Source organism: Aphelocoma coerulescens, chromosome 5 (genome assembly GCF_041296385.1).
Source record: "Aphelocoma coerulescens isolate FSJ_1873_10779 chromosome 5, UR_Acoe_1.0, whole genome shotgun sequence".
Taxonomy (NCBI): domain Eukaryota; kingdom Metazoa; phylum Chordata; class Aves; order Passeriformes; family Corvidae; genus Aphelocoma; species Aphelocoma coerulescens.
The window spans coordinates 25,882,752-26,004,647 of NC_091019.1; the positions used below are offsets into that span (position 1 = coordinate 25,882,752).

The 121,896-nt window shown below is 41.9% G+C and overlaps 2 protein-coding genes across 3 annotated transcripts; both read left to right on the forward strand.

Annotated features, from left to right (window-relative positions):
- The first annotated feature begins 15,953 nt into the window (after positions 1–15,953).
- On the forward strand, positions 15,954–101,534 carry HSD17B12 (hydroxysteroid 17-beta dehydrogenase 12). Its single transcript, XM_069017168.1, has 11 exons — positions 15,954–16,164; positions 48,193–48,239; positions 52,710–52,785; positions 66,424–66,534; positions 70,966–71,030; positions 71,995–72,039; positions 82,100–82,134; positions 87,629–87,710; positions 92,974–93,039; positions 99,536–99,685; positions 99,833–101,534. Exons 1-11 carry the CDS (start codon positions 15,996–15,998, stop codon positions 99,935–99,937), a joined length of 951 nt encoding a protein of 316 aa, XP_068873269.1. The 5' UTR covers positions 15,954–15,995; the 3' UTR covers positions 99,938–101,534.
- A 1,412-nt stretch (positions 101,535–102,946) lies between these two features.
- Positions 102,947–121,108, forward strand: ALKBH3 (alkB homolog 3, alpha-ketoglutarate dependent dioxygenase). 2 transcript variants are annotated; one of them, XM_069017169.1, is made up of 9 exons: positions 102,947–103,044; positions 104,423–104,529; positions 105,628–105,662; positions 106,534–106,581; positions 108,180–108,283; positions 109,511–109,599; positions 112,595–112,804; positions 119,304–119,402; positions 119,928–121,108. In XM_069017169.1, exons 1-9 carry the CDS (start codon positions 102,975–102,977, stop codon positions 120,018–120,020), a joined length of 855 nt encoding a protein of 284 aa, XP_068873270.1. In that variant the 5' UTR covers positions 102,947–102,974; the 3' UTR covers positions 120,021–121,108. The 2 variants fall into 2 exon arrangements, with proteins under 2 accessions (XP_068873270.1, XP_068873271.1); XM_069017170.1 differs by lacking the exon at positions 102,947–103,044 and adding an exon at positions 103,325–103,433.
- Positions 121,109–121,896: the final 788 nt, after the last annotated feature.

Consider the following 121,896-nt stretch of genomic DNA (forward strand, 5'->3'; position numbering starts at 1 on the left):
ATGGAGCATGTAGCAGTATAGAGGCCTATAAGAACTGAAAACCATGTCTGGGGAATCTGGTACTTCAACTGAAAATGTATGGCACTAATTTTTGACACGTATACCCGACTTAGCAAAACTAATTTTGAGGACTCAGATTAGAATGTAGTAAGAGTTTTTAAAATGCTTTTGGGACCAAAAGATACAAAGTTTTTTGAGGGCCAGATAATTTGAATGTGCAAAAATGTGCCTGGATATACAATAATTCTAATCTGTTCCATCTTATGTTACAGAGAGCGTGGCACAGCCCCTGTTCTGGGATAGAAGGATGGACGTCCGAGGGACATGGGCATCACTTCTCAGGTAGTGCGCTCTTACTGATGGCTTTCAAGAGAGAGAGAAAAAATAACTGTTCTGTTCGGATTAAATAATACCTGACCTTTTGGCCTTTTAGATTTTGAAGTTTATTGACATTTCAGACAAACATAGATATTTTTGTTTTATTTTGAGAGAGGTGAGGAGGCAAAGTGTTGTGAGGGAGGGAAGTTAATGCCAAGTCCTTCTGATGTCTGATCGGTTGCAGGAGAACAGCAGTGCTGACAGTGGTATACTGGATTTTCCCATTAGAAGATGCAAATGATAAGATATTATAGAAAGAACAATGTATTTGTGAACTGTGCAGTGTGTTTCAGTTTGCTTCATATTAGAATAGCTAATAAACTGGAAGTAGATGCTACAATCTCTGGCTGGTCAAAGGCAGGGCTAAAAAAAATAATTCTTTCTAAGTGAATGTGGTTTTATTGTGTTGACAAATATATTTGATGTGGTAGCAATTAAAAGTAGTCTGTTTTGATTAAGTTGAAGGACCGAGACTTGGTTTTAAAGCATGCTGGTTAATTAAGCAAGAGTCAGTGAATGACATAAAGCTCTAGATAGGATGCTTTTTGAGAAAAATGCAGTTGCTTGAGGTCAAATTAGTCAATAAATAAAATTTTCTGATCAGGAAAGAGTCTGTATTTCTGAGATATTTTATACTTTGTGTAAGCTTTTTATACACCAATAGATAGAGGAGCTGTGTTAAAGTGTTGGAGTTGCTATTGTGTTACGGTACATCACTTGTTCTTCCTGGTTTGAATTGTTGATTCAACTCTGATAATATAGACAAGAAAGAAATGTAAATTCTATTTACCAAGTGGGATGTTTGTAGCATTGAAAGAAGTGAGAGATTAAAAATGATTAGAAGTTTCTAAAATCTATAATGTTGTTCTGTAGCCTTTGAAAAGGCAGGAATCTAAATAATAATATTTCTACAGGCAAAATAATATACATTATCTAAAATAAAGTATAAACTGCTGTTAGAAGAGTTTTGAAATAAATAGTATGTGGAGATAGGTAGCTAGGATTTTGAAATATTTTTCTTCACCTATTCTCTCTCCTTTTTGACAAGGAAAATAGAAAGATTTTTTTCAAATATAAAAGGAATAAATAAATACAATTGGAATGAAACATTATGCTAGATATTTGGTGAAATTTGTTTTCTTATAAGTATTTTGGTTTTAAATGTAAGTGCTGTGAAATAGTTCAGATCTCAGAGTTTGTGGGGAGGAAATGTTTCAGCATCTTTGTTCATACCTGAGGAATCCATTTTAGAAGTCTATTTTCCCTGTTTGCAAAATACATTTTTATTAGATCTATGTATTTGGGTTAAGACTTACTTAAAATTACTTAATTAGGTTATACTGAAATTCTAAGTGATTTAAAAAGAAGGATTATGGTAATATGACAAAACATAACACTATTTTCATTGAAATTCTCAAATAAAGCCCTTTTAACATGCCAATTTTAAAAATCTATAAATTTAGGGTGTTAAAATAGTACAAAATGTAAAAAGGCTGAACTTATAATGGAATGTATAATCCTGTACCAATGAGCAGGGATTTTGTAGGTACGTCTGGAACATGGCAGGAGGTCATTTACACCTTTTCAGTTTGGTTTTGAGCAGTTCTCTTGTGGTATTGTCCTTCTTCTTGCTTTATTATATATATGTAAACACTTATAAAATGTTTGTGGTTGATTTGTAAAGAAAAAATGTAGAGAAAGGGGTAACAGTGTAGGTGCGCTAAGCTAGATGGGAACTGATTGTGTTTTCCCAGGAAATTCTGAAAAATATACCAAAGTGAAAAATGCTACAATAAAGAATAAATTCTAAATAATTGTATTTGTGCTGTTTGAAATAGCGTGGCTGTGAATTGTCTTTAAAAACCTCCTGTAAGTGTCCAAAACCAGTGCAACATAAAAAGGTTTTCCAATTGTGTTTTCTCTAGATAAATCTATGGGCTTGTAGGCTGATTTAAGGGGCAGGATATTAAAAAATGAAGTTAAAAAGAAAGGAGCTAAGTGTATGCTTTTCTCATAGATAAATTGGGGGTTTTTTTCTAAAAAGGAAAACGTATATGTGTTTCTTTTCTCTGTGTTGTTTATAGTTTGAAATAAATAATAAATTTGTAGTGATTTATTTTTTTTTAAAGACGTATTTGTATGAAAACTCTGGCAGTAGGTTTGTTTTACTTGTAATTTAATTTTGGAGAAATAGCAGAATGTTTCTGGATATTTGCATTTGTTTCAGAGGTTGGAGCCTAAGCCAGATTTCTGTGTAGTCTGTCAGGCAGTTACACGTCTGAGCATGTTACAGTCTGTAGCACTACAAATTAGAGCTATTTGACTTGTATTTGCTGCATAAGGCTGTCATTAAAAAAAAAAAAATATTGCAAATAAAATAGAAGTATAGGGGATGAGCTCTGTGTGTGTGTGGGGGGATGTTTCGGGGTGCGATGCTGAGCTGTGCAGGGGGGCCGGGTGAGACTCAGAGGGTTTTACTCTGAGGTGCTGCTTCTGCCTGAACATGAGCTATCTGCCCCTGTCCCTCACTTACTTTATAAATGGATTCTGACTCTCAGGGTTATTTTTTAGTTCCCAGCAGGGTAGTTGCATGTACATTGTTTGCTACTTATTTTAAGAGAGGCGGTGAAAAAGTGTTGTATGTGTTAGCTATACGTATACTGAGCACCTGTATGAAGAGTGTATGGGAAGGAGGGCAGAACGTGAGTGTGTGACTGATTTTCACATTAGTTTCACTACAGGATTACCCAGCATTTCCTAGTAACTTTGTCCCAAAGTTTTCTGGGGGTTGTAAAGCTATTTTTGAGTTAATTTGCTTATTACAATTTGCCTTCTCAAACACAAATAAATAAATTTTTTAAAGCCCCACCGGATTGAATAAGATATTTCACCTGCTTTTTATTATCTCGCAGGGAGCGTGCAGTTAATGCCAGTTACAAACAGTTGTGGCTGGGACCAGAAACCATACTGCGGGAGTACAGAAACCCGCCACACTATCAGCGGCCCGGGGCCCGCCGCTGGGCCGGGCCGGGCCGGGCCGCTCGGAGCGAGCTCCGCCGGCGGGCCGGGCCGGGCCGGCTCTTTCTCGGGGGCCGCAGAGGAGCCGGGCCGGGGTCCCGGGCAGGACCCGCCGGGCAGCGGCGAGGGGGGGCCGGGCGGGCCGGCGGAGGCGCCTCTGCGCCGCACAGGGTTAACGACGGCGGGGCCGCGGGGGCCGGCGGGACTTGTAGGCGCCGCGGCATGACGGGAGCTGCCGCGAGCCGCGGCCGGGATTCGCCGGCAGCGGCCGTGACGGCGCCCGCCTGCTCTGGGGCGGCGGGGGCGCAGCTGTCCCGTCGGGCGGGAGGTCAGGCTCGGCCCGGCCGCGCTCAGCCTCCGCGCTGGGCCGGCCCGTGCCCGGCCGGGGGTTTCGGCGAGCGCAGGCGTTATCCCCGCGCCCTGAGCAGCGGCTACGAGGCGCGGCCCGGCCGGGTGCGTGCCTCGGGCGCCGGCAGTTCGGTGCCGCTTTTGCCCCTTCGCCCTGGAGCCGGTGGTGCCGGGGCGCCCGGCCAGTCCTGGCCAGGCCCGGTGTCGGCGGTGCCGGGGCTTCCCGGTGCCGCTCGCTGCCCGCGGCTCCGCGCCCGGGCCGTGGGGCATCAGTGCGGTCCGGCAGGGCTCTCCCGCAGCCTCGTCCTCCCGAGAGGGATTTGCTTTGGTTAAACCACACGGGCGGCTCGTCCGCGCTGGCTCTGGGGCTCCTGCCGCCCCGCCGCACCTGTGGCTGCTCGGGGCCCCGGAGCGACCGCGGCTGACGGGCTCACTGCGTGTGCGGAGCTTTGCTTCCACTTTGTGCTGAGCTCTGCCCCGAACCCGAGAGCAGATAGATGCCTTCCTGCGGCCTCCGCCGCTCAGCTTGCGCGGATAGCAAAGGTTGGCACGTGGCAGCACGGGATCGAATGCTTTTATCTGCAAGTTGCGGGGTTTTTTCTTTGAGTTTTAAAGTGTGAAGTTGAGGAATTACGATGCGTGAAGATGCTGAAGTGCTTTGAAGTTATGGGACAAACCCAGGAAGCAAATAGAACTTCGTAGTTTACCTGATAGAGGGGTATTTTCTCTCCGGACCAAGCGGGGAGGGAAGAAAAAGGAGGAAATATACTACGTGTTAATTTAATTTATGCCAGTAGTGCAAAGTCAGCTCTTGTTAAACATCTTCTGATGTTTAAACTCACTTGTTAATTAACTAGAGAGAATTTACTCTGTGTATCAAAGGAATGCCAAATAATAAATAGGTTTGAAGTGAATTTAGTATATTTTGTTTGTGTTTTTATCTTTTCCTCCTTACGTTTTGGAAGCAGATCTTGAAAGACAGTGATATGATGCATCCGCAGTCATCTGAACTTGGGGCTGAGCATGCTTAAACTTCTCTTGGGAATGGAAAGATTCTTGTTAGGTTATTTTCCTTGCTAATCCTCTTGAGATTCAGAAGAAGACTAATTTATTTGTTAACAAATAAAGTGCAAAGAAAATTACACTGTTGCAGTCAAACAACAACAAAAAAGGAAATATGCCATAGTAGGCTTGTTTTCTGTTGCTCATTTTCTGTGAGAGGTATGTGAGGAGCTCTACAAACATTTTTGTGTTAGAAAGCATATCAGATTTTGCCAGTGATACCACCTGAAATGCAGTTCTTAAAGTACACATAGATGGTTCTCAGAAGAAAGAAAACAAAGAAGTGAAATATATGGGTTTTTCCAAGGGAAGGTATTGTTCTAGTGAAGAAAAAAATGTTGTTTTGCTTGTTAAAGAAAATGCTGGGTAGCCACATAAAAGGGATAAATGCCTTAAGTGCCAGCTTTATAACCCTTGGTGGTTTGGATTTGCAGCGTGAAGCTGTTGAAGATGGCTTGAGATACAAAATCAGCAAGTTCAGAACAAAATGAAACAGAAAAGGTCAAGGCAAGGAAAATATGAGTAATCTATTGTAATGTGCTTTAAACTTACTAGTGTATGGCCTGCTCTGGTCCCATTCTAACCAGTGCTTTTCCAGTTTTGCAATAGTAGGTTTTCCTGGATTCTGTTTTCTTACTCCAGTGGCAATGCATTAGCACTGCGATTGTGCTTTAGTACAAGAAAAATAATACATCCCCTTTCCAAAAATGTATAATCTACCTGCAAATACTGTACTGTATTAGCAGTGGAAGCTACAGGTAAAGGGGTCAAATAGTTGAGGGTACCCAAATGAAAGACAAGATTAATAATAGAGATTATCTAATCTGGCAGCCCTTGTACACTTAACAGTAGGACAATTTTTGAAGGCCAGAATAAGATCACAGAGAAATTAAAGGTGGGATGAAATGCAGTACAGTTTTAGTAAAAAAAGACTGTGCAAGACTACCTCTTTACCTTATGTTTCATTGTGAGGAAACTTTGATAGTGTACCATGTGAGGAAATCATGTAAAATGGAGAAAATTTGGATTAATTGCACTGTAAGGTGACTTTGGAATGAACTGACAGATAGTAGGTGGAGAGAGACTGTACTGATGGAAAGAAGGCTGCAAACTGGAGTTTCCTAAGACTTGGAATTCTTTCCCTTAGTGACATTAGTGTCATAAAATCTTATGACACAAAACCGGTGGACTGTATTGATAGAGAAGAGGATTAGAATATCCATGTGCTGACAAGATGAGTCAAAACTGAGATTAATAGAATTAGATGAGATTTAGTGATGTGAATAGAAACTGATCACAATTTTTCTAGAAGAGTTCATCACTTCAGTGACAGGTTCGTAGTTGGTGTAATAGTTAGTATCAGCAGAATGATAGCATGTGACATGGTTGAGAAAATAAAATTTTTAAAGGAAGTGTTAAGGGATGGATTTCCTGGATGTATAGAGAATATTACTGTCAAAGTATATGGCATTAGTAAGACCTTATCTGGAGCCCAACTATCACCCACATTCAGATAAATGGGTTCAAACAGATGGATGGAACAGATGCAGAAAAGGACCACATGGATGTTAAGAGGAATAGAGGCTTAACAGAAAGACACAGAAGTGACAATTACACTGTTATATAAGGAAGGAAAATAATTATATGAGCTCAAGATTAGAATAGAGCAAAACAAATGTGTGTAAAAGGCATAATGGGTAGACTTTGCTGGAAATGGCAGGAAGAGCTCTTAACTATCAGACTAACGATATTCTGGAGCAGTTTCAAATGAGAAAGAAGTATAAATTTCTTTTAAAGGGAAGTTTGATATATCCAGGAAAGCACATCAGTGTTGAGTTCTGCATAGTAGTGGGGAATATGAATCAGGAGCCCTGGATATCCCCTCACATAATACTGCATTGTTGTGTATCAGTAAAATGGATTCTGAGATGGATGTGTTCATTTACATTTTTAAAGTGCTGCTGTTTTTTGTCTTATTAATTTCCTTTTAATATGCCCCTTAATAGCAGCAGAGTAGTTTGGTTGTGTTTGCTGCGAACTGTGTGTTTGGTTTGGACACTATGGCTGAAGGTGAATTCATGCACTGCTACCTGAGTTCTTGTGCCTGGATGGGCTACTTGTAGGAGTCTTCATGGAACAATTTTTAGGTAAGTTTTTAGCCATCTGGGCCAAGGCAATGTTGCATTCTAAAATGTATGTATAATCAACTTCCTTGGGATGTTACCTGAGACCTTGTGTCTTTTTTTCCTGCCTTTTGAACGGCATAGTTTTTACATACAGCACTTAGTGCAGTACTGAGGAATTAACAGAAGAACCTAAAGATTAAAGAACATTGCTTTTCAGCAAGACTGCTGTCCTCAAGGCAGACAGTTTAGATTTTTACTTGGCTTTTTGGCTTTTGGGAAATCTCCACAGGGCAGAGTTAAGCAATCATTACTCAGTCATCCATTTTAATTTTATTTTTCAGTCCACAGCTGTAGCAGGTTATTCAAAAGGAAATAATATGTTTTAAGGAGGTAACTTCCTGTTCAGTAGTCAACAGAAAACAAAGTGGTAGAATCAATCCAATCATCAATTTATTCATTAAGTGCTACCAGTTGCACTTTCAGTAGTTGCTGAAGCAAAGAAGTGAATGGATTATAAGAATTAAACTTCCTTCATATGCCTAGAGGTGAACAAGTCATGAAAATGGAAGGCTCATTTAGTATGAGACAGTACGAAAAACTAGGAGGAAAGAAAAAAAAAAAGTATTATTTCTAAATGGTTACTTGTACTTTTTTTCTTTAAAGTGGGATTTGAGCTACAGACATTTATCTTGAAGCTTATAGGGCAGAAGTGTTACCATAAAGTGATGGTATGAGTGTGGAATGAAACATACTTGGTTGTTATTTAACCCAGATTCCTGAAAACTATTTTCCTCTTCCATCATGAGTCTGATTCTTTAAGGAGAATAATTCCTATTCATAGCAGGTTCTTTCTCTTGTTCTTTTTTTGACCTTTTTGAATTGGAAGGAAGTCGTGGACTTCCTGTTGAAATGGTAGGAACACCATGTTAGGCCTTCAGCAAAGGAAAATTTTCTGACCTGATTTGCCCGTGTCATCCTACAAGGCTTTCTGCCATAAAAAGAGGCACTTCCACTGGTGCCACTTGTTTCTAGTCCTCTTGTGCTGTATTATGCCTCTTGAAATAACACTGATTGGGGGAGCAAAGTCATGGAAGTGAGCAGCATTCATGTGATAAAACTGGTAATGACATTGCGTGACTCAATAACAAAAGCAAAACAGCTCATATTTTAGTATTAAACAAAAATAAGGTGTTAGTGCTGTCACTAAGAGTAGGCCAAATCCATTCTTTGGCTAGTTTTATGTAACCAAGTCTGGAGGAAATGTGTACATGTATATGCTCACACACATGTATATGTAAACATACACCTGCTTTGCTGCGGGTGCTGGCTGATGAGTAGAAGTAACAGAGGATCAATATGTACTGGGATGTACTGGGAACCTACAAACTGAACAAAATCAAAGTGTGCCAGGGCTTGGTTTGGTAGCAGTAGAGTCAAGAAGGGAGGGTTCACTGCAGCCTGCAGCAACGGGTTTTGGGTTGGTTTTCATTATTTTTTTGTTGGAATACTTTGGAGCCAGGCCATTGCTGCTGTAAATCTTCAGATTTCCGTTGAAGTCTTCAGAGGGGGATAGCGTTTTACACACCTTGAATAGATGGCTTTCTGGGTGGAAACATTATTATGGTGTCTTTGGTCCTACTTTGTTTTTAAACAATGGTGGTTTTGAAATGGCAGCTTTAATTGTTAAAACTTTAATGGCAGAACTCTTTAGGAAGTCTGCAAGCCAAACATTTTAAAGAAGTATGGATAATGTGATGAAAAATATACAGATGCATAATTGGGTTTTAAAGATAGATAGCAACCTGAGATATTTTTTTTGCTCTCACCTTCTGTCCCTGGTAGGGTCCTAGCTGCCTTCTGCCCTCACATTTCCTCTAGGAATGATACATTGTGCTTAACAAGCATTCAGAATGGAATTCATGTTTGTGAAATACTGGGAGTGCCCAAGACAAAGTCTTCTACAAGTACCGGGTTTTGGCAGGGGCACCTGAAGTGTCTGGCATGTGGATTTTTAAGGAGATGCTAGAGGACTACAGATTTTTTAAAAAGGATGAGAAGAGAGAGATTTATTAGAAAACGTAGTCCGTCATCTGGGTCTGAAAGTGAATGTATCATGCAAGATGACACTGAGTGTTGGCAGTGGTGTGAAGGACATGCATTCCTGAACTTTGTTCATTTTATGTGGACAAGTATCTGTATCCCTTTTCTACAGGTACAAAACTAGGCAGAAGAGACATCAAGAATTAAACAGTGAGTACACAGCATTTCATTTCTACAGATGATATTTTCAGCTCAAAATCAATATATTTCAGTGGGTTGTAGGATTGAAAAAGGTTAATCTGTTGCCATATTATTTCTCCAGTAAAAACATGCTTCACTTGGATTTGCTGCATGCACAACTATTAGAATTTTTTTTTTTTTTTGAGTAGTACTTGATTTCCAGTGTTGCTGGTGATTATAAAACCCAGCCCTCACTTTGTATGCATGTCCTACTAAGCCTTTCCTTGGTTTGCACAATGAGAGGATCTGGAGCTCCCCATTGCAATCACTTCTGAAAACTCTAAATAGGGAGTGGCAACAAAAAGAGGAATTTTGAGATTTTACAGGATTTTACACTTGTCAATCCATAGTAGGTAAAAGTGAAAATTCCCTGTATCAAGTACTAGAAGTTTGTAGTGTCATTTGTATTTTTTCCTGTTTGTAAGGGAAACTGAGCAGAGCTTCTCATAAAGAGCTGCAAACACCTGCATGGCACGTTAAATTTGCAATCTACAGACTCCACTAGTTGATATGCCAGCTGCTGTTTGGCTTTAGGCTCTGTTTGTCTTCCATTGCTACATTTGCCTGGGGTGTTTTGTTGTTGAGAAATTTGGGACTTTATTCCCTGAAGAAGGACAGGTTGCTGATGCCCGGGGTTAATTTGAGAAACAATGAGTGTATAGCTGTTACACAGTGTGGTAACTTAAAATTCCTGAATGACTCGGTTTCAAAGCTAAGACTTGTGTTCCACAGCTGCCTTGTGTTTGCAGGTTTCTGCCCTTCTCATAGAAACTATGCTCAAAAGTGTGCAATTGCAGATGAGTTACACATCAGTCAAAATTAGTGCTTAGTTGGTTATTTATTATGGCACTTAATGTTACCAGTTCCATCCCTTTCTCTCAGCCTGCTGTTCTCTGGCTCCTTTGCTCCTGAAGCTCTGCAGAGCAGGGCCGATCAGCTCAAGGTGCCTTATGCTAGGCCCACAGGAGCCCTGTACTGTAGGAGCTGACAGCGAGAGCCAGCTGGCAAGGCCCAAGTCTGAACCATGGATCCCCCAGCACCTGCTTCATGTGTAGCTTGCCAGGAGGGAGGAGGGTTACATAAATACCTGCTTCCAGAATTGCCCAAATACACCACTTTAACATATGTTTAAGATGTATGCACGGGATGGGGCTGAGAATGTCTGCCCTAGCCCTTCCAGTCCCACTGGCTTTCCCTCCCATCATTACAGCTGAAAGAAAAACAGTTACCAAGAAGAAATTCTTTACTGAGGGTGGTGAGGCACTGGAACAGGTTGCCCAGGCAAGCTATGGATACCCCATCCCTGTGAAGGTTTAAGGCCATCTTGGATGGGGCTCTGAGAAACCTGGCCTTGTGAAAGGCATCCTTGCCCATGGCAAGAGAGTTGAAAGTAGATGATCTTTAAGGTCCCTTCCAACCCAGGCCATTCTATGGTTCTATGACACGATGTTTCTGTGTGCTGTGCAACAGCTTCAACCAAAATCACCTCACCCAGCACACCTGTGCCATGCTGTTAAAGCACTTTACTGCTCTTTCAGGCAGAGGAGGGAAACCTGAATTCTTGGGTGAGTGCTAGACAGTGTATGGACTCAAAGGGGTACTATGACCTCTGCATGGAGATGGAGTAGGTGCCCAAGGAAAGGCTGAGGATCTGGAATTCCACACAAGGTATCTTGCCTCACCCCAGCATTACAATCAACTCAACAGTTGATGAGGTGTCTTGAGAGATTTGTTGGCATGTCTGAGTGGTTCTTGTAGGGATCTTAACAGATGGACAATGAAGATTACATTCGTAGGTATTCTAATTTTTGCCTTCAGTGTGCACTGGGGCAGGGTGTCATAATTTGGGGCTGTGGATTTAGGCAAAGACACGCTGCAGTGCTCAGCACCACAGCAGCCAGGTCCTTTATTGAATCTGGCCTCACTGCAATAAGGGTGAGTAATGGTGAGAGAGGCATGAGAGCAGAATGACTGTATGGGGGGAGAGCTGCTCTTGAGTTGCTAGAGTGAAAAACATATTTGTAAAGGGATAAAATTAGTGCTGGGTACAAGAATGGCATTTAATGAAACAAGTGACTACACTGCTCAGTGGCAGGAAAAAACGTGACACATCACAGATAACCAGCAGTCCCCCTTCCCTCTCTCAGGGCTGCTGCAGAGCAGACGGCACTTCTGGCTGCATTGGGCAGGCTGGGATGAGGAGTGGGTCCCAGTGCTGAGGCCTTCCGAGTGCTGAGACCCCCAAGCCACAGGTCTCACTGTGGGAACAGTGAGTGACTATCCTGGTTCTCACCTGTAGGCTTGTAGTGAGAGGAGTTTTCCTCAGGTACTGAGAAAGCAGGGCAGGAGGGAGGATGTGTGTGTGAGACAGGGGAACGTGGTTTCACTGAGATGCATGATTGCTTGTGAGGTACTTGTGGCAGCAATGTCGTAGAAAAGCTTCATAATAAAAATTGAATGTTTCTTCTTATTGGATGCTCTTTTATCACCTATTCATTGTGTTTTATTGCTCCTGTGCTATATTTTTGTTTTCTTTGTCTCCTTTTTGATGTTGTTCTCTGTGTAGTTCTACATCCTTATTTTTTATTCCTTATTATTGCATTTTTTAGTCATGCAGGTCTCTATTCCTTTAGCTTTCCTAAAGACTTCTCTTTCGTCTCTCGTGATCTGCTGTACAGCTTGGCCATGATCCATATGATGGAGCAATGTAGCCAAGCTGTGGGTTGACTGAGGCTTGCATCACTGCCCTGACCCAGATTGCATCTGCAGTCATCTGGAACTGACTACACTCCTGAACTGATGAAAGAGGCTGGGGAAATAGGGATCTCTGGGGCCTTGGCAAGGTATCCTCATATACATGTGTATGCATGTTGATGTGTGAGTATACTCAAAATGTCTGTCTGTTCCATCAGCTCAGCCGACTGGGTGCTCCTTTGGGATTTGCAGCAGCTTACGGCAAATGGGAACAGACCTGCAAAGCTCATGAGAATACTGGGATTAACCCTGGAAAGGAGGTTATGCCTGTTGCTCAGGAATGTGTGATGCCCATAAGCAAGAGATCCAAAACCGCTCACTTGACCTTTGTATAATTCTTTCCCTTCCAGTGAGTCCCTTTCTCTGCCTGTGACTCATCTTCTTCTAAATGTAGACTGTAAGCCTCTCAGAGGACTGCCTTTCTCTCTGAGCAGAGTAGCATAAAAAATAGCAACACTGTTGAATAACCAGTATTATTTTTTTAACACAGAAAACTAGAGGACTGCCTTGCTGTGTCTGTGCTTCTGTGTCAAGGGGTTTATCAGTCCCCCTGAGAGAACAGCGGGGCAGGTTCTGTCCTGACCCACAACAAGAAGGTTGTTCAGACAAGAGGTCTCAGGAACAGCACAGCTGCAGTGCAGTGGGCAGGAGATGTTATAATAAAAGATGGGTAGACTCTGACAAAGACAACAAATCTTTCGTAGCACCCACGTACTTCCTTCCCAATATCCGACCCATTTGTAATTGGCAGCATCCCCTTGGTAACTGCAGTGCAGCTTACATGAATGTCCAGTAGGAAGCTGCCTGCTCCCTTCAGCAGGTTGCCCAACACTCATCTCCTTTCCTCCAGCCTCTACATGAACTGTCCAGCTGCCCAGTCCACTTCTGTTCTCAACACTTGGTGACTCTGGTGACCATACTGTTACCTTCCATCCTTTGCTTCAGCTCTTGTGTTGTCTTTGACTTGTAGTAGATCTCTTTTCTCTCTTCATAGTAGATCTCTTTTCTACCTTTTCTTTTTCCAGATGCTTGTGCCATATCCACCTGTCCTCTGGAAAAGAGTGAGGATCAGTAGTGAGTCATTTATTCTGCAAAAATGGAACAGTTGAGAACTGCCTTGACAGCCGCTAGAAGAAAATAGTGTGATGTAGCCACAGCAAGCACGTTCTTTCTAATAATTTACAATTGCACTGTGATCCCAATGAGGAGTGGCACTCAACCTGCCTCTCATTACCTCTGTTCTTTTCATTTGCTGTAACAGTAGTTTCTTTCCAACACACAAGTGTTTATGCAAAAGTGCCAGGATTCTCTATGCAGATTAAAATAGGTTTACAAATTAAGGAAAGGCTGGTATGGAACAAGAGGAAAATTATTCCAGTATTTTGCACTTATTTGTAATTGAAGTCCTGTCTTTGGAGGGTGTTAGGTCAACTACTCACTTGGTGAGGCCTATGAGGATTTTCCTTGTGTGATGACTGCAGGAGTTAGCCCTAGCATATCGCACTACTCTAAGAATGGTGTCCAGTAAGCAACAGGTGGGCTCTCTTGGGAAAAATCCAGGAAGAAAACTTGGTGAGAGCTGGATCCTCATGAGTGATTGACAAACAAAAGAAAAAAAATTAACTCATTTACCATGGGAATGGAAGGATGGATGTTTCCTGTTGTGAAATAGAGCAAAATCCTGTGACATGCCTCCTCTTAGGTCTGATACAACTGCTTATGATAAAGATTAATTTTTAAAAATCAACTGTAAAGTTATAGGTCAGCCAATAAGACAGTGACTTGACTAATTTTTCATTGCAAAGTGTATGATAGTTTCATGCCTTTAAATGACATGAGTGCAGACAGTATATTATTGAATCCAAGGAAATTTGAATCTCAATATGAATTTAATTGTTTTTCACAAGTAAATTATGAACAGAAGCCTTTGATTTCTATTAATTATGTATTTTTGAGTGAAAAGCTATTTTGTGTATATGTATGTAATAACAGGAAATGTAACAAACATTTATTTTTATTAAACTAATAAAAGGGATAAACAGCAGATTTTCATTTAATTTCTTTGGTCTTGTTCCCCTTACCACAGATGAAAAGTCATAAAGTGCAACCTCGGGTATCTGAGAATGCACAGTTCTTTGCATCAGGTAGTTGATGTCATACAAATGCATCTTGTTTGTAAATGAGAGCTTCGAGGTGACAGTAGTGCTTGTAACTGCACTCAAATGGCACCATGGTCAAGTTGTGGCCTCAAGGTGGAACACTCAGGGTATTGCTTACCTGTTACAATTAAGGTGGCACCTTACATGAGCTCTTTCCAAACTCTGAAGCAGGCAAAAGTTAGGAAATATGGAATGGGGTGAGGAAGGAGAAATTGTAGAGCACTTGTAAATCCATTCAGTTTACAAGAAGCGGTCTGCAGGAGCGGATCTGCAAAAGGAAGCCAGGCCTGAGGTGTGCAAGGGTTTGGAAGATTAGGTTCCTAGAGGCTGCATCTGCCCTCGACATGGTGCGTGGCAAGTAACACGAAGGAGTGGATGAGGGAAACATGGCTGCAGCCTGGCAGCTGGTACAGCTTGGAGATCTTCAGCAGTGGTGGCTGGATTTGGGTATCACATATTTGCCAGTCCAGGAGAGAAAGGAAAGGCAACATTGAGACTACCCCCTATGCTACATGTTTTTAACAACTCGGATGTGGATCTCCAAAAAACCTAATCTAGAGAAGGTTTCCTACTGTTCGAACTAAGGTCATTGTCAAATAGATGGTAAAAAAGGCTTGTTTTCTAGAAAAAAATGTTGGCACTGAAAGTTGCAAGAGGCTCCCTTTAAAAACATCAGTCCCCTCCACCTCAGCTGGTCTTCTCTAACATTTGAATTGACCCACACCTTACACGAAATTGCCACCGATTTTCCATGTTCCTCAGCCCCTCCCGCCGTTTCAGCCTGTTGAGGCTCATACTCTCAAGTATGAGCTATTTCAGGGCTTCAGCCTCCCACAGCCTACACCGCCCCACCTCCTCTCCGCCCAGGCTCCCTCCTGGGAGGGAGGGAAAAATCCGGGCCCGTATGTGAGGTACGGGTGGCATGGCCCTAGCAGGTGGCTGGAGGTGGGACAGAAGCAGCGGAGCTTTGTGCCCTTCACCACCATGGAAGGAGCCACGGACGGGGTGTGTGTGTGTGTCGTTTCGGAGGTATCTCCTTACACTCCTCCCAAATCCCGGCGTTGCTAACCCATCGTGTGTGGGGCTCTGGGAGAAAGGTCGTGTCAAACGGGCAAGTGAAGGGCGACAGGGCCGGGAAAGTCCAGCCACAGCACAACAAATGGTCAGCTCAGGGGAAATATTTTAGGAAGCCCCCGTTGACCCTGTATCTTGTCGGGGAAGGCAGATCGAGGCCGGTCAGACGGGAGAGTGCCGCCAGTCCCGCGGTGCGTGGGGTGCAGGGGCAGCTGGGCTGTGGTGCCAAGCCCCGCTCTCCCCGGGATGGACTTTCCCCGGTGCGGGTTCCCTGTGCCCAGGGGTCCCTGCGGCCCCGTGGCGTGGCGATCGCGGCGCGGTTCCGTGGGCGAGCGCAGTGCGGGGCTGGGGGGGAGGGGAACCGAGGGACATATTCGAGTGCGAGGAGGAGCCTGAGCATTTTATGAATGGGCTCATATGACGTCAGTGGGGGCGGGAGCAGAGGCCCCGTCTCCCACCAATCCTGCGAGGCTCCTGGGCGGTGGAACCAATCGAAGTGCGGCGGCGGGGTGATGGCCATCCTCGCCGGCCAATAGCGACAAGAGAGCGGTGCCGACCACGTGGGGCGCAGGCCGCAAGTAGTACGGGGGCGTGTGGCCGCTCGCTGCCTGCCCCCCCCTTCCCGGCGCGGCGGGGCCGGGCGGCCCCAGGGCGGGCGGGCCCGGCCGCGTTGCCGGGTTACCCGGTGGCTGAGCGGCCCCTCCGCCAATCGCGGCGGGGCGGGGGCGGGCGCCGTGACGGCTGCGGGGCGGCGGTGGCCGGGAGGGCTCAGTCCGGCCGCGGCAGCCTCCGCAGCATGGTGGCTCCCGCCGCGCTCCCGGCCGCCGGCCTCCTCTACTGGGTGGGCGCGCTGGGCGCTCTCTACGCGGCGGCGCTGGCCTCGTACCGCCTTCTGGCCGGGCTCCGCGTCTGGGTGCTGGGCAGCGGCGCGGCCGCCGTGGGGCCGGCGCTGGGCGCCTGGGCAGGTGAGTGCGCGTCCCGGCCGCCCCCGCCGCGGCTCTTTCTCCGGTGTCCTCCTCGGGCCGGGGTAGGGACCTCGCGGAGGAGCGGCCTCAGCCCGGCGGCGCGGGGGGCGCGGGCGGCGGGGACCGGGGCAGTTTGGCGGAGCGCCCGGGGGGCGACAGCCGGGTCCGGGGCGGGCCGGTCTGGGGCAGTGGCTGAGGAGCCGGCGCGTTCCGCTGCTCTGCCGGGCGCGCCCCCGCCGAGCCGGGTGCCGCTCTCACGCTCCCCGCGAAATCTGCGGGGCCGGAGCGCGCCGGTCGGGTCGGTCCTGGGAGAAGCGCCCAGTGTTGGGACTTGTGGGCGGGCGGGCACGGCGTGTTTGAACTTGGTGTCTCCGGGGCGGCCGGGCGCGCAGCGCGGCTCCGGGGCCGCTCCGCAGTTCCCAGCGCGGCCGGTCGGTGCGCGCCGCCCCCTGCGCGCGGCCTCGCACCTCATCGCTGACGTCAGGCCCGCCCCGTCCCCGCCGCCCCCGGAGCAGCGGCCGCTCCCGGCGCAGCGGGAACCGGGGACCGCGCGGCCCCTGCCCCGCACCGGGAGCAGCGGCGCTGTCCCGCGGGCGAACGGCGGCAGCCGCGGCTGCCCCGGGAGAAGCCCCGGGCCGTAGGGCGAGGGAAGAGCCCCGCCGCGAGCGGCGGGCAGACGGCGGAGCGGCGCGGAACTTGCGCCAACCCCGCCTGCTCCTGCAGCTCGACCCCTCCTCGGTCCCGAGCCGCGCTCAGGAAGGGACTGAAGCACGAGTGGCCCTCCCTGTGGAGGGGGTGACAGTGGCGGTGGCCGGGAGGGGGTGGCGACAGCATTTAGCCGGCATCCCAGAAATACAGGAGCGCTGTGGAACTACAGCAGAGGCTGTTACCAGGGTATTTTCAGTGCTACGCTGCTCTAACTTTTCTCAGTACTTCGATTCCTGGTCAGAGGAGCCACGCTGGGGAAATACAATTTCTTCCATCTGAGTCTGACCCTGTTGCCTTTAAGTAACGATGAGGGGTTCTCTGCCAGTGTAACAGATCAGGCCAAGGGAATTTTCAAATCCATTCTTGCCAAAGTCAGTGGGAAGGGCAAGTCCTGTGCCTGATTGGGAATTGGTAAAGTGGGCCACAAAAATAATTATAATGTGTAAGAGGTGTGAGTTTGAGATGATAGTTTAAAAGGCTGCAAAAGGTACTTCTTTCCCTCAAGGGTAGTAGGAGGACATCAAGTGCTCAGCTGCTGCAGCTGCTTGCAGGTGTCAGACCTGTAGGTAGAGCAGTCCTGCAACAAGCTGATTGATTGGCTTATGACAGTGCTCCCCCATAACCTCTGCTGCAGCCAACACAGAACTTGTATATGAACATATGGCTGGGTAGTTGGATGTCTGCTTGTGTGAAACACCAGTAAACCAGCACTGCTACTGGCAGCATACATAATGCCAGAGCCTGTCCTGAGTCCTGTGTACACAGGCTTGAAATGCAGCAGCAGTGTCTTGGACAAGTTACAGCTTTACATACAAATGACTAAGGCCCAGGTTTCCCTTTCAGCTGGAGAAGTGTTATGCCTGTTAAAGATACGGTTGGCACAGGACACCCAAACCCTCTCTGACCTTCTGATGTTGATTTTGAATGTATTACTGCATTATCAGTTGCCTGACTTGTGGTGCATCACAGAAGTCTTGGTGGCCGCTTGAGCTAGTTTTGCATTGTCGCAAACATGGAAGTTTGCAGTGCTTGAGCCAAATGCCAGCTTATCAGCTGGAACTGCAAACTGTAGACAGCAGATCTTCCCACAGTCACATCCTCAGACATCCAGAGAACTGCAGTGCAAATGTCCTCTGTCACTGTTTTGTACAAGTGCAGGCAGCAGCAGGCCACTGCATGTGGCCAATGGCTGTTCACAGAAATTGTTCTTTCTCTGCCACGATTGTGATCTTCAAGGCGAGGAGGAAGAGGAGCACTGGCAGCACAGCTAAATTCCCTGTTTATTGCTCTGCTCTAAAGTGGGAGCACTGCTGCAGTGTCAAGGAGAATGGAGAAATAGGGTGATGGTGCCTGCTGTCACTATAGGAAGACGTGTGGTCATCATGAGCTAGCTGTTGTGTGTCCTCTGTGTGCAGCTGATGCAGGTGAGATGCTGCTTTTTTGGGGCAGCTGCTGTAGTCTCCAGCTGAAATGAAGAGAGGTTGTCTTAGTCTGAATAAGCACTGGGGTGGTTTGCCCTGAAGTGGCAGGGCAGGGTCTGTTTGTGGCTGGGCAGGGTCTCTGTTCCCCCTCATGGAAAGGAGGATGGAGTCATAGCTGCAGATATGTTGGGTCACCTTGAGAATTAGCAAATTACTAAGTCATACTGTAGGAAGAAGTGCATTTCCTCTTTTTTCTGGTATTTTAATAACCAGTGGTTTTTGATGCAAATTGGCTGCTGTAGTTACTGTGTCAATGTATTCTTTCTAGTGCACAAATAGAAAGCAACTTTACAAAAACCCTAAAACACAAGTCCTTTTGGAAGGACTTCTTACTGCCCTTTAGATCTTCTGCATGTCTGAAATTGGGTTGCAAATTCTTTCCCTGTTTTCTCAGAGGTTTTTTTGGATGCCTGTTTGGAATTGCTTCTGTCTATGCTCTGTCTAATTTGCTGGTATGTAGAAGGAGGGGACATGAGGAAGAAGAACAACTATGTGAACTGGTAATGTACTCTGGGAAAATTAGGTTTGTACTACTTGAAACAGCATCTCTTTTGACAAAAAATTAGTTTTTCTACAGTCACAATTATGTGCAAAGGTCCGTATTCAGCTTTTCTGGTTTTCTCTCCATATAACTTGCATCTGACTTGCTTTTTGGCTACTGTACAGTGAAGTACAGTGTGGAAGTTGGGTGGATGTCTCAATGGGAGATTTCTGGGTGCATCTTGAGAGAGTATACAGTGAAAACTCCCACGTTGAATGTTCTACCTTTAATGTGCCTCATAAGTTGGTAAAAGAAGATAAGAATAACAGCTCCTGTGACTGAAAAACAATGTAGCTAAATAAACCACAGACTCAACAGGACCAGAGTGCCAAGGAGTCATTCTGAATTCACCAAGAATACAGCCAAGATGTGGCTGTTTTCCTGCCTTCCTCTAGGCAGACAGATCTGTTGGGAGTGCTGATGGTTGTGATGCATAGTGGTTTTTCCTTAGGTTGGATGGGAGTCCTATTCTTCTCCCATTGATGGTAGTGGCAGGCAGCCACCTTGCTTCTCTGCCATTGAAAATTGGGTGTATTCTGGAGTACAGAGTGTCTGGAGCAGGGAACTCTCTGCTGCTGTTATAGCTCCCATTTGGAGAGTTGCCGTGTCTCCTATTTTAGGAAGCTGCCTCTTTTTCTGGAAAACATGAAATTGCTTTTCTGCTCCTTCCCTTCAGTAACTTGGTGAAATGAATTCAAAATTCTATGGTAATTTAGACTGGGAGGGACCACAGGAGGCTTGTAGTCCAACCTCCTGTTTGGAGCAGGGTCAGCTGTGGGATCAGACCAATTCAGTATATGCAGATAATCAACTTTGTATATTCAGAACATACTGTCAGTGCAAGTTGGATTGATCTGGTGTTGTAAAGCATCTAACATCTTGGTTGTGTCAGTACTTGGTTGTGTGGATACTTAATCTTTTTATTTCTTTTTTTCCTGTCTCAACATGGCAAATATTTTTTGATGATAAATGTGTTTTTTCCCCCAATTTGCTGTAGCTGAAGCAATGTGTTAATTGGAAACAAAGTTTATTTTGGTCGTGTGATTGGCCATGTGACACTTGAAGAAAAGTCCTGCTTTCTTTCAAGCCTCACAGTGACTTAGAAAAGTATCCACTTCTTCCCCCAGTGCCTTTGACAGAGTCATGGTTGAATAATCATACATTTAGTGGTTACAAGATTTCTGATAGTGGTGATGCTTTCTCATGTGGTGAATACAGCTGTACAGTTGTATTTGGGCCAACAAACATTTGTGAAGATGAGCTTGCCTTAATTAAGCTTCTTGGAGTTTATTCACTAACATGCAAAATTAACTAAATGTGGGCAATTTGCTCTAGATTTCTTAAAAAAGAATTCGTGAGAGGTCGTTAATCAGGATGGTGCTCTCAACTGCTTCTAACTTTCTGTAATTTGATTTTAGGCAAAACCCCCCTTATTCAGTCTTAAAGCATTCTTTTCCTGTGTAAATATTTAACAAAAACTTCTTTGAGCAGCAGCAAAGCTGGGTGACCCTCTCTGCCTTCTTATTGGCTTCTTTTACTTGACAAGGGCTACACGTAGTCCAGCATCTAAAAATAGCAACTTGTGTACCAGGGCCACTGAGGGAGGCATGAAAAATGTATGCAACTGAGTACATGAGCAGTGGAGTCTATAGATACTTGTGTCTGTACAGTCAGGTCTTTTAAAAACTAAGAATATGGGGGTGATTCCCCAACTCTTGTTGACTAGTAAATTGGGATAATAGCAAGCTCTGTAACTCAGACCTTATCAATAATATTATTAAATTAATAAGAAGTGATGCTTACATAAAGAGGAAGAAGTGACTAGCTGGATTTTGTGCTTGTAAATGGTTTGAGTTAGATTCCATCTGTAAGATTATGCTTTCTGCAGTCCCTAGAAATGGTGTCTTATGAAACAGACCCTGATCCTTATAAACTTCTTGGGATATCCTTAATGAAATAAGTCAGATGGTAAATTATTTTAGTTACAATTTAAGAACTCCGTACAAAGGGCATTCGCTTTACTGCTGACCAGGTGCTAACTTGTTGATGACTTTGAGCAGCTTTCACAAGCAGTGTCGTTTTTCAGGCTCTTTAGCATCGAGTGAAATAGTTGTTACCTTAAAGCTTCTTAGTTTTCTGCAATCGAGTTTCAACCCCTGTTGCACAAACGAGTGCAGTCTGCTTTGCAGGTGTTTCTCAATTTGCAGTGATAGATAGTTGACAGACCATGTCACAATTCACTGTTGCAGATTTAAACAGCCACCCTGGAGCAATGCCTGGTGAGGGTGTAATTAGTAGGGAAAGGGAGGGGGAGGGCGGTTCAACCTCTCTTGAGTGTTGCTCTCCCTGCAGGATGTGAGAGGAGAGGCTCTGCCCAGCTCCCTGCTATCCCTGCACACGAGTGCTTGGCTGGTGTGTGCAGAGCTTTGGGGGGAGCTTTTGGTTATCTCTGCTTCTTTAGCTGAATCACTTATTGAGGGATTTATCGTCTTCAGCACTTCAGGTCCATGGTGAAGGCCTTCTGGCCTTCTTCTCAATTCTGGACAATACCCTTGTATGAAATAAAGCATGACACTTGTTAACCTGGAAAGTACTGTCAAGAATGTGTGAAAATATGCCAGCTTGCTTGTAAACTAACTTGTGATTGTGACAGCTCAAGTGAAACGTGCAGCCTGAACTCGGAGCATGTTTTGTTTTCTTGTATGGCTATTTGCAAAGTGCTTCTGAAGGGTTACTGCACTGAGGAGTGGCTCAGAGAACAGTCTGATTCAAGTGTTCTAATCCTGTCTGTACTTCCCAGGAGTACGGTGCTCCAGTGTGTATGGGTTTTTCTTTTCCTTTTTGCCATGTAATGTTTCCAAGTATCCGTCCTAAATTTTCTCTAGTGAAAAAATTAGCTGCCTTTAGTCATCAGTCCTACTCATAGCTTGTCATTTAGAAGACTTCTGTCAGTGTATCCCTCCAGCCTGTGCTTTGTTGGACTGAGCAAACGATGCTCTTCCAGAGCAGCCCAGAAGAAGTGGGATCTCTGACCCTGTTTCTCTGCACTCGGTAGCTCGCACTGTGTGGTGTTTGGGGGTGCTGTAAATCTTACAGAGACCCTGCAGCTCTTGGTGAGTCAGGGAGACTCTCTAGTATTTTTAACATAGGCTACTGCTATTAACATACCCCAAAATCAGTTCTCCTTCCTGGACAGTATAAAGGAATGAACCATACTCTGCTGCTTTCTACAATTTTTCTCTCTTTCTGGTGCTTCATTACTTCTTTCTGGTGTTTTCATTTGCACATGATGTTGCTGACTGTTTAAACCTCTGCTTAGTAGGATTGCTCAACACTTACTGCATTAAGTGGTCCTTCTTGCACTCTCTGGTCAGAAGAGTAGAGAGAGAGCAACTGCTCAGAGCCCAGCTGTCCAGAGTCCTGGTTCTGCTGTGTCCTCGCTGAGGGACTTCAGCCCTTCTCTTCTGGCTTGTGCCAGCACACCAAATGTGTATGTGTGAGCACGACCAGCCTCAGCATCAACCAAGCTCATAATCTACAGCTCTGCAGTTTGATTCAGAATATGAACAGACTTTGCCATGTTTAGCTGCAGGAGCAGAGAATGTATGTGGAGGAGGGTTAAATGCTGTAGTATGGTTTCTCCACCTGCTCCACCCCACCAGCTAATGGTGAGTGGAGGACAGATGTTTGTGTTAAGGTGAAAAGAATACCCATAAACAGCCTGAGAGAGAAATGCTTGACAATTTATTAACTTGGGGATGTATAGCTGTGTTATTTTAAGCTAGCTCATTCTCCCAATCTTCTGTGTGTTTTAAAGTAGGAATACTTGTAATGGAAACTGGTTACTTAAAACTAGAGAATTTGTACAAGGATATAATCTAGAGTAATATCTTGCTCCAGTTTCTTTGTTTTGCTCTTTTGGCCAGTGTACTTCCCTCCCTCTGGGAATTACCTATGAGGTGCCCTGGTGACAGCAAGGAAAGGCATTGTATGGAAGTGGTGAGCACACAAGTGTCTTCAGTGAGGAAGTCCCAGCTGGAATTATGCTGGGTGTTAGTTCCAGCTGGGTAAATGCACTCCTGTGTAAGGAACAAGTAAGCTGGCAGGAGGCCCTGAGGCCCTGAGGGCAGAGATGAGTGTCCTTTGGGAAAACTGCAGCAGTTCTCCACCTAGGAATTGTTTTTTGGTAGGTGGGTGAAACACGTTGTTCTTGGTCTTATGAATATATTAATTCCTAATCCATAGGGTGAGGATGATCATCTCTGCTATGGAAGGGATAACAGTAAGAAAGTATCTTTCCTGAATATTCTAACAGAAATGCCAAATGTGATTCTTTAGGCGTGTTTATGAGCACATGTGGGATTAACACTGTAACTAGTAGCTAAAGCATCCATGTGTTGGGCTTGCATGGTTTAATCACTTACCTAAGTTGCTGCATCTAGCTTCAGATGACTTCTGGGGCTCGCTTACTGATAAGTTTTAGGAAACCTGGCTTCTTAGAGAAAAGCAGAAGATTTTTCAGATTGAGTACATTAATATCTAAAAATGCTAGAATTAGGGCAATTCAGGTTCCTTCCCCTGTAGTACATTTAATTGCACAAAAGAATTCTACTTTAAATTTGCTGGGTTTTGACTCCTGATTTAACCTTAAAATAATATATTGTTTTTCAAATCTATGCAAGTTCCCAGATTCCTGGAATTAGTCTAGAGCAGTGCACCATCACCCACTGGGTGAGTCATTAGCAAGTGCTGAAATCCTGTTCCACAATATAAGCGTCTCCAGCTAACATGGGAAGAGAGCTATATACAAAATTTCCTACTGAGCTTCTAATTCACTCCATTGCCCTCAGCAGCAGATGGTGACACCTAAAAGCCTGGGGTTTAGTTGTAGGTTTTGAAAGAAACCTCTTGTTAAGCAATTCTTAAAACTGGAGTTGAGATGTCCAGAAGCCGAGCCTCGGGGAAAATAGTGCCTATCCCATTGTTTCTTGCACTTTTTTTCCTATTTTTTTTATCCTTCCTGCTTCTTTCTCTCCTGAGGGTTCTCTTGTGTTTCTCTCATGATTCAGTTGCTTGTCAATTGTGGGAGACAGCTGGGTGGCTCAGGTTCAGGCATGGTCTGTATATGTGCAGAACTTACTGGTTGACGGTACAGGTTTGGTTGTGGTTGCACGTTTTGGTGTTTTTTTTGTTTTTCACACCTCCCTTCTATTTGCTCCTCTTAAGCAATTGTGAGCCACATGTTCTAAAGGTGTATTCCTTCAGTCATGCCAGAGGGACAGCTGTGTCTCCATTTCTTGAGGAGCTCTATATTTACTGGACAAGGAAGAGCAGACTTGAGGAGCTCAGCTCTCGGGTTGTTAATCACCACAATTTTCCCAAAGGATTTTTGTGTATATCAGTCTACCACAGAAGCAGAAAGGGAGAAAAGGTGTAGTGAGAGAAGGGGAATGGGAAGTGATAAGCTCAATGGGACAAAGGTTTTTGTTGTTGAGGGGAAGAAATTGTTGTGCAGAGACTAAAGAATCTGGTCTCCTTACAAGGTATCTAGTACCTGCTTTTAGATGGAGAGGTTTGCAGATGTGTGGGAGGATGCATATAGGTACCGAAAGTAGAAGGCAGAGAACTATCTCTAATTGTGCAGCTGCTGTTACCCAACCAACACTTTCTTATGCTTGCATGCTGCTCTTCTCCATACTCTACTTCACCACTGGATCCTTGTTCCAACAAGTCCCACTTCCACATTCCTCATCTGTGACTGGCTGATCTGTTTCTCCAAAACTCTTCCATTGTTCTGAAGTCTCTGGAAGACGGACGTGTTTCCCATAGGCTTCTGCCCCTTTGCTCCCTTCCTTTCTTATCCTGCCAGCAAAGATGCTTAATCTATAAACTTGTTATTCTCTATTATTTTGTGTAAATATTTTTTTCTTGAAAGAGGCGTATATGCCCAGTATTCCTGCTGTCTCAATTCCATCTGCCAAAGAGCTCTTCACCCCCACAGCATGGATTCAGCATGGCTCCCAAGTCAGATCTCTAACAGGAGAGAGAAGCAGCAAGGATAGGGCAGTGAAGGGTCACTGCTCTGCTGGAAGAAGCTGCTGCCCTGTCAGTAGTTGAACAAGGGATTAGAGTTAGGATGTCTTGCAGTTTGTTCCTGCCCTCAGTTGTCCTACGTGTCCAACCCAGCATTTGTGTCGCATGGCAGAAAGGGATGTGTACTCCTGTCAACTTGCAGGTGTGCTTAAAGGCAAGTTACCTGTCCTGATACAAACTCATTACCTCAGTCTTTTTGTCCTGGTAGACCCAGATCTATGGCAAAACTTTTGGGGCTCCGCAACTTGGTGTTGGTTCCTAGATTTTGATCTAGAATACTCCATGTGGTGGACTGGTTCTTCACCTTGGGTGTTCACTCTAACCTCTCACATGGTGTCAGTTTATAAATGAGATGCCTTCAGTCCCAAGAGTGGGTGTGTGTTTTTACATCATGGCTTTCTGATGTAAAAGTTTGGTGCAGAGAGACAGAGAAGGTAGATGGAGAGCTCTCGTCTTGCTTTTTTCCTCTTCATGATAGCTGTGATATTGGTCTGGTTAAGGAGTGTGCCCTGCAGAAAATAAGTCACTTGGGGCTATTTATGCTCCATAGACTGCTTTGGTCCTATGAATTCCAGTGCTGGTGCAACAGAAGGGGAACTTGGCAGTGTTACGGAACTGTATGTTGAAGATACAGTTGAGCCCAGTGTTCAGCTTGAGTTGCTCCAAGACCAGGCTGCTGCCAAAAGAATTGCGGCTGCTCTGGTTGCTGGCTGGGAGCTCTGGCTGCTTCCCTTACGTTGCCTTGCTCAATGTGGTGGTGGTGGTGTTGGTGAGGTCTGCTTATGTGGCTGACCTCTAACTCTGCAAGGAAGACCCAACCGAGGAAGAAGCTGCTGGGGTCAGCTCCTGAGCTGCCTGAAAAGCGATTGGCAAACAGATGCTGAGGAAGCAGGTAGACATAGGTGGTTGGGTGACATCCTGCAGCTAAGCTGGCTGAAACTGAGCCTAAAACTGCAGGAGGAGCCTGTTGTCAGTTCTGTTGCTTGGCCCCATCTTGATGGGCTGTTCCAAAGTCTTGTTTTGCTTGGTTCTTTGTGGGTCGAGATGGGTGGCATGTACCTCTCGTGTGTTTGAGAGGATTGTTTATGAGTGCAGAGTATGATTTTGGAAGACCCTGCTAACAGGTTTTAACTAGCTCCTTTCCTTTTCAAAGACTGGGATAATGGTGGTGTATTGCTTTGATAGCTGGGGTATTAATTTGAAGAAATAAACCTCTTTGTCATTCCTTCTACAGTAGTTTATAGTATTCTGTTCTTCCTGTGACCTTGTCCTTGGGGACAGACTGGTTGTGCTTGGCTGTATTTCAGACTCTAACTCTGGTAACCAAATTCTTGATGCTTCACAGTGTTTGAAAATGGTGGGGTGGGAATCTGTTAATCTGAAAGTCTTTGTAAGCCAAGAAATTTTACTAAAATGAAAGAGGTGGGTTTTCAACCTGCCAGCTATGCAGAATTTTGGTAGCATCTCATCCCAGCTGGATTTGCCACTTAGTTGCTGTTGCTGGTTGTGGAATCAAAGTGTAGAATTTCCAATGTAAAACATTGCCTTGGCAACATTTGAAAATAATGCATTTGTTCAGAAAAATGTTAGTGTGACGTTCCAGCATAGACTAGCTTGTTTCAGTCACTGTTAGTAAGCTTTGGATTGAAACTGTGTTTCTTGTGCACTAACCTAGAATTTGTCTCCTCAAACTGACTTTCAGCACAAATTCTCTACAAAGTGAGGAAGCAGATTTGAGTAACAATAGATCTTTTCTCATAAATGCGTATTGTTTTAAAATAGCCTGTACTGTAGAAGTTGGTTTGTATTTTCATTTTAAAGCCTTACTTTGTGGGAAATTAGTACTATGGGATGCATGCAAGTAAGGGATGCTGATCAAAACTTTTAATGCCCAGTGTGGTACTATATGCACATATTCTTACCAGTTGTGGATTTTCTGCAGTCTGAAGTTTGCCCTTATTCCTAAATCCTGGAGCAGTGGTCATGTTCTTAACAAGCTTTTTTTTTTTTTTTTTCTTTTCCCTCCTCTTCCTTAAGGTGTCTTAGTTCCTTTGATGCAAGCTTCTTCCTCTAGCCACAATGGCAATTTTCAGCAGGAATGGTGCACCTAAATTCAGTGCTGTGACAGTTTGCATGTGCAATGGCCTGCTTGGCCTCTAACCAGACTATGCTGTGCCCCAGCTGGCCTGTGTTTGTCCTGTGAGTGTGTCCTGGTGCTTGTGGGACAGCAGTGTTTTGGTGAGGTGGCACTGGCTGTCTGAACATGTTGTAAGAAAGGTTTACAGGACCTGAAGGAGAGCAGCAGAGATGCTGGCACAGGCCCCATTGGCGGGGGGGAGCTTTGTGCAATTTTTACGGGTCTTTTGGGAGAGAGGCTAGATGGACTTGTGGATAATAAAGCTGTTTTGTCAGTCTGGTTCTCATCAGTGGACTAAAGGTACCAAGATCAGTCTATACAGATGTGGTAAGAGCAACCTCCATTGCTCTCCCTAGTGTCTGACTTCTAAAGGAGGGTCTTCTCTTGGACCAGAGACAGAAGTTCAATAGTTGTCCCCCAGTCCCACTCAGAGAGGAGTTGGGGAAGCACTAGTGAAAATCTTTTCTGCTGTAGAACCTATAAAGTTTTCTAAATCAAAGAGTCCTTGAGAAGCTGGGATAGGAGGGCTGCAAGAATGGGGTGTCAAAAAAGGAAGGAAAGCAGCAAGTAGAAGAGAGACGGGGCAGGAGGTACCTGAAGTCAATCAGGGAGCCAGAGCTGTGCAACCTAGTGTGCATGCTGCTTTCCAGAGCATCCTGGCAATTGGTGCAGGCTGTTTTCCCTTTATAGCATTGCATCTGTGGATAGGGGATGTTGCTGAAAATTCCTCTGAGCTACTTTTTTTCTGAGCCATGGGTGCTGGTCTGCTTGCTTGGGACAAGCTGAAGAATCCTGTCACCATTTGCTTGAGTGGACTCTGTAAATGAAAAAGGGCATTGGAGAGATTGCAGTGAAGACCTTGGAAGGAGGTTGTGGTGGATCTTGACAGGGGAATGCTGCATTCTTGGTATAATTCTGCATAGAAGTTTCCACCTTGTCAGGGACAAGGTGAATAGTTATGTGTCTGTGCCAGTGTTCCCTGATGGAGCCGGGGCTCAGTGGGACCTGAAATCCATGTGTGGTGCGGGCTGGCCGGCCCGGAGTCCTTCTCTCTGCCGGGCGTGTGTGTCCTGCTGCCTTGTGGTTGGGGCAGGAGTACGCAGGGCATCTGGCCACGAGCTGAGGGCGAGTCCTCTGCTGTGGGTGGATCCTGTGTGAAGGCCGGCTGCGGAGACGCGTGGGGCAGGTGGCAACGAGGGATGCGGGGAATGCCCTCGGCTGAGCCTCAGCTCAGCTTGGCCCGGGCTGGGCGCGCTGGTGGCTCCGCGCTGGTCCTGTTGCAAGCCTGGCGCTCGGGCAATGCCGGCTGCCGGCCGGGAGCGGGGATCCTGCGCTCCGAGATCGTGCATGCTTAGTGTAAGGGCGCCGATCGCCCCGTGCGCCGGTGACTCGGGCGTGCTGGGATCAGTGTCCGGGAACAGGGCGTACTCCTGGCACGCCGGGCCGGGCCTCACGCGTGGGCACGGGGCAGCGGCCGCAGGGCGCCGGCGCCCCCGGGCCGTCCGTCCGTCCGTCCGTCCGTCTGTCTGTCCGCCCCCGCCCGCCCGCCGCGGCGCAGCAGCGCCCCCTGCCGGCCCGCACGGCGCGCCGGAGGTGCTGGCGCCCGGGGCCGCCCCGCCGCCCTCCCGGCGGCACCGACCCCGCTCCCCGCTGCCTCCGGTGCGCGGCGGGGGAAGCCCGCCCCGCTCCCGGGGCATCCGCTGGCCGCGGGGGAAGGCCGCCCCCGCCAAGGGTTAATGCCGCCTCACCTCAGCCGCCCCGGCCGCGGCGGGAGGGGGCGGAGGAGGAGGAGTGGTGCCGTCACTGCGGCGGCTCCCGCGCCGTTACCTAACCGGTGACATAACGCGCTCCCTCCGCTCCGCTTAAGAAGCGCCTGGGGCCATCACGGGGGCCGGCTCGCAGACCCTGCGCCGGGCGGTGGTGGGGGCCAGGCAGTGTGAGCCCTGCCGGGAGCGCATGGCTTCCTCCGCCCACATTCCCGCTCTTCCCGGGGCGCCCCGGCTTCCCGCCCCGAGAGGCGGCGGGCTACCCCGTCCGTGAGCCGGGCGGCGGCGGGGGAGCGCTTCCCGTGTCCTCCTCCTGAAGTTTCCCGGGCGGGCAGGGGATCTGCGGGGCCGCCGTTCACGGCCGCTCCCTGGGAGCCGCCATCCCGGGGGGCCGGGGGTGCGCGGCCTCGTCGCGTGAGAGGGATGCTGCCAGGGACACTGGCTAGTCCACGTGCGGCCGGGGGGGCCGGGGCAGCCTGCGCCAGCCCATGCAGTGCCCGCAGGCGCTTCCTCTGCCTCCCTGCTCTGCCAGGGAGAAGAAAGTGCATCGAATCAATCGTAGCTGAAACATTTAAGGAGGCGTGATGGGAGCTTCGTTTCCATGGGAAAATCTGGGGAGTTTTCCACCGGGGGAAATACTGCAAGTTTTCAAGGGCTTGGAGTGAAATATAGAAAGCATCGGTGGGCGTTTCTTTATTTAGTAACGGGAAGGCAAAGGCAGTGTTGCCCAAGTTCTTCCTTAAATCTTTAAGGCAAACACCTATTGCAAAACAGTGCCGATACGAATAAAACAGTCAAGGATTTCTAGAGCGCTTTAACGTAAGAGTCTCCCTAATGCTTGATGGTAATTTATCGAGGGCATTTCTCATGAGGCAACTGTTGCCTTCTAAGTTGATTAACTTGGGCATATTAACATTATTCATCTTCTCTCCCCCCCCCCCCCGATGGATAGAAATACTTAATTGAAGCGAATGTAATTAAGAGCGTGGGACGGAAGGGACTTCTGTGGAGCAATAATTACCAAATACGCTCATTTTAGCTGGAGCTGTATATATATTTTAGGGTGAAAAAATACAGAGTGGTGTTCAGATTTGCTCGGTTTCCAGCAGCGCACGGTCGCCGTTCAGCGCTGCGCGACCCCCTTTTTATGAATGGTGGGCTGTGCTCGATTGAGCAGCCGGGCGCACTCGCCGCTGCCGCGCCGGCCGCGGGCAGAGGGCGCTGCTGAGAGCGCTCAGTGCGGACACCGGCGCGTCCTGCTCGGGAAGGTGCGGCTCGGGCTGGGCTCCTCCGCGGCTGCGGTGCCCCAAAGCGACATGATCGGGTCACTTCCAGATTCAGCTAAATTCCCCTTCTGTGTCTCCTTCCAGTGCAAAGGCTAGAATGCAAGACGTGGGCTCGAGAAACAACATACTGCGGAGTACCTCACACTTGTTGTAGGCAGGGTATCTTTTGAAGATAAGTTTAATGGCTTTTCAACAACTTTAATTTCTGGGGGTTGTTGTTTGTATGAACCACCTATTTGAGTAGATTGTTTCTCATCATAATTAGGTAACTTTCAAAGATAGCAGAAATTTAAATTCTTCTAGTGCTACTTCTCTATATTTTTAAGGCTTGCCTTTATAGGATCTTGACAGCTGAATAAAGGCTTGCCAGCTATGGCATCTCTTATCTGTGCTTGTCTTCGCATCTTTTTAACAGAACATTATCTACTAAATATATCCCTGAAGCCATCTTTGCCTCTAACAAGCCATGAATAACTAATTCCAGTACATCTGAGAGGGCTCCACTTTTTAACATAAATAAAGGTGTTATTTAATGTTAGGGATTATAAAAGGTTTAGAGCCATTCCTAGCATAGCATAAACATGCTTACAAGCTTCTTGTAGATCTTGGTGTACGTGCAGTTCATGGTTGAACCTGCGAAAGGGACACCCTGAGGGGTGTTTTCCTCTCTCCCCAGAAGAACTACTTTAGCTATTGGTTCGAATAAGATTGCACACATTCTGCATTCCAAAGTAGCAAGGGAGAAGGAAGGAAGGGTCAAATTGAATGTTGGTTTGTGTCTTGGATAGCAACAGGCAGCTTAAAGGGTCAGTCCACCTTTTTTTGTCCTTGGGAACTGATGATTTGGGTGACTTGAAATTTTGGATGTTTCCAGTCATGAGAACAGAAGCATAATGTTTTACTAGAAGATCCAATACTGTCTCTCTAAACAGGATGATGTTGGTTCTTGCTTAATGTGAACTACTTTGCTAATTAGCTCAGGTGGCTTCTTATTCTAAACCCTTCCATTTTGTTATCCATTTTAAGTGCTGGAGACTTTCACCTCTGGTGGTCACATTAGTTTCAGTCTGCATTTACCCTAGACAAGCTGACCACAGATGTAATAAGGATTGTGAATGTCCTGCACTCCCACAGTTCTGCAGCCTCGAGTGAGGAGCAGTGGGCTGGGTGACATGGCAGCAGCTCTTTCAGCCTCTTATGACACTAATGTTTCTCACTTCTGTGTCTAACATGACACATATTATGTGGCTTCTGTGCTCTTACTTAGTCTCAGTAAAACTGTGAGGAACTGGCTATGGAAACTGGTCTGTTCTTCTGGCTTGTCATTGCTCCTGCCCTGCAGGAGTGAAGCTGATGTACATTTGTGCACTTGTTTCCTGCTGTATATACATTGAAGAGCCTGAACTTGCATTCTGCAGCTGTTATCCTCTTGATACCTTCACAAGGCCTTGTAAAATTCCAGTGTGATGCTTCCCATCCTCCTGTTTAGGGGCATCAGATATGGAAGTCTCTGTGCTTCAGCTATCTTACTCTTGAGCAGGTTACACATTTGGGCATGAGTTTTGTTGCCACTTCAGTTGTTCTGCAGAATCCTTATTTTCGTACCTCTGTGTCCCTAGAGTTAATGCTACCTTCTCAGTGTACAGCTTGTTTTAATGTTGCTTCTAGCCAAAATGAATAAAATATCACTGGGTGTCTTTCTGCTCAACTTCTGTTCTACTTCTGAGCAGTCAGGATCTCGAAGGGAGAATGAAATCTCTCCAAGTCTCACCTCTTTGCAGTTGGATTCCTTTTTCCCAGATAGCCTGGAGATCTTATGAATTCTGCTGACATTGGCTTCCCCAATGCCTGTGTTGGAGGAAGTGAATACATTGTATGTGTGGTGGCGAGGCAGACCTTTACTGCTTCAAACAAGAAGTTTTGTCAAGCCTCCCTGCTTCTGTCTTTCTTGGATGCTATGTGGCATGATGAGAACTCACGAAGAGGGAAAGATCTTGGGAAATACCCTTACACAAAGCAAATGCTTTTGCTGTGCCCAGAGCTGTCTTAATACCTGCTCTCCCACATCTGTTAGTGCACTGTAGGAGCTGAGGTGTAAAACTTGGGAACATGATACACATATAGGAATTTCTCCTGAGCCCCAAGTGCTGGCCATGACTGATAAATGGGTGGTCTGAAATAGGAGGTAAGAGGTCTTACATGTCCCCTGCCTGTGTTAATAACCAAAGGACTCAAACTCTGCAGGGCAGCAGGTCGGGCTCATGGATTTATATAACACACACCATGACCACCCATTCAAAACATAAAGGCTTTTTTAGAGCTGTTGCATGGTGTCCCCTCCCATGGGTCAAGGTAAGAAGTTAAACAAAAGTAGTTTCTTGGGTAGTTCTGATTTTTGTATTAACTCTGGGGTTTTTGGGAGGGGGCAGGTGGAATTAGAATTTAAAAGGGGTCAGTGCAAAACTTACCAGTAAGCTTGACTGTTACATGGAGGTCTACATGACTACTGCAGAACATAAAGGATCCACAGATCCAAAGGGTTGGAAATTCCCTATCCTGTTTTAAAAACAATTTTTAAAAAGCCCTAGCATTTCAGGAACTCTTCTTGTTTTTTAGAATTTTTAGCTGTTGAAACAGTCACTTAGCAGAAATGTGTCTTAACAGTTGTCTGTTAGACACAAGAACTTCTAAAAAGATCTCCAAGAATGGAAACAGCCTGGGGAAGGATTAGATGTATTAGCTTTGTGGGCTTTTCAAAGTCTTCACAAAAATTCAGCAAGGACACCAAGCTGCTTCGTATTTCAATAGAAAACCAAGAGGTCAGAAAATCTCTATACAGTGTTGTGTAACTTCCTTGTCATATACAGTGCAGGGCAGGTGTGTTTGCTGATGGATGTATAGATACAGATTTTCTCTTCACATGTAAAATCTGTCTCTTTCTTGGAAGATTAAACTTAAAAAGGAGTGACCTGTGTGGGTAGTAGGCTGGTGCAGAGAATGGGAAGGTGACAGTGCAGGGATATTAGGTATCTTGAAGTGCATTTTAGTATGGCTTGGGCTCTTAAATTAAAGGTTCTGGGAGAGCCCTTGCAGCTATTGCATCACTTGCTAAAAATAGCATCTATACTGCATAAGGCAGCCTGTCTGCAGTGTGGATAGTCTTGAGAAATTAGTGTTGAATGATGTTCAGTCATTTTTACTTCTCAGCTAAGCACGTTTTTAATCTAAACTGTGATACAGAATGAAGCAAAAGGTTTTATTTTCTGTCTCTGGGGGTGGGGTGAGTTTCAAAATAGCAATGTCCACAGTTCTGTCTGCAGTATGATTCTAAAAATACATTTTAAAGCTTACTGGAATTACAGTTTAAAAGCACTGATAAATATGTTCTTATATTGTAATTGTCAGGGGAAGGGAAGAAAAAAAATTGCTTTGTGCAGCATGAGGTATTCTGCTCTTCTCATCAATCACTTAAAATTTAGCAGGGTTTTTTTTAATGGCAGTTACACAATGAAAGTGAAGTATAATGCTAATCTGAATTCTTACTAAAAAAACACCCCACAAACGCCAAATCCATTCTCTTGAAAATAGAATATATGTTCTACAGTGCTTTTTTTCCTTTTCTTATTTTGAAATCTTAGTCAAGATACACCAGGAAAGGAGTGTGTTTGTATTCCAGTGGTGTTGCTGAACCAGACAGGTCTGCAGCACAGCATTTTATTTTTAGACTCTAGGTTGCCATTTTTATCCTGTAAAAAATATTCATCAGCGTCTGGGTGACAGGCCATCAATTTTTTTAAATGTGTCAGACCACGTTTTTCCACCTCTCTCTATTTCTTCTTTTATGTCCTGCTGTATACATTTCTTTTTTGGGGGAAAAGGAGAGGGGGGAACGAGGGTACGGATTTTAATTCATGCATTAGATTTTTCAATTCACAGATCTTTAGCGTCACACGGTTCATTCATCTTCTGTGCTCAGCTGCTTACGCAGCTTTGCTTATTGTCTGCAGAGGGTGAACTGCTCTGGTGCAGGCAGCAAAGGCATGGGATGGGCAAAATCAGCCTCCTGCTGGACTGGTCACCTCAGCTGCCCTCTCTGCTTGCCCCAAAATACCCCCGTGTGGCAGTGCTGTGGAGAAATAGTTTCATGTATGGTTTTGGGGTGCTGATCAGGTATAAAATGACTTCCTGGAGAAACTATTCAAGGTCTCTCTGCAATAAATGTGTATAGGCCAGCTGACTTCTAACAACAGAAGATAGGCGATCTCTTCTGATCTGGGATATTGGGAATTGTTAGTGCATGGCAGGAGGGGCTCAAAGCCACACAGTTTTTGGATGGTGAGGCAGTAACTCACTGAGTGTGAATCTACAGCACAAATTCCATGGCAGGAGTGCCACACTGCAGTTGCTTTCTAGGGTGCTGGACTTCAGAACCTTCATAGTCCACAGCAGCTGTCTTGTTTAAAACATGAGAAACCTTGTTAGAAAACTTGAGGCTTTCTTAAAGAATTGCTCTTTGTGTCCTTGAAGAGCCTAGGTTGGCAAGGAACTGTTGTCATCGGAGCAATTGATACCGCTGATGGCCCCTCCCTTTTTTCCCTGAACCCAAACGTTGGAATTGCTGTGAAGCAGTGACAGGAGCTCGATTTTGAGTGGCTCTTCACTGCTTTTGGTGGTGTTGGAGAAGGGTTGTTGCTTGTGGGAGGTGGAAGCCAGGAACAACTTGCTGCTGGAGCCAAGTTAACTGTTGACCCAAGGGGACCTCACCTGTGAGGGTGATGGGTTTCACAATGGTCTGGCTGTTTACTAAGATTTTACCTGAATCATGTGATCTAAAATGCTAGAAGGGAGCTGGGAGAAACAAGAGAAAAGGGTGTGTATATGACTAGTAGCTGAAGGTCTAAGTCAACTCTGTCTTGGTAAGTTTTATTTGTAATTTTAAAAGCTTTTTAAGTCTTTGGGGCACTGGTACCCAAGATGGCTTGTTGGGGGAGGGCCAAGCTTAAGTGTTATGATAAGTAATAGTAGGTATTCCCAAATGTAAGAGCAATAAAATTTTTAGGATTGTTGGTTACTTACACTTGTGGAGTTAGAAGTGGAGATTTAGTATGCTTAAACTATATATCCACACATGCTAAAGCTGCTTTAAGGGGGAGAAAATGGATTGGATTTTAATCATATTTGGAGAGACACTGTAGGTTGAGACCTTCCTAAAGAAGGTTCCCTGGTACAATTGTACACATTTATGTCTGGGAAGATAATATACTGAGCTTGTGGTATGACTTGTAACCTCCTTAAATGTGTGTAATGAAAAAGTTGCTTATCAAAGATAGACTTTATCAGTCATATCAAAAATACAGTTTATCAGTCATATTTCTGCTGCATGAGATAATATAGCATTATGCCTTTCTTGGGGTTAAAACTCGTTTTTGCTTGTGCACAGCTAAGTGGCTGTCCTGATTTGTATCATCCCTTCCTAAATATGGAACATTTTAATTTTTGCATATCAGAATGTGGAAACCCGAAGGAAATGGCTTTGTGGAAGAAGGCAAAGTGGTAGGTGGTATTCACAAAGAAATGAAGTAGCCCATGTGTTTGATTTCCTTCATCTATTTTGACTATGATGGGTTTGAAACCACATTGTAAATAATTGGTTAAGGATTGGAGACTGGACCTAAAATGTCATAAAGGGTAACGATACCTGGGTTGAAGGAGTGTTACAGGAAGAAGAGGTGAGGCAGCAGCTCTCTGCTTTCCTTCTCAGGGTCTGTGCTGCAAGCAAGTTTATTGGTTGTGATGCTTTGAAATGGCTAGCTGAAAACAGAGGCTAGACAAGATTAAGAGCATCAAAATGGGTATTTATTGAAGGGCCTTCAAAGGTATACTTTGGGAGTCAAAAAGCCTCCAGGGGACTCCACCCAAGACAGACGTCACGGGTTTTTCACACTTTTATAAGTTTGGTCCATTTGCATATCAGGGTTAATTCTCCAATTACAATTTCAGGCAATGAAGTAATTACCCCAAGTTTGCCCCCCCCCCCGCCCCCCTTAGAGGCTTTAGTTTACCTATTTCAGTGTCTGAGACAGCAAGGTGTCCTTGAAGTGCAAACCTAGAGAGGGTTTGTTATGTCTAACCAGAATGAGAGAACAGTAGCTAACGGGCTATATGAAGTTTCAGAGTTACACACTAAGCAGTACAGGATCTGAAAAATATAAAAGTTAAAACCTAAGGCATCAGTTGAGTGCAAGGCTGGATGAATGTATGACTCCTAGGTGTTCCCTAGCTTTTCTTGAGTCCAGAAGGCTCCATATGGAGGCACCCAGTGGTTCTGTGTGAGCTACTTGGGTCTGGATGGCCTTGTAAGCTGAAAGCTGGCAGGCTGTGCTGCGTGAGAATATATTCTTGGGAGTCTCCATAGGTCCCTTTCTTCTCTTGAGATCCCTACCTCTCTTTCCTAAAAAGTGGTGTATCTCGGGCACAGTGATCCTTGTTGCAAACTTAGATGCTGAAAATGTTTGTTTTCTTTGGCACAAGGCAGAATGCTGATAAGAATGGTGAAGGAATGTCTAAGCAGTTCTGTGGCTTGGGATTCACTGGAGCTGGAAGTTAACAACAACAACAACAAAAATCAGTCTCTACAGTGTCAGCTTTCTTAGTCTTTCAGTGCTTCCCAGTTTGTCTATTTTTGGTATATTGTTGATGCAGTGAAATGCTACTCTGTAACTTGCATTTGAAACTAAGATTTTAATTCTGGGAGTAGGGAAGGAACATGGTTTTTCTAATACATGGAATATAGCTAGGTAATTTTGGTATTTGAAATGTGCTTAATTTTTAAAATTAAATTTGCCATCTGCAAACCTGTAGTCCAAATGGATTCTCATAGAGACTCCCATCAAAGGGTTTCCTAAATAGCTAATCTTATAAATCTTTTTACATTTGTTAGATTTACCTGTTTAATGTATAAAATTACTTGAAAATCCACAACATCAGTTTAAAGGACAGAAAGATAGGTGACGTGACCAGTGTCATTGTCTGCCATAATCGAGGTAGTGGAGAAAGCACCAAATCCCAAACTAGCAGGTGAGTTTCAAAAAGAACAGAAGGAGGTGATACTGTCCCATGCAGGGTGTAGTTCAGCTGGATGGCTTCTTGTTACAGTCTGTATTACATGCTAAAGGTTTACATGGATTAAAAAAAAAGTTACTCTAAAATACCTTAATAGCTTTGTCTCCTGTGAATTTGTCCAAAATCACCAGCTGTAGCCCACTAAATTGCAGAGCTGCAAGCTGGAGACAGGAAGAGCATCCTGAAGAGGTATTTCAATACTTGGCTTGTCAAAATCTCTTAGTACCTCTTGCTGACCTCTACCAGAGACCAAGTCTTGGGCTGACTGGATCTCTGTTCTGAGCTGGAGGATCTATTCTTGTGATAAAATGGTTATAGTGTGAGAGAGCTTGTCTACACTGTGTTGGTTTTTTCCCCTCCACTTCCAGTACAAATTGTTGGATGCGTGCAAAGGAATAGGTGAATGATAACATGGGTTTTTTTTTTTTCCTAATGACCTGATGCATTGGATGTGCCATGCTCATACAGAATGATGCATTATGCTTGAAATAAACCCAAACCTTCATTTAAAAATTTCTTCAAGACTGTGTTTTGTATAACTCTAAATAGTTCAGGTTGTAGTCGTGAAGCTGTGAAAGGTCAAACAGTGTTTCAAAGGTGCAGAAAAAAGGTTGTATTTAGCACTGCACCAATTTTGTGCCCACGGTCTGATCTTTAAAAAGCCATTACAAGGTGCTGTTGGTTCTTTTTGTGCCCCAAATGGAGACTGGTGTCCTCACTGTGAATAGGAAGGTGCTTGAGTAAGATGATTTGAGTTACTGCCAGCAGGATAAGGGATTCAAGAGGGAACCCCTTCCCAGTTCTGATGCCTCATGGAACCAGAGTCTCTGTTCTGTTAGGACCATGGTGCATTTGATTCTCATATTGTTTTTGTTTCTTATCTCTAGCTTCAACTAGCCTCTTTCTCATGAAGAGATGAACAGCCAGCCTCTGGAAGTCAAATTGTGTAGTGAGATTGTGGGGGAGGAAGGGTAATTTCCCTGATGGCCTCTGACAACCTGAGGAAGTGTAGAACCATGCAGTTGACAGAATGTATTGAAAGCAATAAACAAATTACAGTCAGGCTTATTTTGTTTCCCATTTTCTTTCTGATCCGTTAAATGGATAGTAAGGAACAGATTCTTGTTGCAAGTTTGTGGCTCTGTGTCCGGGGTTAGCTCTGGCTTGAACTGCATCTCAGAGCTCCTCCAGCAGGTCAGGTTCCTTACCCTTATTTTGCTCTTCAGAGTCAGAAATGGGTTTTTTTTTCCTCCCTTGAGATATAGTGATTTCCAGTTGGTCACAAACAGCCAGCTTATATTGTCTTCCCAATGTTAGCCTAAACTTTTCCTTTTCTGGTGATTACTCTATGGGAGCTTATGAAGAGTGAATAAAACTCTTTTAAACTAACCTCCCAGAACAGCTAACTCTTAATCATCTTAGTAGCTCTCTTTTTTTTTTACTCTTTTTTGTGGTTGTTCCCATTTAAATTACTTAATGTATTATTGTTTCCTATTATTATGGGAAGCGCCTCAGTGGTTATATAAGTTGTCTTTACAGCTGCATCAGAAGGACAATTTACAGACAATTTTACATGCAGACACTGCACCCCAGATACCTTTTTTTCCATTCTTTTCAATGGTCACCTCACCTCTAAACAAAGTTAGTCTCAAATGCATATCTTGACATTTGGTATCTCCATGTCACTGTGTAATATCTGGCAATATTATGTTTTATTCCTGTGGTCTGTAGACCCGTGTAATTCTTTGTATTGTGACATTGTGATCCTTTTCAGGACCTAGGTTTTCTGTGAAGTTCATAAAGCATTTCCTTCTTTGTGTGGTGGTCACTAGTAACAGTGTTGAACAGGATTTGTAGTGAGATAAGTCCCTGAGGGGTGTAACTAGTCATTTGTTTTTGTCCTGATCAAGTTCTGGTTTTAGTCTGAACCATTGTAGCTGCCTCCCCAGGCAGCCCCTGATGATATTCTAAGATTCTTATGTTTCATCATATAAAATTATTTTCTTTTGCCTCGTCGGTCTGGAACATTATTCTTGTCTAAACTGATCATACCTTTTAGAAGTTTGACCCAGTTCATCTTTTGATTAAAAATGGATCTAGTGCTGCATTTTACACCAGTCTCCACTTTTTCTATGCTCACAATTATTCTGACACCTTGCATAGCTTTCACTTGAAATGAAAATGCCCATAGCTTGCCAAGATCACTTGTTATCCTCTTCTGGTTGCAAGTGTTGGTTCTTTGTAGCTACACTGCTAACTGGAATTTATTTTTCTGCCAGCTACAAATACTTAGTGAAAGAGGAAAAAAAAATCTCAAATTTCTTTTAGTGACTTCTGATGTAGATGATTCTTTCAGCATTGCAGGCTCTAAACCCAGAGGCCCTTCTTCTGGCTGCTTAGTTCCTTCTCAGAAAAGTGACTTATCTATGCTTGTTTCCAGTGGCAAACACACTGAAAGCCTTCAGATGGTGCCAGTCCTGAGCTATCTGATCTTTAAAATGTTCATGTTGTATTTACCCCCTCCTAGAGGCAGGAAGAACCAGAAATGGTAATTTGAATGACCTCTGTGCATGTGTTTTTTTGGCCTGGTCGTGCTTGCCGTGACAGTCAGCATCTGTCACGTATTTCACAACGATGAACAAACGAGAGGTTGTTTTTGCTGAATGTTAATGCTGTGCAGTAACTCTTACTGTAGCGTCTTACAGAGCACAAGGCAGCTGTAGCCTTTGCAAATGCTTAACTCAACTTGAACTGGCTTGAGCAGGTGATCTGAACAACTTCCTTGCTACTGTAGAAAGTTAAATTCAGGGCAATCTTGGTTTCACCTGACATTTTCTGGATCAAAAGGCTTGAAAGCAGCAAAGGATGGGGTGGAGGCTTCTGAATAGGATAAGAGAATTCCCCCTGTCCTCCCAGACTCCCATGTCCATAATGCAGCAGCCCTCGACTGACAGGAAAAAAAGACCTCATAGCAAAGTCTGGAGTTTGAGTGCATAACAGACAACCAGCCTGAACTGGGAGAGCTCCCATAGAGGCAACTGGAACTGGAATTGCTTAAGCATTGAGTGTGACTTTCATGACTTCTTCAGTATGCTTTTCTTGTAGGGATTTCTAGATTGCTTCTAGTTCTCAAATCTAAAGAATCTTCAGAGTGCACTGCCCAAAACCCTTTCTTGCTGTAGTTCTGGGTGAAATGGGAACTTGTCAGTGCTGCGATATTTATAGAATATTTTTCTACCCACAATCCTAGCTCCTAGACACAAGCTGTTACCAAGTAAGTGTTTGGTTTGGGGAATTGAACCTTTTTCTGTAGCCTGTCTTTTCAAAGCCTGACCATTAGGTGTTAGCTCCTCTGTGCAGGAAAAAAACCTTTATATGAAAAAAAAAAAAACATATACAGAACTTCTAGGATTCCAGCTTGGGTACAGATCTTTTTGATATGAGACTTCCTATTTCAGCAGTTAAATTGAGAATAGAGGTGAAGTTTGTCTTATTTTTTGCACAGAGTTTTCAGTTTTTATTTAATAAAAATGCGAGGAGTTGCTGCTGTCTTATTAACTTGCAGCCGGCATGCTTATCTTCTTTGTTCTTCGTTAAATATGAGCTGGCATGTGTTAGACTGCGTTAGCGTTCACTCTTTGGGACTTCAGTGGTTTCTAAATTTGGCATTGCTAAGCCGGTGCCCTGTTTGCTTGAATCAATTGGGGCTGCTATTTTTAGCAACAAAGGGGAATTGAAATAGCAATTTTCTTTCCATGTAATGGATCCCCAAGAGGAATACTGATGCAAGCTCTCTGTCATCCTGTATTCTCCCCCTCCCCAAAAGCACTCAGACGAAAGGCAGCTGTCATGGTTTGCGGCTGTATTAATCTTTAATCAATCGAGTGTTTTCTGCATTCAGGTGTTCAGGGAAAAAAAGGGTCACGACTAAGATCTGCCTAGAATAACTAAGCACTCATGCATGGTCTGTGCAGTCAGAATTTGTGGATAACGGCAGGGATAGACGGAGCAGCTAAAAATAGTATATGCTTCCAGTGTTTCTCCAGTCTATTTTTGATGCTTGATTTTGATAAGGTTGATTGGAGTCTTACTAAAAATAGCCGTTCCTAGCAAGCTGAGGACAAAAAGTAGAATATTTTTAACCAGCACAGACTAAAGTACTTTTGTTGGCTGGAGATAATCTAGAAGCTTGGTATTGGTCAAATGCCAGTGATTTATATAAATCTGTAATAAATGAAGCACTGCATGATGCCAAGCAGGGATAGTCTTTCCTCCCCTTGCCAGCTTTTGTTTTCCCCAGGAGCTGTCATATTCTTAATATAGCCTCTGTGTTTCGTAGCAGAAGAATCTCGAGTCTTCAGTTATTTATGGGCTGTACTTTAAACCTATGCTAAGGTTAGCTGTGCTGTGGAGTTCCTCTCAACTGTATTACTTTAGCAAGACACAGAGGGTCCTAATGTATGTTGATATGTGCTGCAGCTGGGTACTGTGCTGTGACAGACCCTCACTCATATCTGGGTTCAGCCTTGCAGGATAGGGATGGCTCTTCTGTGTTGAATGGAGGATGTTGCAGACAGACTAGCTCTGCAGTGGCCATTTTGACAATAAATTTGAGCACTTCTCAGGGAATCAGAGATGGAGCTAAGATACCCTCCTTATAATCTGTTAGTTTTTTGGCAGGAAGGATGTAGATATTCCCAGATTGCTGGACCCACATCTGTCTAGGGAGAATAACATTGCTAGTGGCCTGAGAATCTCCCTCCTAGGTAATGATGTGCATGAGTGCATCTGCAGTACTCTGAAAGATTGCCTGAAAACTCAGGCTTTTCTGAATGAAAACAGGAAAATGGCTGAACCAAAATGAATTTGTAGTTTGAAGAGACTAGTAGAGAACATGCATAATAGTTGCTAGCTTCATTGTGCAGGTAGTCAAAGCACTGCGAGGAGTATGCCTGGTGCTGTTTGCTAGAGGCAATATGGATAAAAGTATTTTGTGCTTTATCTCCATTAGGCATCTCAAAAGTTCATTTTGCTGTGGAAAACGTGTTTGTGTCTGAAGGCAGGCTTGATCTCTCTAAGTTTTTTTCACTGTAGTCTAACCTTGAGTTGGGGAGTCACGAATCTATAATCTTGTTTCAGCGTGATTGCTCTGCAGAACTGCAGTAGAATTTTCTATGCTTGCTGTTGCTCCCTCTCCCTGTGTCAACACTGGTCCTTGCTCCCGGCGTGAGACGAGATGATTTCTACATGCCTGCCTCATGCTTTACTGCACCATTCTTTGCTTTTGTTTTAAGATGTCCTGGCTGCATGAGAAGCAGGTAAAAATGTTCTCCTCGGGCCTTGAATACTCACTTTAGTCACAAAACAGACTGCCATGGGCTGCTGGGTTCTGCTTTTGCCTGGCTCTGGAATGGTAGTCCTGTTTTTGTGAGCAAGGAATATACCTCTATTATACCTCTTAGAAGGTGGTGGATATTTTTTTGTGACCTCTTATTTGGCTGTTACTTCTTATAAGCAGAAAGAACATGTGAGTTCCCCACACTGTTGGTGGCACTTTATCTCTTGTATTTAGCCATGGGCTGTGGGATTTCTGAAGGATGCAGGTGCTATTGGAAACATTTGTGTATTTACCCCTCTGTAACGCTTCTGGAGAAGTGTCTACATTTTTATCTCCTAAAGTACCACTGGTTGTTTTAATCTTCTAAAGTCACTGGTTGCATGTGTTCCCCAGCCTTGGTCTATGGCTTTTTTAATGACAGGAAAGCTGTTCCCTTTCAATGCCAGATGACAATCTCACTGACTGGTGAGTTTTCTAACTTTGTCAAGGGTTGTCCTGAGTTTGGTACTGGCCAGGAAATGTTGCCAATGCTTATGAACTACATCCTACCTGTTGTATATGTGACAAAAGCTGAGAAGCACTAGGAGATAAGTTGGCTAGGTGGTATTAAGGTATACGAGTATTAGTGAGTTGTGTCTGTCAATAACTATTCTAGTAGCAGAAGCTGTGGTGGATGCCTGTGTAGCTGTATCTTAAATTAAAGAGACCACTGTAAGAGGTCAAAGATATGTTATTAAAGTGGGAGTTGAAAAGTGTGTGTGTGTGTGGGGCGGGGTGTTCATTCTTCTCTCCCCACAACCACATAGGAAGCAAAATTCTGGCACAGCCATTAGGGCAAAGATGCTATACTGTCCTGAGGTGAAGATTTTGGTGATTTAGGGAAATAATTACATTATGTATTAAGGATAATACTGTAATAAAAAATTTAACTGCTGATTTGCAATCTTGTGCTGATAACTTATATATATACAATGGTAATTGTAATATCTACAGCCTACATCTGGCATAACCTCCTCCAGCAGTGTGAGCAGATGATGCCCCATACTGCTCTCATTGTTTGGAGGCCTTGATACTACATTGGCAGTTTCTCTTTGTACCCTATTACTGCATCCAAAGCATGGGTAGGTTCACAGTCATTTATACTAACATGGTGTACACTAGTGGCTAGCATGAGTAGTGATTTTAGTTTTATCAGCTTTCTGACTTCTTGTCTACCACTTCGAGCAGTGTAGGGTCTGTTGGAATATAAGACTATTGATGCAAAACTGAAATGAAAACCAGGACTAGAGGATGAGACCGTACGTACATCTGTCACCCATTATAACAATGATTATGCAAGTCTTTCCCAAAGTGTCATTTCCTAGAAGAGCAAGAGATGTTCCTTTCAGTGTGCTGTACTCACTAGGGCCAGGCTTTGTGGACTCTGACTCAGAACAGGAATTTTTAGATGGATTTATTTTGAACTTAAAGAAGAGTATGTATATGTCAGTTCTCTAGCTACGCATATACTAGTGTCAAAAAAGGCTCTTCAGATGGGGATCTGTTCCAGGTGAGGACTAATTATTTTGCGAAATACCATGTGTCCAAGCCTGCTGAAGACTGGCCAGTGGGAACTTCCCAGGGCAGAACATCTCCAGCCCAATGCGAATGCATGTACTGATTTATTAAGAGTGAGCCTGTTCTCAAGGTATGTCACGTTACTGGATACCTTTCCTTATTTTTGTCCCCTTACTTTTGGGGCTGTAGGGGAAAAGGCAAAGATGGGTGTTGACTTCTTTGTCTAAAATCAGCCGATGCTACAATACCAGCTTCCATTCAGGCAAACATTTACTTGGTGGGCTCACACACAAGTTGCCTGGGCACTCTTCTTGCTTCTCTCCTGAAGACAGCAGATGGCTGAAGTGGGAAGCTACTACAGTTAGTCTGACTACTGAGTAAATGTGTATAATCACAGTTAGGTCCTGGTGCAGCTTTCTTATATAGACAATAACTTATTTCTATCCTACTTGCTTTGCCTTCTTTAAGCTCTGCCAACTGCAGTCAGTCTGTAACTTTTGTTGGAAGGCAGTCTGTAGAGGAAACAGAATTCAAAAGCGTAATCCACGCTTGGACTCAAACTAGCTTGGGCACATCAAGTTGATAGCAGAAATTTAGTTAAACTGACGCAGCTTTGGAGTGGTTGAAACTGCAACATTTGGCTCCAGTATGCAAGCTAGAGATGAATGTAATCAATATGAAAATGGTAAGTGACTTGCTGATGTACAAGATTTAGGTAATCCAAAATGTGGAGGAAGATAAGGTGGCTGAATCTTGACTTCTGTGATGTTGGTCCTCTTGGTTACCTTTACCCCACCTCTTCTCCCTGCTTTTACAATGTAGGGTTTAAGTTTTGCTTTCTGCTCCGGCAGATTCCTGTCAGGGCAGCCTTTCTGACCCTCCAGACTGCTCACTAGGATCCCATAAATGGGCAGTAACCAGAGCTGGCTGAACTGGGTGCTACTGGTCAGCAGCAGGCCAGGTCTGTGTTAGTGCATGTTTCCCATTGCAGTCCATGGGTGCTGACGGCCCTCCACCACCAGCGCAGCTGTAGATGGAAAATCCATTTGCTTTGAATGGGAGGGAACTGAGCCAGGTGGCTTCTCTCAAAGGGCCTTAGGAAGAGAAGTGTGGCCTGAAAAAAATGGGGTTTAGGTTATTCATTGGAAAGCAGTCCTTGTTCCGTGTTTGTCCTTCAAGATGGTGTGAGAGCACAGAGCAGAAGACAGTTATCCTTTTCCACATGGAAGCACTAAAGTTAAATGATGGTCTCAGTGTCATCTTGTGAGGAGTTCCCTTATTGCCAAGAAAAACTAGCTGCCGACTTTATCCTGATGTGTATGCCTTTACCTGCAGCAGAAGCAAAACAGGGATGTGTATCAGCCAGGAGTCTGTTTCTGTCGGTGATGGCTCAAGCACTTCTTATTTCCTGATGGGATTTTGTAACTTTTATCTACATCAGATTTGTTTAAATTTCTCACAGTCTGTTCTGGAGGGTACTTTAACCTATGGACTACAGGTTATTTTAATTTGAACTAGGGCCTATAAAAGGAAAAAACCCATCCTGTTACTCACACTTCAGTTAGAAATCCCTCATCTTCAGCTTATATCTCGTGCTCCAGCTGATTCCATTACCATTTACCTAAGCAATGGATTCAATAAATGAGTAAATATCCTTGACTGAAACTACTTGTACTTTACTAAGCCTTTAAAGGGCTACAGGTGCTTTTTGGAGTCCCTGCCTCTTGGAGCATGCATTTTTGGCTGCAGGTGCTAGAAGTGGAACAACTTACAGTGTCCGAAAACAGTATTTTAAAATGCTGAGCTTGTTATCTGGGAATAAAACCATTAAGTCCATAAATTCTGAGTTGGAAGGAGAAGAAACAATCTCTAAGTGTTACAGGGAATGGTTCTTCTTTAGGTGCCTCACTAACTATAGTGAAGGAGACAACCCCTTTCACCAAGTCACTGAAGTTGAATGTTTTCCACATTGGGTCAGCTTAGAACTTGTCCAGCTACTGTTGTGATCCTGATGGGGAGGGGTCCTGGTACATGTTTTCACTGTACTCCTGTTTGCTTCATTGTTTTGCTGAAGCAACAATGACTTGTGTGATAATGCATAATGTGAATCCCAGGTCAGCAAGGCTGAAACTGAAGCTTGTTAGGCCTTGAACTAAAGGGATGGTGCTGTCCTGTAGGGCTGTGGTGCATCTGGCTGAATGGGTAACAATATTGGTACAAGTTTGGTTGCAGGAAATGGGCTTCTGGGAATGTATTTTTGATTTATTCCCTAAAGTCTGATTTTTATTGGTCATTTGGACCCTTGCTTCACCTTTCATTACATGGCATTGTTTCTGTACCAAAACCGTCACTCACTTCGCTAATGGTGGCTGAATAGGAAGTGACAAAGCAGTGTGACACAGACACTTGGTTTTCTCAGTAAAATTCCCTGGCACTGACAGTGCAGCAGCCAGAGCTCTGTTCAGTAGCTGGAGCATCCCATGTGTGCAGTATACCTATCCTTATCATGCTGGAGTTACGACATCTTGCAAATAAACCCTGAAACCAGGGAAGGGGTGAACATATGTGTGTGTACCTTCATCTGTGGTCATCTGTGAATCTCAGTTAAATCAGGGACATGACTAGATCTTTCCTTCTAGTCTGTTTCTGAACTGTTGCCTGACCATTCAGGCTCAAATAGGACCTTCGCTGGCAGTTTCATCTTTTGTTATTACATCCACTTATTTATAGATAGCAGGCAAAGAGACTGAAGTGGTTACAGCATTTCCTAGCTGTTATTACTCAAACAGAAATATTCTGGCTGCAGTCTGCATGCCAACTGTTCGAGGGGATCTGCAAGCGGTAACTAATCAAATCATCTGCACACATGTCTCCTTCCGGTGCTCTGAAGGAAAGTTATTGCTGAATCCCAATGCCAGGCAACACCTCTGTCTGCTGTCAGTTTTGTTCAGGTAGAGGTTGACCTGAGAGTTAAACCAACACTCCCAGTTCACTGTTCTGAAACATTAAACAAGTCCAATAATTTGGCTGTGGCTATGTTCAGCAATAAGCTGTTCTGATCTGATAAAAGGACAAACAGAAAAAATCCAGTATATTCTGTGGCTACTTGGAGAGTGAGAGCAGAGACAGGTTAATGAGGCTAGACAGAAGAGCTAAAATTGTAAGGATGTTGACGTCTAGGCATTGGGTTTGGTGAGAAGAAAAAGCTGAGAGAGAAAAGAAGTGGTGCTGAATGTACTTGCTTAAGAAGTGGATGGAAAAGCAGTTCCTGTATGGAGGAATTTACTGAGATGGTCAGCTACTAGTGTGATGAGAGCCCTGGAATAATCTATCAAACTAATGGCATGTTGAGTCACTCACAGCTTCTCAGCTTGTGGAAAGAATCCTAGAAAGACTTGAAGCTTGACACAGATCCAGTCACCCACAGGTGAGAAAGTTTAAGCTGTAGAAGCCCAGCTTGCAACTGATGCCTGGATCAGTCACTCATGCTCACTGCTGGTGAGCACAATGGTCAAAGGGATCTGAAATCTGCTGGAGGAACACTAACACAGAGCTGTTGTTCAGCTGTTGCTAAAATCTGTTTTCTAGGATGCTTACAGGCTTGGAGATACCTTTTATTTTACTGTAGACTATATACGTTGACAGCTGGTTTAATAGTCATAAATGAGCTTTTTTTAGTTAAATGGCTTGGAAATGTCTCTTAGTCCACAAAGCTTCTGAAGAAGTGTATTAGGACAGAGGACTGGTGTGAGAAGGGGTGCTGAATTCTTGAAACACGTTAGGCTCTTAACTCCATCTCTTTCTCTCCTTTCTTACCTATGGAAGGGTTTTAGTGTGAGTTTTTAAAGCGATTTCATAAAAATTGTACACCTATTCCAGAGGCTTGGATGTGTTTCTGTCTGGAATGAGTACTTTAATAGCCTACAAAAGAACACACCCATTGCAGTTACTTCTGTGAAGCACCTAATGTAGATTTGTCTTTTTTTGTTGTTGTTTCAGTGGTCACAGGAGCTACTGATGGGATTGGAAAAGCCTATGCAGAAGAGGTAAGAATTCTTACCACTTGGATGTCTGTCTTGATTCTTGGCTATATGTTAAGCTGTCTAAACTCTCTCAAGCTGCACATCATATCTCCTCACTTTATCTTAACATAGGTATCTGTGGAGAAAGAGGTCTCCCACCTTGCCTCACTCTGGTAACCAGCCAAAAGTTGTATGTCTTTTTGTTAGTTTCTTTTATTTGCTAATTATATTTTCTGTTCTTACCTTATCTTTCAGTTTTTATTTCTAACTTTTTTAGTTTTTAAAGGATTTTAACTTTCTCAGCCCTTGGTATTTCCTTTTGGTACTTCCAGGCACTGACTAAATGGCATTTATAGCTGCCAGCAGTATGTTCCAATTATTTCCTGTAGTTCGTGAAGTCTCTGAAGCTGGATTTTACCTTTATCTCTTTTACTGTACTTTTGCTCTTGATGGGTATGTGGGCTCCAAATATATTTCATATGCTGGAATGTATTGCTTAAGACAGAAAGTGCCTGTTAGTATGGGGTAATTTAGCCTGTAAGTCCAGAGAACATAATGACAAATAGTGCTGACTATAACAATTTACAGCAAAAATAACTTTAAACTCAGTATTATTATCAAAGTGAGCCTGTCTGTACTAATTTTCATGTTCTCTGAAACACCAGCATGATTTTGTGTGAGATCAGCTGTGAGAGATTCCCTTTTTCTTGATGTTTTTTGTTTTTTTTTTTCTGTTTTGCAAAGCCCACAAGGAAAATGGCATTCCTCTTCCTGGTAGTCCACATCCATCGTATTTCCTGTTGTCCTGACGTGCCTTACCCTGCTACCTGCACCCCCAGCCCCCAAATTCCTTTCTACTTTGTAGGAAGTAGTACCTCATACTACTGGTTCAAGAAAGGGGGGTTGGCTGCAAAAGGAATTAAGCCTGGTGCCAACAGCACCTGATCCTGGCATACTGCTCCTAGCTCATACGTGCCAGATATCCCAGTTACATGGCACTGAAGCAAAGGATGCAGCACTTAATTTTAACTGTTGAGAGCAAGTGGAAGGAGGTCACTGTGCCCACAGCAGAGCATTGTCAGGAGGAAGCCCTCTAGTGTGGAGACACCCCCTGAACATTGTGGGAGATTAGTTTCAGGATCTGTGTGTTACATTACTGGGTGAATAAAACTACAGCTTGCTTTATGTTCTGTCTCTAAGAATGTCTCTAAGAACTAGGCTGCTTTTGAGTATGAATGTGTGCTGCTGGTAGACTCCTGCATTCAAACCACCATTAGGAAAGCCTTCACAAGTATGAGATATTGTTGGAAAACCATGTTTATTAAGGCTACCTTGCAGTGGTTGCTGTAGGCACAGAGCACCCCAAAGGGTACAGATACTCATTCTTGGGCCATAGAATAAAACACACTGTTCATGAGTTGCATTTATTGTTGTTACTTATGTATTTATTTAGAATAAAACACAAATCTATCCTTTGACAGCTTAGATGGATGAAGAATACTTGATAAAGTCAAGTGTGGATGTAGGGCAAAATGTGGAATACCTGAAAAGACTTCTCAATCTTTAAATTAACTGTAGAGATACCTTCAGAAGACTGCCAGCAGATGCTTGATTTTCTACTAAAAATTCCCTTCTGGCTACTATAAATGCCACTGGCATATGGCTGCTTGGGCCCTGATGGCTATGATTATAGTCATGCAGACAACTTCCTTTTCCTTGGAGGAATTTGTGAGAATTGTAACTGTGTTTTGAGAATTGCCTCTTTGAAGGTTTGATATGGTCTCACTGGGAAGTGATGGAAGAGCTTTATGAGTGTGTGGATTCTTGCGTTATAATCTGCTCTGTAGATTATTTCCTTTTCCAAGCAGAGAACTGTTTTTACATTTTTACTCTTGCAGTATTAAGACCTTTAATCTTTGCCCAACACTGATATCCTTATCATTGCTAGATCACCCCTTCGTGAAAGGTTTCATGTTTTGAGGATATAGTCAGGAGTCACTATTTTTTGCCCCTCTGTCATTATCTTCCGTTTGCTTCTGAAAATCATTAGTATAAATTTAATCTTGGTCATATTTGTGTGCTAGTGATAAACTAGAGGTTGTGATCCCATTGCATACTCTGCAGTACTCTACTTTGTCCATCTGTTTAGTATCACATTTTTAGAATCTCTTGCTATGTCTACTCTAACAAGAGCTTTAACCTTGCTTTGGTTGGCTGTTAATGTCATTGTTTTCCATCCTGGAGAGAAAGGGTTTAAACAGTAGCTGTGTTTTGCTACCGAAGTGGAAAATGTAGTCAGTAACATGGCATTTAAGGAAATCAAACACCTCCATTCATCAGCTCCATTAGAATGGTGACCCTTGCTTGCATCAATCCTTAGGTGACAAGAGTATCTTGCCAACATACACTACTCTGGGTGAGTTTTTATGTTAAGTTTTGAGGTCTTGTCATTCGGCTGTTTCAGGACCCTAAGAATATTGGTCAAAGGGACAAGTATAATAACAGGTTATCTACAAAGCAAGTGGGTCTTCCTTGATTCCTATGTAAAAATGTAATTAGTAACTGATCTCAGGGATCATTATCTCTCTTTGGATAATTGTATTTCCTTTCAGCCAACTGGGTCTCTACCAATAAAGGCAGAGTGCTCAACAGAAACTAGTCCAGTTGCATCAAGCACCTTAATTGAACTTGCTGTCGTGCTGTATCTTTTTCAAGTTTGATTACTTCTCTTGGTGATATTTGTTCCTAGTTACAGGGTCTTCTGTTGGCTGTTTTATGTGCTCTCTGCTTAGAACTCCCCTTGCAAATGGGTTTCTGTATCCAGATTTCAGGTATACTTCTCAGAGTGCGTCCTGTTAGTGTGAACATAGCAGTGGTTTCTCTCAAGCTCACCCTTGTGGTGGAAGTTCTCTAAATGTGTTGAGGTTCCACTGATGGGATGGGCTGGCATCACTTCACTTCCTTGGCTTTTGAGACAAGTACCGCTGGATACTTTCCCATTATGCCCAGATACTACTGAAGCAGTCTGAGAGCCCAAAGGTCATGACTGCTGAAAGAGAGCAAACTGTTCTGTCAACAGTCTGGAGCTTTGCATCCATGAGAAAGATCTCTGGAGCTTTTTTGCTGCATGGGACCGTAGTTATTTTGGATTCTGAGTAGATTACTGTCAGGTTGTCCTGACAGGTTAGGTAATCAAGGCCTTCATTGCCTTGATCCTGTGGAATGAGAATGCTATTCCCTCCTTCCTGGTGCCTTCCAAGCGTACTGTGGGCTTCGTGTAAAATGTGTTCCAGTGAGCCAGGTGCTTATCTGCGGGTGGATGGTTGTGTTCATCCCTTTTAGACAGTAATCCTTGTAACACTGCGTCATTTCCTGGAGCAGAAAGCTTAAGTTGCCTGTAAGCCTGAACCTGGCAGCTGTTTGTTAGTGATTCCTATGGTGGTTTTGGTTTCACCACACCTCATCCTATGAGATTTCTACTGCTTAGAGATCACATGTGGGAGTAAAGTACGGAGTTCACTGATGAACTCTGTCATACGTCTCTCCCACAGAATCACTACTGGTTTGCACACTCCTGCTAGAAAAGTAGATGGCTTTAAGCCAGTTCAGGTTGTTGCTGTACTATGCTGTGGTGTTTCGAGGTTTTTGGGTCTGCATGTTTTGTTGGTTGGTTGGGATTTTTTTTTTTGTTGTGGTTTTTAAAAATTCCATTGAAGAGCAGTTCTCATCAGCTTCCGAAGGCAGTGAAGGAGTTTTATTGGAGCAATGACAACATATGTGTTTTTTATATGTAAGCCTTGAGTGTCTGAAAGGCAGTGTCACTTTGAATTGTGGATAGATATATTGTTTCTACTTATATTAGTCACGTTGTTTTCACAACAGAGCAATTCAGATATGGAACTGTTTTCCTGCAAACACTTTTCAATTGAGTTGTTAGATCCCATTTTAAACTTTCAGCGGTAGGTCTGATTTGATGACCAGGGCATGCTCTGGCCACATCTTAAGTTCCACAGCTAGCTTCCCTAAAAGAGTTTCAGAAGTAAATTACCCATAATATTTATGGGTAGTACAAAGTAGGAGTGGAGCCTTACTAAAGGGAGGAAGTATTGAGTTGCAACACAGGTGTTCAAGTGACCATGGATCTCTTAACTTGGCATGTTAAACTTCATTATGGATCATAATGCTCTGACTTGCAGAGGTAGTGTAAAAGTTCTGTAAAATGTCTGCTGTCCATTTTCTATTTTATAAATGTGCCTATATTAAATGACTGAGAAGATAATAAATGTGGTGTGAAGGGGATTACGTAAGAAATAACATGGAAGTATTTGTCCTGATTTTCCCCTTTGAGTCTCTATTTAAAATTGTATTTTTTTTCAGACTTGCTGGTCATATATTATTGCGATGTTTGATGAATTTTGCAATTCCTTTGATTAGGATACTAACTTGGAAGTGATTTATGACTATTCTAATGTCTCCTGTTTTGTTTTCTTGCAGTTGGCAAAACGTGGGATGAAGGTGGTTCTAATCAGTAGGTCAAAAGATAAACTGGACCAGGTTTCTACTGAAATAAGTGAGTTAAAACTTCTTCCCTAAACTTCATTGGCATGCTTATAAATAAATGCAATTGCACATGAATTTCATACATGCTAATATATACAGCTCTGATTTTGGATAAGGTTTGCTCTTGTGCACAGTGCAAATGTTACAGATATAAGTGGTAAAGGCCTTGCAGATCAATTTTACAGCTGTTCATATTTAACTTCTGAGAACAATAGGGCTTAATTCTGGAATAAGTACTCCTAAAACTGTTAGTCTTCCATAAGAACAGTTTACCAGGCCAGGCTGAAATACCACCTATTCACATAGTAGTGGCTGTCTAAAATCATAATAAGGCAAGAAACATGCAGTCATTTCTCCATCTGAATATTCCCTCAGTTTGAAGCAAGTTTGATTTCATGGGCTCCAGCCATAAGGGTGATTTCTTTGCAACTAGAAGCTGTTGAAAGCATTTTCCTTATATTACTTGTTGTCATACCAAGTATACAAATTTATTGTGGGTAGCCTGCCCCTCCTCCCTCTTTTTTGTTTTGTTTGAATAAACTGTTCAAAGATTAGACTGGGGACCGGTGAGCTCTTTTGAGGTGATGAGTGTTCATAGTCATAAGATTATATGGAATGAGTTAATGTGTTTAAGAACCTGTATTAGGGATTGTTTCTTCAGTAAGTGTGTAGTAAATGGCTGTAATGGAAAAATAAAGGAGCGACTTTAGTATTTCAATCACAAATGGATATTTGTACAGGATCAGTTAGGAAAAAGCATCCTCAAGTCTCATGCTGACAAATGATTTTCCAATCAGAGCAAAGTATAATCTAACCCACAAGAATTCCTCTTCTAATCTATATCTCTTTTATTAAGGCATACTTCATGCAAGGTTATTAGTTTGTGCAGAGTATGTCAAGATAAAGGGAGAATGTAACTCTGTGAAAAGGTTTGGATAAGCAGGAGTAGGAGTTGTGTACTATAAAGCAGGTTTCTCAGTGTAATGATGTTGGGTAAAGAAACCTTCCGGATGATACTTCTGTGTTACCCTCCCTTGTCTTGCTTAGGCTTTCTAAAATGCTGCAGATAGTGGTAAGAGCTACTCTCTTTCCAAGGTCATAAATGTATAATTTTGGCTTTAGTTTATTAAAAATTTCAGTGAATTTGTTAGTGGCACTGCTTTACTGTAAAGCACAGTCCCCTAAGTCGAGCATCAACACACTGTCCTGTACTAGGTTGTAAGGGGCTGCTGAGGGAATGGAAGGATGACTGAAACACTCAAGGACTTCAACTTGTTACACAGTAGCTGTTGTGCTAGCCCTGTGAAAGTCAGGGCATACAGTTCTATAGATAAAAATGTCGCTGTCTCTGATTTTTAGTCCAATGTAAGATAGCATATGAAAGTGTTTTCTAGACAGAAAATTCTTCATTTCTATGTACATGTTTAAGTCGCAGAGAGCATTCCTTCTTAGAGCAAAGCTGTCATCAAGTTCTATCTTCCACTGATTTGGAAGTAATTGGCATTGTTCATTAGTATCCTGCATTTAAGGCTGCCAGTGCAGTGTCTGGACCTACCTGTGATGCTCTGATCAATGCAGTGACAGTGTAAATGCAGCAGAACAGGTGCCACTGCCCGGGTAACCTGTGTAACTGCTGACACTTGCTGCCAACACATAAAGAAGCTTCAACAAGGTGGTTTTTTTGGGGGTTCACTGCAGTGGCTGGATGATAGTTTGCTGCGTGAGTGTGGGCATGTGCAGTCACGTTTCTAGCAATGTTACATCAAGTTGTTTTGCAAAGTAAAACTGTAACTACAAATAATCTTGTTCTGGAATCAAACACCTATGCATGAAGTGACAAGCTTCCTGAAAGTGGTCATAACCCTTTTTGTAACCATGTGGATATCTCTTTCTCCCTGGGAATTAAGCATGACGCTGACAGATAAATCTACTGCTTGGAGCTTCAGCACTTACATGATAGCTGCTGGGGGAGGTTCTCAGATTAAAAAAATAGGTACATGTACCTATGTGAAGCAGCCTGTAATACATAATTACTGTTAGGCCTCACCCAAACATTTTTCTGCTTCCTTTCCTAAACCATCTGAAATGAGATGACTCACACTGGGTTTTCAGAACACTTCTTTTGACAACACTGAGCCTACTGAAAAGCATACCTTGTTCATTGTGGCATATGCTGAAGGATTAGGATAGTCTGCATAATCAAGCAAGCCTGAATTGCACTTTCAGATCCTGCTAGGTTTTACCTGGACAGAATTGTCTTGTATTCAGTCTCAGGTGGTCTCTGCAGTCTGTTCAGATGTTGTCATATATAAGGTGGGTGACTTTTTTAATGCTAGGGCTGTAATTACTTGAGTGGTTCACTTGCAGGCTTCTAAGGTAGCTTTAAACTTCTTTATGGTGGTCCATTGTTCTTCAGAGCTTGCTCCTCTTGAGTAATGACCCTTAATTGCTTTAAGGAAGAATGGCTGTTTAACTAATTCCAGTTCTTTGAGTTGTGTGATTCTGTGCATGTTTTTGGTTTCCTTCTCCTTTTCACTAACCAGTCTCATGCTTATCCTACTGAATGGGATAGATGCACTCTGTCACAAAAAATGAGAGGGCTTTTGAGGATCAGGTGTGTTCATTCTATTTCAGAAGACTCTTCTTCCACTCATAGGATAGACTTCTACTAGGAGTGACATCTATTTACAAAATGCAAGTTGTATAACCACCATCATAAGGGAAGTACTGATACATCTTTCTGCATGTTAAATGCCAGTTGACCTGGAGCTGATTTTTTTTTATGTGCATATGCACATTAAAGTGGCTGAACTGATGTTACAGGAATGCCAGATGTTCTGAATATGCAGCTCAGTTTGAGCAACAAAAATTAGTGGGTTAATTACAGGTAGTTAAAGACTTTAGAAGATTTTTCACTGTATTTTCAAGCATGTTTTAAAGCTTTTTTTTTTTTACAGAGTACTTAGGTGTTGTAGGATTGCCAAGAGAAATTCTGCCTTCTGTTCCCTAAGAAATAGAGTATCAGCCAATGACTGAAGAAGGAATTTTGCATTTCCTCTTCAGTCGTCATGGACAACCTTTATGAGGAATTATATAAGTTTTATGGAAATATATTTGATCTTTTAATCAAGTTGTCATGCACAAGCACAGACTATTAAGGTCACTATAAAAAATGCTTGTCTAGTTTAGTTCATGCTGCTTCACTGTTCCAGCACTTTTCTGAAGTGTCTGTAAGCATTGCATTGTTAAACACTTCCAAAGGTTCAGGGAGGATCAGAGAGAAAATTTCTCTCTGAATGGAGACAATTGTTTGAGTGCCACATAATGAGTCTATTCCTTGATTTGCTGTTTAATAACAAGCATGGTCCAAGACATCTCAGGTGTTCTTTGCCAGCAGTTGGTTCTTGAACCATGGATTTGCAGGCAGAAAAGCTTCAGTTACTGCACTGGATAGGTTTGTTCTGAGAATTGAGAACTACTTTGCTGTAGAAATTCATTACCTAAGGGCTGCAATATGAAGAATGTAGTGCAGACCAGGTAAGAAGGGAAAAAAACTTCAAAGTTTGTCTATAGGGAAATTGTTAAAAGAATTTGGTATTGGTGTCCATTGTTAGCTAGTAGCTTCACAGGACAGGTCATGGAGTTGTGCATGAGCTGCAAGAGCCAGGATAAAACTGTTGAGCTTGCTAGTGTGTCTACTTGTAAGTCTAAGTAGCTACTTACTTGTAGGTGAGTTAATGTGAAAGCAACGTGGCAGATTCTGAGTTTGTCATCAGTTACTATATAATTAAAGGAAATTCCTATTTACTGCTTTAAAGTTGGTGGTTTAGTGTTACATACACCCAGGTGATAAAATTGGCTCCAGATAAATTGTTTGAATTGAGAGAAATCAATTGTTTTTCCAGTGTATTCTCACAAATGAACATTTAATTGGAATACACTGTAAGCCTTTCATACTGTTGGAGAACTAATGTCCAAAACTTTGATTCTGCTACATGTCTGTAAGAAAATACGGGTTTCTTTTAGAAGGAAATACAGGTTTTTTGCAATTAAAATCTATGTAGTTGACTATTTCATCCCAATACATTTCCTCAGCCCAGTGTGTAGTGTATCTAAGCTGCTCAGTCATGGTAGTTTCATCTTGAACTACTCTCTAACCGTAAGATTTTGGGTACTGTAATCTGATAGCTGTCATGCTTATACTTGGGATCTGTTGTCTTCTTGCTTTTCTGGCATGATTTTTGAGTACAAAAATGGGATGTGGTGCCAAAACCAGAAATATTTCTTCTCCATTTCCTAGGCAGGTGTGTTTTACAGTTTTCTTGGTAACCAGGTTGTGGGCAGCATTCTGAAGCAGACCTGATGCTGACCCCTGTGCTTGTGCCTCATCCCTTACCATGACCCACTGCAACAAAGGGGCCATGCCCCCATGGGGAGTCTGACCCCTGCAGATGCTCACCTGCACTTCCCTTGGAGCACTTGGCTCTTTCATCTCTGCCCTGCCACTTGGATTTCCTCCCTGCTGTGCCCTGGTAAATCCTCCTCACATTTTGGAGCTGGCAAGTAAGAATATTTGTGTTTAATAGAGGAGGCTGAAATGCAGACGAGCTCTGTGAGGAAGGGGACGTCTTCTTAGTTTTCTTGCACAGAAATGACAAGGTTCACTTGCCTGAGCTTAACTTGAAGACTAAATGAATCCAGCAGTTATTCTGACCTTTTGTGATCTATTTCAAGGTAAATGAATGTGTTTGCAGCCTTCCATCATCTGAGCCAGGTTCAGCTTGACATACTTGAAATCCCCATATATTTCTTGAACTTGGCAAAATGGCTTCAAATATTTTAGACTTGTTTTGATGCACTGAAGTCACCTTTCACGTGAAGCTGTAGTGTGAGGATCTTTGATTCAAAATGAGCTCTTGGATTTTATCTCTGAAGAAAATTTCCCCAGATGAAGTGAACAAAGTTCTCTTGGTTTTGCCTTGCATAAGCCACTTACTAAAGGAGCAGTTGGCAGGCATTGTAGAGAGCTGACAGAGGATTCAGACTGAATTAACTTTTATTATTTTTTAAAATAAATTAAATAGATAAACTCTGATGTAAAAGGTAGAACAATTGGAAAGGGAGCTTATTTTTAATTTTTAATTTCTTTCTTCTTTAAGAATTCTGCTTCTGTGGTTTTGGCTGGATTTTTTTTTCCCCCTTAGTGCCTCTTTTTTTATCATCTTCCCTTGAATTTTCTCAGTGATGTTTTGCCTGGATAAATTTGAAGAAATTGAGCAGAAAACTTAGAGAGAAACACTTGACAGATGTTCTTCAAGCTACAGGATGCACTCCTAAAACTACTTCACCTCTTAGGAGAGTTTTGAGGCAGCAATGTGGTAGGACAAGCCACATGTAAAATGTTCTGCAGATGACTAGTGGTATCTTTGCAGAAGGACTTTGTTTCCCTATCATCTGTCAGCATATGGAATAACAGACCACTTGTCACAGGTGGTTTTAAGGATGAAAACTACTTTAAGGAAGTTTACTGGTCAGTGTCATGGGTTTGACACAACAGTAGGTGAGCTGGCAAGCTCTAGGAGATGGTGCTTTCTCACACCTGGCAGGACTTGAGTGAGCCTCTTCCAGAAAGAAGGTGCTTGCTGTGAACCTCACTGCCAGTGTGTTTCTATGCAGTATTTATTAATAATTTGTAAACCCAGAAAGTCCAGGGAAAGAAATGTGTAAAAGTTATTTAAATGTGAATTAGATGCTTTGGGTTTCCTTGTCTGAATGTAAACACAGCAGAAGTAGCCTCTTCCTCTTCTCAGGTACTCTGTATATTGTGCCTGGAGGATAAGGACTAACTCTGGGACCTAATGGTTTCTTGAGTCTTAAAGTTTTACACGTTAGGTAATTGGATTGATGGGCCAGTGACTTCAGTGGTACTTTTGAAGCCCAGACTTGAACAACCAGGAATTGTCATCCCTGCAAACGTTCAGGGTCACTTCTGCCTCTGCCTGGCAGTAGTTGGGTGCAGGAATAATGTTGCATTTTCTGTAACACACAGAAACTCAATGCTTATCTCTGCTAACAACCTATTTGTAACATAAGGCTTTGGGGATGCCAAAGCAAGAGCCCTTGTGCCGGTTTCTGGGCCACTAAACACCTTCTGTTAACAAGAAAGCTGCAATCTATTGCTTATCACTTTCAGTGTAAAATAAGCTTAACATTACATGAAAAGATAAGTACTGGATTGTTGTCACGTTGGATTGGGTGAAAGTCTGTTTTGCAAATCTGGTTTAAGCCAATTGGTGGAAGCTCTATTGCCAAGAGACTTAAAATTAGGCCTTTTAAGTGTTTCTGCAGGGAATTCTCTCTGGCACAAGAAAGGACTGAATGATGCAAACAGTGCTGTCCTCCTTCTGCAAGTTCCTTCTGTGAATGTGTATTTTAGTCTTATGCCACTTTTTTAGCAGGTTAAGTTCCATTACATCAAGTCCTCTTTATCTGTCAAAGCTGTAAAAATCCCTGATAGACTTCTCTGCTGAGGAAATGGTGATAATCACTTTTATGTTTTTTCAGGAATATGTTGTTGTGAGGAAAAACTAGTTAATACCTCTCCATAGAGAAAGGAAACTCAGTTGACTTGTTTTGCACAACAAATTCTTAAAAAGAAGTCTGTGAATATGAGAAATAAACAATTTTCGATATGGTGTAGCTACTTTATAAAAATATGCTTGCTGTGTAATTCCTTAAGCATGTGCCACACTTCCAGTGCTGAACTGGATACTCTATTACTTTGAGCAGTACATGTGGACTAATTAACAATGTATTTTCCCTTACAAGTAACACTTTGGAGAACCCTGAAAACTGCTTTTAAGTGCCTGTCTTTGGGATACAGCAAATATTTTACTGGGGGTGCTGAATTGGAGGTATAAAAGATAATGCTGAATTAGCCTACAAACTTGTTTCCCTTCTTAAATTTGCTTTAATTCAAGTAGAGTGACTGACTTATATGTCTTGAAATTGATGTGAGAGTAAGGGCACAATTTTTTTTTGTTAATCCATGGTATGACACCTTTCAGTCTCTATGAGTGACCCTAAATTTTTCTGACAAAGTATTTTTTCTAGTCTTTCTGAAATTCATTCTGTTGAGCCTAAATCTGAAAAAAAGGTGTTGATTTTTTTAAAATTGTTTAAATTAAATTTAATTGTTCTAATAAGTATATGGCTGAAGAATTTAGACTTTATTTTGCAAAAAGTGATGCAAAATTTATGTTTACATGTATGCACATATCAAGTGTACACATTGTCACAGTCAGACAATAATTATGACATTAAGGGAAAGGAAATTTAACAGGAAGTATGGGAAATAGCCCATATGACCTTCCTAAAATGATTCAGTAAATTAAAAATAGCTCTCTTTGTGGTTTGTAAAAACAAGTACATCAATGAATATAAAAAAAAAAATCTTGTTGGGGGAGTTGAAAACAGTGTTGGGGAAAGAGGAGAGAAGGAAGGGGAGTTTTCGATGCTGCCTGCTACACAATAGCAACCATCCCACACTTCATGTTGTGCTTCCCCCTGCAACAGCTTGGGAGTGTTCCCCGACCGACTCATTGTGCAGCTTCAGCCAAAGTGGATATTTTGGGGTTGTGGTGAGGAGAGCTATTCTGGGAGTCACGACTCCTGATGGCACGAGGGCGGCCGCACGTGCGGTGCCCTGGAGCCTCTCGTGCCTCGCCCGCTGCGGTGCGCTGGAGCGAGGGGGTGTGCGTGGGGAGCACCGGAGCTCAGCTCGCCTGGCTGCCTGCAGTCACAGCAGCATTTGCAAACATTGCCATGCCTTGAGTGTGCAGCCCCCCTGGCTGTCAGCCTCTGCAGCTGTTTGTCACAGGCGGCTTGATTTTGTGTTTTGAGTTAGCTTGGTAATTAGAACAAGCTTGATTTAGAAAAGCTTACAATGTTGAGCATAATATTTGGGTGAATGGCCTTATTGATTGATCCTGTGTTGCTCAGACTGTGTTTCTGACTTGGTTAGTGTGTCTTAGAAATTGTAATACATTTTGATGTAATGGAAGTCAAAGGGGAGCAGATGGAGGCAACTATTAATAAAGTGTGTTTTCCCTCTGTTTTGTAGTAATAGTACTGTATATACACATTAAAAACTTACACGCCCCAGTGGCTCTATGGTCTGTGGACTTCTGAAGTCATCTGTGAAAGCTGAGAAGTGAAGAACTGACTTTTATATGTCAGTGTCTATTGAAACTTAAAGTTAACAGAACATTTTAAATAACGTCTGTCTCTTTTTACCTGCTCTATAGTTCTGTGAGATTGGATTTTTTAAAATATTCACTCTTTTTAAGGAAGCTGTTTCTGAGATTACATGTGCAACTGCTGCAGTATGTAAGGAATTCCCTGGAAGTCTGCATGTGTACTTGAATAAAAGAATCGGAACCTACTCCTAAGTGCTTGACCAAGTGTGTATATGCACATACTGTTAAAAATGTATAGAAGCATAGCAACTACTGTTAAATTGTAGGCAGGCATCTTAAGCTATGCAGGAACAGCATAGCCTTCCTTCGCAACAGGTGCAACAGAGCTTCTTTTTAGCTATTTCTTAGGTTATCAGTATTCGGCTTCAGAATTTTACACCCTTCAAAATGTTCAGAGAAAGCTAGCTCTTGTTATACCCACCTGATTTTAACATGCTTTTACATGGTGAATATATCACTGTGTAATAACAGTCTGCTATCACCAGTCTGGAAGTATGTGGTACTTCTGGAAAACAGATTCCATCCATCCATGACACTGGGAGTTAGTTCTGTGAACTCTGAAAGTCCCAAATTGGATACATTCCCAAATTGAATTGTTTCTCCCTTAAAACCAACCAAATACTTTGTAGAGCTCTCAGCAGCCACTCTATAGTCTTAAACTCTTCATCTCTGTCCTGCATAGATGAGTACTAAAAAGCAGGAGGTTTTAATGTTTTGCTTTCATCTCTCAGCTTCTTACCCTATACTGGAAGGTTACAAACACTGTTTCTGGAGACTGGGTGCTGCATTAGGGTGAGTTTTACCATTGCAGTGATATAGGAAAGATGGCATCTTTATTTGTGGAGGTAGTTGATTCTCCTTACCTAAACACATTTGTCCTCTCCTGTATGATGAAAAACGGAGAGCTATTTTTCTACTGCTTAGAATCTCTGACCATCCTGAAGCTGAAGACCAAGCGAGACTTCTTTTATGTTTCTGCAAGCCAGTTGCATCATACTACATCACAGTGATGGCAATATTTATATGTGGCTTTGAATGTAAAGTGCTGAGATGCTTCAGTTCTAGCAAGAGTTTTTAATGTCCTTTCCCTGATCTTGAAAGAACCATCCCCATTACCTGCTTACAGTGTGGGCCTCGTATCCCAAACCTCTCTGTTGCAAAGTTGACTGGATTTGCCTCAACATTCTTGGTGCAAATTCAAGCTGCTATAGCAAACTGCTTTGAAAACAGGTGGTTCAAGAACTAACATTATTTTATTAGGGATGAAGATCTTGTAGTTCTCCTGTGTCCCAGCACTGTATGACAGACACCCTGACACTGCTGCTCTCAGGTAAACTGAGCTGCTTCTTCTGCCCACCAAACTGGTGTCTGCTGTCACACAAGCTTGCTCCTCTTGGGGAACCTTCTTTCAAGCCCAGTTTATCTGTGTCTGAAAACTTCCTTAGCATTTTCTTAGCCTGTCAATCAAGATTTCAGTTTAGAGGGGCTGCTGATTTGAATAATTTGCAGGCTTCAAAAATTTTTTTAAAAAATTAAAAAAAAAATTGAAAATGTTTGCCTCCTAACCATTTTATAGTTCTTTATTTTTTATTATTTAGGGTGTATCTCACTGTAGTTTCTAGCTTTTTGCCTTTTTTAAATTACAATGTGATCCTTTTTTTCCTGGTGTTTTAGGTAATGTGGTGCTATTTTGCCAGTGAATCTTTTTAGTAGACAAGGTGTGCCCTACTTTGCCTGATAGTTAAGATTAGCATTTTCCTTGCATAGCAAGACTGGATACATTTCCTGTAAATCAGACGTATCTGGCCTTTGGAATTAATTAAGCTTTTGCTTCACCTACTGATGTTGTAACTGATGATCTTAGATGAGAAATCAGGCAATTGTTGTCCTGTTGGCTGTTCCTCAGGATGGTTATAAGTTTTTTAATGTTTATTTTGAGTAAGTAACGCCTTAACCAAGGTTTGAGACACTATCTGGAGTCCTCTTCTGAGGATACTGAAGATAGTGTTTTCTTCAAGGGATTATATATGTGAAAGTGTACTTCTGATGGTGTGAAGAATGTAGTTAAATAGTGTATTTGTTTCCAGACTGTCTCATCCTGTATTGTGCAGCAATGCACAATGGGAACATACTTCAGGAAGTCAGTAGTTCTTGTACCACTGCAAAAATAGGCACTTTTTTCAGTTATCTTATGTTTCCCTTTCAGTGTATATTTTATGTACTGCTTTTGTTTGCATGACCACTGTATTGGACTGCGCTGTGTCTCTGCCTCTGGAGTCTGTGTTCTTGAGTTGCTCTCTGGATCTTAGGAAGAATACATCCCAGTATCTTCTGCAAAAGTTCACTCTGTCTTTGTCTTGTACAGTGTTTATACCAGCCTGTTCTATCACCGTTGGGATTATTGGTTCATTCAGCTTTTCCACAGCTATGAAAATTTGCTCATGGTCAACAACTTGCTTGTCAAATGATGGTGTGATTGCAGAAGATCATGTCTGCTTTTATTGGTTTACCAGGATACTGTTGAGCACAGTTGGTGTCTTGCTAAATTATTAGATGTCTTGGCTAAGGCAATACAGACCCTGAAAATTAACTGGACATGTGAATGTTTAGGTTAAAACTTATTTGTAGGTACTGATCTCACCTGAGTTTTTTTGTGAATGAGATGATTAAAACACTGGTGTGTCAGAATTAAGAATTGTGAAAGAGACCTGCTGAATTTCCTTTCCCATCTTGTGGGTAGGTGATGACTGACTGCTGCACAACTGTTGACAACATGGTGGTGTAATATTCAGTCTCCTGCTAAGGAGCATTTGAAGTACCAGTTCCAAAGACAAAACATCAGATCCACTTTTCAAAATATCATCAGGAATGCTGGACTTGCTGGCAGGTAATAGGTCTTTCAGGTCCTCTAGCTGTGACTGCAAAAACTGGCTTAGTTTCCTCCTTTCACTCCCTGCGGCTCTCAAGTACCTCCTGGTCCTCAAGCTGAAAGCTCCATTAAGGAGTTTCAGATTTTGTCTTGGACAGCAATAGCCCAGACACTCCTAGATGCCCTGGATAAGGACATAGCCTATTTGCTTCTTTCTCTATTAATCTACATCTCAGTGCCTTTTTGGCAGATAAAATAGGAATGTGCTCTACTCTCTCTTCTAGCCCATCTGTTTGGGAACATCTTAATCCTTAAGTTCAAGGAAATTCCCTTTTCCATTTTTTCATGCAGAGCACACCTGCTCTCCTCTGCACCTTGTGCTCTGACTGCTAGACCAAGCTTACGCAGAAGTGACTTAATGCTCTTTGCATTGTCATTTGATGTGGAACTGTTTTCTCAGGTGTATCTGCTCATCTTTTCCCTGAGGTAGTGGATCATCCCACCTATTGCAGGTTCTGGGACAGAGCACAGGGTATGCAAAAGTTATAGGATACCTGAAAGCTGTCATGAAATGGGGAGGGAGGGTTTGATCAGCTGGTGGTAGCTGCCGGGGCAAGACAGCCTTGCATGTTTGTGTGAGCAACTGCACAAAAACCTTGTCCTCTGGCTATACCAGTGGGCAGCCCTCTACTTTGCATATGTTTTTGTACATTGTACTGTGCACCCTCTGCCCACAAAGGGTGCTGCATCTTTTTATAGGTGTATTGCTTAACTACCGTAAGTGTAATGGCTCCTTGCTAATTTTCTAAAGGCTCAATTAAGGGTCTTATATGAATAGTAGTGTGAGCACTTTCTATTTTTTTTTCTATTTATAGTGTTAGGTCTTCAGATTTTTGTCTTTACCTTGTCCTCTTAGTATCTCTATAGTGATTTCAGAAGGCTTTGAAGATAGATTGGTAACAATCCTAACGAAGTGTGTTTAGTATAAAGAGGACAGTACCAACTGAGCAAATTTGTCAGAATGGTGTTTGGGTCCTTTAAGCAACTTGCATTTCATGAAGCATCTGAGTGGCAGTGAAGGCAGCTGCAGATCCCACAAAACACTTAAAAATGACATGTGTATAAAGTGTGTGACTTGGGCTTTGCCCATCCAGTCCATTTGCAAGTATGAGATGAGCCTCTAATGTTGCCCTCAATTCTGTGTCCTGTAAGAAACCAAATGTGTGTGCTAAACATTAGAACAGCTGTGTTCAAAAATAGACCATTTCTCTGCCCCCCCTCCAGTGTTGAACTTGATTTTCTTCGGACGCGATCACAAGACTGCTGCTGCAGTAGGGGCTTAATGCTATTTACGTCGTCATTTGACATAGCAGCATCTCTCAGGGGATTTTTAAACAATGCAGCTGTTCAGGAGAGATGAAGAGGTTGAGGATGAGGAGAGGGAAAAGGAGCAGAAATAATTTCATCTGCTATTAGGGATATTGTGGGGGGGAGGGGAGGCAGCCAGCAAACCAGTGAGTTCAGTAGATTCATGATTCTGCATGAATGGATGGCAGGATCATGGGAGTCGCAGCTTTCCCTTGAATGGGAAGGAGCATCATGGGAATCTGGCTGCTTCTAATCTTTTTTGTGAATGATTCTTTTCCTTTAACATGGCACTGGTTTTTATGAATGGCTCTGGGGGCAAAGTGCTGCAAAACCCTTCTCAAGCTGTATACAGGTGCCTTAAGGAACACTAGGGTGGGAGTCGGGTGCAGCAGAACAGAGATGCTGCAATGTTAAGCTACTATTCTGCTCTTTTGAAGTCTGAGAGGACATTGTACTGCTTTTAATCCAATATAATTTAGCTTGATGAAAGCAGAGTTGCTTTTTATACGAAGTGTTTTTACTACTTGCCTTCTTCTCTTTCAAAATGTAGTTGCCAACATGTATTTTTCCTGTTCTAGTAAGGGTGGAGATGACAGCACATCAGAAGGGCTTTGGAATGATCACATTTGAAGTTCTGCTCTTCTTGTTCACCCACATGTTCCCTTTTTGATATGTGTTAAAAAAAACCTGAAGATTCAAAAAGTTTTAGGGGACCAGAAGTGAGAATGGAAATGGAGGGCAATAAAGAATTGTTTTACTTGGTCTGAAGCAACTAATTTGCCATTTGGCTTAAGTTGAAAAAAAGTGTTCCTGTCAAGCTGTATTTGAACATGGTTGTGTACATATATTTCCAGATTTCTCCATTTTTGCTGTTCTATGCAAAGGTGTATAATTTGCTTTCTTGCCACTTTTCTTGTCCCTTACAAACAAAATGTGCTGAATCATTTGAGAATTTATATTCTCACTAAAAGTAGCTTAATGTCACAAACTTCCTGTGCAGGTAATGTTAAAATTCAGGGATTCCTGTTGCAGAGGTGAAAATGTTCACATGTAATGCTAGCTCTTATAATATTTTGTAAAACCTAGTAACTGATACAGTCTTAATATCTGAATGGTAAACTATTTCAAACTTCTCAAAACTGTTTTTTTCTAGGGGAAAAGTACAAAGTGGAAACAAAAGTCATTGTGGCAGACTTTGGAGAGAGAGAAGATATTTACAATGGAATCAAAGCAGGATTGGAAGGCCTGGAGATTGGTGTTTTAGGTTTGTATCTGATCTAAGTCTTTCATTGTGATGTTTTGTCTTGACATGCCTACTAACTTCTTCCCATATTGAAGTTTATTGAAACCAATTCACAGAAGCTGTTATTTATCTGACTAAGGCTTTGTTGCTGTTAATACACTACGTGAGATGGTGCTTGCATGTGTGCCTACTTTCTAGGAATTTGTGATGCTTATTGAATGTGTTCAGTTTTCTGTGATTGTTGGAGGCCTTTGACTGCAGCTTATGACTGCATGCACCATGACTTGAACACTTGGGGTTGTTGAACCTGGAGAAGAGGTCTCTCTCCGGGGAGACCTTGTTTTGGCTGTTCAGTACTTAAAGGAGGCTTGTAAGAAAGATGGGGACACTTCTTAACAGGGCCTTTGCAATAGGACTGTTGCAAGGAGCAATGGCTTTAAACTAGAAGAGTGTGGGTTTAGATTAGGTATAAAGAAGAAAAGGTATTGAAACATTGGAGCAGGTTGCCCAGAGGAGGTGGTGGATGCCCCATCCCTGGGAACATTCAAGGCGGGGTTGGCTGGGGCACTGAGCAACCTGACCCGGCTGAAGACATAGGGGAGTTGGACTAGATGACCTTTAAATGTCCCTTTCAACCCAAACTATTCCATGATTCTATGACCTAATACCATCTTAGATCCTAAACAAGCTTCACATACTTTAGCTTAGGAGATACTCAGTTTAGGAGTAGAGCCCTGTGGGAGAAGCGTGAACTTTTAATTACAGAGCTGTTGGAATTCAGTCCTTACAATAGAACATCAAGTAACTGTCTCCTGCTTCAAAAGTCTTAAGCCTTTTCTGGTCATGTTGGTAAGCTGTGTTTCTTTTGCTGATAGGAACACAATATGTGTGAGTATGGTTTGCTACGTTGCAGGAGTGTAGTGCAGGTGGTGTGGGAGTCCTTGAAAAGACAAGGTGATCCCTCCAGTTACTGTGTCAAATGTAGAACTGAGGTGATTTCAAATAGATGTTTCATCACAAGCTGAGAAGTGTTTCAACATAACAGCAGTTTACCTGAATCTTCTTTGAACAGTGGGGTAAAGGCAGTTGCTTATTGGTTTTTTGGTTTTTTTTTCCCTTGGAAGCACATATGCCTGTGCATATCCTGTATTTCTATGGTTAGTCAATACAGGGATGAGAATCTGTGATGGTTAAACAGTAAAAAAATCACGTAGCTCAGACATCTACTAGTACATGTCATATGATAAAGCACTCCTCACTACAAAACTCGTTTTACTAACCTGTAGTGCAGTAATTGGAGCTGCAACTGTGGAGTATTTTAGGCACATTTAGAAGCAAATTTGTTATACACATGATAACATACTGTATGAACTTTGTTGCTAATAGATGAATCTTGTTGTATAATGTTTGAAAATAACACTCAAGAAAATAGTGTATATAAAAATGCAATTAAAAAATAACATTGAAGGATAAAGCCCAGAATGTTCCCACTACTTCTAACAGACTTGAGTACATAGAACTCATGGCATCCAGTATTTAATTGCTGTAAGAATTCAAAGGCATTGGAGTAACTTCAAATGCCAAGGATGTGTTTTGTGTAAAGAGTAGTTGTGACACAACTGTGAATGCCTTGTTTCTTCTTTCTGAAGGAAATAAGTTCCAAAGAAACTTTGAAGAGTAAAATTAATGTACATTCTAATCTGTCCTGTCAAAATCTACTCAGGGAGTGTAGGGCTTGCAAGCTGCCTGTCACGTAGCAATTGCTACAGAATGGTAGATCATTTAAATGTCTCAAAACACCAGCAAACCTTTTACTGTGCAAGGTACACAGCCGCACTGGAAGGGTTTTTATTATTTCTCAGGCTGTGATTAGGTTATGGTGATTCACAAAATCATGAAAATCTGACTTTTTATAGCCTTGCACAAACTGGGCACTAAAGCAGTGTGTGTGCCTCAAGTTTTGTGTAAGGTTATTACAGGAAAACAAAGTGTGTTCCTCAGAGCTGGCTTCTTGCTTTTATTTGCATGAGCACCTTGGCTAAAAACATGGTAAAAATAGCAACTAAATGCTCTAGAGCTGTGTATTCTCTAGCTGAGTTCCTCTGCTTTTTTTTTTCTCTTGCAGCCATTGTCAGTGCAGGTTTACAAAAACCTCTTTTCCAACTAATCAGTAGCAGTTTTTAGTAGATCTTGTGCTTAAGATCACAAGATAACATGATACGTAGGTATTTTCTTTCCCCCAGAGATAGCTGTAGTAATAGAAACCACTTGCCAATGTAATTTTTCCACACAGATGATGGCCACTCCAGAAAGACAGTATTTTAATTTTTTATGGTAATTAACTTCATGCTTTAGCGCCGTGTATTTTAAATTCTGTAGCATTTGTTGCAATCCAGAATGTAGCTTTTGTTGAGCTGTGTTTTTCATGTTTGTGTGAGGGAAAACATGGATTTAAATGCGAACAGCCATAAGGGTTGATTTCTCAGGTTCCAGCATATTTCCTTCTTTCAGGTCTCATCTGGAACAGTAGGTATGAGGAGTGTTGGTAGCACAGCACAGTTGCCAGTGATCAATGCTGATTATTTTTTAACCTTATACTTGGAGACATAGGAGTCTCCACAAGTACTGCTCAAGAACAAGCTTCTAATTATGGAGTTGCACAGAGTCTAACTAAAGTACTTACAGATTGAAATCCTTGTAAACTTCTTATTTGGAAGCTTCTTCTCACCCACGTAGGAAGGCTAAAAGAGTTTGCATAATGTTTTGCTGTGTGTTCAAAACAGCGTCTGTCAGTGACTTCGAACATGTGCTAGCTACAGCAATATGTTAAATAAGCAGAGGTGGGAAATCTTCCTTTTGCCATTCTTAAATAGGATCTGATTCTTGAAAGGAGTTTGTGCTGGACAGTATCTTACCCTGTTGCTATCCATTTTTTTCTAGTTAAAATACGGTGTTACAACTCAAAACCTGATTTTTTTTTAATGGTTTGTTACATACTTGCAGCAGAGATGATTGCAGAAAGTGGAAGGGTGCATATCTGGGACCCAGCCTGCAGTAAGGGGTGTGAATTTTGTGTGACTGTCTCTGTAGCATGAATCATAAAAGCATTCTAAATTCAGAGAGAATTGCCAAGGTTAGTCCCATAACCCTGCCACAATTCATAGCCAAAATCCTTTCCAGAGAGATGGAACAAAAAAATAGTTTATTTTTGGATGAAAAGAAGAAAAAAATCTGGTTCACTCTGGCAGTAGCAAGACTGGGTCTTCTTCCTTTTAAAAACTTCTCACTCTTTCTAAATATAGCAAATGTCTGCTGGGAATTTGCCAACGCCCTGTTCCCCTCAATTCCTCACCTCAATTTTTAAAGGTTATCTAAAAGTTAAAAATTTGAAACACACAGCATGACTAATGAACTTCCATAAATACACTAAGATGTGGACTAAAAGAGCTTGAGGGAATTCCAAATGAAGTTGGTGCACTTTGCCAGAATCTTTTCCTCCTGTTTCTTGCACATCCTGCATCCCTACTGCTAGTTAAATTATCTTTCAGGCTGGGTCTTAAAACAATAGCTTTTGGCACAGGTGGAGGGGCTATTTTATTTCATTTTTTGAAAAAGGCATCAGTGCCTTTTGACGACGCTTCTTGTCCCCGTGCAGACTCCTGCCTGGGGGTGCACAGTGCTGCTGAGCATACATAGCACTTTGGGATTCTCTGGGGTGTAAGACACTATATAAATGTAAAATGTTGCCACAGCAACCACATGTCACGCGATTCACTTGCGTAAGATGAACAACAGATACTTAGGAAGCGGAGATCCCTTTTGGTTGCTGCTTTTTGTCTCCATATCAATGTGCTCTATGGAGTTGGAGGCTGCAGAGCAGCACTGTTTTCGAACAGAATTAGAAGTTTTCTCCTGTTGGGGCTGGGATTTAGAGAATGGGTATCGGTTTCACGTCCGAGAATGAAACCGTGCCAGTGTAAAGTATTGGAGGGAAAAAAAAAAAAAAAAAAAAAAGATCTTGGCGATTTAAACAATTCACTGCAGGTGTGGGGGTGACGGGGAGAAGGGTTTCCCGCGGGGAATCTCCGAGCAGGGAGGCCGGGCGGCGGAGCGGGGTCCCTGCAGGCGGCGGCTGCCGCGGCGGCGCTCGGGGCGGGGGGAGCGGGACGCGGCCGCGCCGGGCTCTGCTGCCACCTCCCGGCCGCTCCCTGCGCGGGGAGCGCGGCTCGTCTCGGGCTCCACTCGGAGTGTTTGCTTATCGCAAGAAACGGTGCGAACCCCTTGGAATGGTCCGTCCGTGCGCTGCCGCATTCCGCTGCGTGTGTATTCACAGTTAAGGAAGCTTGGCCAAAGCAGCTAGAATGTCTTAAACGCAGCAGTTTAAGAGTATTGCTTGAAAATTGTCATTAATCAGGGGGCATCCAAGTGATCTAATTCATGCTTTTCTTTCAGTCAACAATGTGGGAATGTCGTATTCTTATCCTGAATATTTTCTTGATGTTCCAGAGCTGGAGAAGGTAAGTGCCTTTGTGGTACATTCTAGTGTTCTACTGCGGTTAGCAGATATTACAGAAGTATTTAGGTTTGGTTAAGGAACCCACATAATGAGATTTTTTGATTAGAATTAAATGTTCAAAAACTTGGAGAGGTACATAAGCAGCATAACACAATGCTGGTGATGGCAGTCTCACTTTTTGGTGGTGTTCTTTACCTACTCTTCCCTGCTTCTTCTGCTCCTGTCCATGGTCTCATCTGGCTGTTGCTCATAAGTTGCTCTAGCTTGTGCTGGGGGGCTTCTTAAGTGACTGAAGGGGAGCAAGCAATTTCATGGATAGAAGCTGCATATTCCATAACACTTACAAAACTTAAGATATGACCATTTTAGACAGTTCATAATGTAGAGGCAATCTTGGCTGTGCTAGATACACTGAAAACTTGGATTATGAACAATTTCACTGGTATATGATTTTCTTTCTGAAACTCCTGTAGCTCACTGGGTCCACTGTGGTTTTGTGTTTTCTGCTTAAGTGTTGCTAAATATATCTGGTGTTTGGTTCACCTTCAAATAAGCTTCATAATGTTTAGCCAAAAAAAAAAAAAATCTCATTTTTTTAACCTGCTGAATAAACTTAAAGTCACTAAAATGGTGGAGTAAAATACAGTAGTTAATTTCAAAACATGTGTAATGGCTAAGAATTTATTAAAGTTCGTAAGTATTGCAAATAGTGTTAGGAAATAGAGTGTCAATGTGATACACCTGTCTGGTTCTGTATTAGTGCAAGTCCCTAATCAGAGATGAAACCTGGCCAAGAGCAATTCACAGACTTTGCTTTGAAAGCCTGTCACTGTTCTTGATACTTAAGCAAGAAGGCAAGGAGAAAAGGCAGATAATTTATCCCAACACTTAAACCCAGAGGACATATAAATACTGTTCAAATAACTTCAAATGAGTAAACCCCAAAACTTTTTGTTTTCTTGCAGGTGATTGACAAAATGGTTAACATTAACATCACGTCTGTTTGTAAGGTAAGTTACCAAGACTTTTTGATAATTCAAAACCACAAAACAAGATTCAGGTCTGGGGGAATTGCTTTGACCTGTTAGACTATTCGTCTTGGAAAAAGCCAGAGGTTCTGATTGTCGCGTTGGACTGTTCTGATTATTGTGTGAAATGGAACTTGTTGCAAAGATGTTTATTAGCTATTTGAAAGGAGCAAGGTAAGTACATAAAACAGCACTTAGTGCTTCTTCACGATTTTTCTTCTATTCCTTCTTGTAAAGGGTTCATTCTTCTCCCCCTGCATTTGTGTTTTTTGGGGTGGGCAGCCCTTACCTCTGCATGCCTAAGGTTTTTGTACACTGTAATGAGAAGGCACTTAAATATTTTCTGCAAAATGTATGATCAAGAAGGAAAACCAAACTCACAGGAACATGCGTTAACTTTACTTCAGAAGCTACCTTCACTTTTGATATTTAAACTGAAGGTTTCATCAAGAAGAAATCAACATGACTTCAGGCTAAAACATATGGCTGTTCTCTTGTTTATTAACATGAGGCCCATTCAAAAATGAAGTTTTCATCCTAGTATGTCAAAGCTCAAAAAGGACAGAGGGAATAGCCGTAAGTGACAGGGACTTGGTCAGTGTATTACCAGTGCATGCTGATGAAACTCCTCGGGACTACTCACTGCTAAACCTTGTTAAGCATAACAGTATGTCTCTATTAGCTGAGGGTTAACCTTTTGCCTCAAAGCTAAAATATTAGATGTTTCTAAGATGGCTTGAAAGATTTGACTTTTTTTGCAGGTCTTCTGATTAGGTCAAGTACTAAATTCATCTAGTACAGTGCTTTTGGGGAGTCTAAACTCTTGTTTTGTTTCCATGTGAGGAGGCACAGCACCTCTTGAAACAATGCTTTAATAAGATTCTCACACTTTATTGAAACATAGACAGTGAAAATGCAGCCATTGCATGGCTGAATGGGAGTTGGCAATGTCAGCTTGCTGCTGCAGGCTCTTACTTTTGTGTGTGTTTTATTTGACATCTCAGAACTATTTGTTGGAAAGTTAGAAATGCGGTAACAGTGAGTCTTCAGAAACCTTTCACCCGGAAAATGACTGTGAGCCTGACCAGTACAGATTTTCTAGTTGACCAAGAAGGATTGCGGCCCATGGTGTCTTGTTGTCCCCCTGCAAGATTTCAGAAGAGAAGTCAGTTATTAGTGGGCACCTTTTGAGTGTTTTCTCTTACAGAAAATTTCTCTTACAGAAGTCATTTAAGTTAACAGAGCTGCATCAGGTGTACATCTGAAGTGTCAAGCACAGACCTCCTCTGCTGAGGTGTGAGGTCTGTGCTGTGCCAGCAGAGGGAGTGCACTATTCAGTGATAAAAGAATTTGGGGTGTCAGTCTTCCTGGGAGCGTTTTTTTAGACAAGTTACAGATGAACTACTTCAATATGTATTTCTGAAGATGGTAGGGTAGAATAATAGTTTAACCCAGCATATGCCTAAAGTTCCAGAGATGCGGCCAGACTGTATTGTTTCCAAAGGAAACTAATGTTTCAGTTGTAGTGTCAGTGCTCATCAACAATTTAACAAAATTGTCATACAGTTGCTTGTAAAATTTGCATCTTTTCACATTCTAAAGTGGCTATTTTTGCACATAGAGAAACTTACTGAAGATCTGCTTGCTGTGTGTTAATAGTGTTTTTCCTTCTGTTTGAAAACTTTTGTCTTGACTGTGAACAACTCCTGCTACTGGATTTAATCAGAGTTTGAGCATAGGATTTCAAGCTTGAAAATGTTTTCTCCCGCACGAGCGTGTTGTGTAATTAAACAGTAGGCACACCAGATGCTTACTGTTTTGGGGAGAAGAGCACATTAGAAGTGTGTGCCATCTGTAAGACACTTTCTCAGGAGAACCCATGGAACTAGAGAATCATGGTATGAAAAAAAATAAATTTAGGAAGAGTCTGTGTATCTTTTCACTTAGATTTTTAGGTTCTAATCCTGCGAATATTTAGTTCTGTTTTTGAGGTTGATGCCATCTCTTATACAAATGCATGTATGTATATATATGTGTGTGTTTTTTAGAAACAATAATAAGAATGTTCTCTCTTCTTGTCTGACTAAAACCATGAAGTTTGTGATGGAAGAGAGCACAAAGTTCTTAACAAGGAGCTGAAGGTCTGCTTAAATGTGAAAGTACAGGAGAGGCAGAGTATGGTTTCCTACTACCCGTTCAGGCTCTGCCCACAGTGCTTCCAGATCCTTGTCAGAGGTGTCTTATAACCTGTACTGTTATATTCTAGAGCATTGGCATCCACTTCCTTGCCTTTTGGACCAAACTTTCTCAGTGCCTAAAAGATGACGATATCCCCTGTCCTCTCAGTAGCCTGCGCCACGTGCCGTCAGCAGCCAGCCCCTGTTGGACAGGACAACTCTTCAAGTAACTCCAGTTCTGGCTGAAACACTCCTTAGCCTTGAAGTGTGGAAGTCAAGATAATTAGCACAGATTGATTCTGCAGAAATGTTGAAGTCTGTTTTGTTGCCACAAGTATAGGCAGTTTTGAAGCGTAATGCCTAACCCTTAACTTTTTGATCCATCTTTTTCTTCATTAGTCAGCTCATTGGATTTCCTAGGGGATATGCAGTGTGTAAGAAGGGGTGCACTGAGAGATAAGACTACATCTTCACCTCACAGGACAAATTTTCAGCCTAGTTGGTCCCACTGTTTAGTATTTTTTTCCCAACTGGAAAGTATCTAATACTATGGAACTTTGGCACATGTTTGAGAACTTCTTTCCTCTCAGAGCTTTTAAAATGTGTCTTTCCCAAATCCTATTCCATGCTGCCTGCCCCCGTCATGTCCTTAGAGCACTGTTGGGTTAGATCACCCGTGAACCACGCAGTCATGCAATTTTGGGGTTCACTCAGTCTGGCATGAAGTGTTGATTACTGTGAAGTGCCTTCAAAGCACCCTGTTATGTCACTGAAGATAAGCCACGTAAAACTGCTTAAAACATGTTGGAAATCTCATGTCTTTTAAAATACTGGTTAAAAAAAATTGACAAAATAGCACCCTGTCCCCCAGCCACAGTAGATGTTTTTTAAGTAGTCTGAGCAATATCACACTTTCATGGTGATGTGCAGTGCAGGAGTTACTCTGGTCTTCATATAATATGCAAATAAAGAAGTGTTATGTGTCTTGATGCTATAAATAGAATGAAGATCTTTCATTTGTAGTAGTTTCTCAGGACAGCTTGAGACTTAATACACTCATATGCAAGGATTGAATTCACAAATAAATGAGGAAGAAGATGAGGTAGTATGTGTAGTTTCATGGTTCTTGTCATAATCTCATCTCAAGCTTCGGGAGGGATTTAAATAGCAGAACTTTTCTTTAATGATTGTTGGTAGCAGTTCAGGTAACTTGGGTTTGTATTAAAACTTTTGGATATCCTGTTGCATTTTGAGACACAAATATTAGTGGCATTAAGTGAAATATCAGGGCAAAATCTCTGGGTTTTTTTTCATTAACCAGCAAGTGTTGAGAAATCAAAATTAGACTTGTTCTGTATAGTTCTAATCATAGTTCCTTTGTATTAACTTCATCTCCTTGAGTCAATCAGTCTTTGTATTCTACAGCCTTTAGTTTCACTTGGGAAAACAAACTTGACTTGGCTATTGGCTTAATGTCCTGAAAGCCAAGGGTGCTAGGATTCCTGTCCAGTGGAAAAAGTGGGTAGGTAATGAGCACAGAGAATAGCTTCAACTACTTCAGGGAGTCTCCTTTGAAAGCTGCAAGAATCATTTGGTATGGAAGGAACTGCAAGTTTGTTACTTCTTTTGCAGCATCACGATATGCTAATTGCATTGGAGTGAGGCATAAACTTGTGTTCTCTTGAAAAATGAGCAGGACTAAATAGTTGAGGGAGTGCTGGCTTAGCGGCTGATTAAGCAAGGAGCTGAATTGGTTTGCAGGCTATTATATTGTGGGGGGATGTAAATTTTTGGCTTGTAGGCCAGGCTTTGCTTGGATATTGGCATTAACAGAGGAAGGGGGAGAGTAAATAATGTGTGTGTAAATCCCTTGTGTCTGTGGTAGTCTTCATGTTGATGGCTTTACTTGTGTTTTATATTGAGTGTCAATACTAAACGCTAACAGGCCCTACTACATCAAGGATTTTTGTCCTCATATTTGAGACACTTTTTTAATTTTCTCAAGAGTTCAGAATACATAAATGCTTCATGTTGAACAGAGAGATCTGGTGTCAGCTGCCCTCCTAATGGAGGAGGAGTGAAAGGTGAATTACAGCAGGTTGTGAATCCCAGGCAGGACATGGGAATAACTACTACAAAGTCTGAAACTGTGAGTTTAGGAAAGAAAGCAACAACAGAACAAACAACCAATATGAGATTGTAAGGAGGAACAAAAGTTAGTGTATTTGAGAAGGAGGGAAAATATTCTTTTGTGGACCTGTGTGTAGAAAAAAGAAAAGCCTGGAGAGCAGCAATCCTGAAAAGATAGTTGGAAATGACATCTCTCTCTCTCCAATGTGTGTTCAGATGGGCTAGTGCAGTCTAATACCACATCTGTAAAGGTACCTTACCAGAAATCAGGTGGTAGTTGTTTGTTGCCTGCTAGAACCCTATGTGAATTTTTGTATTTGCTGTGGAAAGGGTCACAGTAAGTGGAAAATAATTCTGAGGACAGTGGCAACACCGACTTGTGAGATCATGCTGTGTGTGTGTATTCCACTCTAGTCAGGAGGTTTCTTTGTATTTATATTCAAAGTCATAATCAAAGAGGAGTTGATGATTTAGCCAAGTACATAATACAAGTAGAAAACAGAGAGGGACAGTTGCCAATGCTTGGAAAAAGAGTAAGTGTTCTGTGAAGGTGGTCCTGAATATCATTCAGATGGTCCAGAGGGAGAAATTCAATGCTGTGGTTTCCCACCTTGCTGACTTTGAACCTGAGAGTGTGATACACAGAAAGCTGGATCAAGGGAAATGTAGCTGTGATAAATATATTTTTAAGCAATAGTCAGAAGCACTGGGGATTTTTCTTCAAAGTACAAGTAACTTGGGGGAATTCAGGAAATCCTAGAGTTCTGTGGCTTTCTGTAGATTTGGGGTTGACACAAACACATATTTCACCTCTTGAAAAGTCACTGAAAATGAACAGGGCTTGTTACTTTCATAGTTCCCTTTGTATGTCCCAAGCCCCTGCCATGGCCACATGGGTTACTGTGTGAGTTGAGTTGATGTCAGGTTTACTTGCTAGTTTTTACAGATAGAAATCATTCTTGTTTGGCTTGGGGTATGAGCTGCATTAAGAAGTTATTGTTTCAAGAAAAACACATTAAAAAAACATTGTAGATGCTGAGAATAGGCCTCACAATCAATTTAACTACCAGTGCACGAGAACAGTTCCTTCGTTTTTCAGTGTATGGTCTGCGGGTGAGGGTGCCAGTTAACTTTGTTAAACAGCTACTGCATTTGTGAACTTGTGTGAATCCTCTGCCCAGGCACTCTGAGTTGTCTTATGGTAGGAGTGATGTTTTTGTATGTGAGTGGGTGCACCACAGGGAATTCCTCATCTTTAAAAAGTTATGTTGCTCCGAGTTGTTAAAATTTCACCCCAGATTTGTGAATGAGGAAAGCTTCTTAGCTGCATGACACAGTAGCAACTTGTCCAAGTTCTCTAGCCTCACCCTTTGTTGTATTTGTATAGCCCTAGTTACAGATCATTCAACCCTTTCAAAGTGGAAAGAATGACTTGCAGTCATAACATCATAGCATGGAATGATTTGTCTCTAAATATACAACTGTGGTATTAGATTTCTGGCTTTGTGTAACAGTTGCGGGGCCCATAAGGTCTGAGGGATGGCTTTGAATATTTACCTAAGCTTTTCCTGCTGTATTTTAAGTAGTCTGAGTGAACATCACTTGAAAGATATTCAAAATTTTACATATTATTATTATTCTTTCGGAAAACTCTGCTTCTGAGCTATCGCTTGGATCAGATTGAGAAAGGACTACAATGCTGTGATAACTAAGAATGGGAGGTTTTCTTCTTAAGAAAAGTCACTGGAAATCCATGGTTATAACTTCCAACTATTTGTTAGTCCTCTAATAGCAGCTTTTAATTGTAGTGCCTGCTTTAGAACATAAATCTAGCCATAAGTCTGTGCATTCTTGTATTTACAAGTAGGAATCTTTGTTCTGTTAGGCTCAAAGTGGAGTTGCTTTTTCCAGAACTAGAAGGTAGAAGACAGGTTTGGTGAGAAAGAGTGGACAATGCAACCAGTGCTTGCCAGGAATGTAATAAATGCAGTTTCAGGTAAAAAGACATTGATAAATGATAGCTGCCTATAAAAGATTATTGAAATGGTCTGTAATCAATCTCTACCTTAAGTTAGTCATTTGCCCTGAGCATCCTGGAACTTGAGTTCTAGATGGTTAGGTATGAAATAAGTTGAGTTAAAAACAAGGCAGCCCTCCAAACCAAAGGAACTATGCTCCAAACTGTATGGTAGCATTATGTGTGTATGTGAAATAATTGGAAAATAAACAAAAAAAATAGAGCGCAACAACCACTCTTCATGGTTGTGTGCTAAATGTAACTTAGTGCCAGACTGTATAGAATATCAAGAATTAACAACCTCTGATGTTGAGTAGTCTGTCCTAAACAAATTTCTCAGATGCACATGCTCACTCTGCTCTAATGCAAATTTTCAGAAAGCAAAATCACTTTGTTTTGGATGAGCTGGCAGTTTTCACATAGCCTAACTACTTGTCTGGAATTACCTGAGTCTTCAGAGTCTTGGGAACATCCACATTTCCAACTGTAGCACTCCTATTTCTGTGGAAAGTAGTATTCCTTCAGAAAGAAGGTTACTTGAAGGAAACCTAACCATGTTCAGTAACCACCAACAGAAGGCACTCTTCTTAGGGTAGTTCCCAACCTCTCCTTTAGGCTTTCTGACACTTCCTTCTGCCTGTATTAGATTGCCTGCAGAGAAACAAACACTACTGTGAAGTCCTCTGACATCCTACATGCAAATTCCTATAGATTGACTTGCAGTGCTTTGCCATTTAGGAAATACACACCATTACAGAACAGACTATCTCTAAACAAGGCCTAGCTAAAATTTGGGATCTTTATCTGGGAGATATTTATTCAGTTCTAGATGTTTTGGTTTTTAACTGCCTTTTTCATAATGGCATGTCTGAGATTACAGCTATTGAAGACAAATGTTAACCAGTCTGGCTGTTTTGGATCAGGATCATACAATGCAAGCCCATGTGGACACCACTGACACCATTATTAGTGGTAAAACTACATTTCTGCTGTTAACTGTCTTATTTGAATTTATGCTGAAAATATTTTACATTTGGGTACAGTGTATAAAACTGCCAGACCTGAGTATGGCTGCAGAATACCCTGCCAGCATTTTTCTGATAGTCCTCTTTGAGTGTGCACTTGGCTGGGTCAGGTGAGACTGACTCAGAGAGCTGCCTTCTGTTATCTTGCTCTTTAAAAATAATGGTATTTTTACATCAAGATACTGAATAGTCATAGGTTTCTTTCTTTCACACATCACAATGCATAAGAATACTGATAGAAATTTTTGCCCTATTTCACAGAATTTTGAAATTCCCTTAAAATAGGAATTTTAGTAAAACAAATGGAAGTGATGTTGAGTATGAAATCCAGTTTTGCCATCAGTATCTTTCTGTGGAGGGGAAAAAAATTGATTGCTCGTCCAGCTGAAGTTCAGAAACAAACCATTTAACATGGTGGTGAGAGACTTCTTGATTTCTACCCAGATTGTGTACCTATTGCTGTATTTCAGCTGTCAATGGCTTCCTAGTTTTTATTTTATGTAAGTCCACCAATTATTGTAGCATATTTTTTTGTGCTCTCATTTGGATATCAATAGTAGCCAGCAGGTTTGTGATAAACTGTTAGAGTTGCTTGGTGGGTTGCAGTTTGGATTTAGACCATGAATGCATTTGTGTGGATTTATGACAAAGGTTCAAACGTGGCGTCCCCTCGACATTACAGTGGGAAATTGTGTACTGGTTTTTCAGCTCATTTATGGGTTGCCTAAGGGAAGGCAATTCCAGTCCACGTCCGTGTGCCAATCTATGGAGATGTTATGCAGCATTACACTGCCCTGAGAGGCAAGAAACAGTATGTTTCTTTTTGCTAAGGGATCTGTGGAAGAGGTCATAAAACTTGCTTCAGATAAAAGATCTTCCAGTCTTGAACTAGTCTTAAAATCAGCCCAAATCATTCTTTATCCTTTAAGATTAAAATAAATAGTTGTTTCTACATCTCCTTTGAAGCATTAGTGTATGAAAAAGCTCATGTATGCTTAAACTTAATACTAAAGAGTTTTTTGAAGCTGCATCAGATCTGTTTAGCTTGTTGATGCTTATCAGCTCTGAATACTTAGTTTGACTTCTGGGGCAGTGCTGACAGCTAAGTGTGTCAACAGCTGACTTCATGAAAGGAAGGCCTGTTCAACTCCTGCCTGTACAGTCCCTTATCGAAACTGTCACGCAGTGTGGCTGATGGCAGAATCTATTCTAAGGGAGAAATGCCAATAAAATGCAAAACACAGCCCTTCTCTGCCATTTGCTTTGTGTGTCAGCTGCAATCAACTGAGATCGTTTTCTTTTGTGTTTTTTCTCCTTTATTCCTGAAAGGGCATGTTTTATAATTCAAAAATAAAAACAAACAAACAAACAAAACCTCAAACCCAGATTGAGTCATATGTAAGGGCTAATGCAGTGGTGATAATAAAATGAGTAGTTTCTTACAATAAAATTTGTTTCTTTGTAATGAAAGTGCTTACAGGTGTTTTGTGTGCCTATATATGCTGATTTCTTTTGTATGTGTGTTTTTCTTCCCATACTATTCAAATATTCAATGTTTTATTTTAAGCTATCAAGGTAATTTGGGATCAGTGGGAGTATTTTGGGGTCAGTGGGAGTATTTTGGTGTGTGCTGGTTTTAGTATTTTATTACTCTCCCCTTTGTGTTCTCAAAAACTTTATTGGAGTACCTTTCAGATGTCAAAAGTGGTAGCAGTTTATATTTCTTGTCTGATCTGTCTTTGCTGTCAGTGACAGTTATTCATACGGTTAGTTGGGGCAGGGCAGAATTTGGTACAAGCAGAATTTTGATGTTATTTCATGAAGGCAGAAGTTTTGGATTTAAATTGTATTTTAGGATGGTAGTAATTAGTACTGGGAAAATTAACTATTTTACACTAATTAAAATTTTGTCCAAGTTTGGATCAATGCTTAATTTGTTCCACTTGCCAGAGATGCTCTGTCTGCAACTGGGAAGCTTGTTTTAGGATTACTGCTCTGGAGAATCCTTCAGCCAGCTTGTAGATGGATTGCTCAGAGTCATAATGAAGGCAGGAGTTTCCAGAGCAGTGAGATGGTTTGCCAGGCGACTTTTCTCCTGGGGGTGTAGTTTTTTCAGTGTGAAAACATCTGTGTAATCAGCCAAAAATATTTTGGAGTCTTAAGTATTTTCCTTAGGTAACATAATGTAGGAAACTTACATTTGCTAGTTCTGTCAGTGCTCTTGCTGCTCCATAATTAATTTTTGTCTTAAAATCAGCAGTTCAGTAAGCATAGCTAGACTGTATTGAATAATGTTTTGAGTCTTGGCAGAGGTGGTAAATTTAGTCAGTCTCTAGGAAGACAGGTGTTTCTTGTGGGGAGAGAAGGATGGTACATGTACTGTAGTACTCTGGTGTTTTAATGTTCTTTGGAGGCCACGGATGCTGCAGAGTGGTGAAGACATTTGTTTTATTTACTCTTGTGCTACTAGCTGGATGGGTTCACCAGATTCAGTGCACACACTACTTGACAGAGCCAAGTTATCCAGGTAGAATAAAAATAAACTGCCTACGCAAAGTATGGTCTCTGCTTCCCTGAGCCGTGCTTGGGGTGGAGGGGGTGGCAGCTGCTTCTGGGAGGAAGGGAGGCTTCCCTCGGTCTCTGGCTGTCTGGTGTCTGCATTCTCAGCCATCACGAATGTTTTCCTTTTGCAGATGACACGATTGGTGCTGCCCGGCATGCTGGAAAGGTGAGTCACACTAACACTATCCAGACAAAGTCATCATTATTTATAGGGGAGAATCCTTTCTTGAAAAATTCATTACTGTGACTAATCAGCCTAGTCTTCATGTTTTAATGGCAGAGTAATGCTGGGTGAGTCACGCTGATGGTGCATGAATCATCAGACGGTGGAAGCCTTTTCCACTCGATTCCCTTTTTATTTTTCCTCTCCCTTCTCCACTGTTGTGGTGATTCCTTTTAGAACAGAATTAAAAAGCCCGTCTGACTCATCAGCACTAACTCAACAACCTGCTATTCTGAGGGGGTGGTTACAGTTCCTGGGAATAACCTTCTTAAGGCTATTTCTCTAAGTCATTGTAAGTAAAATGGATGCAAAGAATATGTTCTCATTATGCAGTAGGAGGTATATTGAGGAAAGGCTGTGATCATTTGGAAAAGTAGAACTGGAGACCAGCTCTTTAGAATAACACACCACTGTCGACAGGGAAGACGTGTACTGACTTCCCAGCTAGCTCCCAGGTGAAACCAAAAGGTTCACGATTTCCATTTAGTCCCTCCAGGCTGTTTTCCAGCTGATGTTGGCTGTCCTGGCTGTTTGCCATCTCTGCTGGGGTGCTAACCCTGCCTTTGCTGGGGGCTGCCCTGGATCAGGCTTGAGCCATGCTCGCAATACCGGGGAAAACTCTGTAGAACCATGCAAACGAATATGGCAGGAGGAGTCCGTATATGAGGCAAGCCTCCAAATCTGGCAAAGATGATGAAAAGAAAATGGGTGTATTTTGTGTCATCCCACTGTCTGGCAGTCTTCATTGCAGACCAGAATTCAGTATTCCAGTGTCGCACAGATGCACAGCAGATGTTTCACTTTTAAAACAAAGCTTCTTCCTGGGTACAAACTGTCAGACCTAGTGGTCAGTATGGGAGTCAGTGTCTAGCACATCAGGGTGATGGTGAGCTAAGATTTTTACTTAAACAGTCAGGAGATATGAATAAGTTTATTTCATGTAAAGAGATGTGAATTACAAATAAAGACCCAAGACTGAGCTCTGGGGCAGGAGTGTAGTATTTCCTAATGAAGCTGAAGTAGATTGGTGAGGGTGAGGATTATAGTACAGTTGTGATAGATACTCAGGGCTTGTAAGTCAGAAGCTACTCCTTGTCCTTGTACTATTAGTGATGGATAAAGGGACTTGTTTTTTTGTTAAACCACTGCCCTCTGAAGGTGCCACCATGACCAAAACCATTAAGGTTTTCAAGGGATTTAATGTTGTTTCATTGTTAGGTTTTGGAACTTAAAAACTTTAAACAGTTTCTTGCCTCAGTTTCTTATTTGTTTAAAGAAATACTGTAGCTATCCATTTGGCAGAGTAGTCTCTTCAGCTTCTGAGGACAGAATGATGTATACTCTACCTATAGAATATCCTGTGTATGTTTTTCTGTTACACATCCACCTGGGAAAGATGATTTGAATGAAAGGCAGCAAACCAGGATCCTGCTGACTTCTGTTTTGACTGCCCTGGAGTACACATCATCTCTCCTCTTACTTCTCTAACTGCATGACTACCTCAGGGATTCTGAGGATAAATGTTCAAGAAGCCTGGAAAGAAAAGGTTAATAGTGGTTTAAAAAGATTAAGTATACATCTTGAACTTTTTCATGTATATAAGGAGCCACTTTAACAGACTGCTCCATTAGGATGATGGCCTTGGTTTCTGTCTGTACTGGTTTGGCATAGGCAGCAATATGGGATACACATCATAAGGTAACCCCAAGACACTGTCCCAGGGAAAAATATTTGAAAAAGCTTCCATTTTCTGTCTGATTTTTGTGAAGTTGGTTGGGTTTGCAGTGCACAGAAGCAATGTCTGAAACTGCAAGCTCTTGCAGAGTCATAGCTCACAGGCCATTAACACTGCTAGGAGTCTGTAACCACAGGAGGACATGGATGTCCAGCGAATCCAAGGGCATGAATGAATTGGAGCTGGACTTAGCAGCTCTTTAGGTCGACCATATATTTCTCACATGGGACCACAGGCTAGAAAAAGGGCTCCAGGCTCTAAGAGTAAGGCTAGACTAAGAATCTCATTGTCATTCCTCACTTGTCCAAGAAGGAGAGCATGTTGAGTAGATAGATGTGACGTAGCATGCTAGAGCATCTTGCAGCTCGCTCTAGTGCGTACTTTTGTGTATTTGAATGTTGGTTTTATGGCAATATATTGCAAGGTAAGTACAAAAATAGAGCATACATTGCATGCTTTGCATCCAGGTCTGATAAGAGAAAATAAAACTACATCTTGGTGTGCCTTTTACTTTTTATTTAAAATAAACACAGCAGCATTAGATGAATGCTACTGCTGGTAATGGCATTTAGATTCTCTGCTGTGGCTTCTCTCCTGTGCTCTGAACACTTAAAGTGACAATTTATTATCTGAAGCCTCCTATTACACTTAAATGAGCAGTTCCTGTGTAAATACTCAGGCTACTGTCTGAGGTGGGAAACTCATAGAGCTGAAAATCAAGGCTTGATGTCTTCAGGAACAAAAAAAGCCACCACCAAAAATCAGTTGGCTGTTGCTAGACAAATACCAAACTATGGTATTTATTGCCAGGGAAGTAGCAAGTGCATAATTACATTACAGAAGAAGCTTGCTCTTTCCACTTGGCATGCAGCTGGAGCAGGCGCTGGTTGCCACAGCAACAGGGAGATGGCTAAATATAGCCTCCCTGGTGCTGGACCACTTAAGGTAGAATGACAGGGAGGTGTGAGGGTGTGGGCCTGGCTCTCTTCATCTTAACCAACATTTGTTTGTTTGTTTGTTTTTCATTAACAGCACAGTCGAATTAGATAGAGACAAAATTTCTTTTTACCACACTGATGCTCGAGTAATTCTTCAGATACCTCCCTAAAAACATTCCTTCTGCAGTTCCTCTAAGAAGCAAAATTGTAATTGGAGTAATTGAAAGTGTTCCCCCTACACACATGCTTCTCAATTTCATTTTATTGGGAGGTTTTAAGTTACAGGCTTTTAAGGCTAGGACTGTTTTCTTTAAAATGTGAAAATACAAACCACAGAACCCCCAGTGACACTGACTGCTTCAAAGAGACCAATACACAGAGCTTCTGCAAGGGGCTGCTATTAATGTTTTGTGTTTCTAAGAGGGTTTTCTTCACTGGGTCAAACCATTAATTCAGTCTGTCTAGGTGGTGGTCACGACTCGTGCTACAAAGTTGCAGTGCAGCTAGACACTGCAGAGACCTGTGCTTGTAGCCTGAATGTCAGCCTCTCTTCTACAGCTTCACTTTGTTTTAAAAGCGTGAGGCTCCTGTTTATCCATATCAGTGCTTATCCTTCTTTGAATCCCGTTAAACTTTTGTCCTCAGTTAAGTTTTGTGGCAAGTACTCCCTAGCCTGAATATGGGAAGAGCACTTTCTTTTATCTGATCTAAATTTCAGTCGTTCATTTAAATAAATGTCACCTTTCTTTTGTATTCTGAGAGGATAAATCATGATCTCGATCTTTTTAATTCCTTAGTTTGTATACTCTTATCATGGCTGCTCTTAATAGTCTCTTAAATAACTAAATTGTTGTATCAGGGTAGACATTTTTTCTTCTCTTCCCCTTTCTTAAATCATCAGGTTCTTAATATCTCTGGTTTGTATTTGGAGGTATAAAGATGGTTTGTAGACTGTAATACAAGATTTTGGTGGTGGTGAAGGATCTTTCCTTGCCATTCCCAGCATCCTATTGCTTGGCTGGTTTTGGTGACTGCTGCACAAATGAGAACTCCTTGTTCAGGTTTTTCATGGAGGGGACAGCTGATTTAGAGTCTTGCAAGGTTTGTGATTAATTCATAATTTTTTCTTTGGTATGCATTGTTGGTTATTGATGCACTGTTAATATTGATTTTTTCATCTGCCATTCTGCAGTCTGTTCTCAAAGCAGCCTGAGCTTGTAAAAAAGTACCTTATAGTATTCTCTAATCTGGTAATATCTTAAAAACTGCATAAATACTCATTTCACTTCTAATCTCCATTTGAGCTCATGAATAAATATCACAATCACCACCTGTCTTGATACAAAAAACTTCTAGCTTCCACTGTTAACCTTTTGCTGTCCTGAAAAACTCATGATTAATTTGTGGTTTTATGCTTTCCATGCTGCGTGTTTTGATTCATGTTACTACTCTATTTCACCAACCAAGCCTTTCAAGGAACTCCTGAAAAATACAATGAACTTTGGCAAAGGTGCTTGAAATCCTGAATAACTGAAATGATTCTTTTCTGTCACATTTGCCATCTCATTCCTTGTGACAACTTAGTCACAGATGTAATTCACACTTATATCATGGCTATGTATTGTATCACTTGTATTCAAGCCATGCTGGTTTGAAACTGTTGTCATGATTTCCAAAGCATTTATACTGTTTTAATTTTTAATGGGAACTTACTTAAATTACTGCTTGTTTTTAAGATGGTCACTTAAATCATTGTGGCAGCAGTGGTGTAGGGTATACGTGGTTGAACAAATACAATGGAAACTCAAGTGAATCTGCAGGAGTTGAGCTGTGTGATGTCTACCTGCATGAGTGTTCTCACTGCACTGAGCATGGCATACTTATACTATGTTCAGGTAAACTGCTTTGAATTTCCCACAGGGTAAGAAGAAGCAAAGATCTATCTTTCACTATGTTGGACTGTCTTGCAGCACCTTCTAACAAAGTAATTGCCCTAATTTGCATGAAGCTTTTAAAATGAATTATTTTTTCTACCTAGCACTAAACATGTCTAGTTTTGTAGGTAAAACTCATCTCAGAAATAGACATGGCCCAAAGCAGTCTGTATTGGGAGGTCAGGAGCCTTCCTGTCCTACCTGCACGTGCTTTAGAACAGCTTGACAGAGCAGGAGGTTGCTGATTTCTGGTATTTTTACCAAAATACTATTGATGAATACCTTCAGTGTTAGTGTAATACAGATGTAAAACAACTCTCATTTTCTGGGTTCATCCACTGAGTATCTTCCATATTTATTAAAACACTTCTGTATTTTAGCAGTAGATTCAGATGCTTCCTATCTTGAAAGTCCATCATGAACTAACATTTAGAAGATGAATTATCAAAGTATAAATCGTACAACAAGCCTGTGTTGCCATTTCTGCCATCTTATCCCAAGACTGAGGAGCTTCTTTTGAACTTGTGCCAGCTGGACTCAATGGTTTTACATAGTTTAGCTCACTGTGCGTGTGTATGTATATGTGTATATAAATACAGCTTTGATTCTCTTGCTGTATTGACCTTGGAGTTGTTCCGGATTTATACCAGCTGCTTGGATACTTACAACTGTATGTAAAGTGAATTTCAATTCAGGATTTGGTTGGGGTTTTTAAACAGGTCTTAATCTCAGTTGCATTTTAAAGGGTTTTGTTTAGGCTTGCTGTAATTTTTGGAAACATGAAAGATGTTTCCTTTATTTTATGACAATATATCTTTGCTTCCTTTCAGATCAAAAGGGATAATCCTGAATATCTCATCAGCTACAGGGATATTTCCATCTCCACTGCTGACTCTTTACTCTGCAACCAAGGTAAGTGTTCCTTTCGACACTGAAATCAAGTGTCAAACATTAAGCAACACTTACAGGAATAAATGTTTTGGTGTCCATCTAGTGGTGCTTTCATGAACTAAAAGTACAGAGTTTTTGTCTTGAGCTTTTCCAATAGTGGAAGCTGGAAGGTTGAGAGAAAACTGAGTGCAAGGGTTTACTGGCATGGAAATGACTATTTTATGTATTTCCTCATGCATTCTGTTTCTACATGTGTCATGGGTTAGCAAGCATAGTCCCAGATGTGATGTCCTTGCAAAGGAGTGCTTACAGTTTTCCCCATGACCTGACAAAACCTATCAGCTGGCCAGTTTGAATATGGACAATTCTTTAAATCACTTAAAGTTGTGACCGCCTCTGTGATCCACACTTAAGAACAGACAAACTCCCCCCCAAGCTCTCTCTCGTTTCCGGCGCTGGCACAGGTGGCTGCAGGCCCCGTGCGGGGGCCAGCGGGCCCGGCCAGGTCCTGCTTGGGCCAGGCCGGGCTGGGCCACGGCCATCCTGGAGTTGATGGACCTGTTCTAGCCATGGAACCCCCCCCCCCCACTGCCTTGCCGTGGGCAGCTGGAGCAGCTCAGCTCGGCTCTCCCCCCTCTCCACTGCGATAAGAAAAATTCCAGCTGCAAGGCTGAGGTGAGATTAACCCTTTTATTGCTGTGAAGAGCTGAAAACCTGAGGGAAGAGAAAGAGGAGATGCTTAAAGCTGAAAGTCTGTTGTGAAGCTATGATATATCAGAATATCCTGTTGTAATTTCATTAAGATATGGGGGGTGGAGTGTTCAACTTGTAAGCAAAAGCACCTGCACTGAGATAGGCAGATGCTGAGGCAGCTGTAATTTCATGAGAAGTTTGGACAGGGAGAGATGGAAGCGATGAGGACTTTTGCTCCAAATGGGAAAGGAGAAAACCTCAGTTCCTAGAGATGCTCCTAGAGATAGTCCTAAAGATGAAGATAAGGAAGACCCTTTGCTCCCAGGGAAGGCGAAGGGCCTCTGTTCTTAGAGATGAAATGCTCCCAGAGATGGGTGAAGAGAACTTTTGTTTCTGAACGGCACAACCTTAAAATTGTACCCCAAAAACTTCAAGAGTGAACTCTTGAAAGCAGTTGTGGGAAAAGCTGCAAGTCAGGGGAAGGGACTCACATGCGAGCAGAGAAGACTCCTCTTCCTAAATGGACTGAACAATATTTGGAAGTGGGTGGCTGTCTCGGTGTGATACTGTTTTCATAGCACGAGCAAGAAGAGACTTCTCTTTCTAAATGGACTGAACAAGGTTATTATGGAAGTGGTAAACAGACTGAACATCTCAAGGGTTGTCTTTTTACGTTATCAGTGGGAGAAGGGAGGAAGGTGGGGGGAGGTGGAGAGTTCTGAAGGTGGTATAATTTTTTTTTTTTCCCTTCTTTTAGGTCTGTTAATAAACTTCTTTATATTCTTTCAAGTTTGGTGCCTCTTTGTGTTTCTCCTAATTCTTAACTCACAGAAGATAAACAGTAATGAGTATTTTGGGCCAAACCACTACAACATGGAAAAGGATGGTAGTGTACCAAACAAGCTTAGTGTGAGGTGGACAAAGGACATTGACTAAGTTTAACACGCTTTCTTATTTTGACTTTGAAACTTCTTTCCCCTAAATTCTATGATCTATATTTCATCTTCAGTTCACCTGCTCTTGTTTCTCTTTCTGTCACCGGGACAGGTATGTCTTTTTGCAGCTGGTCTAATGTTTTTCTTCCCAGAGATACTTCAGGGGAACATTTTAGAACCTCCTTAAAGTATCTCCAGTGAACATTGTAAAGGCAGAATATGGGTACACAGCATGGAACTGAAGCATATGTGGTAAAACAGAATGCAAGAGACATTGACACTGGTATCAAAGCAGTATGGCACTACAGCTTTTTCTGGCATATCTGGTAATTACCTTAAATACTTCAAGCATCTCAGAATCTAAGCAGAACCTTGACAGGATGAAGAAACCTTCAGTAGTGTCATTCACGTCAGAACAGACTCCTCTAGATTCTTGTGGGTGATGGGTGCCCCCAGTGCGCTAGCTAAGAGAAGCCCGGAGCTCTGGCTGCACCCCAGTGATTCAAGGCAGCTGCACACAGAGGGTGAGCTCCTCACCCATGGGAGCTGTCTTGAAGCTGGATAGAAGAGCACAAGGGCAGAGGTAAAGAAGGAGAGAGGGGACTCCTCATAGGGTTTCCACAGAGAAGGTTTATTGTGGAGAGACCAGGAATGAAAAGCCAAAAATCTGAGCGTGTCCAGGGATTTTATAGTGGGGATAGGAAAGGTGGGGATAAGGGATACAGCCAATAGGATGGGGAAAAGGAGGCGGGGTTGAAGCTGAGGGAACCAATGGGATTAACACATAGGAGGGACTTAGGGAAGGAACCAATGGGGTGTTGAGGATAACAGAACTTTCTAGAACTGATGCATAGTTAATTAGGTGAAATGAATCTTTATAACTTTATACATAAAACAGGGAAGGGAAAGTGTGAACCAATAATATGAGAAAATGTACATCACAGAACTGAGGGATTATGGGTTCTCACCCTACCTGTGGAGTGAGTGGTTAAACTTCAGTGCCTGACCACCATTTGTTGGTCTCGGTTGTGTCCTCAGGGGTCAGGGTGGCTGCAGCCACTTGCACCGCCCAAGATTCTCAGTAACATCTGCATATTCCCAGAAAGGAGTAGATGCACACTATTTTATTCATACTAAAGGAGGGGATATTTAAGTTTAGAAGCCTGAAGTAGCTGTAGCTGATAAAATTTCCCCAGCTGTTTCCTGAGAGGACAGTTCTTTGTTTTAATACAAATGGTAACTTTTGTTGTGGCAGTGCCTTCAGCTTTATGGAATTAATTTAGCTTCTGATTTTAATGATAATACACCTTACACTGCTTTGTTTAGTCTTCTTTTTTCCAGTGGGAATCTGAAATATTTCTTCCCCTCCCCTTAAAAGACTAAATTACACATTGAGTAATCTGCCTATTCTCAGCACTGCCCATCTTCTACCACAGCAAGATTAGTAAGCATGAAAGTGACTCCCCTAATGTAGCTATAGAAAGACTGTAACTGCAGTTTCTAGGGTTTTTTTTTCTCCTCATCTATATAAAGGAGGTTTAAGCATAATATCCTTCAGGTGTAAGTCAATGACTGACTAATTATCAGGAACAAATGCAGTCCAACTCTTTAACCTTCCTGTAGAGAATTCCCTAGCTTACAATGAAATGAGACTCTTTAAAAGAAATCACGGTGCTAAATTTTGACAGGTTTACCTATCTACCTGCGTAATGCTAATGAGAAGTAAAATAGGATTATATCATTTCTCACCTCACCCCCATGCCTTTAGTGTTTGGGTTTGTTATTAGATATTTGGATATCCAAGGAGAAGAAATTTTCTAACATGCAGTGCTTATGTGCATATTCAAGCAATGTTTACTCAGAGAGCATTCTTAAGATTTCAGATTCAAGGTTGTTGGAGGGCTTAAGATTGTGCAGGTAGAAAACCTAACTTATCTTGAAATAAATTTTTCAAGAAGAAAAGCTCCAAAGGTTGTTTGTATACTGGAAGTTGCTTTTTCTTCTCATATAAAATGAACATTTTCTTTATAGCAAGCTATTTGCAACCAGTAGAGAAGGCAGTCTTTTATACTGTGTCTCCATATTTGGAATGGTAGCTAACATCAGGACTTTTGTCATGGAGGAATAGTTAGAAATTTGAATGATCAAAGCACTTTTATTAACATAATATAGTTCTTTTAAACAGATTATCAGTATACTCTGTGCAGTTATTACACGTGCACCTGGCAACTATGTTCAGAAACTGCATGAAACTATTTGGCTTGTCCGTGCAGGTACATTATTGTTTCAAGAGGGTGGTCAGCTCACTTGAATAGTTGCTGCTAGACCAGACTTTTAGTCTTGTTCATGTTGAGTACTGAATTTCGTTACAAACTTATACTCAGGGAGAGGGAGAAGGAAAGAACAGCTGAACAGCAGATAAGCTTTTTATGGTTTGAGGAGCCTCCTGCTAGCTTATACATGCATCTTAGAATAAAAGGACCTACTTGCTACACAGCAAAATCTAGTTTTATTTCAGATCTTCCGAGTATGCTCAGAAGAGTGTCTGCCGAAAATAGTCCAGTAGCGTGGGAGTGTTTCTGTTGCTTCTCATATAGGCTGAGTTCAGTGGGATGGCCTTGATAGGAAAAACACTGGGCACTGCCAACTTTAAGTGCTGGTTTCAGTTAGGATTTATGTTAAACCACTGGTGACATGGTGACCAAAGGAAGACTGTAGAGGAGGTGCAGTACTAGAGCTTTGCTGCTTGTTTTGAAACTGGTCTGAAGCAATTGCTTCTTAAATATTTGAACTAATTTACTTAGTATTTATTTTAGCTTCAAGCATGGATAGGAGAGTTTAGTTCATTCAGTTGAAGGTACTCTATTCATCCTACTCGGTTGTATCACTTCACTAAAACAAGAAACCATAGCAGAACCCATATTTTGTCTCGCTGGACTGTAGGAGGGTAAAGTGGAGAGGTGGTTTAGAAGAATTTGGGAAGTGGGAAGCTGTGCTGGCTTGAACTGCTTGGATTCTCAGGACAATATTTCCTGGCAGGGTTAAGGACGCAGCCTTGAGGGCATCCTGAAGGCAGGTGCTAACATCCACCTTTTAAGCCCTTTAATTTCTTTCTTTGAACTTTTTGGCTTGCAATTTCTAAAACTTCCAGAAGTTTGGAAGAAAATCTGTGGAGGTGGACTTGAGGATTAGGAAGAAGTGTCACCATAGGGTAGCATTTTTTAAAAGTGTAAAGGCAGAGGACTAAGTGTTTAAACACTATGTTCTAAAAATCATGCACAAGAGGAACCCAATTAAATCACTCTTTAAAAAAAAAACCTAAGGAGATGACATAAGTAGTGAACAATGTGAACATAAAGTCTTCTTTTCCTCTTTTAACTAGGCTTTATGTAACAAATCTGGTTCCTTTTTCTTCTAAATTGAAAAGGGGTTTATTTGTTTAGATTGAGTCTTGCTTCTGTAAAAATACTTCCTAAGCATAGAGTTTGTTTGAATGGCATTGCTCTTGTATGCAAAGTTTTATTGAAAACCTAGGGTTTTCACTTTGAAAACAGAAACTCCAAATAGTAATTCAAGTACTCTTACACAAAACTGTCAAACTAGAGTTCCCATTGTAACGTGTAGCATGCTGCATGTTTCCCTTCTTTTCTCTCCAGGCTTTTGTGGATTTCTTCTCCCAATGCCTCCATGCAGAATACAAGAGCAAGGGCATCATTGTGCAGGTGAGTAGTTTGTTTCATGTAAGTGTGGTTACCACAGCAACATTGGTGTCTTGGCAACAAAAAGGAATCGGCATGTTCTCTTATTCATGAGTGTGTGCCACAGATTAAGGATAAGGATTTCCTTTGATCCCATTAGCAGCTTTCTTAAATTACTCTGAAACCATGGGTCTTGAAGCAACAAAAGACATGATTTGGTTTTAGCTGATGGTGCTAATTGAACCTTTATGGATAAAGTATTCCATAAAACTGTGTACAGTGCTGTAGAATACATTTTTATGAAGCTTCATCTACTGGAAAACACTTGTGGAATGCATTTGTACAGGCATTCCATGGGTAACAGCTCGAACGACTGGAATAGTAGAATCCCTGCAGTGTCAGTGAATCAACTGCTAATCTGAGCATAGTTGAAGAATGAACAAAAGCCTCAAAGATCCTTTGTGGGTAACTGACTGATTTATTTTTCTGTATTGCTAATGAGTCTTGCTTCATACCCCTCCTTACCCCCTCCCCATTTTTTTACCTTCCATGGTTTTAATTATTTTTGGTGTAGCACAAAAGCAAACCAAGCCAGTTTCTCACAGCTTTATAGGATTTTGCTTTAATATCACTTCTCACATACTCTTAGTGTTTGCTTCCAAAGCTGGAATTTCCAGCTTTGGTTACAAACAGTGAACTTTCCATTGCTGATTAAACCTCTTCTCTCCAGAGCAAGAGTCAGTTTAATAAAGGTGGTATGAGATCTTACCTGTACTGTGAAGACAATGGTATTTCTTTTTGAAGTTCAGTTAGGGACCTTACAATCAGGGTTAGCTATGTCCATGCCTCTCATTCCTCTATTCTGTGTGGTGGTTCTCAAAGCCATGTGAACTTCAAAGTCTTTATGAGAGGTAAGGCACCAAGTTGCCTGCCTTACTTGTGAAATCATCATACACAAGAGCATAACTCTTATTACTGGCTAACACTATAGGGAGGTTGTTACCAGATTAAGGCTATGTTACCTTTTTGATGTACTAGATTTTTTTCCTTTTAAACATATTTAGCAAAACAAGAACTTCTCACCTAAAAATGTCCTGTCACATTTCCTGAGAATGGATTGCATTAAGAAAAAAAGATAGTTGTTGGGTGAGCTATTCCCATGCAGTCACCAACCCTTTAATGGGAACCTCCTAGATTTAAACCTTATACTAAATATCTAAAGGGGTGCTGTTTGTTTTGGGATCTGTTGGCAGTGGGGAGGAAGCTAGCGAAGGTGGACCCTGAAAGCATCCTAACTGCTTGACTTTAGATTTGCACTGGTAACATTATAACTTGGAGTACAGCCCCGAAAGGTTAACTTCTCCCCTGGGTGCTTGATTCTGTGCCCTAGCACTCTGGGATGTACCTTTCAGCTAAACTAACGTGCAGCAATGAAGGATGCATAAAAAGGCATCACTCTGAATGCATACAGGGTCGGTTTGTGTGCTCTCAGTTCTTGAAGTGGATTTAGCTGGAGTAACTTTTCAGTGTTTCATGTCTCTTTGTTACTTTCTCTTCTCACAGGGCTTCAGCCCCAAACTGTTCTGCAGTGGGTCAGTGTTTACCACGTGGCAAGTTCCTTACAGCTTTCTCTTCACTTCTACCCTTCTTCATTACTTCTATCTCCCCAGTGTCTTTCAAATTGTATTACTTGCAGATTTAGCTTGACTATCAGACAGCTGTTCTTCCAGTCATTCTCATCTACATGCAATGTGGCCCTCTCTGGGATCTCAGTCTGAAAATGAGACTCAAGGAACTGGCAGAGTATTTCCCTTTCCTACATCAGTATCATCAAGTTTTCTGGGAGGACTTCTTTCCTGCTGAAGTCTGCGTACAAACTGAGACACAGGCCCCTTCAACACACAGCTTCACTGACAATAAAAATGGTGTGAATTTTTTTGGGCCTGTGTTGTGGTACATCATCTAACCTCTGTTTTCTGGTGTTTTCTTTGTCAAAGCTGCTCATAGCTACTTCAGTGTGAGGGTGCTTAGGGACAGATGCTTGCAGGAGAAAGAAGTGTTATGTCTTTGGGATGTGTTGTTTCTATGTGCAGTTGTCTCCTCCTCCCCAGATTTTGTTTAAATAGTACTCATAGCAGTTTGAGAGGAGAATGAAGGAGGAGCAAGAACTGTTCGTTTATGGCTATGGAGTACCTATTGAGACTGAAAAGGCAAATAACCCAGTAACTCGTGCTTGGCTAAAGGCATTAAGCACAGTATGAATGTACATAGTATAGGCAAGATTTTCTAGCTTTTGGGTATAGAAAAGCTAAGAAAATGGGTTTTGGTGCCTTACATTTTTAGGATTATAAACAAATGAAGAATTAAATCTATCTTTCTGTATCTACAGTTACGTTTTCCTGTACAAAGCTTCACAGGTTGTGGTAAACTGTCCTTTTGCGACTCTGATGTTGGCTTAGGATGCTGAATTCCTGACAGCACTGCTTTTTATCCCTTAAATGTAGATAGTGAATTGCCATTGAGTTATGTGGGTCTGATTATCAATAGCTGTCACAGCTTCAATTTGTTATGCTAATTTTATTGCAGTCCGTGTCCTTGTCCTCTTGTTTCAGCCTAAGTCACTAATGAATATTACAAGTACCTTCCTGTGGAGACTAGCTGACCTATCTCCTTCAATACCCTAGGAAGACTGCATCCCTCTTAGATTTTTTTTTGAAGTTCATCTTTGTGACCTTCAGAAGCATAACACTTTTAATTCCAGACTTGCCCTTCCAGCTAGATCATCATCACGGAAACCAGTTAACTTTTGCCTTGCCAATACCTGCACAGCACCACTGTGTGAAAAACAGAAACAAAATGCTGGTGGGATTTTACCAGTTTCTTAATATCAGCCTCAAGTATGTGCCTTGCTCAAGTGGATTGCCTTCTGTGGAACCTTAGTTTTCGTAGTGCTTTTGTTGAAGTGTAGCCATCTTTGGATTAAAAATACACTCTTCTGGCTGACAGGTCTGCTTAAATTTACAGAAGCAGCAGAGTAATAGCATGGGTTAAAACTCTGTGTGTGTTTACATGGGGAAGAGAGGCAAAAGAAAAGAAATGAGGAAGATGATAATGACTTTTCTCAAGACTTCTGGAAAGATCTCTCCTTGAAAGGTTTCTGCAGACTTTTCTGAAACTTTTGCTCTTTTAATATGTCTAAGAACATTGCTTGGTTCTTAGACCCTTTCTTTTACTCCCTTTTTATACTTCACTTAGTTATTGGCATTATCCCTCTATACTTCATAACTATGCATAGCAAAAATATAGTTGTAGAAACTTGCATTATCAGTTTTCTTTTATTATATTCACTACATAAAATATCAGACCACAAATTCATGAAAATCTTCATTTAAAAAGATTGCCAGAAAGTTTTCTACCCTAACCTCCTGCTCTCCCAGCAGTTGGATTGCCTAGCAATTAGCAGTGGGATTGCTGCTGGCACTAGGTCCTGGGCTAATTGGCTTTTCCAAATCTTGGAAGCCCTCAAGGGCAGGGGTGCTGTGAGCTCTCTGGACAGCCTGCTTGAGTGTTATACTGCTCTTGTAGTAAAAAAGCTTTCTCCCTTATGTCCAGTCTGACAACCTACAGCCAAAACAGACAGTTTTCCCTCTTGTCATTTGATCAGGCACTACCAAGAAGAGTTTGGCTCTTATCTTCATAACTACCATTGTAATAATTTTAGGCAGGTAAGATGTCACCACCAGCTTCCTTTTCACAACAGTGAACAGGCCCAGCTCTATCTCCAGGTATTCACAAAAGTGTGCTGTTACCAAACTGATGTTTAATGGCATTGCCTTCCTTCCTCCAAAGCGTTTTAGCTTTGCTGTTTATCTTTCTATACAGGTCAGCTTTGGTTGATGTAACTCTTCCATTTCCCCTTTATGTTCCCCACTCTCCTTTTTCCCACATAGGAAAGGGAAGGAGACTTACTTGGCAACATCTGAGAGTTCAGGTCTTTTTACTTTTTTAAAAGTAAGGTAAAAAAGGTGATAAAATTGTGTAAACAAGCTATTCTGACTTTGGAGGACTTACGACTATTGACTATTCAGGACTTGAGGTCTGACTGCTTACATCCAAAAAATATTCAAGAACCCGATTTTGAGTGTGAGCCAATTTTAATAAGAATCAGAGCTATAAGCATTAGCAAATGTTTCAAGTGAGCAAGTCACATCATACTGACATAAGCTACTTTTAAGGCATGTTTTGAAACTGTAGTGCAGGCTAAGCTTTCCCTGAATAAGGGGAGTTATTTGCCCAGGTAGTGTGGGTTATATCTGTCTGAATGCAAAATGCTGAAATGCATTTTGTACCTAAAGGTGGTGAATTTTTTTAATGTATTATGCCTGTTTTAGATATTGTTCATGAATGCCTGAGTTCCTTGTGGGATGGAAGAAGGGGAGAAAACTAAATAGATTCAGCAGGTCTCTTGAGATCTATTAAAATAAGGTCCAGTTAATACAAAGATGGTAAATCTAACGTATCTGAAAGTAAGTACCTGGCTTTTTGTTTTCTGGAGTGCATCTGGGAGAAGAAAAATGTGAAAGTGTAATCTCATGCTTCTATGTGCCTTGAAATCTGTGGATCAGTCCAATAGTACTACCATATGCTTGCTTTTTCAGGTATCCACATGCACAATTGTTTGCCCCTTCATGCTATCCAGTAGTTTCACTGAGTAATGCAGTTCACTTTTGAAGTCTGTTTTGAGCAGAGACAGAGAATAAATCATACCTATTGTGCCATACTTGGTGGGGGTGTTGCAGATATCATTTGGTGGTGAATAAGAAGCTTAAAATTTTAATTTTTTTTTAAACCTCAAACTAGAGATTCAGCTTAGAAATGTAATCTGAAAAATAGATGAGGTTCATGTTCTGGAGCTGAAATGAGATATCTATGCTGCTATGGTAGCAGAATGAGTAGTTTTCTCATCCAAGCATTTGTAGCTTTTGGTGACTTTAAAGGTATGGTAGCTACTTCTAAAATTTAGGTCTCCATGTTTTTCCTTCCCATTTGAAAGTGGACTCATGCAGTATGTTATTGAAAGTCCTATTTACAGACAGAAGGGCACAGTTTTGATGTTCTCAGGTGAAGGAATGAGCAGACATACCAATGTTTCCTGTTTGTGGTGGTAAAATTTCTGTTGAAATGTGCACAACTGTGGCATGGATACACTCAGTGAGAACTGAAGGGGTCCTCTCCCTGCTGTGCTGCTGAGAGCGACAGCTAAGGTTTCTGAGGTTAGGCATGTGTGGTCGTTGTTCTTTAAGAGACTTAACATGGAGAAGCAGGTTTAAAAACTTTAACTTGCCCAAATATACTGGTTTTTGAGATGGTATTCTCATTTGAAGATCCATTAGTATAGCAGAAGTGGACACACACTTCTCAGGTACTTGCTGTAAAGGTACAGCAGTGGGAGCACTTGCCAGATGGGCAGTAGTGGCTGGATTTATTGAATCACTGCTAGAGCCACTGACAGTGTCTTAGGAGGTCCTTGTTGAAGTGGTGATGAAGTTCCCACCTTTCTAGGCATGTTGAGATATGGTATGTTTAATATCTGTTTAAGGGCTATAGAGCAGGGCTTTTTTGATTACTCTTTTAGAGGCAGAAATTGAGGACAAGTTGAAAGCACTGCCAAAACCATGACCATGAGGAAAGAGCATTGCTTCCTGCTGTACAAGTATATGTGCATTTCCCTTTCCTTCTCCAGCAGCATGAGATGGGGATAGGTAGTTTTGGATCCTCCAGGTCTATCTTGCCCTACCATGGACATGCCTTTGTGCTATCAGTGTCCCTCCACCAGCATCTATCCATGCTGCTTTCTCTTGCCTTTCCCTTATGGACAATTCTGAGACCCAGCATGATTTTTCTGTTTTGCTTCCAAACATTGCTACCAAAGCTCATTAACTGTACTCTGTTTCTTGATCCTTCTTTCTGTCCTTCCATTCTGGCACTGAGAATCTCCTCTGTCCTCTGAGCCCTGCTGTGGAGTTACAAGCTCAGTGTTTCGAGTCTCCAGGAGTTCTTTTCTCCTTCCTCCTCCTGCCTTTGTACAGGTGCCAAACTGAGGAGCTTTTACTGCAAAATCCCTGCCTTGGGTTCTGCACTTCCTTACCAGGCAAATGTTGGGGGTTTACTACAGAGAAGCAACAGTATAGCATTTTCTATTAAACAACTGGAATGAAGTTTTGCACCTTTGCTTTTCGACCTACCCTTGCATGAGTGGTTTTTCTAGGGCTCCAGCCAGTGATGTTGACTGTCAGCAGACAACTGAACTATGTCCAAATATGACCCATGGGTTATCTGATTTAAAAGTTTTTGATCTTATATTGTGATCCAGTTGTGATCTTAGAATTGAAAATGAGGCTGCCTTAAACTAGAATTCAGTATACAGGCTATCTGATGTCCAATTACTTTAGATCCATAATGGATCTGTAAGTTAATATTGAAAGCATTCCCTGCTTAACATGAGTTTTTCTGTGTGCAGAGTGTTCTACCATATTATGTGGCAACAAAAATGTCCAAAATCCGCAAGCCAACCCTCGATAAGCCCAGTCCTGAAAGGTATGTCAGAGCTGCATTGGGCACGGTGGGCCTGCAGTCCCGGACCAACGGGTACCTACCTCATGCACTCATGGTAAGTCACCTTGGAAAATGTAAGGATCTGAAAAGTCCTTTGTGTTTAATATGGAAAAAGAGTAATTAGTACAGGTTATAAAACGCTGAGACCTCACCCCCTCCCATTTTTTTTTTTAAATTGGGTTTGTTTTTTTGGTTTTTTTAGGGATGGGTCACCTCTCTTCTACCTACATCTACTGCCATGAACATAATCCTGAAAATGAACAAACAAGTGCGGGCTCGTTATTTAAAAAAAATGAAGGAGAAGTAAGTAGGAAGCAACTTGATCTTGGGAACCTGGGACTCCTGCAGGTTCCATACCATGCTGCAGCATCAAGTAGACCTAATGTTTTAAACATCTCTAATTGTAGGTGTGCTTTCTAACAAGCAAAACAGTCTTGTTTTGAGGATACAGGTGAAACAAGACTGTTGACTGATAATATTGGTTGAAAAATAGGCTTTATTTGTTTATAGATATTCTGAGGGGGGAAGTGCTTTGAACTAAAATTGCACTGTGCTTTAAGAAATATTTTCATGGACTTGATCAGACATCACATTGTTGAGGAGCATCTTGGTTATATAGTGTCCATCATATCTATTATTGTGCTCATGGGTGAAGGGCAGAAAAAGAGTAGTTCTCATATATTCCCAGACAGGTGGGCAGGAGAGGAAAAGGAGCACATTTATTTAAAAAGGTAACCTAGCAGTATTTCCAGAGTATTGACCTCTTGAAACTCAGGTTTTGGATACTTGGCAAGGATTCTGCACTATCAGCCAGCTCATGTGTGCTCCGCTGCTTACATGGTCCAGTGTGATTTTTTTTGGTTATGAACTTGAGGGAAATGGGCCAAAAACCAAAATAAGTGTAATAGTTCATCTATAAATATATACATAAAGTAACGTTGCGGGAAGCATTTAAAATCTGGGGTCTTGAATATGGATTCTAACTTTCCGGTAATATGTAATCTTCATGATTTGTAATAACATTTTTAAGAGTTCAGTGCCTGCTCTTTGTAATAGGTGGTGATAACACAATGTAGATAAATGTCACAAGTTACATGTTACGTGCTGGTTGCTATGTAAAAGATTATGGGTACTTTAAATGCAGAGCTTGAAATGAGTTACTCTCCTTGTTAGCAACGGTGGTTAAATTCTTTTTGAAGTTATGTATCAGTCTGTCTTTTTCGTGAGGTCCTTTGAAATGTGAATCCTGAATATTTAGATGGCCTTAAAAATGAGAACCAAGAAATGTCTTAAAAAGTAGAACAGTTTTAATTTAATTGCATTAAAATGAACTGATTCGTTTCATGGTTCCGTTCCAAAGTGGAATGCTTCAGTGAGGCTCAAGTTACCTAACTCTTGGAAACAGGGATCAGAGTACATGAGAAGTCTGCACTGCTGTTGTCTGTATTTACCTACTCTATTTAAAGATTTTGGTCTCCAAAATTCATTTTTATAAACATTAAATATATAAAACTTGCAAGGCAAATGAAATTGCAAGCATCTATCACTGTTTTCTGTGGTGATTTCCTATGGTTGAAGAGGGGAGGGTTTTTTCTGTCCTTCAAAGAATTATTTCAAGCTCTGATTTTGAAGTAGATGTGTTGCACTGAGATATGATTTGAGGCTAACATATCTGTACATTGAAAAATCCTGAATACCGATGCAATGGTGCTGATCAAATCTGAGATGCAGATCCTATCCCATAGTTTTCTTAATTTTTTTGGAACAGGGATGGTGAAGTTGGTGGTATTAGTTCTCCAAGAGTATGTGATTTGGTTTGCTCTGGATCTGATGTGAAAGCATTGGACTAAAAAATCTGTATGTTTTTGACTTTGTATAACAAATAAAATGGAAATTACTCTTGAGTCTTTAATGTGTTAGGTTTTTCTTGTAAAAAAGTTTGCCTGTACATTCAAGTGTCTGATTGTCCTTTATTGTGAGTAATAACAGTGAAAATTACTGTACTTTTATGTGCCAAAAACAATGCTTTTATTAATCTGTTCTCTTGGCCATTATCTACCCCTTTTCTGGGGTGCTTTAGGCACAGCATCTCTGGCCAGTTGTGGTAGGTGACTCTCCTGTTCTGCTCTGCATTGGTGTGGCCTCACCTTCAATATTTTGTGTGCAGTTTTGAGGGCCACAATATAAGAAAGATATAAAGCTATTGAAGAGTGTCCAGAGGATGACTATGAAGATGATGAAGGGCCTGGAGGAGAAGCCTTATGAAGAACAGTTGAGGTGACTTGGTTTGTTCAGCCTGGAGGAGACTGAGACCTCATTGTAGCTTACACCTTCCTCACAAGGGGAAGTGGAGTGGCAGGCAATGATCTCTCTGGTGACCAGTGACAGGAACCAAGGCAGCTGAGTCGGGGGAGGTTTGGGTTGGATATTAGGAAAAAGTTCTTCACCCAGAGGGTATTTGGGCACTGGAGCAAGCTCCCTAGGGAAGTAATCATGGCACCAAGCCTGACAGAGTTCAGGAAGTGTTTGGCTGACACTCTCAAAAAGCACATGGTGTGATTTTTGGGGCTGTCCTGTGCAAGGCCAGGAGTTGAACTTAAGATGATCCTTGTGGATCCCTTCCACAGGGAATATTCTATGATTCTACAGTGCTGATACTTTAAAATTAGTGGAACACAAATTTTATTAGCACTGTTAAGCTATTAATAAATAATTATTTCCAAATCACAATTTTCTAACTTTTGAAGGTGTTCAGAAAGGTATGGTAGAGGGAATAGTATGCACATCGAGCTGGCACAGAAGGGGGGGGTACCCAGGTAAGGAGGTTCTCAGAACTCGTGGTCCCCCTTCATGTGGTGGCAGGCTGCAGGTTGGGTTCCTCTGAGGTCTTCTATTTTCCAGTCTGCAGCAGAGAATCACTAACCTAATTTTTTACCTAAATTTTACTTATACTTTAACCTAAATTGCCTCGACTTCGAGTGTCTGTTCACCTCGGTGATTGAGGTAATGTTTAATAGCTGTCCACGTCCTTGGGACTATCCTGGGCACCTGTCAGAAAACAGGAGGGGGTTTCTGGTGGCATCAATCCCGTCCCTTTGCACCGCTGCTTCCAAAAATGTTTTTGTTACCGGCGCCATGCAACACCTGGGGTGCACTCTCACTCCCCTGCTGGAATGGGACACGCAGGGTGGGAGGCGAGGTGGGCGCCGCTGCCTTCCCAGGGCCGGGGCCCCTTTAACTAAAGCTCTGCCGCTGCGTGCGGCCGGCGGGCGGAGCTGCGGCCCCACAGCCGGGCCAGGCGCAGGCCCGGGGCGGAGGCGGGCGGGGCCCGGGCCGGGCCGGGCATGGCGGAGAGGCGGCAGCGGGTCCGGGTGCAGGGCGGCTGGGCCGGGGCCCCAGCGGCGCGGCCCGCAGGTAAGGAGCGCCCACAGCCGCCTGGCCGCGGTGTGCGGCACCCCGGCCGGGGACTGCCCTTCCCTTCCTTGCCGGCGGCGGGGATTTCTCCGCTGCCGTCCTGGGCACCACGGGGCGGGCAGCGGGGCTGGGCTCTGGCTGCGCTTTCCGATCGCGCTGCTCGGCCCCGAGGGCTGGCCCCGTTTCCCCCGTTGCCGTCGGTAACTGAACTGCAGGTGTTCGAACCCAGTTTTTAAGTAAAATTTGCGCGTGTGCCACAGGTGCGGCGATTTTGGATGCAGAACGCAGGGTATGGATGTGTTGCTAATGGGCACATTGAGGTGAAGCGTGTCGTTCGCATCTCTGGGCAGCTTGAATGAGACCAATAGTGTTTGGTGGAGCTGACTTCTGTAAGAACAATCAGCCACTTTTTATTCATGAAACGCGTTATGTGCCTTCGTTTAGCTTTTCACGGTGGAAACATTGTAAAATAGAGAAGTAGTGGAAAGGGATGGAGCTAACATCAAGGTGTTTTTAGCAGACATTGTAACCAAGGAGTGCAGAGGCAGAGGAGCACTTTGAAGGTTTCCAGTCTTGCAAGAGAGACTGGTTTGTTTTTGTGAACATCCTCAAAACATGTTCCACTCACCTGATTACAGTTTCCATAAAGCTCCCATATCTCTGCAGACTGAGCATCCTAGACAAGCTGATTTTTTTAATAATGAAAAAAATAGCCAACTATTTTGACTTGTGTATGTGGCCTCAAAATTTTCTGTCACAGGTGCATTTCATTCCTCCTTTTCCTAGGGGGATTTAAAAACCCATTATTTTCCCCATTGTTTGAATTATACAGAGTGAAGACTTTGTGTTTCTGGTCCATTTTAAAGCCTGTTTGCATGTGTAAATAAAACACCTGAAGTGGTGTGCCTAAGTTGCTCTTCCACTTTCTCTGTGGTTTAAAAATCCTGTTTTAATAAAAGTCTTTTTCTCACTTTTTTTTTTCCTAAGAAGAGGAATAGAGAGGGAAGCAGCTTAGCTGCATGGAGCAATTTCTGCTGATGTGTGATGGGTGTTTGTTGTAGAATTGAAAAGTTATTGATGTCATCCCTTCTGATGAAAGTATGCTTTCAGTTTTGTTTGTCTATGAATAACACATATATATATATATATATATATATATATATATATATATATATATATATATAAAAATTTCAGTTCCTGTGCAATTTTAACTCTTATTTAACTGCTGTTTTAGCTCTTAGGTTTGGCAATTTCCTTCAGTCTCTGCCAAGCAGAGGAGAATACTCTAAGGAATGATTCTATAAGTTTACCTAACTATATTTTTTGTATAGTGATATTCAGTTCATGTGATCCTTTCTTCTTTCTCTCTCTGCTTTAGCACCTAAGGCACCTGTGGCCAACAGCCTTGCCCCTGCAGGTGCCAGACCAGCATGGAGGCAGAAAGATCATACTCAAAAGCAGTTTGTCTTTGAAAAGCCATCAGAGGTAAAAATTTCCTGGTAACTAGCAGAATCTCATCTGTTATTAAACTTCAAATGAGAGAAAGGATAATATAGTCCATTATTTAAATGAGACTAAAGTCCATTTATATAGAATATATAAATATAGTCCATTGTTTCAAAACAATAAAAAACTCACCTAAACTGAACTTGGAGCTTTTACTAAGCAGAGTTTGCAACTGTTTGGCATATATGGCAAACAGAAAGTTATGGGATATCTGTCTTGCTACAGGAGAAGGGCATGGGATTTGTTTTATAGACTTCATGTCCCATCAGCTGATGAAGGATGTTGTGCTCTATGCAGAGTTGGGGCACTTCCTTGCTTGGGGAGAAAAATAATCATGAGCACTTCTTTCTAAGCTAGACTTACTTGAAAGGCTGTCATGTTGGCTTGGAAGTGCTGAAGATGGTCTGGGAAGAATCTCTTTTCTCTGTGGCAGAAACCTGCTATCTATATAATACTATATTTTGATCCTCTTGTTGGCTCAGTGCAGTAACTCCTTTGAAATCAGAACTCTACTGAGCGCAGAGAAGAGAAGCATAAATCCCTGAGACAACCAGAATGATAGCCAAGGCTGGATTAAACTACTCTGTTTGTCTTTTAACAAAGTACAGCTATCTCAGCTGTGCAGACAGCTTTACAGTGTAAGCTCCTGCTATGTGTGATCTCTCTTGTGTTTTGCTCATTTGACTGAGGCCTAGGGTTTGTTCATGCTTCTTAGGGTTGCTCTAAATTTTTACTTCATAAGGGTGTTTTTATCGACATAAAGGTAAGAATTTTCTTGATTGAAGTTGATAAATAGCGAGTACTGTAGTAATCCAAATAATTTAGAAATCAATGTCCTTTAGGGGGCAGTTGGTGGCTAAAAACCAGCCTGCAATGGTAGCTGCATTTGAGAGTTTCTGGGGCGAGGAGGGTGTGGGTGAGCTGTTACTACTTCCCTCTTGCCCTGAGGTGTGTTTTTCTTACTGGCTTTATCAGTGTGTGGCTTCACAGAGTCACTAGAGATGACCATGAGTTCTGTGTGACTGGAGAGTGCCAGGTACTTTGATATTCACCGTGTACTGTCTTGTTACCTTTCAGGTGGAGCGCAGAGTTCCTGAGGCAGGTGTGATAGAGTGAGTACCCTGCGGACTTCTCTGTGCACTTTTTCTGTCGTCGTGGTTGATAAGAGTAGAAATTGTGGCTTTTAACCCTTTTATCATGAGCTGAGTGTATTATGAGGAGAGTCCAAGTCTGTTAGCTGGTTTTTATGCCTTTGGTGTAGCTGGGAAGCCAGTAATCATAATCAGTTGGACATTCTGGTTTAGCACGGCTGCCAGCATGTCTCCTTTGGTTAGCAGTGTACGTTTTCCTGGGACAGTCCCAGTGTAAACTGTGCTGGAAATTAGTTACTCTGGAATATACCAGAAATATAGCTGGTATGGCAGCTTCTTTCAGGGCTCAGAGAAGTAGCTGATAGATGGTGTCATAGTGAAGCTGGGTATTTGTATGTTACTTACCCTTTGTGTTGAAATGGGGATCTTCTCAGGATAACTTTGGCATGAAGCATGACAAAGTGTGGTGGTGTATGGTGAAGTTAGAGATATTGAAAATCCAGCTTGCTTCAGTTTGGCTATCTTGGCAGAATTTTCTTCCTCAGTGTACTTATAAATCCAAACATAGTGATCTGAGTGCAGTCATGTATGGTTGTCTCCTTGAGATTCCCTGTGGCATCTCTTTTATTTTTTTCTAAGAGCTCTAAAACTGTGTACTGAGCCTTTGGTGGAAGGAGGGACAGGACATACACACAACTCATTTGCTTCTGCAGCACACCTTGCTGCCTTACTCTGACCTTTATGTCCAGGACATTATTTCTTCCCTTTTTTAACTTTCTTTTCTTTTTTAAAGAAAACTTTCCCTAGTCCAGGCCTACAGCAATTCTAGTCTGTGCTGCTCAGTCTAATTTCTTGCTTGTCTTGCTGATGACTCTCCTTTCTACATCCTCAGCAAGCCTGGTGTGTATGAGCTCAGCAAGGGACCAACTGGCATTTCTAGGTAAGTGGAGGAAGCATTATTTGCCTTTGCAGAGTGACGTGGTGATACTCAGCTTTCTGAAGTCCAGTCTCTGCAGAGGGTTTTGACTTTAGCAGCTGCACACTGCTCTTCTGTGCATCATCTGGTTAAAGTACTTCTGGAAATACTTTTGAGTGTTAGGTAGCAGGGACTTAGGTGGTTCTGAGCAGCACTGAACAGAAGAAAAATAAACCTCCTGACATCTGGTGCATACTGCATCCAGTGCTCTTTGCAGAATAAGGACAAGGGGCTATCTTCATTTCTGTCACGATTCACAGTGACTTGCTGCTGCAAATTTGGATCAGTATTCCTGTGTTAGCAAGTGTGTGATGTCTGTGTTCTACAGTTAAAGAGTGGCCCAAAACCTGTAGCTGTAAATTGGAATTGTTTTAAATCACTCTAAAAAAAACATTTAACTTTAGGCAATCGTGGTAACTTCAGGATTTTCCTTTCTGCTTATATGCCATGCCTTACTTATTTCAGCTTCAGGACACTTCAAAACAAAACCTAGTTGTTCTGTGATTCCTACTAACTAAAATACATTTTACCTTGCTGACTTAGCTGCAATATCGATATTAATCCTCTTCTTCTGAATTTGATAGATTTTTATTAACAGTGGAAAAAATGCCAAGGGCATAGTAATTTTTTGTGTGTTTATTTGAGTTAATTTCTTCTGATTATTGTATTATTTTATTTTTGTCCTTTCATCATAGGTTCTTTTAAAGATGCAAATAAATTCTTAAAGCATTTTGAAAAGTAAAAGCTTTGACCAGCTGGAAAGAGACAAGATACCCAGCCAGCTGGGTTATCCTACATTTTTTGGAGTTTCTTTTCGTAATGCACTGATGGAATATATCTATTTCTGGAAAGCTAATAATCAGATTTGCATCTTTGTTTAACACCTTTACTATATACTCTTATTATGACATCTTTGGGCCATGGAATGCTTGAGAGAATAAACTGCTTTTAGCAGCATTCCTACTCTGCAGCCCACTGCAGTGGCTCTAATCCTTGGATGACTGTTAGTCCAATCAAAATACTAAATTTACATATGGAAATGATAAAATAGGAGACATTAAATACTGTCCTTATGCTAAATACTTTTCCTTATGCTTCGAAAAGGGGAATAGAAATGGCAGTAGGGATAAAGGGCTATCAAATTTTAAGTGATGTGGAGATGGTGAATAAGGGGCAATTATTTACTTATGTTGATTGTATTACCATAATCAGGGCTATCTGATTTGTCAGGTGTGAAGATAATAAGAAGCAGAAGGATGCCATTTTTAACAGCATGTGGCTGATTCTGGAATTCGTGGTATATTGTTGGTTGTCATATGTTTTTATAAGTTTTGAAAAGCAATTACATACATTTGGTGAGGGTAAGACTCAACAGGAGCTCTTCTTTCCTTCACACCTGCTTTTGGCTGTGGTCAGAAGCAGGATACTGGGCTTTGACTTTTGATATGATGCATTACAGCCAGTTTTAGCTCCTTTGGGAATCCTGGAAATTAAAATATTTTCCCAAAGCAGAAAAAGAAAAATGGAAGGAATATACATTTCTCTATCTTTTTCATCTTTAGGATTCATTTGATTCCTGGCTTTGTTGACTCAGAACAAGCAGACTGGATGTTTGAGCAACTCCTCCAAGACATACCCTGGGGTCAGCGAACTCACATCAGACAGGGTAAGGAGTGCGTAGAGCACCTTTTCAGGTCATTCACAGGTCGGTTCCATAACAGGGTCTGTGCATTGTTTACAATTGGTTTTCATTTTCAGTGTTACCACTTCTTCAAGTTTCCATGCAGGTTTTCCATGCATATCTGAAGACTACTGCAGCTTACTTTTCAATCTCTAATACCGTGTTACTATTGCCAACTAAGTGAGATCTTTCCACATTAAAATTGGAATCTTGGTCTCTTCTGTCGTCTCCAGTTCTTTTTCTCACTCATTTTAAGGTTAAGTCTGGTCACCATCCCTTCATACAATCTCCCAGCAATGCTGCAAGAATTGTGTTGTTGGAGGTTTCTTCCATGAGGTGTATTTTTTTGCCTCTTTTATTTAAAATCCCAGCAGCTGCATGTTCTTTGCTTTGGCTTTACTTCTTAGTTCCAGTATGTAGTAGGAGAAGAGGCTGCTATTCTGGATTTGTTCACTAAGGGGCACCTGTTCTAGCTAAATTCCGCTTTCAGTCAGGAACCGATGTAACATAATGTATCAGAGTAGTTACTAGATGGGGCTAGAAAATGTCTTCACCATGTGTGAAGACACACACCATGTGTGTTCCTTGGTTGGCAATAAAGGGGACGGTATAATGCAGAATGTTAACCTGCCAAGCATGAGAAATAGTTGCCAAGATAGTCTTTTCAGAAGCTGAAAGTATTTTTAACCTGATGTTTGTGTTATACCACAGAACACACACATATTTGACAATATATTGTGTGCAGCCTTGCTACATTTTGTTTCTGTAATGTCCCATGGATGTTGCAGTCCTTTCTACTTCACCCTTTCCAGTGGAGCCATTTGTATCTTGCAACTTATGCCAGCATACTGGGCACTAGAACTAGGTGAATGTAAAACAAGCCAGATGTATAAATAAAATTTCAGTTTCATCTGCTGTCTTTAACTCATCCAGTCCCTGCTTTGTCTGGCATAGGGGTAAGAAAATGGATGCGTTTCCAGGATTTTGGCAAAGTAATTTCACCTGCAGATGCACACCTAATTGTGAATAATTTCATTCCTTCATTTGTGTTCATTATGTAAAGCTGAGGATTTTAAGGGGCTCCTTTTTAACTTTAGGGGAATGGACAATCTCTTTTTGATCAAGTTTCTTGGCAGAATTGCATGATCTTTCCACTTTCAGATCCTTCAATAAGGCAACTGAGAAAGTCTTCCTGTTTTTCTTTTTTTTCAGAAGTATCTTTTGAGGAACCACGGCTTACATCCTGGTATGGGGAACTTCCTTACACATACTCCAGAATAACAATGCAGCCAAATCCAAATGTATGTATATGTTTAGATGTATGTGTTTTAATTATTGTCTACAGAGAAATCCTTTGCAGAGATCAAGGGACAAAAGTTCCCTCTGTCCTCTAGTTATCTAGAGTATCTGTTAACATTTAATTTGTGATCAGCAGAAGATTCTGCTGGAGTGTGGTCAGTTTTATAAAATACACTTTGAGTGAGTTGACTGAGAGGAGCATGATTTAGTTGCTAAATGTTGCTAAAAGAAAGTTACTACTCTAGAGTTCAAAGTTTGGCTTTGGGTCATTGTAGTTTTGGACAAAACTGTGAATTGCTCTGTGTGACTGACTGCAAGGATCTTTATATGGCAGATTGCACTGCACACAGTTGTACTGAGTTTTTGTTGTAAAGATACAGTAATGCCAATTACCGAAATAGCTACTTTCAGAAACACTTAGGTTCCATACTGCTTAAATGAGAGTTTAGGCATATTTTGATTCCTATGTGGATGCTATGAAAATCACACATGCAACTCATCTGATCAGCAATTCCAGATTGTAGCATATAATTTCCCACACTGTTTTGGAAGAGTTAAAAACCTTCTGAGTGACTCAGTGATATTTTGTTCCTGTTTTCTCTCCCTCTCTCTCTCTCTCTTTCTCAGCCTGTTGTCCCATAGTCTGTCTCTTGGTATTGCTTTGTTTAAAATTTCCATGGCAGTAATTAGGTGTCACTGTTGAAAGCTGGATAGCATGAGGGAAAAGTGTCCCAAGTCCCAGAACTGCTGCCAGAGTGGGATACCATCTAGCAGAGCTCAGTTTGGGAAGAGTTGGAAAGGTGCTATTTAACATGATGAGCTGCAAAGATTTTGTAGTCTCAAAAATACTGTAGTTAAAAATTCTATGGCCTACAGAACTCGTAGTGGAAAACCAGGCTTTTCTTTGGTACTCATTTGTGAAATATTATTTTAAATGGGCTTTTCTGAAAGCTGAATGGCTTTAGGGATTGGAAGTGCCCTCACAGAATCATTCTGTTGTACACTAATGATTTAAATCCAGTTCAGAACTGCCTGTTGTGAAACTTATTGCTACTCAGAGATTGGATAGAGCCCATGTACCCTGAATTCAAGGTTTCATTTCAGTTTGCATCAAGTTGTGAGTTAGCGCTCATTGGGCCACTGGCTTATTTCTCTCATCCAAAAGGTACAAGGCCTAAATGAGTCACTCATGCTGGTTCTGTCTTTTATTCCTGAATAATTCTGATTTTTACTGAGAGGAAGAAACTCAAGCAGAAAGTGAGATGCACTGGAGAAGTTGCACAGCTGGAAGCCAGCCCTTCCCTGTCTGGAAGCTGCCTGTAGGCAGATCTATGAGCACACTGCACATGGACATTTCACTCAGCTTTGCAAGTGGAAGTACCTGCAGCTTAGAAGAAGCAGGGGATGGTGTAAAGAGCACAGTCCTTACCTGTAGAATAGAATTTCTATCACAAAAATATCCTGAGTAAAATGTAACTTCGTGCACAGCTTAACCAAAACTGATTACTGCCTTAAACATTTGATCTGTAGGAGTAATTAGTTTTGTGCCCCTCCTTTTTTGTTTGATAAAAATCGGTGTGATTGCATCTATAATATAGATATAATGCAGACTAGATAATATAATGCAGACTAGATAATATAATAATCCAGACTAGATTACATGTATAATATAGATATAATCCAGTGTTTATGCTTAAATGAGTTTTGGTATCAGAAAATGTTTCTTTGTAAGCAGTGATAGAGTTGGTGACGCAGTAACGTTTCAACAAAAGCTACTTCCACTGCTGCAGGTTTGTAGTGGTCTTTCAACTACATTGAAAAATTCACCGTATGGTAACATTTTAGTAATACATCTGTGATGGGAGTTGAAGAAATCTAGTCCTGCTTGGTCACTGAAAAGTGCTTTCAATAATTCTTGTTGAACTCTTCTGCAAATTCAGGCAGCCCAGTTGCAAGCAAACTTTTTTTGGGGGGAGGGTTTGGGTGGTATTACTGCTTTCCCTACATGTCCCATAGCTGCAAGCTATGTTTATCTAGAATTAATTACTCACATGATGCTTAATTGTTGAAGACGTGACTTAGCTAGAAATACCCCAATAGAGAAGGATGATATGTTGAGGCTCCTGCAGTGTAACCAATAAGTTAAATACCTGTTAAACTTGAGGAAGCTTGGAAAGAGGGTAGTGCAGCCTTGTTTATTAGAGGTGGATACTAGAAAATATTTCTAGTGTGTCTGTTGTTTCTTCTGCTGGTGGTGCACTGGGAGATTTGGAATCAGTTTCTTATCCTCTCTTGATCTCTGTTTCTGCTTATATAATGGGCAAAAATTCTTCCCTACATTGCTTTGGCTTTTAAATTTTCTTTATGTATTTGTGTAGTTCTTAAAAGCACTCTGACAGATGAAAGTCATGGTGTAAGTTTATAACAGTAAATAACTGGACTGAGTTGTAATGGAATGTGCAGAGCTTCCCTCAGCTAGCTGTGGGCTCAGCAAGATGTTAGCAAAGGGAAGGATGAAATCCAGGGCCAGTGTCATTGGTTTTGTGACCCACTGAAAAGTTACAGTGTCAGAGTCAAAACCCCAAGAGGTGATGAGTTGAGCTCAACAAGCTGTGCTAACAGAATGCGGACAGAGGGCCACGTTAGGCCAACCTTTCCTCTTGTTCTCTGTCAGCAGCTGCAGGCAATTGAGAGCAGTGTCATTTAGTCACTGATTGCCTCCATTAGTATGAAAGGCAGCTTGGCTTCAGAGTTTTAAGAGATGATTTAGTATTGAGCGATGGGTAACGTGTGCATATTTTGCAGAAAGCCCAGCCCATTCCTCCACTTTGCTAAAGATATCATCAGGATTGCTGTGAGTCATTTGTTTGATTTTAATTTTATTGTGATTAAAGTGCAGTATATTTTGTTTGTTAGTAGTTTTCGCCTTCTGTCTTGAATTACGTGCCCTTGGCCTGCGTTCATGGCATTTACCCTCCCCCTCTGTCCTGACTGCAGTGGCATCCTCTGCTGACCATGCTGAAGGAGCGCATTGAGGAGCTCACTGACTACACCTTCAACTCTCTTCTCTGCAACCTCTACCGAAATGAGAAGGACAGTGTGGACTGGCACAGCGACGACGAGCCATCGCTGGGAAAAAACCCTGTCATCGCCTCCCTCAGCTTCGGTGCTACTCGGACCTTTGAGATGAGGAAGAAACCTTCCCCTGTGAGTGTTCATATCATACTGAGAGAGTCTTAGAGCTACTTATATGTTTGTTGTTCTCTCTGAAAGCACAACTTCTAAAGTTCTGTGGAGTAAGTATAGGGATCAAGAAATCTCTTGAATTGACTGCGACATCCTGAGGATGGGGATGGGACCACTCTATTAATGTGCAGCAGTGTAATGTAGTGCTGCAGTGAAATTGGAACCTGGGCAGTCTTCTGCCCAAATAAGGGCCCTTCCTGGTACTTAAAATGAGATCAGTGGTGCTGGAAGTGGACTTACACCGTGCAAATGAATCAAAGAGTTGCTACCATTTTCTTAAACTCAGGCCAACGTTATGTAATGCAGAGTGTACGTGGGATGAAGAGTAGTTCTGACTGCTCTTGTAAGTAAAAATCCTCTTAACAATGTTCACATTTTGACATGTGTGTGTTCAGATTGAGGGGCAGTGAACAAAGGGAAAAAGCTCATTTCTTCTCCATAAAATACCATGGAAACTGTCACATCATACTCACAGACTAAACAGAGATCCTCTGCTTTCATAAGGAGATGTGTGGAATATCCTTTCAGGAGTTAATTGGTGATTCAATATTGAATACTCTTTCTGGATAAAATGCTTGGGAATGCGGTGTTTGCAAGCCAGCTTAAACTTTACAGTTTGTATTTATCCAAGTAAAGGATTCACCTGTGTTGAGAATACAGGCCTTATTTTAGGGTGTCCTATTTCAGATGAATTTTCTGCTTGTGCAGTCTTTGACAACTTTGGAAAGATGTTTGCTATCTGCTTGTGTTGCTATTTATTTGGAGTAAGTAGTACAGAAAGCAGAGGTGGTAATTACCAGCCAACAGGGAAACTCTGTGCTGCCATACTGAAGTCTGCCCATCAAGAGTCACCTTGGGTCACCTAGTCTTGGACAGCAAAGGTCAGAAATTGAGCCAGAAAACAAATAGTTTGTGTTTTTCACCAGTTCTCCAATTTGTAAATTCTTTGTTGCCTGAAGTGAATTTAACCTTGGTCCCTGAGCATGAGATCACATAACCAGTCTATTATGTCAGTGAGCATAGCATGAGTAAGTATCCCTGATGCTGTGTTTATAATAAAATGTCAGCTGGAAAGTTTATTCCTGTAGAAAACTATAAATGATGCTTGGATTCATTTTAGAAGTGCCTGTATTCCCCATTGATGAATTAGAACAAAATACACTTAAACTTCAGTATAAACTTCGCAGGTTCTGTCTTAAAAATCAGTCCTAGTTCTTGAGTAAGATGCTTTTTTTTATAGATTTTCTGAAAAGACACCCACTATTACCAAAGGGGGAATTCAGTCTGTGCCATTCATACTTGGCTGCCTTGTTTGATCTGTACTGCACGATTTCTTCCCTTTTCTTCCAGGGATGGATGGTTTTCTATAGATGTATCCCTCAAGCTCTCCTCATTTGTTCTCTTTAGCACCTTCGACCTGATTATTTCTGACTAGCTGAGTCTTGCTACCTGTGAAGTGTATTCCTTTTGCAAGTGTGACATACCTTTTTTTCTGAGGTAGAATGCCCACGTGCAGATCTTTGAAATAGTTGCTATTAAGTGTGTCCTGTGCCTAAGGGAACTCATACTTAATAATTACATGGCACACATTACGTATTCTTTGCACATTGCCAAAGCCTGCAGTTTCCTGAGAGCATCCTATGACAATAGATGCTTTGGCAAGTGGGAGTTACAAGAGGCTCTGATGGAAATTACAACCTTTCAGGCTGTACCACCAAAGAATTAATTTTCATACTCTATTGTACTGTAGCATTCTCTCTTTCATTAAGAGAAAGTTAAAACTGATTGTAGATCTTTGAAATTTGATCATTCTTTTGTTAAAAAGCAAGTTACAGGAAGAGGAATGTAATCTAGGGAAAAGGAATTCAGATTAACAGTCATCACAGGCATTCAGGCTCTCCCTGGTTTGCAGTCTGCCAGTATCAGTACATTGGGTTTTCCAGAGTTAGTCTTCATTGAGGAGGGAAATAGAAAGTATATCCTTTTCCACTCAAAATTAAACCTCTTTAAGGGCCAACATTCTGCTATTTCAGGTTCTAGGGTTTCAAAGGCCTTTGTTTCTCTCTGTTCTTGTGAATACTTTTAAGGATTTTGAGATGAAAGATAAAATGAACATACAAGATGAGAGATGTAGAACATCACTGTGGATAAATGGTACTGGGAAAAAAAAGTGGTTTCCTGTGTGGGATCATGCACTGCAACAAAACACTGTGTACCACAAGTGAGGTCACAGCTTGAAGGGCAGTTGAAGAGTACTAGATCAGAGCCTTCAGAGACTTCAGTTCATGTTGGTATCTCTACAAATATCTTCTAGATTATATCTTGAAATGTGGATGAAGCTGATAGTGAATAAAGTCCTGTTTCTGTAACTGAAAAGATGACCAGTAGTGTTGATGGGTTGGGTTTTTTGTGCATGTTTATGTGAATTTTGACAACTGTCTGTTAGTAATTTGATAGTGTTTATGTACGTCACTCTGAAGCAATCACACAATCTGAAATCTTTTTTCACTTGTCAAAAATGAAAAGAAGTTACTTAGGTTTAAGTGTTTTTTTTATTATCCTGAAAATTGTTCTAGGGTGAGGGGAGAGAAAGGTTCAGTCTTCTGTTTTACTTTCTGGTGATCATTGTACTGGCTAAGTGTTCATCATATAATAGAGGGTAAAGGAGTGTAGAGACATGCATGGACTATTTGTATCTGCTTAAACAAGCATCCTTTGTGGATAAGTAGAAATAATTCTTACCAGAATTTCAGCCCAGTGCATGTAAAAAAAGCTGCAAATAATTTCAGGTGTAAATTCCTCACTGGAATAAGGAGACATCAGGGGAATTAACATGACGCCAGAAACTGTTTTATTCTGCCTGCTGGAATTTTTCTTTTTAAGCATTATTTTTTCTAAATACAGCCTTTTCTGTTTATTTGGACCAGTTACATGATAGCAGCTGATACTTTTCCTTTGCTTTAAATGGTTTCTAAGGTTTTTTTGGATGCCTGCTTCATAGTTCAAAGTCTACAGTGATCTGGTTTCTTCTATTTTTTTCTTCTAGTTCCAGTAAATTACTTTAACCTTGCTCCTGCTTCCTTGTTCCCCCTGCCCCCATCATTGTAGCTCCTGCCTACACTGGAAGCAGGAGACAAATGCTTTGCTTTAGAGCTGTGATTCATACACAGTTCACAAGCTATTGGTTGAGTCAATGAGTGCTCTCGTGCTTACCTGTAGCATAAGTGTCACCAGTGTGGCACCGTCACCTCCTCCCGTTCCCCACACAGCCTCAAGCCCCATTCCCACTTGGGCACGACTTTATCCTCCCAGTCCAGAGGAAGTGATTTCACTCTGTGGGATGGGTGTTTCCAATACAGCCTCACCACCGCTTTTCACTATTGCTTGTCACTGCTCTGCTCTGAGACAGTGCCAGGTTATCTGATTGTGTCCTCCTGGAAGCTGAGTGGGGAATGTTAGTACAGCCAGGAAGGGTGATACCTGATGTCCCACTAAGCTCCCATGTTCCACTGGGAGGTGCCCTGTGGCAGAGGTGTGGGTGCCATAGGGACCGGGTGGGTGGTTGTCCAGTGAATGGCTGTGTGAACTGTGGAAGGAGTTAGAAATCCAAGTGTTAGCTTGCTCTTCTTCCACCTGTAACCAAGGAAACCAGTGGCTGCTGGGAAGGGAGGGAGCTTCACGCCTGTTAGATAGTAGCAGGATATTTGTGATTCTAAGAATCAGCCTTCAGATGGGTCTGTCCTTCAAATGAATCACTGAAGCACGGTCCTTTTTTCTAGCAGAAGGTAAGGATCTCCTAATACTTCTGGAAACAGCAGAAAAATAACCCTTTGTGTTTTAACAGACCTAATTGAAGATGAATGTGGGGATATGTGGAGCATGGTAGAAGATTCAGATCAAGATGAAGAGGGTTGGACTTTTAGATTGGCATGAAGGAGACTCACAGACAGTGGTGGCTGCAGAGGAGGAGGAGGTGTTGTCCACCAGTATTGGCAGGACTTGAGAAGCTGTAGACAAGCTGAGAGGAGGAAGGGAGTGCTCAGATGCAGAAGGACTGAAGGAGTTCAAAGGTAGGCCTGTGTAGGCAGGCCAATGCATTATGTGAGGAAAGGGCAGTATAACTGGTATTCATTATTAATGAATCTGTAGAGAAAAGAACTGCAGTGAGGATTTTGTCAGAGACAGTGAGAATAAACATGTTAAAATGCAGGAGTATTGATAGATGAGACTACTTTGTTGTGGAGGATGGTGTTTACACAGCTGGTGCTAGAGGAGTAAACTGGAAAATAGGGATACAATCTAGATGAAATCTGAAAAATACAGGATTTGAACTTTTGTAAGGGTAATAGGTGAATAGGTGAAGCAGAAGACTAGAAACCAGCATTCTCCATGAAAGATGCTGACTTTTGCCACTGAAAATGACTTTGCATCATTTGCCTGTATAACTGCATTATTATTTATACATTCTTCTACAGGATGTTTCCATTTACTTTTCCTTATAATGGAAGATTCCTCTACACTGTCCAGAAACCATTTCCTAGTACTATAGCTGTAAACTTTCCTGAGACTTAAGAAACAAACTTGGGTGATTTATATGGATTTATACTAGATCTTTTCTCTTTTTGATTTTGATAGCATTTCAAGAAAACAACCTTGATGGACTCCAGGAGTTCTTACAGATTTTGTATTCACCTCTTCCCATCAACTCACACTGAGCTTTCCTGACTTATTAACTGTAGTTATTGTAATGAAGGATTTCGAAAAAAGGTTTAACCAGTGTACTTGGATAGTATAAAGCTTGGATGGTATTAAATGTGTAACTCAAATTTAGGATAATTCTAGTATATTAAAAAGCATAACAGTTGCTTTGCTGTACCTAGTTTTGTAGTACGTGTGTAGAGTTACAAAGTGAACATAAAGAAGTCACCTGATACACTTCTTTCCACGTTTGTTACCAGAAAGTCTTTTCCACTGTAGATGTCAAAAATAAATTTCCTTCATAAACTCCTTGGCCTCTGAAAGTCAAGTGAGCTTTCTGTATGTCTGACATCAGCTCTAGGAATAAAAGTTCTGAAATGAGCTTTGATTGACAGTGTCAGTAATGACATGTAAGAAAGTAAAAACTTTTTGTCTAACTTCATTGGCTTTCCAAAGTAAATTGACATAAAAATCTCTTTTTCTAAGTAAAATGGAGCTCAGAGATGTCCCATTTAAACCAGAAAGTAACTGCTGTTTTTACATACTTGCTTTTGAAAAGGGTGTTTTCTCCTAAATCTTTATCTTACTGGAATTCCTTTTTAATTAAGATGAGCAAGAGATAAAAATAAGCACACTGTTGTCCATCCACAAAGTGAAATGATGTAATCCTCTGAAATAAGTAAGTTTGCAGTGGTATTTCTCTGCTTTTCATCAGCAGTCATGTTTATACCTATTTTTGAATTTTTTCCCTTTTTTCAGCTGAAGATAAGAAAATGTTTCTTAATGCTGACTTGATACCAACCAAGCTCTTGCATTTTAGAAGGTGCAGTCCTCTTTCTGTCTGCATCTTATTTATAAACACACACACATTCCCAGCTGGTTTTCTGAAAATCAAACTCAGTTTAGGACATAATTTTCCCAATATTTGTTACTCTACTTCATTATTTTGAGCTTTTCAGCAAGCCATGAACTTTTAAAAGGACAAACCTCATTCAAGTTGCACTACTACACACTTGACTTAGCAGTGTATGAATCTGATTTAAAGTTGGAAAGGATAGTGCAAAGCAATAGAGAGTTGCTGTTCCCACTGATGTGGCACGTGTGAGACCACTGCTGGGGTGTCACTATGTCTAGTTGTGATATTTGAGTTTTAAAATAGTTGTACATAATCTGAAAGCTTAACAGAAGTTTGCAAATTATTTGCCTTTTATTCTAGCATTCTGTTTTGCTTAGTGGTTATAAAGTTTAAGACAACTTGCTTTACAAGGTATTATAGGAAAGGGAGATTTTAAAATTTTTTAAACAGGAAAAGCTCTTCTTCCAGCAGCTAGTGCCATAGCAGCATGTAATGTTGTAACAAGACAGATTCAGAATAGCAGGAAGATGTTACTTTTGATGAAGTAGTGAACTGTTGGAATCTAGGATAGCTATTGTAGAATGTCTCCACACAGAACTGTTTATTTTAAGATGTTTCCAAAAGGTTTGCAACCTCACTCCAGAACTTTGTGCTAAATGCAGGAACTGGTTGTTGAACTTTACCTGTGTCGTTCAGGCAGTGAGATACAATGGCTTCTTTCATCATTCAAATGCTCGGCTCCTGGGCTTCACGTGAAATACAGATACAGAGAGGTTTACTTAGACTTCTTGGTCTTCTAAGAGCCTCCTCCTCCCCCCTCACAGGCTTTGTAAGCTCTGCTCTAGAGGACTGGTTTCCTAACAAATGCACGTGCCTGCTTCTTCAGTGTCTAATGTTTCTTTCTAGGAAGAGGATGGAGACTATACTTACGTAGAAAGACTTAGAATCCCACTTGATCACGGGACTCTGTTGATGATGGAAGGAGCTACCCAGGAGGATTGGCAGGTAAGAACTCCTTGACGCTGTTTATGTACTTTACTTGCAGTGCAGTTTTCCAGCTGTGCTGCAGCACTCCCATGAATGTATGGGACATTCTGCTTCCAGTGGCACAGCTGTTTTCCAAGGCATTAGTGTTGCTTTCTGCCTCAGAATTTCAGAGCACCCACAGAAACAATGGGTTTGCTGTCATGTACCAAGTGATGCAGGAGGAGTCAGCTCGGATGTTCCAGCATTAAAGTTCAACAGTGAAGGTTGCAGCCTGCAGTGGAAAGAGCAGAATCAATATAAAAACTTGGAATATCAAAAAGTTGTAACTTAATTTCAGAAGTCTACAGTAACATACAGAGACTCTTTGTTTTCAGTGTCCCTGAGCAGTCAGAACATGATGTTTTTACCTTACCTAAGTGTTCAGAAATCTGAATAAGAAGCCATCACAGGAAATGAAGGTTTTATTCATTGTTTGATTACCTGTATTTTAAATGCACAAGCTCATGGTTTTGTTTTTTTTTTTTCCCCCAATGCCACTTACAGCATCGAGTGCCTAAGGAATATCATTCTAGAGATGAACGGATAAACTTGACATTTAGGATCGTTTATTCAGAACCTGATGGAGTTTGGAAGTGAAGAGCAACTTTGGACATTGGTGGATATATACCCACAGCAGATCTACAGCCTTAGATTGCTACAGATTTAAAGGAAGCCTTACAGGAACAGAGTTCCTTGAAGTGATGGGGAAAAGAGTTGATATTATGAAGATCTTTGGCAATCAGAAGCTGCCTGTGTTATGTGGACAGAAATTATATGTTACTAGATGATACTAAATCACAGGCTTTACCTTGGTGAACCGTGATTCTTCTTAATAGAGCACAAAGCACGTGAAAGATTTGAGAGGTCCCAACTGGAGCAGACAGATTCAGTGAGCAGATGGCTTTGCACCTTGTCTTGTCTCTCCTTTACTCCCAAGTCATGATCTGTGTTGGAAGTAATAACAAGATGGGCTTCTTTGATGTAAAGCTGATGTGTCTGTACAGAAATGAGAAAGCTGCACTTGTTGATGATCTCTGGGTATTATTCATTTCACCAAAGGGTAGTGCACTGCTTTTTATCTGTAGGTTGCAGAGCCTCTTCCAATTAACCAATCAGTTTCATAATTTAAATAACTACTTGAATTATACTGGTGTCTAGTGGAACAGAGGGTCAAGGCTCTCTTCTGCCATGCACTCTGTGGTCAGACTTTATGCTGTTTATCCATGTAGACAGGACAAGGAGGACAAGGCAAAGGCAAGCAACAGAGACACCTGACAACCCTGCTCCTGGATCAGTGCATATTGCTTTAAAGACTGTCACTCGGAGGGTTATCTCTTGAGCCTCTGCTGTTGCAGATCAGTAGTCAGCACCTCAGACCAGATTCCAGGCTGACTTGCTGGAATCCTTCAAGTTTGCCTGCTGTGACTCACCTGCTGCTGGGAAGCAGTGGGCTGGTGACTGTAGTGTGGATGTGAAGTCAGGAGTGCTGCCTATGTGGTTAAATTCTCACTGCAGCTAAACAGCATCACTGTACTGGATCAAATCATAGGTTTGGTCCATCTTCACTGTCTGCCTGCAGTAGGATCTAAACACAGGTAAATACCCTGTGCCTTGTAACACGTTACCATTGTTCAGCAAGCTAATGTCCCTCTTCACTGTAAGAATAAATTGGTGTTGAGAAAATATCTGTCTTTTCTTAGCCAGCATTTGTTGTGGTTTAAATTCTTATTTGATGGGAACAGTCAAGTTATTAATACTCAGTTATGCCTGTTCTAATGTTATTGATGACATCAAGGACATAACTGTTGAGCCATTTCACTCCCTGTGGTCTGAAATTGGGCAGAATAATTTCCTAGAAGCAGCTTCTCTACCTAAATCACCATACATTATTCTCCTAAAATGAATTAATGTTTTTAGAAAACTTACCTTTGTTATCTAATGATGTCTTCACTTTCATCCCAGTTTGTACAGAAATGTTTTTGGCAGATATTTAATGTTATTTCCTTGCATTTGAAACTCTTCTCTAGGTTCTATGATGTATTTCATGGGAATCAGAGTAGAAGGAGGCAGACACTTACTTTCATGTTTACTTTCTTTAGGTCACTGGAGCTTTGTGCACATCCCTGTATGTGTGTCCAGGTTTAGCAGTCCTGATGGAGAGTGGTTTTCCTTAACCAAGGGACAGTGCTAATTTCTCGAGGTATTCTGAGAAGGCAGTACTTTTGCCTGTATCAGTTCATACAAGCTCCATTTGTTTCCACTGTGTTAAGAGCAGCCAGGCTGCAAGAAAGAGTAGGAGATGGGGATGAATTGGAATCTTTTAAACCACCAAACCTCAGCCTATGGAAATTGCAACTCATTTGAATTCAGTGAATCTATGGCACATAACTAATGGCAGGACCTTGGCGGCTGATACTGTTGTGGAAGAGCAGTTTTTCACTTCCTTTCTTGGTTTCAATTTGTAATGTTAGCA

Excerpts from the sequence above, each read along its gene's own strand:
- ALKBH3 (XM_069017169.1), top strand. The coding sequence starts at position 102,975 with ATGGCGGAGAGGCGGCAGCGGGTCCGGGTGCAGGGCGGCTGGGCCGGG. Across the intron at positions 103,045-104,422 it reads CCCAGCGGCGCGGCCCGCAG|CACCTAAGGCACCTGTGGCC; the intron begins GTAAGGAGCGCC and ends TCTCTGCTTTAG. Across the intron at positions 105,663-106,533 it reads CCTGAGGCAGGTGTGATAGA|CAAGCCTGGTGTGTATGAGC; the intron begins GTGAGTACCCTG and ends CTACATCCTCAG.
- HSD17B12 (XM_069017168.1), top strand. The coding sequence starts at position 15,996 with ATGGTGGCTCCCGCCGCGCTCCCGGCCGCCGGCCTCCTCTACTGGGTG. Across the intron at positions 52,786-66,423 it reads CCAGGTTTCTACTGAAATAA|GGGAAAAGTACAAAGTGGAA; the intron begins GTGAGTTAAAAC and ends GTTTTTTTCTAG. Across the intron at positions 72,040-82,099 it reads ACATCACGTCTGTTTGTAAG|ATGACACGATTGGTGCTGCC; the intron begins GTAAGTTACCAA and ends TTCCTTTTGCAG.